The sequence below is a fragment of the Chiloscyllium punctatum genome, chromosome 25 (assembly GCF_047496795.1).
Source record: "Chiloscyllium punctatum isolate Juve2018m chromosome 25, sChiPun1.3, whole genome shotgun sequence".
Lineage (NCBI taxonomy): Eukaryota > Metazoa > Chordata > Chondrichthyes > Orectolobiformes > Hemiscylliidae > Chiloscyllium > Chiloscyllium punctatum.
The window spans coordinates 85,558,670-85,702,848 of NC_092763.1; the positions used below are offsets into that span (position 1 = coordinate 85,558,670).

General features: G+C 44.2%; 2 protein-coding genes and 1 long non-coding RNA gene across 3 annotated transcripts; 1 reads left to right on the forward strand and 2 right to left on the reverse strand.

Annotated features, from left to right (window-relative positions):
* Positions 1 to 22,589: 22,589 nt before the first annotated feature.
* Positions 22,590 to 62,240, reverse strand: LOC140496089 (uncharacterized). The gene is made up of 3 exons (XR_011964153.1): positions 62,126 to 62,240; positions 32,375 to 32,524; positions 22,590 to 26,112 (listed from the first exon to the last, which is right to left on the reverse strand). It is a non-coding gene; the product is annotated as an uncharacterized lncRNA (long non-coding RNA).
* Positions 62,241 to 64,526: 2,286 nt separating this feature from the next.
* LOC140496091 (zinc finger protein ZIC 3-like) lies at positions 64,527 to 68,375 on the reverse strand. The gene is made up of 3 exons (XM_072595629.1): positions 67,054 to 68,375; positions 65,798 to 65,961; positions 64,527 to 65,503 (listed from the first exon to the last, which is right to left on the reverse strand). The coding sequence occupies exons 1-3, from the start codon at positions 68,048 to 68,050 to the stop codon at positions 65,321 to 65,323; spliced, it is 1,344 nt and encodes a 447-aa protein (XP_072451730.1). The 5' UTR covers positions 68,051 to 68,375; the 3' UTR covers positions 64,527 to 65,320.
* Positions 68,376 to 93,927: 25,552 nt separating this feature from the next.
* LOC140496090 (uncharacterized) lies at positions 93,928 to 103,173 on the forward strand. Its single transcript, XM_072595628.1, has 2 exons — positions 93,928 to 98,665; positions 99,509 to 103,173. The coding sequence occupies exons 1-2, from the start codon at positions 97,759 to 97,761 to the stop codon at positions 100,444 to 100,446; spliced, it is 1,845 nt and encodes a 614-aa protein (XP_072451729.1). The 5' UTR covers positions 93,928 to 97,758; the 3' UTR covers positions 100,447 to 103,173.
* Positions 103,174 to 144,179: the final 41,006 nt, after the last annotated feature.

The following is a 144,179-nucleotide window of genomic DNA, read 5'->3' on the forward strand; positions in this document are numbered from 1 at the left end:
AGTATTTACTGTGGAAAACGCTATGGAAGATATAGACTGTAGGGAAATAGATGGTGACATCTTGCAAAATGTCCAGATTACAGAGAAGGAAGTGCTGGATGTCTTGAAACATTTAAAGGTGGTTATGGGAGGCACAGTGTCACAGTCATTAGCACTGCTGCCTCACAACGCTAGAGACCCGGGTTCAATTCCCGCCTCAGGCGACTGACTGTGTGGAGTTTGCACATTCTCCCTGTGTCTGCGTGGGTTTCCTCTAGATGCTCCGCTTTCCTCCCACAGTCCAAAGATGTGCAGGTCAGGTGAATTGGCCATGCTAAATTGCCCGTAGTGTTAAGTAAGGGGTAAATGTAGGGGTATGGGTGGGTTGCGCTTTGGCGGGGCGGTGTGGACTTGTTGGGCTGAAGGGCCTGTTTCCACACTGTAAGTAATCTAATCTAATCTAAAAATCCCCAGGACCTGATCAGGTGTACCCAAGAACTCTGTGGGAAGCTAGAGAAGTGATTGCTGGGCCTCTTGCTGAGATACTTGTATCATCGATAGTCACAGGTGAGGTGCCGAAAGACTGGAGGTTGGCAAACGTGGTGCCACAGTTTAAGAAGGGCGATAAAGACAAGCCAGGGAACTATAGACCAGTGAGCCTGACCTCGGTGGTGGGCAAGTTGTTGGAGGGAATCTGAGGGACAGGATGTACATGTATTTGGAAAGGCAAGGACTGATTCGAGATAGTCAACATGGCTTTGTGCGTGGGAAATCATGTCTCACATGAGTTTTTTGAAGAAGTAACAAAGAAGATTGATGAGGGCAGAGCAGGAGATGTGATCTATATGGACTTAAGTAAGGTGTTCGACAAGGTTTCCCATGGGACACTGATTAGCAAGGTCAGATCTCATGGAATACAGGGAGAACTAGCCATTTGGATACAGAACTGGCTCAAAGGTAGAAGACAGAGGGTGGTGGGGGAGGGTTGTTTTTCAGACTGGAGGCCTGTGACCAGTGGAGTGCCACAAGGTTCGGTGCTGGGTCCTCTACTTTTTGTCATTTATATAAATGAATTGGATGCGACCATAAGAGGTACAGTTAGTAAGTTTACAGATGACACTATAATTGGAGGTGTAGTGGACAGTAAAGAGTTACCTCAGATGACAACAGCATCTGAACCAGATGGGCCAATGGGCTGAGAAGTGGCAGATGGAGTTTAATTCAGATAAATGCAAGGTGCTGCATTTTGAGAAAGCAAATCTTAGCAGGACTTATACACTTAATAGAAAGGTCCTAGGGAGTGTTGCTGAACAAAGAGACCTTGGAGTGCAGGTTCATAGCTCCTTGAAAGTGGAGTCACAGGTAGATAGGATAGTGAAGAAGGTGTTTGGTATGCTTTCCTTTATTGGCCAGAGTATTGAATACAGGAGTTGGGAGGTCATGTTGCGGCTGTACAGGACATTGGTTAGGCCACTGTTGGAACACTGTGTGCAATTCTGGTCTCCTTCCTATCGGAAAGATGTTGTGAAACTTGAAAGGGTTCAGAAAAGATTTACAAGGATGTTGCCAGGGTTGGAGGATCTGAGCTACACGGAGAGGCTGAACAGATTGGGGCTGTTTTCCCTGGAGCATCGGAGGCTGAGGGGTGATCTTATAGAGTTTTACAAAATTATGAGGGGCATAGATAGGATAAATAGACAAAGTCTTTTCTCTGGGGTGGCAGAGTCCAGAACTAGAGGGCATAGGTTTAGGGTGAGAGGGGAAAGATATAAAAGAGACCTAAGGGGCAACTTTTTCATGCAGAGGGTGGTATGTGTATGGAATGAGCTACCAGAGGATGTGGTGGAGGCTGGTACAATTGCAATATTTAAGAGGCACTTGGATGGGTTTATGAATAGGAAGGGTATAGAGGGATATGGGCCAGGTGCTGGCAGGTGGGATATCTGGTCAGCATGGACGGGTTGAACCGAAGGGTCTGTTTCCATGCTGTACATCTCTATGACTCTATACGAACATCCTCTCTGCTGCTGCATCCCTAATCACCAGGTGAAGCCACACCCACTGCTCTGCCTGCGGCCTGGTCCTGTCAGAGAGAAAAAGAGTAAAAAACCAAAAGGAAAGAAAAATAAAGCAAATTAAAAGAGCTGAAGCAAAAGTAAAACAAAGATTGGAAGCAGATGAGAATGGACAGACTTTGGACAAGAACCCACAAATAGCTGTGTTACTCTGCTGCCATCCTGTAGCCCTGCTGGGGTTGTTAGTGTCGGTTTCTAGGATGAATGCAATCTTATCGACCCAACCATGGTTATCCTTCGTTGACTGTCATGTGTGAACCAGTTGGGTTTTTACAACATGGTCACTTTTACCTTGATCGCATGTCAATTTCCAAATTGCAAGGAATCATTGTGTGCCTGCATCAGCAATGGCATCCATTGCCCATATTGCTACCGTCTGGCAGAAGATGTGCCAACTGGCCTTCACCTTAGCTTCTCTACTAAATATTGACACCTCTGACATTCAACACACCACCATCCCCTACCCTCCCCGACTGTGCACCAGCCTGCATCTTGTGCTCAGCTCTGTCCAATGGGAATTGAACCCATCACCTTCTGACTCAGAGGTAAGAAGCTTCACCCTCATGATATATGTTTTATTTCAGTCTTCTCGAAAGGCACATAATATTCCAATCCCCTCATCAAATCCACTCAGCACCATGGTTCAGAGTGGCCATTTTAACTGGGAGGAGCAGGAGTGGAATGGAGTGTGTCTGTTAAAGGGGACGGTATAATTAAGGGTTTGATTTGCGTCCAAACGTCCGGGTGCCAGCAGCAGTGTTGTCTGCCCTGTATCAGGATTAAACCCTGTGTTGGGGCTGGAAAGGGATTTGAAGTGAAAGGAGAAGGATCCATCTGTTAATTCCCACATTGATACCAGTGATACAGGTGGGATTAATTGAGATTCACATGGGATTCACAAATCTTATTGAGTTCTTTGAGGAGGTGAGGAGACAGGTCAACGAAGGTTGAGCAGTGGATGTGGTATATATGGACTTTAGCAAGGCATTTGATAAGGTTCCCCATGGTAGGCTCAATCATAAAATCTGGAAGTATGACATACAGGGAGATTTGGCTATCTGGATTCAGAATTGGCTGGCTGACAGAAGGCAGAGAGTGGTTGTAGATGGAAAATATTCTGCCTGGAGGTCAGTGTTGAGTGGGGTCCCAAGGGCTCTGTTCTTGGGCCTCTGCTCTTTGTAGTTTTTATAAATGACTTGGATGAGGAGACTGAGGGGTCGGTTAGTAAATTTGCAGATGACACAAAGGTTGGAAGTGCTGTTGATAATATAGAGGGCTATTCAGGCTGCAGCATGACATAGACAGGATGCAGAGCTGGGCTGAGAAATGGCAGATGGAGTTCAACCTGGATAAATACGAAGTGATGCATTTTGGAAGGTCGAACCCGAATGCTGAATATAGGATTAAAGACAGGATTCTTGGTAGTGTGGAGGAACAGAGGGATCTGGGTGTGCAAGTATATAGATCCCTCAAGGTTGCCACCCAAGTGGATAGGGTTGTTAAGAAAGCATATGGTGTTTTGGCTTTCATTAACAGGGGGATCAAGTTTAAGAGCCGCGAGGTTTTCCTGCAGCTCTACAAGTCCCTGGTGAGACCACACTTGGAATATTGTGTCCAGTTCTGGTTGCCCTACTATAGGAAAGATACAGAGGCTTTGGAGAGGATGCAAAGAAGGTTTACCATGATGCTGCCTGGACTGGAGGGCTTGCCTTATGAAGAGCGGTTGAAAAAGCTCAGACTTTTCTCTCTGGAGAGAAGGAGTAAGAGAGGTGACCTGATTGAGATATGCAAGATAATGAGTGGCATAGATAGAGTCAATAGCCAGAGACTTTTCCCCAGGGCAGGATTGACTGGTACCAGGAGTCATAGTTTGAAGATATTAGGAGGAAGATATAAAGGAGACGTCAGAGGTAGGTTCTTTACACACTGTGTTGTGAATGCATAGAATGCGTTGCCAGCGGTGATGGTGGAAGCAGAGTCATTGGGGACATTTAAGCGACTGCTGGACATGCACATGGATAGTAGTGAGTTGAGGGGTGCGTAGGTTAAGTTACTATATTTTACATTCGGGTTAAACCTTGGCACAACATCATGGCTAAAGGGCCTGTTCTGTGCTGTACTTTTCTATGTTCTATGTTCTAAGCAAGTGGCTCTGTTGAGGTAGTGTGAGCGGGGATATGAGCAGCTAGAAGCTAAATTGAAAATCAGAACTATAATGGCAATAATCTATGAATTACATCCTGAGACGTGAGCAACTTGTCATAGTTTCAGTGGAATCTCTGAGTCAAAGATTGTTGTGAGAGAATTAAGTTCCAATTCATGGGGATCTGGCACCAGTCCTCGAGAGACCGAGAGAAAGAGGCATCATTGAGGCAGGCTTCTCTTGAACTCTACTGGGGCCAATGTCCTGACAAATTCAACCTTCAATTTCGAAAAAGATATATTCTAGTGAGAAAGAAAGACTTAATAAGAAGGATGTATTGTTTGTGATTAATGGTGAAAGGCATTACATTGAAAGACGATACATATGATTTTGTTAAGATTAGGGTATGCCAGAAGTTTGGGAAATTTTTAGAAACCAAAAAATGTTGACTAATGACAAAGCAGAAAAAACAAATTAAGAATACTTTAACAAAAAATACAAAACAGTTCCGAGAGAGGGTCACTGGATCTGAAATATTAAATCTGATTTCTCTTCACAGATGCTGCCAGACCTGCTGAGCTTTTCCAGCAATTTCTATTTTAGTTTCTGATTGACAATATCCGCAGTTCTTTCGGTTTTTAAGAAATATAAAGGCAGACTGTAAGATCTTCTATGATAATATGAAAAGATAGAGAGTAGCTAAAGTTAACTGGGGGGAGGGCTCCCCAAAATTGTTTTGCAATGTGAGCCTGCTTTAGCATTTGAAAATTAACAACAAAATAAATTAGTAAAGCAACATAGTAACATTGAGTATGTAAGAAAATTAAAACATCAAAATTGTTATGATGCAGAAAGGCTCTTCAGCTTACTCTGCTTGAAACGGGCAAGTTATTACTTATCAACTTATATCAATGCATAAATCATAGAAGCATAGAAATCGGTGTTTTATAATAGTTTATGTACTCATAAATCTACTAATTCATCTGAGCCACTCCATGGCGAGGAAACAGCAGATGCTATTGGCCATCACATTACCATTCACTTTACTGATTCTTATCAGCATCACTCCTCAGCTCTCTAAAGGCATTGATTTTAATGTGACACAAGAAAGGAAACTTTTCATTTTCTACTGAGAATTTTAAATGACGTGAAGTAATATTCATTGTCCAATAAATTTCAATTTCACTGTGGATTGTGTTATTAATAATACAGCTTTAAAATAAAATGGATTTAATTCACAAGGTAAGCAGCAAACATGAATATGGAAACATGTTGCACCCAACTAAGGGCCAGGAGTCATGAGGAAGCATGCACACAGGAAATGGCATTTCAAACGGCCATTCAGCCCATCAACCCTGCTCCACCATTCAATATGTGGATGTGCTGGTGTTAGAATGGGATGGACAAGGTCAGAAGTTACATGCCACCAGGTTATAATCCAACAGGTTTTTTTTGAAATCACAAGCTTTCAGAGCACTGTCCCTTCGTCAGGTGAATATGATCACAATATTATCAAATGTATTCCTCTATCTCAATGCCCTATTCCTGCCCTCTCCTATCCCTTTGATGCTGTTACTGTTTAGAAATCTATGTCTTTCTAAACCTGTTCAGTACTTTGACCTCTACTGGCTTCTGTGGTAGAGAATTCCACAGGATTACTACTCTCAGGGTGAAGAAATTTCTTCTCAGGTATTGCGGGTGGCTTGGTTTGAATCTTCCAAAAATAATTGGATCCTAGAAGGGTCCCAGTGGATTGGAAAGTAGCAAATGTTGTAAAGCAAAGACACAGAGAGCAGAAACTATAGGACATTAGTCTTCTACCTGTCATTAGGAAAATGCTGGAATTTATTGTTAAGGAAACAGCTGTGGAACATTTAGAAAATCATACTATCTTCAGGCAAAATCCACATGATTTAGTGAAAGGGAAACTCTGACAAGTCTGTTAAGTGGAGCTGTTTTCCCTGTAGCGTCGGAGACTGAGGAGTGACCTTATAAAGGTTTATAAAATCATGAGGGGTATGAATAGGGTAAATAGGGTCTTTTCCCTGGGGTGTGGCAGTCCAGAACTAGAGGGCATAAGTTTAGGGTGAGAGGGGAAAAATTTATAAGGGACCCAAGGGGCAACGTTTTCACGCAAAGGGTGGTACGTGTATGGAATGAGTTGCCAGAGGAAGTGGTGGAGGCTAATACAATTACAAAATTTAAAAGCCATCTGGATGGATATATGAATTGGAAGAATTTAAATGGATATGAGTTAAGTGCTGGTAAATAGGGCTAGATTAATTAAGGATATCTGGTCAGCATGGATTCATTGGACCAAAGGGTCTGTTTCCATACTGTACATTTCTATGAGTCTCTGAGTCTATATAACAAACTAGGTGCTGAGAAAGAAGGACACTGAGTGAGTGATTTAATGGAGGTGATGGGGATCTTGCCGTTGGCTGGAGATTCAACATGACATCTATGTCACATCTTTTCGGAAAAGTTTGCCACATTAACCTTGAATTAAGCACTTAATGGACAGTAGGGGCACAGTCTTTATCAAGATCAAAGGCCAGGGAGTGGAGGTCCTGCTCCTGAAGAGTTACCAATTGGTTGGAGACTGACAGTTCTTCATTGCTTTGCAGCATCGTGAAGAGGCAGTAGCTGCTGTCAGGATAACTCCCATTCCAGGTTCACGATCACCAAGTGAGCCAGGATTGAACCCTCAGAGTTTTGATGAAGACTCACTGGACTCAAGTATAAGCTCTGCTTTATATCCACGAATGCTGCCAGACCTGCTGAGCTTCGCCAGCAATTTCTGGTTTGTTGCAGATCTGCAGCATCAGCAGTTATTTGACTTATTTTATGGTTTAATTCATTGCTATATCTCTGCATCGCCCTCCAACAGATTTCCGTTCTAACCTTTCTCCTTGCTCTCCATCATTACTTTTGTTGTCACTCCTGGTGTTTGACAAGGTGCTTGCCAAAGCCTGCTTCCACTGTCACATCAGGTTCCTCAGTGAGTTCCTCTGACCCAGACTCACTCCACGTGGATTCTGATTGGAGTTTCATCCTTTGTGTTTTGAATCCACCCAGGATCACAGGTATCTCTGTGATGTACAACACTCCTCAGGCAGCAGCTCTTGCTCCATCCTGGGATCCACATTCAGTTTAAGGTGTAGGTTTGCTCACTGAGCTATAGGTTTGATATCCTCAGCGAGCAAACCTACACCCTAAACCTCAACCTGAGCTACAATCCTTCACAAACCTTGCATCCACATTCAGTGCTATGTGTTGTCATACGAACACTCTCTTTCCACCTCACACAGGCTCAGAGCTGCCCTTCCCCCCCCCCCCCCCCCCCGTTCCACTCCATCCCTTGGCTTATTCGATATGATTAGATTAGATTAGATTACTTAGATTAGATTACTTACAGTGTGGAAACAGGCCCTTCGGCCCAACAAGTCCACACCGCCCCGCCGAAGCGCAACCCACCCATACCCCTACATCTACCCCTTACCTAACACTACGGGCAATTTAGCATGGCCAATTCACCTAACCTGCACATTTTTGGACTGTGGGAGGAAACCGGAGCACCCGGAGGAAACCCACGCAGACACGGGGAGAATGTGCAAACTCCACACAGTCAGTCGCCTGAGGCAGGAATTGAACCCAGGTCTCTGGCGCTGTGAGGCAGCAGTGCTAACCACTGTGCCACCGTGCCTGCCCTTAAATATGCTAACCATAAACTTTTTCTTTTCCTTTCAGGCATTAAAAAACATAAGATGCAACAACTCCAAGATACCAACACCCCTCAGGAAGATTTCTACCCTCCCCTCCAATTCCATACCCTCTCCCAATCCCATCTTCTGTTCAGTATTTACCATCCTGTTCTGTGGGCCTAACTCTTCAGAAAATCCCGACAGTGGGGAAACAGGCCATTCAACCCTCCAAACAGCATCCCATCCAGACCCACTCCTCTACCCTATCACTGTAACCCTGCATTTCCTATGGCTAATCCATCTCGCCTGCACACCCCTGAACACTATGGGCAATTTAGCCTGGCCAAACCAAGTATCATACACGTCTTTGGACTGTGGGAGGAAGCCAGACCACCGGAAGAAACCCACACAGACGCAGGGAGAATATATAAATTCCACACAGACAGTCACCCAAGGCTGGAATCGAGCCTGGGACCCTGGTGCTGTGAGGCAGCAGGGCTAACCACTGAGCCACCTTGCCTCCCACTAATTGTGAAAACACACTAAACTGCCATTTTACTTGGTCTGGTTGATATGATTTCAGACCCACAGCAATTTGAGTGTCTCTTAACTGCCCTTTGAAATGAAAGTGTGTTGCTGGGAAAGCACAACCACTCAGGCAGCATCTGAGGAGCAGGAGAATCGATGTTTCGGGTGTAAGCCATTCATTCTTGATGGTCAACACAGTTCAAAGGCAATTGGGAATGGACAAAAAATGCTGACCCCACCAGAAACACCCATATCCTGTGAAAGAATTAAGGAGGAATAAAAGTGATATGTCACTAATCTAGCCCTAAAAATACCCAGCAGGCCCTTTGAGCAGTTTATTACATTAAACACTCATTGCTGTTTAGGAGAATGAGAGGTGATTTTGTTGAAACAGATCACACTCAAAAAGCTTTTGACAGGATGGATGTCGAGTGGAGCAACGTTGAGTTCAGAAGCATAGTTTCAAATTAACAGGTCTCCAATTTAAGATGCAGTTGAAGCGATGGTCTAAAGGGAATCTTTCTGTGCTATAAACCTCAATAACTGTGTGAGGGGAAATGTCTTCTCTCAGAGATTTATGAATCTTTGAAATTATCTGCACCAGACGGCTGCAAGACTGAGTCACTGAATATACTCAAGGGGTGACTTACACAGATTTCACGACAGTAAGGAAGTCAAATGGGCAAGATTGGAGTTGAGAATAACATCAGATCAGCCTCTAAAATAGTGAAGAGTGAACTGGATGAAATGAACTGGCATTAATTTCGAGAGGGTGAGGATACAAGAGCAGAGATGTACTGCTGAGGTTGTATAAGGCTCTGGTCAGACCGCATTTGGAATATTGTGAGCAGATTTGGCTCCCGTATCTCAGGAATATTGATCAGTGCATTGAGGTTCAGAGTTGGCAGGTGTACAGGACATTGGTGAGGATACTTTTAGAATACTGCGTTCAATCTGGTCTTCCTGCGATATGAAAGATGTAGTTAAACTTGAAAAAGTTCAGACAAATTTTGCAAGGATGTTGCCAGGGTTGTCCATGAGACCATGAGACATAGAAGTGGAAGTAAGGCCATTCGGCCCATCGAGTCCACTCCACCATTCAATCATGGCTGATGGGCATTTCAACTCCACTCACCCGCACTCTCCCCGTAGCCCTTAATTCCTTGCGAGATCAAGAATTTATCAATCTCTGCCTTGAATACATTTAACGTCCCGGCCTCCACTGCGCTCTGTGGCAATGAATTCCACAGGCCCACCACTCTCTGGCTGAAGAAATGTCTCCTCATTTCCATTTTAAATTGATCCCCATCTAATTCTAAGGCTGTGCCCAGGGCTGCGCCCTGCCTGACGAAAACAAATTGCCAACATCCACCCTGTCTAAGCCATGCATTATCTTGTAAGTTTCTATTAGATCTCCCGTCAACCTTCTAAACTCTAATGAATACAATCCCAGGATCCTCAGCCGTTCATCGTATGTTAGGCCTACCATTCCAGGGATCATCCATGTGAATCTGTGCTGGACACACTCCAGTGCCAGTATGTCCTTCCTGAGGTGCGGGGCCCAAAACTGGTCACAGTATTCTAAATGGGTCCTAACCAGAGCTTTATAAAGTCTCAGAAGCACATCGCTACTTTTACATTCCAACCATCTTGAGATAAATGACAACATTACATTTGCTTTCTTAACCACAGCCTCAACCTGCAAGTCAATGTTTAGAGAATCCTGGACTAGCACTCCCAGATCCCTTTGTACTTTGGCTTTATGGATTTTCTCACTGTTTAGAAAATAGTCCATGCCAGTATTCTTTTTCCCAAAGTACAAGACCTCGCACTTGCTCATGTTGAATTTCATCAGCCATTTCTTGAACCACTCTCCTAAACTGTCTAAATCTTTCTGCAGCCTCCCCACCTCCTTAGTACTACCTACCTGTCCACCTAACTTTGTATCATCGGCGAACTTCATCAGAATGCCCCCAGTCTCTTCATCCAGATCATTAATAGATCAAGTGAACAGCTGCGGCCCAACACTGAACCCTGCAGGACACCACTTGTCACTGGCTGCCATTCCAAAAAACAACCATTTATCCCAATTCTCAGCCTTCTGTCAGACTGCCAATCCTCAGTCCATGCCAGTAGCTCACCTCGAACACCATGGGCCCTCACCTTACTCAGCAACCTCCTGTGAGGCACCTTATCAAAGGCCTTTTGAAAGTCTCAATAGATAACATCCACTGGGTTTCCCTGGTCTAACTTGTTACCTCTTCAAAGAATTCTAATAGGCTTGTCAGGCATGACCTCCCTTTACTAAATCCATGCCAACTCTTTCTAATCCAACCCTGCACTTCCAAGAATTTAGAAATCTCATCCTTAACAATGGATTCTAGAATTCTACCTACATCCGAGGTTAGGCGAATTGGCCTATAATTTTCCATCTTTTGTCTTGATCCTTTCTTGAACAAGGAGGTTACAACAGCAATTTTCCAATATTTTGAAAGATCTCAACCAACGCATCCGTTATTTCTTTAGCCACCTCCCTCAGAACTCTAGGATGTAGCCCATCGGGGCCAGGAGATTTATCGATTTTTAGACCTTTTAGCTTATCAAGTACTTTCTCTTTTGTAATGGCTACCGTACTCAACTCTGCCCCTTGACTCTCCTTAATTGTTGGGATATTACTCATGTCTTCCACTGTGAAGACTGACACAAAGTATTTATTAAGTTCTTCAGCTATTTCCTTATCTCCCATCACTAGCCTTCCTGCATCAACTCGGAATGGCCCAATCTCTACTTTTGCCTCTTGTTTGTTTCTTATGTATTGAAAGAAACTTTTACTATCATTTCTAATATTACTGGCTAGCATTCCTTCAATTTGATCCTATCCTTTCTTATTTCTCTCTGTTATCCTCTGTTTGTTTTTGTAGCCTTCCCAATCTTCTGATTTCCCAGTGCTCTTGGCTATTTTATAGGCTCTCTCTTTTTATGATACATTTCCTGACTTCCTTTGTCAGCCATAATTGTCTAATCCACCCCCCCGGATAATCTTTCTGTTCTTTGGGATGAACCTCTGTAGTGTGTCCTCGATTACACCTAGAAACTCCACCTAATGTTGCTCTACTGTCTTCCCCAGTAGGCTCTGCTTCCAGTCAATTTTGATCAGTTCCTCTCTCATGCCCCTGTAATTACCTTTATTTAACTGTTACACCATTACATCTGATTTTGCCTTCTCTCTTTCAAACTGCAGACTGAACTGGACCACATTATGATTGCTGCCTTCTAAGTGCTCCCTTACTTTAAGATCTTTTATAAAGTCTGGCTCGTTGCATAGCAGTAAGTCCAGAATACCCTACTCCCTTGTGGGCTCCATCACAAGCTGTTCCAAAAAGCCACTCTGTAAGCATTCCATGAATTCGCTTTTTTTGGATCCACCGGCAACATGATTCACCCAATCCATTTGCATATTGAAATCCCCCATGATCACCGTGACCTTGCCTTTCTGACATGCCCTATCTATTTCCTGACACATCTTGCGCCCCTGGTCCTGACCACTCCTTGGAGGTCTGTACATAACTCCCACAATGGATTTTTCGCCTTTGTGGTTCCTCAACTCCAGCCACACAGACTTCACATCATCTGACCTTACGTCATTCAGTGCCATAGATTTAATTTCATTCATAACTAACAGGGCAACCCCACCCCCTCTGCCGACCTCCCTGTCTTTTCAATAAGTTGTAACTCCTTGGATGTTTAACTGCCAGTCCTGAACCCCCTTCAACCACATCTCTGTGATGCCTCCCACATCATAATCATTCACCGTGATTTGTGCTGTTAACTCATCTACTTTGTTACAAATTCTACAAGCATTCAGGTAAAGCACCTTAATGCTAATTTTCTTATCATCATGATTTCCATCACCTCTACCTAAGTTATCCTTCCCTTTTGCTTCATTCGAAGTCTGCCTTCAACTTAAACCCTGCACACATGCTAACCTGCTGCTTATCTTTCTACTTGACTCCATACTCCCTGTCTCTTTCCCTTCCACTCGACTCACAAGTTTAAAGTCCTAGTGACTTTTCACCAGAACACTGGTTCCAGGTTGGTTCAGGTGGAGACCGTCTCATTGGTACAGATCGCCCCGGTTCCAAAACTGCTGCCAATGTCCCATGAAATGGAATTCCTCCTTCCTACACCACTCTCTTAGCCACGTGTTTACTTCCCTAATTTTCTTATCCCTATGCCAATAAACACATGGCTCAGGCAGTAATCCAGAGATTATGACCCTTGCGGACCTGTTCTTCAATTTCCTTCCTAGTGCTTGATAATCCCCAAACAGATCCTCCTTCCTAGCCTTGCCTATGTTGTTAGTGCCAACGTGGACCACAACAACTGGATCCTTCCCTTCCCGCTCCAAAATCCTTTCAAGCCGTTCGGAGCTGTCCTGCACCCTGGCACCGGGTAGGCAGCACACCATGCAGGACTCCCAAACAGGCTTGCAAAGGATACTATCTGTCCCCCTAGAGTCCCCTATAACAACTACTTGTCTTTTTACTCCCTCCTCTTGAATGGCCTTCTGCACCATGGTGCTGTGGTCAGCTACCTCATCCTGACCACAGCCCTTTTCCTCATCCATACAGGAAGCAAATATCTCATACCTGTTGGACAAGGTCAAGGGCTGAGGCTCTTCCACTCCTGAACTCAGACCCCCTACCTGCCTCATTTACAGTCACACCCTGTCGTTCCTGATCACTAACTGATTTTGAATTACTTAATCTCCCAGGTGTGACTGCCTCCTGAAACAAAGCGTCCAGGTAACTCTCCCCCTCCCGGATGTGCCGCAGAGTTTGAAGCTCAGATTCTAAATTATCAACTCTGATCCGGAGTTCTTCCAGCAACCAACACTTGCTGCAGATGTGGTCACTGCCGTTCACAATGGGATCAGCCATCTCCCACATCAGACAACTATAGCTGTCAGGTTTAAGCTACAGGGAGAGTCTGAAGAGGCTGCAGGCTGGTTTCCCTGGAGGGTTGGAAAATTGAGAGGTCACATTATCGAGGTTTATAAAATCATGTGGAGCATCAATTGGGTGAATTGACAAGGTCTTTTTCCGAGGACAGGGGAGTCCAAATCTAGCATGAAAAGTTTTAGGGTGAGAGAAGAAAGATTTAAAAGGGACCTAAGTGGTAACTTCTTCATGCAGAAAGTGCTGCATGTATGGAACGAGCTGCCAGAGAAGGTTACAAAGTCATAGAGATGAACAGCATGGAAACAAACCCTTGGGTCCAACTTGTCCATGACGACCAGATATCCTAACCCAATCAAGTTCCATTTGCCAGCACTTGGCCCATATCCCTCGATACCCTTCTTATTCATATATCTATTCAGGTGCCTTTTAAATGTTCTAATTGTACCAGTACCCTCCACTTCTTCTGGCAGATCATACCACCACCCTCTGTCTGAAAATGTTACCACTTAGGTTTCTTTTATATCTTTCCCGTCTCACCCTAAACCTATGCCCTCTAGTTCTGGACTCCCCTACCCCAGGAAAAAGACTTTGTCTATTTATCCTATCCATGCCCCTTATGAATTTATGAACTTCTATAAGGACACCTATCAGCCTCCAATGCCCGGGGAAAACAGCCCCAGCCTGTTCAGCCTCACTCTGTAGCTCAAATCCTCCAACCCAGGTAACATCCTTACAAATCTTTTCCAAACCCTTTAAAGTTTCACAACATCTGGGGCAGCACAATGGCTCAGTGGTTAGCATGCTGCTTCACAGCACCAGGGACCTGGGTTTGATTCCCGCTTGGGCAGCTGTCTGTGTGGAGTTTGCACGTTCTCTCTGTGAATGTACAGGTTTCCTCCACGGACTCCGGCTTCCTTCCACAATCCAAAGGTGTGCAGGTTAGGTGAATTGTTGATGCTAAATTGCCCACAGTGTCAGGTGCATTAGTCAGGGGTAAATATGAGGGCCAGGGGATGGGTCTAGGTAGGTTACTCTTCAGAGGGTCAGTGTGGACCTGTTGGGCTGAAAGGCCTATTTCCATACTGTAGGGAATCTAATCCTTCCTAAAACAGGGAGACCATAATTGCACGCAGTTTTCCAATTGTGCCGTACCCAATGTCCTGTACAGCTGCAACATGTCCTTCCAACTCCTATCTCAATGCTCTGACCAATAAAGGAAAGCATACCAAACACCTTCTTCACTATCCTGTCTACCTGTGACTCCACTTTCAAGAAACTATGACCCTGCACTCCAAGGTCTTTTTCTTCAGCAACACTCCCTAGGACCTTGCCATAATGACCCTGCTTTGATTTGCCTTTCCAAAATGCAGCACCTCACATTTATCTAAATTAAACTCCATCTGCCACTCCTCTGTCCATTGGCCTGGTGAAGTTTGGTACAATTGCAACATTTAAAGGTACCTGGATGGGTATATGAATAGGAAGGTTTTGGAGGGATATGGGCCAAATGGGATGAGATCAATTTAGGATATTTAGTCGGCATGAGCAAGTCAGTCCAAAGAGTCTGCTTCCACACTGTATAATTCTGTGACTCTATGACTCAATAAGATGTGATAGCCGTGGGGGGCTGGTGTCCGGAGGAGGTTTACAAGAATGATCCTGGAGGCAACAGCTTTGACATATGAGGAGTGATTGTGGACTCTAGGTCTGTACTCAATAGAGTTTAGAAGGATGAGGGAGAATCTGATCGAAACCTATAGAATACGAAGAGACCTGGATAGAACAGTCAGGGCAGGCAGGAACAAAGTTGAGAACATGGTAGGACTGATAAATTAAATTGCATTTATTTCAATGCAAAAAGCCTAACAGGGAAGGCAGGTGAACTCAGGGCATGGTTAGGAATATGGGACTAGGATATCATAGCAATTACAGAAACAGGGATGGGCAGGACTGGCAACTTAATGTTCCAGGATGCAAATGCTACAGGAAGGATAGAAAGGGAGGCAAGAGAGGAGGGAGATGTGGCATTTTTGATAAGGGATAACATTACTGCTGTACTTAGGGAGGATATTCCAGGAAATATATCTAGGGATGTTATTTGGGTGGAACTGAGAAATAAGAAAGGGATGATCACCTTATTGGGATTGTATTATAGGCCCCCAAATAGAGGGAAATTCAGAAACAAATTTATTAAGAGATCTCAGTTATCTGTAAGAATAATAGGGTGGTTATGGTAGGAGATTTTAACTTTCCAAACATAGACTGGGACTGCCAAAGCATTAAAGGTTTAGATGGAGAGGAATTTGTTAAGTGTGTACAAGACAATTTTCTGATTCATTATGTGGATGTACCTACTAGAGAAGGTGCAAAACTTGACCTACTCTTGGGAAATAAGGCAGGGCAGGTGACTGAGGTGTCAGTGGGGGAGCAGTTTGGGGCCAGCGACCATAATTCTATTAGTTTTAAAATAGTGATGGAAAAGGATAGACCAGGTCTAAAAGTTGAAGTTCTAGATTGGAGAAAGGCCAATTTTGACAGTATTAGGTAGGAACTTTTAAAAGTTGACTGTGTGCAGAAGTTCACAGGTAAAGGGACAGCTAGAAAATGGGAAGCCTTCAGAAATGAGATAATGAGAGTCCAGAGAAAGTATATTCCTGTTAGGGTGAAAGGAAAGGTAGGTGTCAGGAATGCTGGATCACTAGAGAAATTGTGGGGTTGGTTCAGAAAAAGAAGGAAGCATATACAACATAGAACATAGAAAAATACAGTGCAGTACAGACCCTTTGGCCCTCGATGTTGCACCGATCCAAGCCTACCTAACCTACACTAGCCCACTATCCTCCATATGCCTATCCAATGCCCATTTAAATACCCATAAAGAGGGAGAGTCCACCACTGCTACTGGCAGGGCATTCCATGAACTCACGACTCGCTGAGTAAAGAATCTACCCCTAACATCTGTCCTATACCTACCACCCCTTAATTTAAAGCTAGGCCCCCTCATAATAGCTGACTCCATACGTGGAAAAAGGTTCTCATGGTCAACCCTATCTAACCCCCTAATCATTTTGTACACCTCTATCAAGTAACCCCTAAACCTTCTTTTCTCCAATGAAAACAGCCCCAAGTGCCTCAGCCTTTCCTCATACGATCTTCCTACCATACCAGGCAACATCCTGGTAAACCTCTTCTGCACCCATTCCAGTGCCTCCACATCCTTTCTATAGTATGGCGACCAAAACTGTACACAATTGTGGGCGGCACGGTGGCACAGTGGTTAGCACTGCTGCCTCACAGCGCCAGAGACCCGGATTCAATTCCCGCCTCAGGCGACTCTCTGTGTGGAGTTTGCACATTCTCCCCGTGTCTGCGTGGGTTTCCTCCGGGTGCTCCGGTTTCCTCCCACACTCCAAAAGATGTGCAGGTCAGGTGAATTGGCCATGCTAAATTGCCTGTAGTGTTAGGTAAGGGGTAGATGTAGGGGTATGGGTGGGTTGCGCTTCGGCGGGGCGGTGTGGACTTGTTGGGCCGAAGGGCCTGTTTCCACACTGTAAGTAATCTAATCTAATCTAATACTCCAGATGCGGTGCACCAGAATCTTATACAACTGCAACATGACCTCAGGACTCTGGAACTCAATTCCTCTACCAATAAAAGCTAGTACGCCATATGTCTTCTTCACCGCACTATTTACCTGGGTGGCAACTTTCAGAGACCTGTGTACATGGACACCAAGATCCCTCTGCTCATCCACACTACCAAGTATCTGACCATTAGCCCAGTACCCCATCTTTTTGTTACTCATACCAAAGTGAATCACCTCACACTTACCCACATTGAACTCCACTTGCCACCTTTCTGCCCAGCTCTACAGCTTATCTATATCCCGCTGTAACCTGTCACATCCTTCCTCACTGTCAACAACTCCACCGACTTTCATATCATCTGCAAACTTGCTCACCCAACCTTCTAGCCCCTCCTCCAGGTCATTTATAAAAATGACAAACAGCAATGGTCCCAAAACAGATCCTTGCGGAATACCGCATATCAAGTATAGACAGGATAGATCGAGTGAATCCTTAGAAGAGTATAAAGAAAGTAGGAGTATACCTAAAAGGGAAATCAGGAGGGCAAAACGGGGACATGAGATAGATTTGGCAAATAGGGTTAAGGAGAATCCAAAGGGTTTTTACAGATACATTAAGGACAAAAGGGTAACTAGGGAGAGAATAAGGCCCCTCAAAGATCAACAAGGCGGCTTTTGTGTGGAGCCATAGGAGACGGGGGAGATACTAAATGAGTATTTTATATCAGTATTTACTGTGGAAAAGGACATGGAAGATATAGAATGTAGGGAAATAGATGGTGACATCTTGAAAAATCTCCATATTACAGAGAAGCAAGTGCTGGATGTCTTGAAATGCACAAAGGTGGATAAATCCCCAGGACCTGATCAGGTGTACCCTAGAACTCTGTGGGAAGCTACAGAAGTGATTGCTGGACCCCTTATTGAGATAATTGTATCATCAATGATCACAGGTGAGGTGCCAGAAGACTGGAGGTTGGCTAACATGGTACCATTATTTTAAAAAGGTGGTAAGGACTAGCCAGGGAACTATAGGCCGGTGAGCCTGAATCGGTGTTGGGCAGGTTGGTGGAGGGAATCCTGAGGGACAGGATGTACATGTATTTGGAAACCCAATGACTGATTAGGAATAGTCAACCTGGCTTTGTGCATGGGAAATCGTGTCTCATGAACTTGAGTTTTTTGAAGAAGTAACAAAGAGGATTGATGAGGGCAGAGCAGTAGATGTGATCTATATGGACTTCAGTAAGGTGTTCAACAAGGTTCCCCATGGGAGACTGGTTAGTGAGATTAGATCTCATGGAATATGGGAAAACTGGCCATGTGGAGACAGAACTGGCTCAAAGATAGAAGACAAAATGTGGTGGTGGAGGGCTGTTTTTCAGGCTGGAAGTCTGTGACCAGTGGAGTGCCACAAGAATCAGTGCTGGGTCCACTACTTTATGTCATTTATTTAAATGACTTGGATATGAACATAGGAGGTATAGTTAGTAAATTTACTGATGAAACCAAAATTGGAAGTGTAGTGGATAGCGAAGAAGGTTACCTCAGATTACAATAGGAAATTGATCAAATGGGCCAATGGGCTGAGGAGTGGCAGATGGACTTTAATCCAGATAAATGTGAGGTGCTGCATTTTGGAAAAGCAAATCTTAGCAGGACTTATACACTTAATGGTAAGGTCCTAGGGAGTGTTGCTGAACAAAGAGACCTTGGAGTGCAGGTTCATAGCTCCTTGAAAGTAGAGTCACAGGTAGATAGGATAGTGAAGAAGGCGTTTGGTTTGCTTTCCTTTATTGGACAGAGTATTGAGTACAGGAATTGGGAGATCATGTTGCGGCTGTACAGAACGTTGGTTAGGCCACTTTTGGAACATTGAGTGCAATTCTGGTCTCCCTGTTATCGGAAGGATGTTGTGAAACTTGAACTGATTTGGAAAAGATTTACAAGGATGTTGCCTTCAGAGAGAGGCTGAATAGGCTGGGGCTGTTTTCCTTGGAGCGTTGGAGGCTGAAACCTTATAGAGGTTTATTAAAGCCTGAGGGGCATGGATAGGATAAATAGACAATGTCTTTTCCCTGGGGTCGGGGAGTCCAGAACTAGAGGGCATGGGTTTAGGGTGAGAGGGGAAAGATGTAAAAGGGACCTAAGAGACAACTTTTTCAGACAGAGGGTGGTGCATGTATGGTATGAATTGGGACTAGATTGGGTTAAGATATCTAGTCATCATGGTCAAGTTGCACCAAAGTGTCTGTTTCCGTGCTGTACATGTCTATGACTTCAATGATTCAATGAGTGGACATGGAGAAGATGGTTCCACTGAGGAGAGACTAATACCTGAAGGCACAGCCTCAGAATGAAGGAACGACCCTTTAGAACTGAGATGAGGAGGAATTTCTTCAGCCAGAGGATGGTTAATCTGTGCAACTCATTGCTGCAAATGGTTGTGGAGGGTCAAGTCATTGAGTGTATTTAAGACAGAGATAGATAGGTTCTTGATTGAAAAGAGGATCAAGGGTTATATGGAGAATGGGGTTGAGAAACATGTCAGCCATAATCGAACAGCAGAGCAGACTTGATGGACCGAATGGCTTAACTCTGCTCTTATATCTTATGGTCCTATGGATGCAGGGGCCTACAGTGTACTCCTGCTTCCGATTCTTATCTTCTTACCTTCTTGTGTAAATGCACTGTGGCTGATCGTTAATTTTGCTCTTTGGAATTGCACATTTGCAAACCGCATGTCCCCACAATTTTGTTTATGAGTGTAAGTTATAATAAGAAGCAGACCACGCCATTAGTTTTTCAAACAAGAAAATGGAACATTTATTTATCCCACTCCCGTTTTCTCAGAGTTTAATGCCACAGTAGAGAAAGAAACAGCAGTTTACCAATTACATCAAAAAGTTAGTCACAAACAAATTAAGTTATTTGTGGATTGGTGCTGCTCAGTTATCTGAAGAGTGATTTAAATGGGGTAGAGTGAAAGAAAATCTAAAATAACATATACTAAAAGCCATTGGGTCTTAGTTAAACTGCTCAAAATGTGTAACTTACAAAATGAATTGCTGGATCAGAATTGTTTGTGTTTGTGGCAATAACTCAGTCTAGACTCACAGTTCTTTATCCAACATTAAAAAATATTCTGTTGCTAACTAATGGACAAAAGTCCTGAAATGTGCTGTTATTGTATTTTCTTCTGCTTCTAATCAAAGGCAGCTTTATGGATCCCTAATGTTTGAAATCCGCAGGGGGCTACCAAACGTCTAAGCATTCATTCAGAGAGGTGGGGGGGTGGAGACAATGAAAGCTTTTCTGCAAAGCTAAGCATAAAAACATTTAGCTGCAATTGAAAACATCGCAAGAGATTGTTCAAGATGGATATGCCCCACTCTCAAATCCTCAACTGGGACTGCTGACACCAAAAGTGGAGAAATGTCCAAACGCATCCGAATATGAGAAGCACTCAATTCATCTCCAAGTGCAGGAAACTGCTCCACAAAGCTTCCTATCCAGGACACATACAATAATAAACATGCACTAGATGTAATCAGCAGCTTCTGATTATTAAATATCTGGCATGTCATGCATGGTTACAATCTAGATCCTGCCCTTCTTGCTAATCAGTGCATTAATTACAGCCTTACAGATAATTTGGTGGCTGACAATTTTGGCTTCTGTATAATTTATTTGTGACTGGATGGAGGAAGTAGTTGATGTTGATTTTGTGCAAAAGGAGATCTTACATCCCAGGAATGTAACAACTGTGAGAATAAGGGTTCATTTAGTACCACAAGGATACAGCAGTGAAATCAATGACTAATCATAGCTGTTATCCAGAAGTCAGTCCGACGTACCAACTGCTCCATTATTACTGAAACAGTAAAGAAAACTTCACATTTATATGGCATTCTTTACAACAATCAACTACTAGTCAGTAACAAAAACAAAAATTGATGGAAACACTCAGCAGGTCTGGCCTTTCTGGGTCACCGGACCAGAAACATTAACTCTGATTTCTCTCCACAGATGCTGCCAAACCTGCTGAGCTTTTCCAGCAATTTCTGTTTTTGTTTCTGATTTATAGCATTTGCAGTTCTCTTGGTTTTTAACTACTATTCAGTATTGGAGTGTGGGGAAAATGGCAACCAATTTGTGCACAGCAAACCGCAATGAGACATTGACCAGATAATCTATGGTGATGTGAGTTGAGGATAAATATTGGCCATGACTTTGGGAAGGTCTCCCATGCTGTTTGAAAGTGTGATGTTGGATGGCCAGCTGCCCCTTCATTTTCGTTTCTCTTCTAAACGATGACACTTCAGACAGTGTCGTGCTGCCATTTTCCTACAATTCCAGAATCAGCCTGAGTTTGAGCTCTGGCCTCTGGGGTCAGGTTTGAACCTGCAGTGTTGTAACTCAGAGGCAGGATTACTGCTCAACTAGTCTCCATGCACACAACACACCTACCAGGCTGGTCGGGAATCAGCCTCTTAGACTTTAGCATAGCTGAAAAGGCGATCAACAGTGCTTTCCCTCGAGGCCCACTGAAGATGTTACCTAGTATGGTGGCAAAGCGTCTGGAAATGAACCTTTCAGCTCAGTGAGCAAACCTACATCCAGAACCTCAACCTGAGCTACAAATCTTCTCAAAACTCGCTAAGGCCACACCAATTTAAGGGAAAAATCAACACTTATACAATGTACACAACAGTGTAGAGAAGGTGATGGCATGATGGGAATCCCTTTAGGCAAGTTATCCTGAACTATAGGCTCATATTCCACGGCATACGTTCAAATCCCACTTTTGCATTAAGATTCAATGAAATCTGGAACTAACAGCGAGCCTAATGTTGACCATGTAACCATTGTTGAATGTTGTTTAAAAGCCCCTCTGTTCCATTACTGTCCTCTAGGAAAAGATCTGTAAGAATAATAGGGTACTTATGGTAGGGGATTTTAACTTTCCAAACATCGACTGGGACTGCCATAGTGTTAAAGGTTTAGATGGAGAGAAATTTCTTAAGTGTGTACAAGACAATTTTCTAATTCAGTATGTGGATGTACCTACTAGAGAAGGTGCAAAACTTGACATACTCTTGGGAAATGAGGCAGGGCAGGTGACTGACGTGTCAGTGGGGGAGCACTTTGGGGCCAGCGACCATAATTCTATTAGTTTTAAAATAGTGATGGAAAAGGATAGACCAGATCGAAAAGTTGAAGTTCTAAATTGGAGAAAGGCCAATTTTGACGGTATTAGGCAGGAACTTTCGAAAGCTGATTGGAGGCAGATGTTTGCAGGTAAAGGGACGGCTGGAAAATGGGAAGCCTTCAGAACTGAGATAACAAGAATCCAGAGAAAGTATATACCTGTCAGGGTGAAAGGGAAGGCTGGTAGATATAGGGAATGCTGGATCACTAAAGAAATTGAGGGTTTGGTTCAGAAAAAGAAGGAAGCATATGTCAGGTATAGACAGGATAGATCGAGTGAATCCTTAGAAGAGTATAAAGGAAGTAGGAGTATACTTAAGAGGGAAATCAGGAGGGCAAAATGGGACATGAGATAGCTTTGGCAAATAGAATTAAGGAGAATCCAAAGGGTTTTTACAAATACATTAAGGACAAAAGGGTAACTAGGGAGAGAATAGGGCCCCTCAAAGATCAGCAAGGCGGCCTTTGTGTAGAGCCACAGAAAATGGGGGAGATACTAAATGAATATTTTGCATCAGTATTTACTGTGGAAAAGGATATGGAAGATAAAGACAGTAGAGAAATAGATGGTGACATCTTGCAAAATGTCCAGATTACAGAGGAGGAAGTGCTGGATGTCTTGAAATGCACAAAGGTGGATAAATCCCCAGGACCTGATCAGGTGTACCCAAGAACTCTTTGGGAAGCTACAGAAGTGATTGCTGAGCCTCTTGCTGAGATACTTGTATCATCGATAGTCACAGGTGAGGTGCCGGAAGACTGGAGGTTGGCAAACGTGGTGCTACTCTTTAAGAAGGGTGATAAGGATAAGCCAGGGAACTATAGACCAGTGAGCCTGACCTTGGTTGTGGGAATGTTGTTGGAGGGAATCCTGAGGGACAGGATGTACATGTATTTGGAAAGGCAAGGACTGATTCGGGATAGTCAACATGGCTTTGTGCGTGGGAAATCATGTTTCACAAACTTGATTGAGTTTTTTGAAGAAGTAACAAAGAAGATTGATGAGGGCAGAGCAGTAGATGTGATCTATATGGACTTCAGTAAGGCATTCGACAAGGTTTCCCATGGGAGAATGGTTCGCAAGGTTAGATCTCATGGAATACAGGGAGAACTAGCCATTTGGATACTGAACTGGCTCAAAGGTAGAAGACAGAGGGTGGTGGGGGAGGGTTGTTTTTCAGACTGGAGGCCTGTGACCAGTGGAGTGCCACAAGGATTGGTGCTGGATCCTCTACTTTTTGTCATTTACATAAATGATTTGGATGCGAGCATAAGAGGTACAGTTAGTAAATTTGCAGATGACACCATAATTGGAGATGTAGTGGACAGCGAAGAGGGTTACCTCAGATTACAACAGGATCTGGACCAGATGGGCCAATGGGCTGAGAAGTGGCAGATGGAGTTTAATTCAGATAAATGCGAGGGGCTGCATTTTGGGAAAGCAAATCTTAGCAGGACTTATACATTTAATAGCAAGGTCCTAGGGAATGTTGCTGAGGGGTGATCTTATAGAGGTTTACAAAATTATGAGGGGCATAGATAGGATAAATAGACAAAGTCTTTTCCCTGGGGTCTGGGAGTCCAGAACTAGAGGGCATAGATTTAGGGTGAGAGGGCAGAGATATAAAAGGGGCAAATTTTTCATGCAGAGGGTGGTACATGTATGGAATGAGCTGCCAGAGGATGTGGTGGAGGCTGGTACAATTGCAACATTTAAGAGGCATTTGGATGGGTATATGAATAGGAAGAGTTTGGAGGGATATGGGCCAGGTGCTGGCAGGTGGGACTAGATTGGGTTGGGATAGCTGGTCGGCATGGACATGTTGGACTGAAGGGTCTGTTTCCATGCTGTACATCTCTATGACTCTATGACTCTATATCTGCCATCCTTACCTGGTCTGGCCTAGATATGTCTCCAAACACACAATAAACTTGTTGAATCTTAAAATGACCTCTGGGTAATAAATGCTGGGCAAGCCAGTAACACCCATATCCCATGAACAAACAGGAAAAAGCTGTTTAACCTTGGCAAACACCTCGAATGACTTCCACAGGACGGTGCTGTTAGGCATGAAGGAGCCAATCTGTTTCAGGCAGTGGGTCCGTTTAAAATGTTTTCATTCTTTCATTGGATGTCGATGTTGTTGACAAGGCCAGCACTTGTTGCCCATTCCTAATTCCACTTGAACTGACTGGCTTACTCAGCCATTTTAGGAGCAATGAAGAGTTAGTGACATTGCTATGGGACTGGAGTCACTTCAGGCTAGACTGGGTAAGGACAATAGATTTCCTTCTTTAAAGAACATCAGTAATTCTTTTTTTTAATGACCAACAATGATGGATTCATGACCACCATCACCGAGACTCAATTGTTTCTAATCCTGGATTTGTTGATTAAATTTCCATTCCACTAACTGCCTAGTGGGACTTGAACCATTGCCCCAGAACATTAGAAGCGCCAAACCTCAACAAGGCACTAATTGGGCCTCAGCTGGGGCATTTTGTACAGTTCTTGGTGCCTCACTATGGAAAGGATGTGAACACTTTGGAGAGAGTGCAGAAGAGGTTTATGAGGAATGGGTCCAGGGCAGACGAATATCAATTATCAGAATTGATTGGAGAAGTTGGAATTGTTCTCCAAGGAGAGAAGATTATGAGGAGCTCAGTTAGAAGTTCTCAAAACCATGAGAGAGTTGGATAGAGTAGATAGAGAGGAACTGTTCCTGTTCATAAAGGGATTGAGAACAAGTGAGCACAGATTTAAAGTAATTTGCAAGCACAGCAAACGTGATGTGAAAAAGTACTTTTGTTGGTTTGAGTCTGGAAGACCATGGTTGGGAGTGTGGCAGAGACAAGTTCAACTGAGACCTTCAACCAGGTGTTGGATGATTATTTGAAGAGAAACAAGGTGCAGGGTTATAGGAAAGGGCAGGAGAATGGCACCAAGCCATAATACTTGTTGCAAGCCCAGTGCAGGCAGGATAGACTGAATGACCTCTTCCTGTGTATAAAAGTACTATTTTCAAAGGTAATTAGTTTAGCTTTTGACTTCAGTTTAGTAGGGAGAACAGTTTCCTCCTGACGGTGTAATAAGGTTGTCAATTCAATGGACTGGGGTGGTGGGGTGGTTCTAGTAACCCTGGTAGAAGTAGTTTCAGTCTGTGAAGCATGAGCCTGTGAGAGTGTATTGTCACACCTCCCTGGGGTAACATGCTCTGTTATTCCTGGAGTTGTCACAAAAGTTAACGTTCTTCAAATAAGGACATAAAATGCCCTAGTTTACCTGATTTATAACTCAAGGTTTTATAGAAAGCATAAACCAAATGTCTGTACTGACCAACAATTACTATTTATTACAGGTGATTAAACTGTGGCTCCCGTCTGCTCATAAATTCCCCCTTTACACACAGATAGCCAACAGACAAATGGACTGGATGGTAAAAACGTCTATGACCAAAGGGAAAGCTGGATAGCAGTTCAGTGGTTTCTAGTCACAGGATCTTCAGATGATCCTGATGATTCTTCTGCTGGTCAGAATGTTGCTGTTCAATCGTCTTTCTCTGGGTGCTTCCACTAGCTTGCAAGATACAAAAGGTGGTTGGTTCATTCGTAAAAGTACCAGCTTGCAATAACTGCTGAAGGAAATGTGAATTTGTTTTTGTCAGGCTTAATGGATTTTGACTGCAGAGAACAGGGACACATCTTCTGTGCTGGTGGTGCTCAAATCATTTCTTTCTGTCTTGTACATAGCCCCAAGCTGTGATGACAGTTGAAAGCCAAGAACACAGTTGTTGGCAGGCAAAAGGATTTTGTCATCGGTAAATGGTCACTAGTCCATAGACTTCTTGCTGCACCCAGCTGCACCTATGTACAAAACGTCTCTACTCCAGTTCGTCTGCAACCACTTCATGTCCTGCTTGTTCATCTACAGTTATTTACACAATGCATGCGATGAGGATCAGGTTACTGGCTTTTCAAAACATACAACAATCATTTAAACACTGGTTTCAAAATTGTTCTTTCCCATTTCAGTAACAATTGTCAAAAGCACAAAAATAAAACGACAATCTTTATAGTATGTAAGTGTTTCAACTATCCAAACTGAAAAAAAAATGGTTTAGGCCATCCAAAGAGAAAAGGGTTCATGCCGCAAAGGAGTCTCAGAAAGGCACCATAAATCTGGCTCAACAATCCAAAGAAAAGATATGATGCAGAGCTGGGCTGAGGAGTGGCAGATGGAGTTCAACCCTGCCAAGTGTGAGGTTGTCCATTTTGGAAGAACAAATAAGAATGCGGAATACAGGGTTAATGGTAGGGTTCTTGGTCAGGTGGAGGAACAGAGGGATCTTGGGGTCTATGTACATAGATCTTTGAAGGTTGCCACTCAGGTGGATAGAGTTTGTAAGAAGGCCTATGGAGTATTATCGTTCATTAGCAGAGGGATTGAATTCAAGAGTCGTGAAGTGATGTTGCAGCTGTACAGGACTTTGGTTAGGCCACAGTTGGAGTACTGTGTGCAGTTCTGGTCGCCTCACTTTAGGAAAGATGTGGAAGCTTTGGAGAGGGTGCAGAGAAGACTTACCAGGATGTTGCCTGGAATGGAGAGTAGGTCGTACGAGGATAGGTTGAGAGTTCTCGGCCTTTTCTCGTTGGAACGGCGAAGGATGAAGGGTGACTTGATAGAGGTTTATAAGATGATCAGAGGAATAGATAGAGTAGACAGTCAGAAACTTTTTCCCCGGGTACAACAGAGTGTTACAAGGGGACATAAATTTAAGGTGAAGGGTGGAACGTATAGGGGAGATGTCAGGGGTGGGTTCTTTACCCAGAGAGTGGTGGGGGCATGGAATGCGCTGCCCGTGGGAGTGGTAGAGTCAGAATCATTGGCGACCTTTAAGCGGCATTTGGATAGGTACATGGATGGGTGCTTAATCTAGGTTAGAGGTTCGGCACAACATCGTGGGCCGAAGGGCCTGTTCTGTGCTGTATTGTTCTATGTTCTATGTTCTATGTTCTATAAAAGTGATTAAGAAGAGTTAAAGTTAGAAATTAAAGCAATGAAATAAGAATGATATTTCTCTGGATTGAATATCTGTAAAACGCAACAAGTTTGTTTTACTGTTTGTTTCATGACTTTTCTAACTGCCTTAAATGTAAAGCTGTTTGGTTTACAATCTTTGTATCTTTTATATAATAAACTTATATTCTGCTGGTAAACAATATCTGCAACCTCTTCTGAATATGTTTCAGTGACGTGTGGGTTGCCCGCCCTCCAAAAACGTCAAGAAACCTCCACACAGGCCTCTGACCGACTCTTAGAACAGATGGAAAGAGTTGGGTAAGTCTGTCAAAAATTTGACAAAGTGTCAAAAATTAGACTTCCGAGAGCTCTTCAGCATGCACCCAGACCTGCCATTCAAGTGCTCTGCCTGTGGAACCAGGGGAACAAATTGCAACTAGTAAACATATGATCTATCAAGCCAGATTTTATCCTGACTTATCCAATTGAACAATCTACTGGAATTGCAACATTCAAGTTTAGGTCATGAATATGCATCTCAACAACAGCAGCAGTCCTGGAGATGAATACTTGGCTCCAGTCCAAAAAGATGATCAAAATATGGGATAATTATTTAAGTATCATTTATAATTCCAAGTGAAGAACATCCCTTCATGGGTGTATGAATTAATTGAATGAATAAAGTAAAACTTAGTCATTTGAAAATGTGTCTGACAGCAAATGAAATTAAGAAAAGAAATGATATGCTCTTTCAATGAGCATTGCAGTCAGAGTCTATGTCCTGAATTTAAAAAAAACTATTCATGGGATGTGGGAGTCATTGGCTGGGCCCAGCATTTATCACCCCATCCCTAGTGGCCCCTTGAGAAGGTGGGGGGTGAGCTCCCTTCTTGAACCGCTACTGTCCACATGCCATAGGTTGACCCACAATATCCTTAAGGATGGAATTCCAGGACTTTGACCCAGAGGCAGTGAAGGAATGGCAATATATTTCCAAGTCAGATGGTGAGTGGCTTGGAGGGGAATTTGCAGCTGGTGATATTCCCACACATCTGCTACACTTGTCTTTCTAGATGGAAGAGGCCGTGAGTTTGGAGAGTGCTGTCTAAGGATCTTTGGTGGAATGCTGCAGAACATCTTGGAGGTGGCACACACTGCTGCTACTGGACATCAACAATGAAGGGAGTGAATGTTGAAGGCTGCTCTGACCTGGATGGTGTTATTGGAGTTGCACCCATCCAGGCAAATTGGGAGTATTCTATCACACTCCTGATTGTACCTTGTAGATAGTGGACAGGATTTGGGGAGTCAGGAGATGAGTTACTCGCTACTGTATTCCTAGCCTCTGATCTGCTGTTGTAGCATACAGCATTTATATGGCTAGTCTAGTTCAGTTTCTGGTCAATGGTAACGCCCAAGATGTTGATAGTGAGGATATTTAACAGTCATAAAGTTATTTAAAGTCAAAGGTAGGTGGTTAAGTTCTCTCTTGTAGGAGATGGCCATTGCTTGGCATTTTAATGTCATTTGCCGCATATCAGTTCTGGCTACATAAGAATATCAGCTGCTCAATATCTGTGGAAATGTGAATGGTGCCGAACATTATGCAAACATCAGCGAACATCCCCATTTCTGACCTTATCATGGACGCTGCTTAATGTGGTCAAGACACTATCCTGAGGAACTCCTGCAGAGGTGTCCTGCAGCTGAGATGACTGACCTCCAACAACCACAACCATCTTCCTTTGTGCCATGTATGACTTCAACTCCCGAGTGATACTGTTTTGTTAAGGCTTCTTGATAACACACACAATGAATGGGAGTACTCAATGGATAGCAAGACCTTAGAATCTCAGAGGTACAGAGGGGTTTTGGGGTGCTTATCCATAGATGCCTAAAGATGGGTAAAAGAGTAGTTAAGAAGGAATATGGGATGCATGTAGATAATACAGTGTTGATGATGAGCTAAAGGGCCTCTTCTATACTATATGATTGTAGAATTCAATAATTTTCTGCCTGGAAATCAAGGGTGAAAACAATTAGAGTCATAGAGCCAGAGAGATGTACAGCACAGAAACAGGCCCTTGGGTCCAACTTGTCGATACCAACCAGATATCCTAACAAAATCTAGTCCTATTTGCTAGCACTTAGCCCCACATCCCTCTAAACTCTTCCTATTCATATACCCATCTAGATGCCATTTAAATATTACAATTGTACCAGCCTCCATCACTTCCTCTGGCAGCTCATTCCATACACATACCACCCTCTGTGTGAAAAACTTATCCCTTAGGTCTCTTTTATATCTTTCCCCTCTCACCCTAAACCTATGCCCTCTAGTTCTGGATTGCCCCATCCCAGAGAAAGGACTTGTCTGTTTATCCTATCCTAATGATTTTGTAAACCTCTATAAGGTCACCCCTCAGCCTCCGACGTTCCCAGAAAACAACCTCAATCTATTCAGCCTCTCCCTGTAGCTCAAATCCTCCAACCCTGGCAACATCCTTGTAAATCGTTTCTAAACCCTTTCAAGTTTCAGGACATCTTTCGGATAGGAACGAGACCAGAATTGCAAGCAATATTCCAAAAGTGGCCTAACCTATGTCCTATGCAGCCATACCATAACCTCCCAACTCCTGTACTCAATACTCTGACCAATAAAGGAAAGCATACCAAAGCCTTCTTCACTATCCTATCTACCTGCAACTCCATTTTCAAGGAGCTATGAACCAAGGAGCTCCAAGGTCTCTTTGGTCAGCAACACTGCCCAGGACCTCACCTTTAAGTGTATAAGTCCTGCTCTGATTTGCTTTTCCAAAATGATGAACCTCGCATTTATCTAAATTAAACTCCATCTGCCACTCCTCAGCCCATTGGCCTATCTGATCAAGATCCTTTTGTACTCCGAGGTAACCCTCTTCACTGTCCAATACACCTCCAATTTTGGTCTCATCTGCAAACTTACTAACTATACCTTTATGATCACATCCAAATCATTTATATCAATGATGAATAGTAGTGGGCCCAGCACTGATCCTTGTGGCACTCCACCGGTCACAGGCCTCCAGTCTGAAAAACAACCCTCCACCACCACCTTCTGTCTTCTACCTTTGAGCCGGTTCTGTATCCAAATGGCTAGTTCTCCATGAGATCTAACCTTGCTAACCAGTCTCCATGAGGAACCTTGTCAAACGCCTTACTGAAGTTCATATAGATCACGTCCATCGCTTTGCCCTCATCAATCCTCTTTGTTACTTCATCAAGAAACTCAATCAAGTTCGTGAGACATGATTTCTCATCTATAAAACCATGTTGACTATCCCTAATCAGTCCTTGCCTTTCCAAATACATGTAAATCCTAACCCTCTGGATTCCCTCCAATAACTTGCCCACCACCGACGTCAGGCTCACTGGTCTATAGTTTCCTGGTTTGTCTTTTCCACCCTTCTTAAACAGTAGCACCATGTTAGTCAACCTCCAGTCTTCCGGCACCTTACCTGTGACTATTGATGATACAAATATCTCAACAAGAGGCCCAGCAATCACTTCTCTAGCTTCCCACAGAGTTCTAGGGTACACCTGATTGGGTCCTGGGGAGTTATCCACCTTTATGCATTGCAAGACATCCAGTACTTCCTTCTCTGTAATATGGACATTTTGCAAGATGTCACCATCTATTTCCCCACATTCTACATCTTCCATCTCCTTCTCCACAGTAAACACTGATGCAAAATACTCATTTAGTATCTCCCCCATCTCCTGCAGTTCCACACATAGGTTGCCTTGCTGATCTTTGAGGGGGCCTAATCTCTCCCTCGTTACCCTTTTGTTTTTAATGTATTTGTAAAAACCCTTTGGATTCTCCTTAACCCTATTTACCAAAGCTATCTCATGTCCCCTTTTTGCCCTCCTGATTTCCCTCTTAAGTATACTCCTAATGTCTTCATAATCTTCTGAGGATTCTTTCGATCTCTCCTGTGTAAACCTGACATAGCTTCCTTCTTTACCTTCACCAAACCCTCAATGTCTCTCGTCATCTAGCATTCCCTACACCTACCAGCCTTCCCTTTCACCCTAACAGGAAAATGCTGTCTCTGGACTCTCATTACTCATTATTGAAGACTTCCCATTTTCCAGCCTCCCTTTTCCTGCAATTATCTGCCCCCAATCAGCTTTTGAATGGTCTTGTCTAATTTGCCTTCTTCCAATTTAGGACTGCAACTTTTAGATCTGATCTATCCTTTTCCATCACTATTTTAAAACTAATAAAATTATGGTCACTGGCCCCAAAGTGTTCATTCACTAACACCTCAGTCACCTGCCCTGCTTTATTTTCCAAGACTAGGTCAAGTTTTGCACCTTCTCTAGTACTTAGCTCATCTCTGGAGTTCAACTCTCCTGTCCATGTTTGGATCCACAGTATGACAAGTTGAGTTGCTGAGTGCCTTCAAATGAACTCATGCTGAGCACGAGTGATCAGGTTGATGCTGAGTGATAGCTCTATCAGTGATACCTTCTATCTCTTTGCTGATACAGGGATTTTATTGCAAAGGAGCATGTGCATCACATGAAATTGACAGTGAGAGCATTGAATCTGGTTTATCTGTGCCAGTGGCAGCTGTCCAAGTGGTGAGACAGGAATCAGCTGGCACAGATAACACCCAGAATCTTCAAAAGGGTCTGATGTCAGAGTATTGAGGCAATAAGGAAACATAAGGTGGGGTGAACTGTGGTCCTTTAGGGGTGGCTGGTTTGGTTGCCCCAGGGATGAAGAAATGAGGCTCATGTTGTGATTAATGGTCATTTGGATTTTGCAACAGAGCTTCATACAAACATTGTGCCAAATACTTGCTCATGAAACAGGCCGACCCTCCATTCAAAAACACAACGTGAACCCACAGGAACAGCCTTGAGTAGTTGTCCGTGTAGATTGAGTCTTTGTAAACACTTGCATTGGGCCATTGGGAACCATTTTTACATCAAGAAAATCAATGCAGCACAATCCAAATGTTTAGTCTTTGTTTCATTCTGGCACTGCATCCTTGTGTAAAAGAAGAAAAGGGGTACTTCTGAATAATTCAATTCAAATGAATTGCTGAGACAGGATTGACAAGATATTTTCCAACAAAAAGGAAAGAGAAAGGAAAGACTGAAATTTATATCTCACCTTTTCTGTCATCCTCATAGTTGAAGCAGACGACAGTGTGGGAGGCAAATCGTCCACAGAGTGACTGGTTTCATTCAGAATTGGTGCCAATGAACAAGAAAAGTTCATTATCCTCTCATTCTTACACATCGAATTCATGCTAAATCTGAGCTGAGCCCAGTAAGAAATTAGGTGATATATTAAATTATTGTTAATATATTTGATCAAACTCCACCAACAGAAACTCACAAAGCAGCAAGCAGCATTTTGATATTTATCTAGCATGACTCTGAGGACAAAGGGAGATTGAAACATTGGAACAAAACTAAATATTTCAAGGCTCATTTAATTCAATTAAAAGCCAGATGGAATAATTAGTATTGAACACCACATCATAGTTAGCAGGTGTTTGCCTTGCAGAGTGGTCCCAGTTGAGTTTAGACACAGCAATGTACAGGGTACAGGATTAAATCTCTATTGATGCTATTACATTTCTTACATTGATTGATTAAACCTTTCCACATTCATTGGATTCAAATGAGCCAATCCCAGCCTCAGAATGACTACATGTCATGACAACACTTTGTTAATCCCTCGATAACAAATGCAGATTGGAGGTAACACCAAAGAGTAAGTCATTTTGTAACAATGCCAGATAGGCTGAGAGTCTGACAGTTCAAGCCCCTTCATTTCCAAACAATTCTCCGCTGTCTACCTCATAACATTCACCTTAATCCTTATACCACTGTCAGTCACCCAGTTCCCCACATCACTCAGGCAACTTCCAATCCCTTCCACTGCCTAGCCCATAATACCTACCTACAGCCTCTTCAGGTCTCCACCATCACTCACCCACCGCCTTTTTGCCACTCACCACCCTCTTCCCTGCCAGTCACCCCACACCTCCTCGTACCCTGTGTCTCACATGAGAAAGGATTTTCTGAGGGATTGTACCTCCCTATCAGTTGCTGGAAGCCACAACATAAAACTTCAATAGTGTTACCATCACTGAATCTCCCACTATCAACATTCTGGACGTTACCATTGACCAGAAACTCAACTAACTCACCACATAAACACATTGGCTACAAGGGCAGGTCAGACACGAGGAACACTACAGCATGTAACTCACCTCCTGACTCCCTATAGCTTGTCCACCATCTACAAAGCACAAGTCAGAAGTGTGATGGAGTAATCCCCACTTGCCTGGATGGGGGCAACTCCAAACTACTCAAGAAGCTTGACACCATCCAGGACAATGCAGCCACTTGATTGGCACCATATCCACAATCATCCATTCCCTCCGCCACCCAATGCTCACTATCTACGAGATGGACTGCAGAAATTCACCAGAGTTCCTTAGACAGCATCTCCCAAACCAATAACCACTTCCATCTTGAAGGACAAGGGTAGCAGATACATGGTCTTCCCATGTATCAAGTTCCCATCCAAGACACTCATCTTCCTGACTTGGAAAAATATCACTGTTCCTTCACTGTTACTATGTCAAAATCCTGGAATTCCCTCTCTCATGGCATTGTGGGTCAATCTACAGGACATCGACTGCAACAGTTTAAGAAGGCAGCTCACCCCCACCTTCTCAAGGGGCAACTAGGGACAGGCAATAAATACTGGCCCAGCCAGCAACACCAACGTTCCACAATGAACTTAAAAAGACTTTTCTACTACAATGAAACAGGTAGCAAAGAAAAACATGCACAACTGCTACTCCTTACTGACCAGTCCTCCATGAACCTGCCAAAAACAAGGGACTGGAGAGAAAGCAGAAGAGGTTTACGGTTCCAGAGGTGAGGAATTTCAGTAGATTGGAGAAGCTGGAACTGTTCTTCTTGGAGAAGGTTAGCTGAATGAAGACGTGATTGAAGTATTTAAATTCATGAGAAGTCTGGACAGAATAAACATGGAGAAAACTTTCCCATTTGGGAAAGGTATAGAGAAGGGGCTGTATTGTTAGCAGGCAGAGTATCAAACATGTCTGCTCTTAGTTAACCTCACTCTTACACATTTACCTTTGTAAAGCTCACTTGTGGCAAATTACTGGATGTGTAAGCTAATAACATTGTGGAGGAAAACCAACAATGTATCTCCTTAACCAATCAGATCAAAGGCTTGTGTGATGACACTGTAGCTTTAAAAGGTGTATTTTGCCCTGGTTGGTTTGACAAGGAGCTTGAAATGAAGATGCCAAGCGATCTGCTCAAAACCAATAAAAGTAAGCAGTTTCTGAGGACATGGCCTTTTCAAAGTTGGAACAGTAGAAGTAGCCTCAACGGGTGAGGTCAAGCTCCCACAAAGCCAGGATATTTGGTTTTAGCTTCCAGTAGCAGTTTCTATGGTCTTGAGGATGGATGTAGAAGATGTTTTTCCTCTCCCTAATACAGCTAAAAGCTGGGGTTCTCTTCCTGCTGTGAGAATTGCATGGGAGTCAAAAAGCATAGCACTGGAAAAGCACAGCCAGTCAGGCAGCATCCTGATGAGCTTATGTTCGAAATGTCGACTATCCCATTTCTCAAATTCTGACCGGCTGTGCTTTTCCAGAACCAAACATTTTGACTCTGGTCTCCAACATCTACAAAAGGGTAACCAGGGAGAGCATAGGGCCCCTCAAAGATTAGCAAGGTGGTCTTTGTGTGGCGCTGCAGGAGATGGGGGAGATACTAAATGAGCATTTTGCATCAGTATTTACTGTGGAAAAGGACATGGAAGATAGAGAATGTAGGGAAATAAATGGTGGCATCTTGAAAAATGTCGATATTACAGAGGAGGAAGTGCTGGATGTCTTGAATCACATAAAAGCAGCTTTGTGCGTAGAAAATCATCTCTCAAACTTGATTAAGCTTTTTGAAGAAGTCACAAAGAGGATTGATGAGGGCAGAGCAGTGGACGTGATCTATATGGATTTCAGTAAGGCGTTCGACAAGGTTCCCCATGGGAAACTGATTAGCAAGGTTAGATCTCATGGAATACAGGGAGAACTAGCCATTTGGAGACAGAACTGGCTCAAAGGTAGAAGACAGAGGGTGGTGGTGGAGGGTTGTTTTTCAGACTGGAGGCCTGTGACCAGTGGAGTGCCACAAGGATCGGTGCCGGGTCCACTATTTTTCATCATTTATATAAATGATTTGGATGTGATCATAAAGGTATAGTTAGTATTTTTGCAGATGACATCAAAAGTGTTGTGGACAGCAAAGAAGGTTACCTCAGATTACAACAGGATCTTGACCAGATGGGCCAATGGCTGAGAAGTGGTAGATGGAGTTTAATTTCAGATAAATGCGAGGCACTGCATTTTGGGAAAGCAAATCCTAGCAGGACTTATACACTTAATGGTACGGTCAAGGGATTGTTGCTGAACAAAGAGATGTTGGAATGCAGGTTCATAGCTCCTTGAAAATGCAGTCGCATGGGGGCATAGATTTAGAGTGAGGGGAAAGATATAAAAGGGGCAACGTTTTCACACAGACTGTGGTACGTGTATGGAATGAGCTGCCAGAGGAAGTGGTGGAGGCTGGTACAATTGCAACATTTAAAAGGCATCTGGATGGGTATATGAATAGGAAGAGTTTAGAGGGATATGAGCCGGATGCTGGCAGGTGGGACTAGATTGGGTTCGGATATCTGGTTGGCATGGACGAATTGGACCAAATGGTCTGTTTCCGTGCCAAACATCTCTATGACTCTATGATCTACAATCCTCAGTTTCTCCTAGAATTGCATTTGAGACTATCTATTTTGTTGAATTTGCCCTTTACCAAGGGTATGTTTATGGGTTGTAACAATATTGGAACAGTTAATGAGTAGCTTATCATTTTGTTCAGTATTTCAATAAAGTTGCAGTTACAATTCTTTTTTTTTAATTTTTGCTTTATCTGTATTCTAACAATGGTGTATGAATAAAGCATGTGTTGCTTCAAGCCTGAAGCAAATGTGACCAGTCGAATTGCATTTGAAATGCAACACCTTTAAAATAAGGAAAGGTTAGGGCTTAGGCTATCTCCTTGACATGTATTGAGGGGTTTGGTCTGATCAATAAAAATTGTGAAATGAATGGTGAAAGGATTAAGGTGGAAATATTAATTGGAATGAATAAAATCAATGTCAGATCATGGGACATACAACATACAACGATACAGCACAGTACAGGCCTTTCGGCACTCAGTGTGCCCAATGGGCAGGGAAGTGGCAGATGGAGTTTGCCTCTTCTCAGCCCAGATCTGCATCTTATATCCCTCTGTAACCCACAACATCCTTCGGCACTATTCACAACTCTGCAAAAGTGAGGATTGCAGATGCTGAAGAGTAGAGTCGACAGTCTGGTGCTGGAAAAGCACAGCAGGTCAGGCAGCATCTGAGGAGCAAGAAAATTGATGTTTCGGGCAAAAGCCCTATATCAGGATGAAGGGCTTTTGCCTGAAACGTTGATTTTCCTGCTCTTCGGATGCTGCCTGACTTGCTGTACGTTTCCAGCACCACACTCTCGACACTATCCACAACTCTGCTGACCTTAGTGTCATGTGCAAATTTACTAACCCATCCTTCTATGCCCACATCTAGATCATCTATTAAAATGACAAACAGCAGAGGCCCCAAAACAGATCCTTGTGGTACACCACTGGTAACTGAGCTCCAGGATGAACATTTCGCATCAACCACAACCCTCTGTCTTTTTTCAGCTCACCAATATCTGATCCAAACCGCTAAACCACCTTCAATCCCGAAACTCAGCATTTTGTATAATAACCTACGTGTAGAACCTTATCAAGCGCCTTATTGAAATCCATATACACCACATCAACCGCTTTATCCTCATCCACCTGTTTTGTCACCTTGCGAAAAACTCAATAAGGTTAGTGAGGCATGACTTACCCTTCATAAAACCGTATTGACTATCTCTAATCAAATTATTCCTTTCTAGATGATTATAAATCCTATCTCTTATAACCTTTTCCAACACTGTACCCACACCAAAGTAAGGCTCACTGGCCTATAATTTCCAGGGTTGTCCCAATTCCCCTTCTTAAACAAGGGAATCAGAAGCAGAAAGAGAAAGAAAGATTGGACCAAAGAGATAACAGACGAAACAAATTTGTAATTTTACTTTTGGCATTTTTAAAAAATTTGGCAATAGTTAACACTGAAGGAATCGAACTGTACATTTGTACTAATTAAGATTTAATACTCAAGATGTTAAGTGGAACTAATAAGGTTAGATTACTTACAGTGTGGAAACAGACTATTTGGCCCAACAAGTCCACACTGACCCTCCAAAGGGTAACCCACCCAGACTCATTCCCCTCCGACTAATGCACCTAACTCTAGGCAATTCCCCATGGCCAATTCACCTGACCTGCACATCTTTGGACTGTGGGAGGAAACCGGAGCACCCGGAGGAAACCCACGCAGACACAGGGAGAATGTGCAAACTCCACACAGACAGTTGTCTGAGGCAGGAATTGAACCTGGGTCTCTATCGCTGTGAGGCAGCAGGGCTCACCACTGTGCCACTGTGCCACCATGCCACCCATTAATTGCATTTCACATCTCTAAAATTGTAATACAACACAAACTGAAAAGGTGCAATGTTCCGTGCTGACTTTAATTCATATCCTGTCACACAAGTCAAACAACTTCATGCCTTTGATACATTTTGATGGTTGTGTGAACCACACAATGTTGTTTTTGTAATACGAACGAAGGGGTAGTGCACCTCAGACTCTGATCTTTGGGTATCTGCTTTCAGCCCCTCATTTGGAGTTCCTTTATTTTTTGCACATTAATATTGTTGAGCACCATTTATCTTGTCTTTATGTTGACAACAAATTTATTTGCTCATATTATTTTCCTAACTTTGCTTCAGGTTTCCAGCATCTGAAATTGTTTCCCCTTTAGCTTTGATAAATTTCTTTAATTTTCCAGGAAATGTCTTTTAATTCACAGGTTCTATTTACACACTGTAACTTTTAACTGAATAGTTAGTCAGCTTTATGTCATTTTTATTATTTCTATCCGAATTGCCTCATTTCCTTTTCAGCACTAGATGTTTGTTCACCATGTGGAGCTTTCATCTTCTTTGTTCAATGTATTAGTAAAAATATCTCTATGCTTTCGTTTTAATCAAAACATTAAAAAAGGAGCAGGAGTAGGCCATTCAGCCCATCGCGCCTGCTGTGGCATTCAACATCATCATGGCTGATCATCCAACTCAGCCCCTTGTTCCTGCTTTCTCCCCATTCTCTTTGATCCTGTTATTTCGAAGAACCTTTTCTATTGCAAAAGTTTAGTAACTGTGGATAACCCGAGTGTAAGATTATAAAAGTCAGGCATTAAAGATGCAACAGTAGAATTGCACAGTAAACAGTGAAATGAAATATGTTAATTTAATATGATTAGAATTAATCACAGCTTGCCATCATAATGGTCATTGCCGATTTGACTTCATCGATATTCAGATGCCAAGTTGAGAACAAACTGCATTTCTTTGTTGTGAAAGTTAATGGTAAAGAAATTTAGACACCACATTTGATAAATCTGTCAAAAACAAACTATAACTTTCTCCCCTCCACCACAACTGCCTAAAATTACAGGACTCCAAATTCTAATCAGGTCAGACATTAAACTGAGGCTTCAGTTCAAGTCCAAATAAAATTAAAATCCCGTGGATATTTTGAAGAACAGGAAGCTCTTAACTCACATTTTTCCCTCAATGAAATTCATCAAGGATTCCCAGTTAAATGGGGCCTCCTTTTCCTTGTAGTTTGTGAGACATTGTTATATGACTGCCATCCTTAACTCCATGAATGTGATGTCACTTCAAAAGTGGTTTGCTGACTGGAAAACAATTTGGAATACCTTCAAGATGTGATAAATACAAACTATTTCTTTCTCAGCTTCTCTGTCATTTCAGTGGCGCAACAAATTAATGCAAAATCTTTCTCATCTATGATTCTTCACATATAAAAGCAGTCACAAATCAACTTGGCAGCATACCAAGAAAGTTTGTCAACAAACAGCTCACGATGCTACATGGAAGAAAGAAATTATGTTTATGGTTTTCATAATCAAACACAGTTGAAGAGCAATAATAAAGGACAGAACATAAAGAAGGAATCTTGTAATTGCCTTCTTCGAAGGTAATAAAAGAATCAAACCTTGTCAGACGTGAGCATCTTTCCATCAATGTTATGAATCTATAACATCTGTTCCAGTTAGTAACCATACCAACACAGCAGTATATTTAAGCATTCCTATTTCCATTATTTCTTCCTTATATTACTAAGCACTGTCTTTGTAGGAAGGAGAACACAGAAATGTGTCTGAAGAATATGAGAAAAACAAGGACCTATAAGCTCTATGACCCCTCAATCCTGCCCCACTGTTAAATAAGTTCACAGCTGAACTACAACATAGAGTCCACTTTCCTGTCCTATCTCAGTGTCCCTAGATTTCCTTGGCGCCCAAAAATCTATTGATCTCTGTCATGAATACAATGAATAATGGAGTTTCTGCAGCTCTCTGGGACACAGACTATCTGAGCACAGAAATTTCTCTTTACCTCAGTTTGAAATGACTGATCTCTTATTTTGAGACTGTGTTCCTGGTTCGAGACTTTCAGCTAGTTGGGGGACAATCTCTCAGCATCTACTCTGATCATTTTTCAGAACAATGTTATACTTTTCCAGCAGATAATCTCCCATTTTTCCATGCTCCAGAGGTTATAGATTTATTTTCCACAATTTTTTCCTGTGACTATTTCTTCTGCATAACAGATTTTATAAGCAGTTTATGGATTACATTCTACCTGAAAATAAAAGGGTTTCCTCAGTATAAATACTGTTAGATTGAGCTGTGCTTTGAGTTTCAGAGCCGAGAAATGCTTGTGAGCTTTTTATCTTTAAAACCTTTATGTTTTCATATGGCATTTCTTGTTTGCCACTTATACCATCTTGATTTAATGTTCTCTTCCTGTTTTTAAATGCTGGATGGTCTTACTCCCTCCTTCCTCTGTCATTTCCTGGAGCACCAAGATGCTGTGAGATCTTTGCACTCTTCCTACTTGACCATCCCCATTCCACAGATGGCACTTGTGCTTTCAGCTGCCAGGACCCTATTCTCTGAAATTCTCCCCCAAACTTCTTCACAAAGTTTTCCTCCTTTAAGTCTTAGGTTAGAATCTACCTCTTTGACCAGGTTGCTGGTCACCTGACTAAAGTCTTTTTCTTTATTTCAATGTCATTTTGTTTTTGATTGGGCTGGTTGTGGGAAGATACTGAGAGATTTGAGTCTGATTTTTAATGTTATTCTCAGTGATGTTGACTGAAAATGAGGTTCCAACTAGCACACAATGGCAGAGTATGCCACTTTATCCTCTTGCTAGATGCATCTCATCCATCTCAACAAGTCTCTTTCTGTCTACACACAGCCCTCATTGATGCCTCTTCGGTGGAACTTGCTCAGATTAACACTCAGAATGCGGGTACCTCTCTGTCTCACGCTAAAACTCTTGGGGAACTAGGAGAGGCTTAATCTCGAACATGAACAATGTGGCTACACTAGCATCTGGATTTAGCCCTGCAATGGTAAACCAAACTCAAGCTGTGGGCAAATAGCTGATGATGATCTGGATGAAGGGACTGGGGGCATTCTAGCGAAGTTTGCCGATGATACGAAGATAGGTGGACAGGCAGGTAGTACTGAGGAAGTGGGGAGGCTGCAGAAAGATCTAGACAGTTTGGGAGAGTGGTCCAGGAAATGGCTGATGGAATTCAACGTGAACAAATGTGAGGTCTTGCACTTTGGCAAAAAGAATAAAAGCACAGACTACTTTCTAAATGGTGAGAAAATTCGTAAAGCCAAAGTACAAAGGGATCTGGGAGTGCTTGTCGAGGATTCTCTAAAGGTCAACATGCAGGTTGAGTCTGTGATTAAGAAAGCAAATGCGATGTTGTCACTTATTTCAAGAGGGTTGGAATATAAAAACACCATTGTGCTACTGAGACTTTATAAAGCTCTGGTTAGGCCCCATTTGGAGTACTGTGTCCAGTTTTGGTCCCCACACCTCAGGAAGAACATACTGGCAGTGGAACGTGTCCAGCGGAGATTCACACGGATGATCCCTGGAATGGTAGGCCTAACATATGAGGAACAGCTGAGGATCTTGGGATTGTATTCATTGGAGTTTAGAAGATTAAGGGGAGACTTAATAGAGACGTACAAGATAATACATGGCTTGGAAAGGGTGGATACTAGGAAATTGTTTCCGTTAGGTGAGGAGACTAAGACCCGTGGAACAGCCTTAGAATTAGAGGGGGTAAATTCAGAACAGAAATGCGGAGACATTTCTTCAGCCAGAGAGTGGTGGGCCTGTGGAATTCATTGCCGTGGAGTGCAGTGGAGGCCGGGATGCTAAATGTCTTCAAGGCAGAGATTGATAGATTCTTGTTGTCTCGGGGAATTAAGGGCTACGGGGAGAATGCAGGTAAGTGGAGTTGAAGTGCCCAGCAGCCATGATTGAATGGCGGAGTGGACTCGATGGGCCGAATGGCCTTACTTCCACTCCTATGTCTTCTGGTCTTATGGTCTTATAGCTCTACCACCTTGTGGATCACGCAGGAGAAGGTTAAGGCAGTAAACCTTGTCCAACATCTGGAGGAAGACTGATGTCATTCAAACAGTTCCTGCAAATAGGTCAGTGACAAACACTGTGCTTTGCATTTCTTTGGTCTCCAGAAGTGAATTCAGAAGGAGAATGCCAATTTTTAGAGAGCCCAGAATCTACATAAACATTGGTGAATCTTGTAGCCTGAGAAGAAATTCCAGTATCACTTTAGAGCATCACATGGAGAAACAATTACTGCTCAGCGCAGTCTCTCATTCTGCAGCAAAGACAGTGGCAACTGGGTCACTGTGGGATTCCTGATCCACCCCAGATTTTTTTTAATTCACTTGTGGGACGTGGGCCCTGTTGGCTGGGCCAGTATTTATTGCCCATCTCTCATTACCTTTGAGAGGACTTTTGAATTGTAACCTCCCTACAGTATGGAAACAGGCCTTTCAGTCCATTGAGTCTATACTGACCCTCCGAGTACCATCCCAACCCAACCCACGCCCCCACCTCATCCCTGTAACCCTGTATTTCCCATGGCTAATCCACCTAGGCTGCACATCCCTGGACACTATGGTTAACTTAGCATGGCCAATCCACCTAACCTGCACATCTATGGGAGGAAACCAGAGCATCCAGAAGAAACCCACACAGACAAGGAGAATGTACAAACATCGCACAGTCACTTGAGGCTGGAATCGAACCCAGCTTTTTGACACTGTAAGGAAGCAGTGCTATCCACTGAGCCTCTGTGCCATGCCCATAGCTAGTGGTGAGGTGCTCTCTTGAACCAGTGCTGTGTACGTGAAGATCCTCAAGGTAGTGTCCTAGGCCCAACCTTCTTCAGCTGTGTCATTAATGTCCTGATGAAGGGCTTTTGTCCGAAACGTCGATTTCGCTGCTCGTTGGATGCTGCCTGAACTGCTGTGCTCTTCCAGCACCACTAATCCAGTATTTGGTTTTCAGCATCTGCAGTCATTGTTTTTACCTTGTGTCATTAATGACCCTCTCTCCATCATAAGGTTGGCTAGAGCGTGGAGGCTGGCTAATGTGGTGCCACTACTTAAGAAAGGTGGTAAGGAAAAGCCAGGGAACTATAGACCAATGAGCCTGATATCAGTGGTGAGTAAGTTGTTGGAGGGAATCCTGAGGGACGGGATTTCCATGTATTCGGAAAGGCAAGGACTGATTAGGACCAGTCAGCATGGCTTTGTGCAAGGAAAATCATTAACAAAGAGGCTTAATGAGGGCAGAGCGGTGGACGTGACCTATGTGGACTTCAGTTTTCACTCAGGAAAAGGAGAATATTGTAGAAGAGAAGAATGAGATACGAGATATTAGACTAGAAAGGATCGAGGTTAGTTACGAGGAGATGTTACCAATTCTAGAAGGAGTGAAAGTAGACAAGTCCCCTGGGCCGGGTGGAACTTATCCGAGGGTTCTCTGGGAAGCGAGGGAGGAGATGGCGGAGACTTTGGTTTTGATCTTTGAGTCGTTATTGTCTTCAAGTTTAGTACCAGAGGACTGGAGGATTGCAAATGTTGTGCCCTTGTTCAAGAAGGGCAGTAGAGATGACCCAGGTAATTATAGACAAGTGAGCCTTACATCAGTTGTAGGAAAAGTTTTGGAAAGGATTTTAAGAGATAGGATTTATAATAACCTAGCAAGCAACAATTTTATTTCAGCTAGTCAACATGGTTTTGTCAAGGACAGGTTGTGTCTCACAAACCTCATTGAGTTTTTTGAGAAGGTGACCAAGCATGTAGATGAGGGTAGGGCAGTTGACATGATGTACATGGACTTCAGTAAAGCTTTTGATAAGGTTCCACATGGTAGGCTGTTGGAGAAAATGCAGAGGCATGGAATTGAGGGTGATTTAGCAGTTTGGATTAGAGACTGGCTTTCTGAAAGAAGGCAGCGAGTGGTGGTTGATGGAAAATATTCAGCCTGGAGTCCGGTTACTAGTGGTGTGCTACAAGGATCTGTTTTGGGACAATTGCTGTTTGTTATTTTTATAAATGACTTCAACGCAGGCCTGGGTGGATAGGTTAGTAAGTTTGCAGATGACACTAAAGTCGATGGAGTGCTGGACAGTGTGAAAGAATGTTGCTGTTGCAGGGGGACTTGGATAAACTGCAGAATTGGGCTGAGAGGTGGCAAATGGAGTTCAATGCAGCTAAATGTGAGGTGATTCACTTTGGGAAGAATAACAGGAAGGCAGAGTACTGGATCAATGGAAAGATTCTTGGTAGTGTGGATGTGCAGAGGGATCTTAGCATCCATGTACATAGATCCCTGAAATTTGCCACCCATGTTGATAGTGCTGTTAAGAAGGCATATAGTGTGTTAGGTTTCATTGGTAGAGGCATTGAGTTCCGGAACCGCAATATCATGCTGCAACTATACAAAACGCTAGTGCGGCCGCACTTGGAATATTGTGTACAGTTCTGGTCGCCCCATTACAGGAAGGATGTGGAAACATTGGAAAAAGTGCAGTGGAGATTACCAGGATGTTGCCTGGTCTGAAATGAAGGTCTTATGTGGAAAGGCTGAGGGACTTGGGTCTGTTCTGTTTGGAGAAAAGGAGGCTAAGAGGGGATTTGATAGAGACATACAAGATGATCAGAGGATTAGATAGGGTAGACAGTGAAAGTCTTTTTCCGAGGATGATGGCGTCAACATGTACGAGGGGGAATAACTACAAATTGAGGCGTGATAGATTTAAGACAAATGTCAGAGGCAGGTTCTTTACTCAGAGAGTGGTTAGGGCATGGAATGCCCTACCTGCCAATGTAGTTAACCCAGACACATTCGGGAGATTTAAGCAATCCTTGGATAAGCACATGGATGATGATGGGATAGTGTAGGGGGTTGAGCTTAGATTAGTTCACAGATTGGCGCAACATCGAGGGCCGAAGGGCCTGTTCTGCTCTGTATTGTTCTATGTTCAATAAGGCATTGGACAAGGTTCCCCATGGGAGACTGGTTAGCAAGGTTAAAGCTCATGGAATACAGGGAGAACTAGCCATTTGGATACAGAACTGGCTCAAAGGTAGAAGACAGAGGGTGGTGCTGGAGGGATGCCTTTCAGACAGGAGGCCTGTGATCAGTGGTGTACCACAAAGTTTGGTGCAGAGTCCACTGCTTTTCATAGTTTATATAAATGCTTTGGATGTGAACATAGGAGGTATGGTTAGTAAGTTCGCATAAGACACCAAAATTTGTGGTGTAGTAGATAGTGAAGAAGGTTACCTCAGAATACAACGTAATCTTAATCAGATGGGAAATGCAGTGAGGAGTGGTAGATAGAGTTTAATTTAGATAAATGTGAGGTGCTGCATTTTGGAAAGGCAAATCGGGGCAGGACTTATACATTTAATGGTAAGGTCCTGGGAATGTTGCTGAACAAAGAGACCTTGGGTGCAGGTTTATAGTTCCTTGGGAGTGGAGTTGCAGGTAGACAGGATAGTGAAGAAGGTGTTTAGTGTCTTTATTGGTCAGTGCATTGAATATAGGAGTTGGGAGGTCATGTTGCAGCTGTACAGAACATTGGTTAGGCCACTTTTGGAATAATGTGTGCAATTCTGGTCTCCCTGCTATAGGAAGGATGTTGTGAAATTTGACAGGGTTCAGAAAAGATTTGCAAGGATGTTCGTGGGCTGGAGATTTTGAGCTACAGTGAAAGGTTGAATAGTCTGAGGCTATTTTTCCTGGTAACCTTATGAAGGTTTACAAAATCATGAGGAGCATGGATAGAGTAAATAGACAAGGTCGTTTCCCTGGGGGAGGGGAGTCCAGAACTAGAAGGCATAGGTTTAGGGTGAGAATTAAAACGGACCTAAGGGGCAATTTTTTCACGTAGTGAAATGGTGAGTGTGTGGAATGAGCTGCCAGAGGAAGTGGTGGAGACTGGTACAATGACTACATTTAAAAGGCATCTGATTGAGTATATGAATAGGAAGGGTTCAGAGGAATATGGGCCAAATGCTGGCAAATAGGGCTAGATTAAGTTAGGCTATCTGGTCGGCATGGACATATTGAACCAAAGGGTATGTTTCTGTGCTCTACATCTCTATGACTCTACAAATGGCTGCTTGTCAAGCTAGAGGAAGTTGTACAGTGAGATTAGCCAGAAATCAGTATTGGAACCAATACTTTCCTTGATCAATATTCACAATCTGAACTTGGGTTGTGGGGCATACAATTCCAAATTTGCGGAAATCACACAATTCAAAAATATTGTAATTGTGAGGAAGAAAACGATAGACCTCCAGAAGACATAGGTAAAAACACTGACTGCAGATGCTGGAAACCAGATTCTGGATTAGTGGTGCTGGAAGAGCACAGCAGTTCAGGCAGCATCCAAGTAGCTTCGAAGCTCCTTGGATGCTGCCTGAACTGCTGTACTCTTCCAGCACCCACTAATCCAGAATCCAGAAGACATAGACAGGCTAATGGAGATGTGACAGATGCAATTTAACACAGTGAGCTATGAAGTACTCCCCATTACGAGAGGAGAAACAAAATGATGCAAGATAAAATGACATATACTGTTCTAAAGGGGCTGCAGGAGGGATCTGGGGTAAATGTGCATAAATCATTGAAGGTGACAGGACAGGTGGTAAGAGTAGCTAAAAAAGCATCTGGGATCGTGGACTTGATAAACAAAGGCACGGCATGCGAATGCATAAAGGTAAAACGAACCCTCAAAGAACTGGTTCTACCTTAATTGAAGCATACATTCCAATTCCGGATATAAATCTTTAGAAAAGGTTGTGAAGACTTTGGAATTGGTATTAAAAAAAGTGAACAAGAATAGTTTCAGGAATATTGAATAAAAGCAAACTACTGCGGATGCTGGAATCTGAAACCAAAAGAGAAAATGCTGAAAAATCTCAGCAAGTCTTGCAGCATCTGTAAGGAGATAAAAGAGCTGATGTTTCGAGTCTAACTGACCTTTGTCAAAGCTGGGTCAGTTAGACTCAAAACGTCAGTCCTTTTCTCTCCTGACAGATGCTGCCAGATCTGCTGAGATTTTCCAGTATTTTCTCTTTTGGTTTCAGGAATATTGAACTTTAGTTCCGTGGATAGATTGGAGAGGTTTGGGTTATTTTCCTTGACGAGGATGGTAAAAGGAGATTTGACAGAAGTGTGTAACATCAAGAGGGACCCAGGCACAGAACATACAGACAAGCAAACAAGGAGCAAGAGCAGACCATTCAGCCCCTCAAGCCTGCTCTCCCATTCATTAAGATTGTAGTTGATCTGATTTTAACCTCCAATCTACATTCCTGCATATTGCTGATAATATTTCATCCCCTTGGTCATCAAGAATCTATCTCCCTCTGTCTTAAAAATATTTAAAGATTCTGCATCCACTGCCTTTTGAAGAAGGGGGTTCCAAAGGCTCAAAATCCTCTGAGAGTAAAAGTGTTTCCTCATCTCTGTTTGAAATGGCTTTCCCCTTATCTTCAAACAGTGACCTCAAGTTCTGGATTCTCCCACAAGAGGAAACATCCTTTCAATTTCCATCTGGTCAAGTCCCCTCAGCATTTTCTATGTTCCAATTTCATCACCTCTGACTCTGGAGGACACAGGCCCAGTCTGTCTCACCTTTCCTCAATAAAATTACCCACTCATTCCAGATATTAGTTTAGCAAACTTTCTCTAAACTGCTTCCAATGCATTAACATCCTTCTGTACGTACAATGACCAGTACACAGTACCCTAGAAGTTGTCTCATCAATGCTCTGTATAACTGAAGCTTGAGCTCCCTACTCTTGTATTCAACTCCTCTTGCACTAAAATATAACATTCAGCATAACGGTAGATAAAGAACGAGAAACAGTACAACAGGAACAGGTTGTTCTGCCAATCAAGACTGCAATGTGATGCCTTTCTAAACTAAGATGTCATCAGGTGGTCCGCATCCCTCCATTCCCTGCCTATTCATATATCTGAGGAGACAGTGAGGACTGCAGATGCTGGAGATCAGAGCTGAAAGGTGTGTTGCTGGAAAAGCACAGCAGGTCAGGCAGCATCCAAGGAACAGGAGGGCTTATGCCCGAATAATGTGTGCAATTCTGGTCTCCCTGCTATAGGAAGGATGTTGTGAAATTTGACAGGGTTCAGAAAAGATTTACAAGGATGTTCGTAGGGCTGGAGATTTTGAGCTACAGTGAAAGGTTGAATAGTCTGAGGCTATTTTCCCTGGTAACCTTATGAAGGTTTACAAAATCATGAGAAGCATGGATAGAGTAAATAGACAAGGTCGTTTCCCTGGGGGAGGGGAGTCCAGAACTAGAGGGGCTTATGCCTGAAATGTCGATTCTCCTGTTCCTTAGATGCTGCCTGACCTGCTGCGCTTTTCCAGCAACACATTTTCAGCGCTATTCATATATCTGTCAAGATGTCATTTCCACTGGCGTGGGCAAAGTTAAAAATCACGCAACAGCAGGTTAATAGTCCAGCAGGTCTATTTGGAAGCACGAGCTTTCAGAACGCTGCTCCTTCCTCAGGTAACATTTATCCAAATTAAACTCCATCTATCTCCCTCTGTCTTAAAAATATTTAAAGATTCTGCACCCACTGCCTTTTGAAGAAGGGGCTTCCAAACGCTCAAAACCCTCTGAGAGTAAAAGTATTTCCTCATCTCTGTTTGAAATGGCTTTCCCCTTATCTTCAAACAGTGACCTGAAGATAAGGGTCACTTCAGGAGCCCAGTGGCCCAATTGATCAAGATCTCTTTGTCATCTTAGAAAACCTTCTTCACTGTCTATTTTTTCATAATTTTGTAAATTCCTGTCACGTCTCATGGAATACAGGGAGAACTCGCCATTTGGATACAGGACTGGCTCAAAGGTAGAAGACAAAACGTGGTGGGGGAGGGTTATTTTTCAGACTGGAGGCCTGTGACCAGTGGAATGTCACAAGGATCGGTGCTGGGTCCTCTACTTTTCATCATTTATATAAATGATTTGGATGCGAGCATTAACAGTATAGTTAGTAAATTTGCTGATGACACCAAAATTGGAGGTGCAGTGGACAACAAATAAGGTCACCTTAGATTACAACGGGATCTTGATCAGATGGGCCAATGGGCTGAGAAGTGGAAGATGGAGTTTAATCTAGATTAATGTGAGGTGCTGCATTTTGGGAAGGCAAATCTTAGCAGACTTATACGTTTAACGGTACAGTCCTCAGGAGTGAACAAAGAGACATTGGAGTGCAGGTTCACAGCTCCTTGAAAATGGAGTCACAGGTAGATAGGATAGTGAAGAAGGTGTTTGGTAAGCTTTCCTTTATTGGTCAGAGTATTGAGTACAGGAGTTGGGAGATCATGTTGCGGCTGTACAGGACATTGGTTCGGCCACTGTTGGAATATTGTGTGCAATTCTGGTCTCCTTCCTGTCGGAAAGATGTTGTGAAACTTGAAAGGGTTCAGAAAAGATTTACAAGGATGTTGCCAGGGTTGGAGGATCTGAGCTACAGGGAGAGGCTGAACAGGGTGGGGCTGTTTTCCCTGGATCGTCGGAGGCTGAGGGGTAACCTTATAGAGGTTCATAAAATCATGAGGGGCATGGATAGGATAAATAGACAAAGTCTTTTCCCTGGGGAGTGGGAATCCACAACTTGAGGGCATAGGTTTAGGGTGAGAGGGGAAAGATAATAAAGATACCTAAGAGGCAACTTTTTCACTCGTAGTACGTATATGGAATGAGATGCCTTCAGGTGGTCCATATACCTCCATTCCCTGCCTATTCATACATCTGTCAAGATGTCACTTAAACATTGTTATTGTATCTCCTTCTGCCACTTCCTCTGGCAGTGCATTCCAGATACTTACCACCCTCTGTGTTAAGAACTTGGTTTTCATGCCACCTTTAAACATTCCCCTTTTTACCTTAAATCTATGTCACCTAGTATATGACATCGCTAGCTTGTGACCAAGACTCTGACTATCCATTCTATCCATGCCGAAAGCCATAGAGTCATACAGCATGGAAACAGACCTATTGGCCCAACCTGTCCACACCGACTATGTTCCCAAATTAACCTAGTCCTCCTTGCCTGCGTTTGGCCCATATCCATCTAAACCTAAGGCATCTGGATGAGTATATGAACAGGAAGGGTTTGGAGGGTTATGGGCCAGCTGCTAACAGGTGGGACTAGATTGGGTTGGGATATTTGGTTGGAATGGATGTGTTTGACAGAAGGGTCTGTTTCTGTGCTGTATATCTTGATGACTCTATGACTCTATCCCAGCTTATCCCAGTTATCCTTCTTAAACAAAGGAACAACATTGGCTATTCTCCAGTCTTATGCAACCTCTCCTGAGACTAAAGAGGATACGAATATTTTGTAATAGGTCCCAGCAATTTCTTCCTTTGCCTCCCTCAGTATTCTGGAATCGATCCCATTTAAAATTCTATTTGCATTAGCCAAAAAGTAATCAGAAAGTGCTAACGATCTGGAATGTACTGCCTGGGGGTACATTGGAGGCCCATTCAATCTTGGTTATCACAAAGGTATTGGCGAAGCTCCAGACAAGAAAACATTTACAGAGCTTCAGAGAAAGGGTAGCAGAGTAGAACTGGTTGAGTTTTTCTTGCAGAATGCCAGCACTGACACAATGGGCCAAATGGTCTCCTTTTCTGCTATGACCATTCTATGATTCATGATTAAATGTTTACAACTGTATGCAAATAAAGCACTTAACTTCATGGTTATTTCATTGTAATGGTTTTCTGCTTCTGTGCTATAGTGAATCTTGTAAATAAATTGAAGTATTAATTTTAACCTGAACATAAAATAGTGTTTTGCACCTTTCAGAAGTGACAGAAGGGCTCCATACACTTTCATTACACAGTTTTGAAGGGTATGTTCCATAGTGTTTTAGTTTGTTCGCAATATGCTTATGGTCATCATTTCTGGATCATAGGAATTATGAGTCTGCTTAATGAGATTTATCTTTGTTTAACAGCCTAAACCTATCTACCTCGACATACCCTGCTGCCCTTTTAAAGACCATCCTCAAGGCTCACCACTCCACAAATGCTTTGGTTAATTTTCCTTCTTTGCTTGCTATGATTGCCATTGTGGAGGACCTCTGAGTTTTTTCTTTCCTCCCTGCTACAGGTGCTATGTAAATGCAGATATTTTTTATCATAAATAAACATATTGGATGAGACCAACTAAAATGTTTGTTGATTTTCACTAAATTGGTCATCTTGTCCAGATTATTGCTGGCAATTTGTGAGATAATAAGCAGCTTAACCCATTACAATCTCAAAACATTACCCACCGATCAAATTTGTAAGGAGTGGAGTCTTGCAATTCAAAACCTTTAATTGAAATTGAAGTGAAATAATCAGAATTATATTGTGGGCTGAATGAAATTATTGCTTCAATTCTCAGACTATATGAAAGAAGATTCCAATTGCATGCCTGACTGTATTCGTATTTTCACAATTTGCAATTCATTTTATTACATCCAATATATGTTCCTATGTAATCAAGACACTGATTTTTCCAGTTATACTGCTCAACAAACACACAGAAACCTGCACCAGTCTGCTGTTTTGTCTTTCCTCCTCAGTATTTTGCTGTTTCATTTTCAGTAATGTCACAGTGTAATCAGATATTTTCTGCAAGGACTTTGGGGAAACAGTGAGCCAGAGTTCTTTCCCTTTCCTTTGCACTGTGGAGAATGCTTAGCTTCTGAGGACACAACAGAGAGAGATGAACAGAGGCCGATGGTGCTGCATTTAAAAGTCCTTCATCGTTGTAAGTAGCTTTGGGGCATTCTGAGGTTGTGAAAGCTGCTGTGTTTTCTCTCTTGTTTTCACTCTGGTTGGTTGAGGGAGGTGAGGGGCTGCTGCTGGAGGAACCCTGAAAGGAACCCCGTGAGACGATGGAGATGTAGCACCATCGGCCTCTGTTCATCTCTCTCTGTTGTGCTCTCAGAAGCTAAGCATTCTCCACAGTGCAAAGTTTAGTACCTATTGATTCCAGTTTGCAAGGGCTCCTTGATGCCACACTCAGTCAAATATGCCCTTGATGTCAGGCGTTGTCATTATCACCTCACCTCTGGAATTCAGCTCTTTTGTCCATGTTTGAAACACGGCTGTAATGGGGTCGGGAGGTGAGTGGCCCTGGCAGAACCCAAACTGGGCGTCATTGAGCAGGTTATTGCTGAGCAGGTGCTGCTTGATAGCCCTGTTGATGACAACTTCCATCACTTTACTGATGATCAAGAAGAGACTGATGGGGCGATGGCTGGGTTAGATTTGTCCTGATTAGGCAATTTTCCAAATTGTCATACTGGAAAAGCTTGGCTAGAGGAGCGACAAATTCTGGAGCACAATTCTTCAGTACTACGGCCAGAATGTTGTCAGGGCCCACAGCCGTTGTGGACCCAGAACCTCCTACCATTTCTTGATCTCATGTGGAGACCAGCTGAAGGTTGGTATCTGTAATGCTGGGGACAACACGAGGAAGCCAGGGTGGATCATCCTCTTGGCACTTTTGGCTGAAGATTGCCATGAATTCTTCCGCCTTACAGTCATAGAGTCATAGAGATGTACAGCACCGAAATAGACCCTTCAGTGCAACCCATCTATACCAACCAGATATCCTAATCTAATCTAGTCCCATTTGCCAGCACTTGGCTCATAACCCTCTAAACCCTTTCTATTCATACACCCATCCAGATGCCTTTTAAATGCTGTAATTGTACCAGCCTCCTCCACTTCCCCTGGCAGCTCAATCCACACACACTCCACACTTTGCATGAAAAAGTTGCATCTTAGGACCCTGTCATATCTTTCCCCTCTCAAGCTATACCTGTGCCCTCTAGTTCTGGACTCCCCTACCCCAGGGAAAATACCTTATCTATTTACCCTACCCATGCCCCTCATGATTTTATAGACCTCTAAAAGGTCACCCCTCAGCCTCTGACACGCCACAGAAAACAGCCCCAGCCTATTCAGCCTCACCCTATAGCTCAAACCCTCCAACCCTGGCAACATCCTTGTGAAACTTTTCAGAACCCTCTCAAGTTTCACAACATTCTTCCGATAACAGGAAGACCAGAATTGCACGCAATATTCTAAAGGTGGCCTAACCAATGATCTGTACAACTGCAACATGAGCTCTCAACTCCTGTACTCAACGCTCTAACCAAGCAACGAAAGCATACCAAATGCTTTCTTCACTATCCTATCTACCTGCAACTCTATTTTCAAGAAGCTAAGAACCTGCACTCCAAGGTCTCTTTTACACTGATGTGTTGGACTCTTCCACCATTGAGGATGGGGATATTTGTGGAGCATCCTCCACCAGTGAGATGTTTAATTGTTCACCACCACTCATGATTGGATGCAGTAGGACTCTAGAGCTTTGATCTGCTCTGGTGTTGGCTGAATGATGATTATTATATGAATACAAATATTGGTTGAGGGATAAATATTAAGACCATGGAACATAACCTATTTTATTTGGCCTCCCATGCCACAAATATGCTCAGAGGAGGCAAGTAAAGTCCAATCCCATGTTTTTAATCCCCCAATAACATTTCTCCCTGAGTTGCTAACAGCAATGTCCAGGAGATACATCTTTAATTCTGCTAAGTTCTAGGACAGTTCTGAAAGGTTAGCAACCCCAACTACCCTTTAAAATAGTGTAAGGATTCATATATTTACCTGGTATCATGCTCCATAATTGCAATATTATTCATATATGTCAACCCACAATGCCGCTGAGGAGGGAGTTCCAGTAGTTTGCTGGAAAAGTGCAGCAGGTCAGGCAGCATCCAAGGAGCAGGAGAATCGATGTTTCGGGCATGGGCCCTTCTTCAGGAATGAGGAGAGTGTGCCAAGCAGGCTAAGATAAAAGGTAGGGAGGAGGGACTTGGGGGAGGGACGTTGGAAATGCGATAGGTGGAAGGAGGTTAAGGTGAGGGTGATAGGCCGGTGTGGGGGTGGGGGCGGAGAGGTCAGGAAGAAGATTACAGGTTAGGAAGGTGGTGCTGAGTTCAAGGGTTGGGACTCAGATTTCTCCAGTTTCCTCATTTCCCCTCCCCCCCCCCCCCACCTTATCTCGGTCACCCACCTTGGATACTGCCTGACTTGCTGCGCTTTTCCAGCAACACATTTTCAGCTCTGATCTCCAGCATCTGCAGTCTTCACTTTCTCCCAGTTCCAGTAGTCTGCCTCAACAACACTGAGGAATGCTGAGATATTTCCAAGTCAAAATGGTGGGTGGCTTCAGAAGCAACTTATAGATAGTGGTCTTCCTATGTATCTGTTGTCCTTGTCCTTCAAGATGCTAGTATTTGTCATTTTGGAAGTTACTGTTGATGGATCTTTGGTGCATTGCTGCAGTACATCTTGCTGGATATGTGTGGATGAGTCCTGTAGCAAATAACTCACCACTACACTCCCCAAAGCTGTGACCATCTCAAAGACACAAGGTGCAAGGCACAAGTATGATAGAATACTCTCTACTTGCCTGGATGGGTGCTACTCAAACAATACTCAAGGACCTTGACAAAACACCTGTCCACAAGCATCCACTCCCTCTACCATCAGTGCTCAGTAGCAACAGTATGTACTAACTACAAGATGCATTGCAGAAATTCACCAAGGTTCTTAAGGCAGCACCTTCCAAACCCACAAACCCTTCCAAATGGAAGGACAATTCTAACTGGGAAAACCACCACCTGCAAATTCCCCTCCAAGTCACCCATCATCCTGACTTAGAAATATATTGTTACTTTTATCAGGTTAATTTGATCTAAAGATGGGAACTCTCTTCCTAACAGCACTGTAGGTTTTCCTACAGCATAAGGATTGCAGCAGCTCAAAATAGCAGCTCGCCACCACCTTCTACAGGGCATTTGAAAATGGGCAATAACTATTGGTCCAACCAGTGAAGCCCACATTCCTTCAATGAACAGAAGAAAAATAAACCGGACACTGCCAGAGTTTTAATGATCCCTCACTAATGGTTGGCAACTACTTGCAACCTCTGTACCTGCTCCTATAGCAGGGCTGCCTTGCTCTGAAACTGGGTCACAAACAGCAGAATCTGGTCCTAGGCTGTGGATCAACCTGCAATAGATCCTTGTGGTAGAAAGAAGACATTTTGTATTGGTCCATCTGTAGCTGCATGAAACCCTGATTGAGTAAACCAGGTGAAAAATCATGCTACAGGTTTGAGAGCCGGTCCAGCTTCAGCAGCAAGCAACCTTCCTCCCCTTAAACACAAACTGCTTTTGATTTTTCTCGAAAACAGCTATTATTATCTCTGTAAGAACAGAAAATACAATGGGTTAAACATTTATCACCAATTGGGCAACATAGCTGGATGAGTTGTTATTAATATAGAAAAGATAACTAGTTTAAGGAGAATTGGCTGGTGACTGCAAACAATATAACATACATTTGGGGACAATTTTTGATAAAGGCAATTATACAATATGTGATGATGTATGCACAAGTATCACTTTAAATGTTAACAATCCGTTCAAAAACTATCTCTCTTTCAAAAAGAAGTCAATAAATTTGTTTCAATTTCATGTCATGAACATAAATTCAGCAAAGTGACATGAATGTGAAATACTTTGTTTTAATAAGGAATAACATATTTTGTCAGATACAGGTAATCTGAGTGCCATGTATAATCAGAATGACATAAATGAACACATTAACATGTGTTGACTTCTTTGAGGTGGTGACCAAACAGGTGGATCAGGGTAAAGCTGTTATGTGGTGTATGCAAATTTCAATAAGGCATTTGATAAGGGTCCCCATAGTAGGCTATTGCACAAAACACACAGGCTTGGAATTGAGGTTGTTAAGAAGGCATACGGTGTGTTTGCTTTTTTTGGTAGAGGGATTGCGTTTCAGAGCCACAAGGTCATGCTGTAGCTGTACAAAACTCTGTGCGGCCGCACTTGGAGTTTGCATATAGTTCTGGTCACAGTGTTAAAGGAGGGATGTGGAAGCTTTGAAGAGGGTTCAGACGAGATTTACTAGGATGTTGCCTGGTATGGAGGGAAGATTATGAGGAAAGATTGAGGGTCTTGAGGCTGTTTTTGTTAGAGCGAAGAAGGTTGAGAGGTGACTTAGTTGAGAAAAAAGATAATCAAAGGGTGAGATAGGGTGGACAGGGAGAGCCTTTTTCCTCGGATGGTGATGGCTCTAAATTGAGGGGGTGATAGATATAGGACAGATGTCAGAGGTAGTTTCTTTACTCAGAGTAGTAGGGGTGTGGAACGCACTGCCTGCAACAGTAGTAGACTTGCCAACTTTTAAGGGCATTTAAATGGTCATTGGATAGATATATGGACGAGAATGGAATAGTGTAGGACAGATGGGCTTCAGACATGGTCAACATTGTTGGTGCAACATCGAGGGCCGAAAGGTCTGAACTGCGCTGTAATGTTCTATGTTCTAAATACACAGTGATCTGTGCAAATAGGGTGACCCCTCTAGGCACAATGATATGTACAAACATAGTATGATATAATCATAGAATGGTTATAGCATAGTAGGCTGCCATTCAGCCAGTCATGTCCCATCCGGCTTCCTGCAGGAGCAAATCAGATTGATCCATTTTATCCATAGCCCCTAGAAGCTGCCCTCAAGCCAAGAGGATGTTCCATTTAACACATAAATGAATAGTGTGTCAATGTTAGTGTCAACGCAATGCTAAGGTTGGAGACATACATCCCAATAACTGGTGGATGATATCAAACAGTGTAGTCCTTCACTTGTTCACATTAGGCAAAATACTGACTGTATCCAACTAGTCAGGCTTTGCAAACCTTATAGCACAATGTCTAACATTAGCTGTGATTCTCCAGTTTTAAAGTAAATGCAGAACAATTCTGCTGTGCTTAGAATTATGTAATCCAACTTCAGATCATCAATCATGTTTGCAGTGTGGCTCATTTACGTTTGTTCAAAGATACATATATTTTTGTACAGGGACCCATTCACTGAGGACAACATAACATGCCCAGGCATTGCACTTTCTTGCTGGATTTAAACAAAAGTGTGGATGCCATTAGTTTTCTGGTGCTGTCTGCATAGCAACTGTTCAACCAATCAGAGTTGATTTGCCAATTATTCAGTACCATGTTTCTCATGTAGAATAAATTGCAGTTTCCTTTGAAATTTGGTATTCTTGCATCTGTCCTGATGATTGCAAAATGAAAATCTTCAACAATATGTCTCTTTTCTCAATAAGGCTTTTTTCTTTATTTAATGTAATTATCTAATAGCGTACATAAATCCATGACTGAACATATATAATCACCACACTCTCAGACAGTGCAACTCCATCAACTCACTGCATATAGGGATTTTTGTTTCTCTCTTGTCACCTCTGGTTCTTTTACTATCACCTTAAACCAATGCCTCAAGTTCTCAAGCATTCTGCCAACAGAAATAGTTTCTCTTTAACTATTTTGAACACCTCCACCAATTTACCCATGTAATTGAAGTCCTTCATTCCTGGAACCATTTTTGAGAATCTTGCCTCTTTCAAGCTTCACATCCTCTCAGAAGCATGGTGCCCAGATTTGGACATAATTCCCAAAGTGAGGTCAAGCCACATAATCATGACAGCTTTATTTCTGTCTCTACACATATATAAATATATGTAAAAAGATCTTATATGTGTAAAGATATACACATCGCAATATCTGCTTTTATAATGCATCCTGTCACCTTCAATGATTTGTATACAAAACTCCAAGGGTCCTCTGATCCTGCACCCTACTTAGAATTCTATGGTATATGTATTAGTGTCTACCATTTTAATTCTTCCAAAATGCATCACCACTCAATTCTCCACATTGAACTTCATCTGCCATCTATCCATCAAATCCACCAACTTGTCAATATTTCTTTAGAGCTCAACGCTGTCTTCTTCACAGTTTACAATGGTTCCAAGTTTTGTTTCATCTGCAAACTTCGAAATTATCCCCTTCATACCAAGATCAAGATTTGTTTATTATAAATCAGAAAAATAAAGGGCCCAATATTGATGAGTGGAGAACATTATTAAACATTGCTTCTAGCTTGCAAGATATCCAGCAACTTCATTTCCTATTGCATAACCAATGTTGCTTTATCCATATCCATGTTGCTTTATCTTTTCTTGCAAGTCTGCAGTTTCTATGCTGTATGACTCTCTTACTCTGACTTTTTATGACTCTTATATGTAGCTTTGTATCAAACACCACGTACACCATATCAACTGCATTACCCTCATCAATCCTTTGTGTTACCTGTGCAAAGAACTCTTGCAAGTGAGTTAAACATAACTTTCCCTTAAGAATTCCATGTGGAGTCTCCCTAATTAACCTGCATTAATCCATGTGACTTTTAATTCTAATGCAAAATATTGTTTCTAGATATTTCCCCACTTTTATTTAACTTTATCCTAAATTATTGTTTATAAACGCTTTCCCACCACCAAGGTTAGAATGACTGCTGGGCTTATCCTCAATTCATTAATGAACAAAAGTGTAGCATTTGTATTTCTCTAGTCCTTTGGCACCACTCTTGTGTCCAAGGAGAATTGCAAAGATTATGCTAATTCTTCTGCAATTATACACTCTGTTGTATGCTCCCCTTTTTCTCCTTCTCTACCTCTTTGGTCATCCAGAGAGGTCTGGAATCATTTGTTCCCTCACAGGAATGCACATTGACTATATATGAACCACCTCACATTAAAGTTCCTTTACAGTTTTCCTACTAACCTCCAATTCCAACTTATCCAGTGCTAGTTCTATTCACACGTTTTGATGCTGTCCCTCACTTTCACATTGAAATGCTGATGGTCCTTTCCCATATTCAATCCCAATCTTATAGTACTATGCTGACCATCTCAGAAATGTTTTCTTGCTGATATGATTGAATGTACAATCACGATGATATGTACAATTTTTGACATTTACGTATGATATGTACATAGTGAACTGTACAATCACAGTGACATGTACCAGTAACATGTATGGTCACAGTGACATGTGCATAGTCAGATGTATGATCACAGTGATGTGCCATCAGGATTACATGTACAATCACAGTGCTGTGTACAATTAGTGACATGCACAAACATCATGCTATGTATGTCATGATTTGGAGGTGCTGTGGTGGATAAAGTTAAAACTCGCACAACACCAGGTTATAGTTCAAAAGGTTTATTTGGAAGCACTAGCTTTCAGAGTGCCACTCCTTAACCATCTGATGAAGGAGCAGCACTCCGAAAGCTAGTGCTTCCAAAAAAAAACCTGTTGAAATATAACCCAGTGTTGTGTGATATGTATGAATAGAGTAACATGTATGAATACAATGTTCTGTGCAACCATATCAAACCTGAAATTAAATTGTCAGATCCAATCACAGTGCCATCTATGTACAATAACATTTATGTACAGAGTGACAGCACAAAATGGTAAATGTGAACATAATGACATTTGAAATTAATGATATGTATAATTGCAGTGACAATTGTAATCAAAGAGACATGAACTGTTGCTGTGGCACATACATTCACAGTGACATGTATGAATACAGTGTCATGTACAATAATGGTAAAATGTACAAAGACAGTGAAAGATCCAAAAAATGTGGCATGTATAATTCTGATACACACATTGATATGTTCAAATACAGCAACATGGCAGAACATTGTGACGTGTATAATCAGATTCATGTACAGTGACCTGAAATTTTCTTTTTAATTCAGTTCTGTGATTTGGCCATCACAGGCAGAACCCTTTTGTGTTGTTCTAAGCAGCTTTCACTCCAATTTTCCTTCTGCCTGTGTGGGTATCTGAGGTCAATGCATGCAACAACTTCCAGAACAGAGATTCTACATGGTGTTCCCATGCATCTGCTGCCCTCATCACTGTAGACGGAAGTGGTTGTGGGTTTGGAAGTTGCTGTCTGAGGATCTTTGTGAGTTTCTGCAGTGCATCTTATAGATAGCACACACTGCTGCTACTGAGCATAGGTGATGGAGAGAGTGGATGTGATGCCAATCAAGTGGGTTGCTTGTTCTGGATGGTGTCAAGCTTCTTGAATGTTGTTGGAGCTGGCCCTATCCAGGCAAGTGGGGGGTATTCCATCACACTCCTGGCTTGTGCCTGTAGATGATGGATAGACTTTGGGGTTACCGCCACAATATTCTTAGCTTCTGACCTGCTCTTATAGCCACTGTTGAAAAATGTGGTGTTGGAAAAACACAGCAGGCCAGGCAGCATCCTAGGAGCAGGAGAATCGACGTTTCGGGCATAAGCCCTTCTTCAAGCATTCCTGAAGAAGGGCTTGTGCCCGGAACGTCGATTCTCCTGCTCCTCGGATGCTGAGGTAAAAACAATGACTGCAGATGCTGGAAACCAGATTCTGGATTGCTGTGTTTTTCCAGCAGTACATTTTTCAACTCTGGTACTCCAGCATCTGCAGTCCTCACTTTCTCCTTATAGCCACTGTGTTTGTATCGTTGGTCTACGGTAATCCCCAGGATGTGCACAGGAGAGATCCAGAGATGTTAATATCATTGAACACCAACGGGAGATGACTTGATTGTCTCTGTTTGGTAATAGCCATTGCACTGAATTCAGCGGTCTGACCAGATGGTGGTATGTGAGGTTACAGACTCTGTGACAGCTACAAGAGTGGCGACACGTGGCGGTGCACTGAGAGTAGCGGTTACAGGATCCATGGCAAGCGGTGAGATGTACAACAAATTGGGTCGAGTGTACAAGCCCTTAGCGGGCAATATTCCGAGTACAGCTCGCCATTAAGCTGGCGTGTGCAATTCACTCTCACTCAAACTGCTTCTTGAACGTTTTCATTGTATTGTAAATAAACAGGAGATATCTCCCTGCGCTGTTTGTTGTCCTGAAACTGCAGTAATAAAGGCAATCCGTTCCTCAGCCATTTCCGATTGTAAAGAGTGTAACAAATTATATGACTTAGAGAAGCCGCTGTTGGACTGGGGTGGACAAAGTTAAAAATCACATAACCACAGGTTCTAGTCCAACAGGTTTATTTGAAAGCACCAACTGATAAAGGAGCGGCGCTCAGAAAGAAATTATATCTTAGACCTTACAAAAAAAAACAGCGCTTAGACTTTACACTAACAACGCTCCCCCCATAAATGCTGAAGAGGATATTCATATTTTGAAGCTCTCCGGCCTCTGTTCCAGCTCAAACCTGACATCCTCAGAAAGATTTGCTCCCAGATTGATGAGCGCAGTGCAATCGGCTGTGCCCCACAGGGGCAACAATGAATAAAAGAAACTGGAAGGAGTTTACAGGCCAAGCGCTCCCTGTTAGTTCAGGTGCTTTATTTTTTAAAAATGGGACTGGCTTTCCCGTGCTCTGCAAATGCTCCTGAGGGCTAAAGGGTCTGCGGGAGAAAGTAGGAACAGAGAACTGAGTCCGATCATCAGATTGAACGGGGCAGCAGGCTCGATGGGCCGAACGGGCCACTCCTGCCCCAACCTTCCATATTTCTCATTTACTGGAGTTTCACTGTAACTGACTGGAAAATCACTGCCGCTCGGTTTTATTCTTTAACTTTTTTACTTTTTAACGTTTTTTTTACTTGGCTCATTTATTGAAACTTCCCTCGTTAGAAACTTATCTAAATGGATAAGCAGCTCCCTGGGAATCTGTGCCGGGTGTCTCCGTGTTTATAGTGACTGTCAGTAAGGCCCGTCCGAGCCGGGGATCCGGAATGGACACTGCAGGCAGGGCACCTCTACCCGTCTGAGAACTCCACTGTTAAACGTCCCAATCAAAGTCCCAACAATCATTTAACCATTACCCAAGTCTAAATTATTTTAAAAGAAATTTAAAGTTGTTTTAAATTGCGACAATTCGGAAATATCGTCAATTTGAGATGAAATAAAAAGCAGCTTGTTTTTAAATCCATTAACAAATTGGCTTTGCTTTGTCTTTCCAAATCACGGTACAGGGAGCCGAATGAACAATTTTGTAACTTTTAATTAATTAATTAAGCTGCAAAACAGGCCTCTGTAACATTGCTACGAAATATGTTTATTTAAAAAATAACAAAGAAAGTGCAATTGTTTAATTGAATAAAGATAATAATTGACCTACCGTTGCTGTAGTTTTCTGCTTCCCGTTTTATTCCTGGTTGGAACTGTGCTGCTGCTTCTTGAACATTGGCGGTTTGCAGGGTCCGCCTCTCCACTCGACATCATTGAAAGAAGCAGCGAGCAGTGTGGAAAACGTAAACAGCGGGTGAACGCGGCGCTACTCAAGTTCAAAGCGATGCATGTATGGGCCTCGGCCTAAAACCGAGGCAACTCCAGCAGTTATTGCCTGACAAACACAGCCACACACACACAGATACACAGGCACACACACAGATACACACAGACTCATACAAGTAAATGTTCACAACGAATATCTACGCAAATTCAAATAATCAGACTTAATTAATGACGCACACACTCAAACACTGGAATATTCACACTCAAATATTCTCACACCCAAATATTCTCACACTCAAATATTCGCACCTACACCGTTATTCACTCGGGCTGGAGGTCACATGCACGACCAGGACAGGGCACCCGCTCGGGAACTCGGACACAGCTGACGACACACGCTTTAATCGCCCTCAGCCTTGCTCAGAAACTCACACTAAAAAGTCAACACTCCCACACCGCGACACTGACTGCCACTCGGACACAGTCACTCAGGATTTCTGTCGCTGCTTGAAGCTGTCCGTCGCATGTTAACCCGCCTGAAATTGCTCACAGCCGCGACTTGCAAAATCTTAGTCTACTATTACAACTGCTTTTTCTAAAGAAAATATTTAAATCAATTAATTTTCGATCGATGAATCGCTACTTCACTGTGGAAAAATACAGTGATCCTGGCTCAATTTCTTTATACAATAGTGAAATATTTGAATGAATTGGATCAACATGATAGCTCTTTATGTTGTACTTAAAGCAATTGTTTAACAAAGGCCTGCTCGAAATGAGGCCTGTTCTTCTGTGAGTCATCGTGAATAGTGACTACACTCGTTATTATAAACAGGCTGATAGTTAAGTGTGTCGATAGTTAAGTGGATCAGCAGAGAATTCAATCCTTCTAAATTATGCAACGAGTCTGTGTAATCTACTTCGTCAACATAATATTAAATGATTAAACAAGAAAAATTCAAAAGCAGGGTAATTACTGTGGATCTGCCCCGGATTCTGGGCACTTCTATTGAAATGTGAGGAAGGAATTTGTAAAAAGTATGTTGCTGGTTGTTTCACAAGCCCGAGTGGGGAAGCTCAGGAACATAACATCCAGACACCCTTTACACAATTCAGTTGTGGCAAACAGTTCACACCCCAAAATTACCCCAGTCGGGAACAGTGAGGCGAGGAGCTGTATGGACCGCGATTGGGACCGGTTTTCAGTGACAGCAGTGCGGTACAAAACCGCAGGTTACTGGGAAGAGGTGCCCGGAACAGGCGTGAGCCGAGGTCGCTGAGATATGGAAGGTAATCTCTCCTACTGGTAAAACATGTCCCACGTGTGTTACTCTGGATTGTAATTAAACCTGGCGAGAGAGACGGAAAACCTGAAGAGAACATTTAGAAAATATTATATCCGGCTTGTCTGGCCAGATTGCCCTCGTTCTGAAAGAATATATTTTGCTGTTTTATTGGTTTATGATCAGGAAGTAAGTACCATCGAGTTAGATGTGCAGCAAGCTTTCGGAAAAGTGACAATTTAGAATTGGCGATGTGGTGTTTGTAAACAGACAGCTGTCAGTGGGATGGATGCGGCTGGAAAATCCTCAGTTTCCAGCGGATCTGCAGCTGCAGAAATTCCCCACAAATCCACAGATTATATTATCGGATGCAAAAATAAAATTGCAACGAAAACAGCCCAGTCTCCGCCTGACTTTAACACAAACCACATTTCCTGCTCCCGGATCCGAAACTGTCAAATGTTTGCTCCAGTTAAACATTGGAAGCCCCCAGGTAAATCTGATTTCCACACCAGCGTGGACACTACAGGCACAACTCCAATGTCTGCAACTGATAACAAACCTGCAATCATTCTAAATACTGAGTGCAGGCATGTAAACAGACGTGGCGTTAAAGGGCCCCACCGATTGATTGGTAATTACTGATTTAGAAATCGGAATGCTGCGTGTTGATTGTGCCTGTACGAGCTGACATCTCCCAGTGAACCCTAGATGAACAAAAGGTCTCCACACCTCCGGCTCCAATCCCTTCCCCCACTCCTCACTCTCATCCCGCGCTGTATAAATCTGATTTTACAGCCCCAACAATTTCTTAAATATCCCTCCAAAGTAGGTTCCGCCTTCCGAACGCTTTACTTTGCAAGCGGCTTCATTTAACAAACGATTAAACATCAAACTCCGTCAGCCTCCCACACACAGACCGGGGGGGGGGGTGAGCCACTTTTCCTGGGCCCAGTGAGGTAAAACGGAACTCGGGTAAGCTCCAAAATAATGCAAACTTGGTCTTGTAAATCAGAGTTGTTTAATGTTAACATGGTTATAACCCTTTGCGCCTCCAAAAAAAAACTGTACATAGGTTTAGTTAGAAAACGATTCTTCATAAATATTGTTTCAGCGCGGCACGTAAATACCGATAATTAAATTACAATGTGATAAATATGACATTATGAATATGTACATTTACAGGAAAATAGTTAAAAAGGCAACGTTTATATTTAACCGTTAAAATCCCAGTGACAGGATCACCACATCCAGCACTAAAACGACAACAGATTTGACCCAATCGAACAGGAGATACATTCACAATTTTTTTTGTTTTAAAAAAGTTCAAGACATGACAGAACTTTGGCACTTTGTAAGACTGTGGGAATCTGACAATCAAACACCTTCTCGGTGCCATGATCCAAACATATGGTCTGAGCGAGGTTCTCTCTCTCTCTCTCTCTGTATCCCCCACTCCCATAAAAAACAAAACAAAAACTGCCGAAAAACAACCCGAAACGGCAACGGCCCCAAAAACAAACAATAATCACCTCTCCAAAGCGGCCACAGTCCGATCCGGATCCTGAGGGAACTGGGGCAGTCAGTCTGGGTCACGGCCCGAGTCAAACACCACAACTCGCCCCTTTTTTCGTAAAACCCCGTTGGCTATTATCTCTCGGAGCTTCGGTCAGCGCCAGCCGTCCCGTCAGAAATCACAAATTTTCGCTTCTTTATGAAAAAAAAACTTCCCGGTAAAGTTTTCAACAGGTCCGAGCTGCCGGCTCCGAGCTGGGAACACGCTTCCCGTTAACTTCTCAAACATACCACTCGTTAAAATTGGGCGGCAGCGGCGGGTTTGGGTTGGTGGTGCTGTGTGCGGCCGGACCCGGGTTTTTACTCGGCTCCTCGCTGTTTGAAGACAGCAGGCTGGGGGGAGTGGAAGATTCATAACCGGAACTCGGAGCGGGAGAGCTGTCTGAACCCTGGGGTTCATGTACCTAGAATTAGAGAACACAACTTAGAGCTCTCTATGTCATCTGGAACAATACGACCCTGTACAGCTCAATGCGCAGCACCCCGCCACCCCCACATACACACACATATACACACACACATACAGATACATATACACATACATATACACATACACATACAGACACATATATACATACACACGCACGCACACACATTTGTGATCAATTAATCATAACTTGGAGCAAAACGTGTTTAAAAGTCGTCAAATTACAAAGTGCAGGATGAGCGTGACAAGGAAATACTGTCAAAGTGGTTACCTTCATATGTTTGCGGAGGGAGCTGGGGTGAGTGTAAGACTTGTCACACATCCTACAGATGTACGGTTTGTCAGAGGTATGGACGTGCATGTGTTTCTTACGGTCGCTGCTGTTGGCGAATCTCCTGTCGCAACCGTCAAACTCACACTTAAACGGTTTCTCGCCTGAATCAAAGCAAAAGGACATGGTGAACATCCACAATTGCGTACATTAATTCACTGGCTCCCTGATGTTTCTCCCCCTTCAGATCTTCTGTCGTTTTAATTTTGATTCGGGACAAAAGCTTCCCTGCTTTATGTCTCCTCAGTGAGTTGCAAAAAGAAATCCTGAAGGAAATCCAGCTAGTTCTAAATCACTAAAACATTTTTTTTAATTGGGCAGGAGTGTATTAAAACTCTTCATTTTACCATTTCATCTGAAATGACGAAAAACATCAGGAGAGGACGGGTTCCGTTAAACTCTTACGGATTTACTGTTTGAGACGGTTTCCTGGTAATCTCGGCGAAGTGAAAGTTGAAAACATTTTCAAAATGATATAACGAACTCCCGCAACAATTCCCAACCTTCCTCACCACATCAACAATGTCCTTTCTCATCTCCACGCTCAGTAAAAAAAAATACAAGGCGGATACACAGTAAATGTTTACACTGAGCTCCTTATAAAAGAATTGCTTTTTTTAAAACGAGGGATCAGTGGATTGTCTCGGGCCAATCTTGTCATTTCTTTCCAATTCGGGAGGGTGTATGTGGGGTGAAGGAGGGATTTTCGTATATGGGGGGGTAGATTCTAAGTGCAAACACACACGTCTTTAGAAATAGTTATTCCTTTTTCTAAAAAAAACAAAAACAATTCCCTCGGGCGGAGAGAGGCGGCTTCATCAAACCGTGAGATCGCATCTGGAGATAACGTCCCTCAAACCGAGTGAAAGTGAGCGTTTGCCGGCCAAGTGGCTCTTTGTGTGTGTGTGTGACTATGTCTGTAAGTGTGTATGTGTGTGTGCCTGTGAGACTGCATCTGTGTGTCTGTGAGTGTGCTTGTGTGTAACTGTGAATGTGTCTGAGTGTGTGTGTGACTGTGTCTGTGTGTGTCTGAGTGTGTGTATGTGTGTGTGTGACTGTGTTATGTGTGTCTGAGTGTGTGTATGTGAGAGCGTGTGTATCTAGCTCCAACTCGCTCTGAATCGAAAGCAATCAGCTCGCGGGATTTTCAAACGAATTGGGACTAAAGTGAGGGAGGGAGGGTTGAGGGCTGTTACCTGTGTGGGTCCGTTTGTGAATCTTGAGGTTCTCCGAACGGGCGAAGATTTTCGCACATCCTGGGAAGGGGCAGGGGAAGGGTTTCTCGCCCGTGTGCACTCGGATGTGGTTAATGAGCTTGTATTTCGCTTTGAAGGATTTGCCCCCGCGAGGGCACTGCTCCCAGTAACAAATGTGGTTACTTTGCTCAGGTCCCCCAACGTGCTCGATGGTGATGTGAGTGACCAGTTCATGCATGCTGCCGAAAGTCCGCTCGCAAACCTTCTTGCTGCGATGGATCTGAACGTCCTCGATCCACTTGCAGGGCAGTTCCTGCTTAATGGGTTGCCTCATGTAGCGGAAGAACGCGCCGGCTCCGGGATGGTGGTGATGGTGATGGTGGTGACCGCTTACATTCATCGGGCTGTAGTTGTGGAGGTGGCTCGGGGGGTACGGTTCAGTGCGGGGGCTGGCTACCGCTCGGTAAGGGTCCCCTCTGCCGAAGAGATCTCCGTGAAAGCCCAGCCGCATTTGTCCGTTCACCACATGCCCAGTGGGAGAGGGCTGAGTGGCCGCCTGGTCGTGTAGTGCTGGAAACAGGAGGGCTCCCGGGCTGTCACTGACCCCCGGGGGCCCGTGTAGACCCCCTCCCGGAGACGGGAAGATGCCTTGCTGAGCACTTGTGGAAGGGCAATCGGCGACGCCCACGCTCCGGCTGCGGAACAGGAACTCCCGGCTGGAGTTGAAGGATGTCCCGGGGTAGGCTCCGACCGGAGCGGAGTGCGGAGCCAGGGCGGCCGCGTAGCCAGCTCCCTGCGGGCTGAAAGCGGACGCCTGGCTGGCGGACAGCTCCGGGGCCGCCGGGCTCAGCTTGAAAGCTCCGGGATGAGACGATTCGCAGAACGGGCTGAGGCCCAGGGCCGGCTCCCGGCTGGGAAGCTCATGGTGCCGCGGGCCAGCGAAACCACCGACGCCCAGGCTCGGAAACTGGGCTCCACCGTCCAACAGCATCGCCATCTCGGGCTCCACCTGGTCCGAACCCCTTGATGAAGCAGCAAGGAGCTGCGGAAGGAGGGAGGGAGGGACGGAGGGAGAGGAGGGAGGGACGGGGAGATGCAAAGATGCCTAACAACTTTGCAAAACGCCTGGCTTTGGTCTGCTCACATTGGAGGCGCCTCTTGCTGGGCTCGTACTGTTCCCTAAAACACAGAGAGAGAGAGGGAGAGAGGGAGAGGGAGAGAGAGCACCCCTCCCTTGGCCAGTGTCCGGGAGGGACTGTGCACTCTCTCACTGAAAACCAGCCTGCTCTCTCTCCCTCACAATGATCGACTCCAGTCACTCAACAGCTTCGCCCCCACCTCCCCCCCCCCAAAAACACTCAACTGGAGGCAACCCGCCCCAACCGGCCAATCAGAGGCACAGAGCCGTGCCATCACGTGATGGTCCCTGCTGGATGCTGATTGGAGGAGCCGCTGTTGACTGGCGTCACTTGCCATAAGAATGTGAGGGGCAGCCAGCTCCTCGCCGCTGATTGGCTCAATCCGAGGGCCCGCCACAGGTAATGGCACCTCCATCTTCTCGCCCCTTGATTAATTGCGCCTGCCTCAGACCTCATTTACATGTTACTCTGCCATTTAATTACCCAAACTGCGGCTGAAATCTGCCGGATCTTTGGACTTAATTTGGCGCAACCAGTGTCATGATGCGGGAGGTATACGGGAGTACCTGCGCCGCTATTGTGTTCAATAATTTGCGGCTGTTTTGGTCAAAAGAAAAAAGGAAAATAGAGATGTGCACCAGACAGGATCTGGAACAATACACAACTCTGGTGTCAATCAAACAGGATATTCGTTCCACTCAGGCAAAAAATAGGGGTTTTTTTTCTTCGCTAGGGCTCTAGACATTTATACAGCAACTGCATTATTATTTTTCCCAATTAGTCTGGCTCATTCGTTGGTATGAAATGATTCTGTGGCCCCATAATGTAGAAAAAGAAGCCCCCTTGTCTTTTGGGAGTAGGGTGGTGGTGGTGGGAGAGTGCGGACTGGTGGTGGGGTTTGAGGATTTTGACCCTTCATTGAACAGTCATCTAAACTAGCCCAGGTGACTGCCTGGCTACTGCTGGACTGTATGTTCCAGGGAACATCAGCTGCCGCCCTTAAAATTCAACATTTCTTCAATCCTGTTGCCTTTGTGTATTTTTCTGATTCTGGCATATCGCCCCCAACAAAACAGAGAGAAAAAAAATCTGTCAATGACTTGGCAAAGTTGTTTTGCAGTGTGTTTGTTTGGGTTTGAAATCCCCAGCGCCCATTCTGGTCAAGTCTAACAGCATTTCTGGCGCATTTTGTACTGTCTCATTGAAAAGCTGTGCCAGCCAAGAGAGCTTCGTAAAGACCTAGCCTTTCCATTTTCTGAGCTGTCCGCAGGGCTGAAAGTCTGGCCATTGAACAGTTTCTACAGGACTGTCGCCGCCTCTCTGCAGGATACACAGAATCTGATCAAGTTGAGAGATGCATAGAGACAGTGTTTCATGCAGCGCTTTATAACACAGCCTTTTGACGTCCCTTATCCCCAACCCGCACTTTGGAAATAACTTCCACCACGCAGTTAGTTTTGCAAAGACGGTGTAGCCGCGCGGAGATTCTGCTCCGCCGCCCCCCGTATCATTAAAAGACAGAGTTTCCATAAAGTTTCCAGGTATCCGGGAGGTGAGTTCTTCTCGTTTATTCTGCTCAAATTAATCATTGCAATGGCAATCAATGGCTTTCCTATTTTTCAACATTACTTTAAAGGGAAAAAAAATTAACAACTGCTCACAAGGAAAAAGAGGGAACCGCTTTCTTTTAATGTGAGCTCGTTCATCACAAATATTTCAGTTCGTCCATGAAAACTGAGTTGCTACAGAACTAACTGTGTTTTTGTTGTTGCATGTCCAAGGTTACTGTAGTTATTAGTGGCCGAGAGCGTGTGAATAGGGCGAAGTAGCCAACGATTTGTATCAATAACTCAAACATGGGGCTTGCCTTTAAGATGTTAAAATAACCACTCAGCGATTTAAGTCGATTTCTCAACACAAACTCTGAAGTGCCTATACAGATGGATTTTACAGACGTGTCGCAAACGGCTGGGATTAACTTCAGGGAGAATGAAAACAAAAGCCCCACTCAGAAGTTTTCTTGAGGAAGCTGAAGTCATTTTGAACGGAGCCGGGCGATGCTCGCTTCACCCGCCGGTTCCTAAAAGCCTGCAGTTTGGGCGCTGAGTGAGGGTGTGAATCGCTGGGACTTGGGGGTTTAGTGTTTCTGGAAGATAATTAATGACAAGACGCACGTGCTCCGTTTTCTCTGTAACAAAAAGGCGTAATTCAATTAGGTCATCAAATGGCTATGCGGTTGTATCAGCTCTCTGAAGTGACCGGCTGAGGGCAAGCTAGGCTATTTGACCCCTGACTCACAGCCGACCACATGGGCAGCCCCGGGATACAGTCCTTCCAATAATTTGAGCCAACTGTTTATCAGTACAACGGAGAGAGAGGGAGGGAAGGAGAGAGAGAGGGTCGAAAACCAGCTTGGTGATTTAAAACGCCAAACCGTAACCCGATAGATGTTGGGGCTAGTGGGCGAGCAATTCACAAGGAACAGGGTTTCTAATTCATTCTAAATAAATCCTTAACTCAAAATGGCCATCAAATTCCAGATGAAATGCCGTTCATTGCCTCCAGTTTTTCACATTGACATTTCGGGCTGAGGACATTTGTGTACTCAGGGGCTGGAAAGTAATAGCTACTCCCATTGAATGGTGCTCGCAGAATTTTCCCCTTTGATCTTTACAACAAAGTCCATTAACATGTATGAACAAGGAAATATAAAATATCACATCAAATGTATAACATTCATTTTATTTCTCTCTCTGCGTGTACACCAACGGTGCATTAGACTATTCTGTGTTTTAATCGCCTCTCCCGCTCAAAACACATACGCAGTCCAACATCTACAATGAGCACCTGAGGTTCTCAGATTTTACAGATTTAAAAAACAAGCATTTTGTGAGAACCAAATCCGAGTCTGTCCACTCCGCTGTTTGTGCAGGTTTTGTTGTAGACTTCAGTCAAGTTTATTTAAACTGCTCTGGAGAGATCCAGTCGCTCAGGAGCATGAACCGAATTAAGTTTCTCTTTTGTATTTTCTTAGGTGGTACTGGGGGTTTGGAGTGGGGAGTACCATTGTCAGTGCAAAGTTCATCAATCTAAATTAACCAAATGATATTACATTTTTAATTCTCTCTATTTGTCACGTATGGCCTTTGTAAGACATGATTTGTGTGATGGTATTGTTAGCTGACAGATTTATATTTTTGCAGTGAGTTATGTGCTAAATGACCCAACTGGCGGCATAATTCAATTAAGCATCTTTGGAAATGATTCTAAGTAATAAGGTTGTCTTGCTGGTCCATGTGTTTGACAGAGTAGCAGCCCCGTGTGTAATTCCCTGTTAAATTCTTGTCAATCGAATGTTCAGCTGCATTCGTTGCAATAGAAAAGGTAAAGACCACGAGTCGCGCTCTTGTAAAATTATGATTTGATTTAGTTATACGGCCCGGGATTAACAACATTGCAATTATAAACAGGTTTAACTGCCGTTAATCAGAAATGTAAAGATTTAATTTCAATTAGATTCCCCGGGCAGTACATAATCCCGCTAAAAGCTGATCATCTCACTTGACAACAATCCAGACTCTACCGGCCACTCTAAAATCAGGCGGCATTTCTTGTTTATATGTGTGTATGTGTGTGTGTCTGTCTAATGTTCGCGTCTTAATTGTTTTCTGAGAATTTGTCAAGATTTTTTGCTGTTTGAAGACGCAGTCAGAATGCCCGGGATTTCTCACTTACTGCCCAGCTCCGTGGATACAACCAGATCCATCCTTCCCTGAAAACCGGTGCATTGAGGCCTGGAACATTTCGAAAAATTGTGATCAGATTTCCTCCTCTGTGCTTGACCCCGTTTCCCAAGATTTGGAGAGGCTAGGATTGTAACTTAAGTATGTTGCGTGTTAAGAGATTCAAGTGGCGACCATAATCCGCCTTTTATTTATGACGAAAAAGGAACCTTAATTTTTAACGTTTTTTTTGCAAAAAGCGTTTCTTCGGGCACTAAAATCGGAGGGTTCTCAAAGCGATGCCGACTCCATCATTAACCATTTGTGAATGACCCCAGAGTGATTTATTCAGGTGCTAGATTGTCCTGTTTGTATATAACAAGACTTGGATATAGATTCTTACACACGATGGTTCAGAATGAGCAACCGGCACGGGAAGTTTTTTTTTAATGAATCCGATTATTCTTCCGAGAAGGTGGGTTCTTTTCTTCCCCCGGTTTACAAATCATCAGGGAGCTCAATGTCTGATGTGAGATGGACAACCCGTTACAGAGTTACGCTCTCCCTCCCCGCTCCAACACACGTTTATTTCACTGGAACATACTTGACTTTTTAAGGTTATCTCGTTCAGGCTCGGGAACTCGCCAGTTTGTAATTTCGGAGACTGACTGAACTATTTATTTACTTTTGAAATGGCACACCAGTAGAGTATCTAAATACCAGGAGCAGCGTGTGAATTTGGACTTTGATTTTGTGTGGGGATAAATCAGCAAACGGAAGGAAGGGGAGTGTCTTTTCACAGATGCTAAGAGAGTCGATATTTTAATTGACCATCATTTTAAAAGCCGTTTCTGATCTTTAACAGGAGCCTGGGAACGGTCTGTGTTAAACTGAAATGAAAATGTTAGAATGTCACTTTCAGAGTGAGCTACTGACTCCGAATGGCCGAGAGTTCCGAGTTTGTAAACAGAACTTGGCCAGGAGATGGGATCACAGCAAAACTATTGTCTGTCGGGTTCAGAGCCCAATCAATCGATAACCGATGCACCGACCTACATTGTATGATTTATGCAAGTCACGTTATGGAAAATGCTAACAAAAATCGTGGCCTTTATTGGTGTTCAGGGGAACCCTAAGCAAATACGCTTTCAACAACTGAAAGCATCGTAAATCTCACCCTCTGCCGTTTCAATAAAACGGCATCGCCTTTAATTGCATTAGAGTGTCTGATAAAACGTAGCGAAATTTTTTTTAAAAGTCCTTTTTTTATTATTAAGCGCGAGCTCAGCGTACGGTTACCTTTTGCAGTTGTGGAGAGTTGTAAATATCTCAATCAGTAATGATTCTGACCTGTGACCCCGGGGCTGCTTTTATTGTATTTTGCTCCTTTGTTGTCCGCATACTTTTTACTGACCCTCTCTACGTGGCTGCGTCCTCTGCAGCGAAGACAGTGAGGAAACACTTGAAGATATTTGTCTGAATCCTCAATCGTCAAGATCATTTGTTGAGTGGAACCACAATAAGATTCCCCCCCCCCCCCCCCACCCCACCCCCCCTCTAGTCTCCCAGCTTCGAACTAGCTGTTTGAGGTCTGATGTTCCAGACAAACCCTGAATCAGGAGAAATCACCAAATCTCATCATTTTATAGAGTTTTCTCGTCAAACTGAAATGTGTGTTGATTTAGGCAAATATTTCTTTCACGTAGTATCGATAGATTTGTCTATCTACTTGAGTAGTCCTTCACTTCCTTCCCCTTGCCTATTTATTCAATCGAGTGTCCATCTAGCTAGTTCTTTTTAAAATGATATTTAGGAGAGCGGATAAAATACAGTTTGGGGTGAATCTATTTCTGCTGGGGTTGGGAAATATGGTTTAAACACGAAGCAGGATTTTGCTGGAGAGTCAGTTGGAAACGGAGGGCGGTGAAATTTTGGAACTCTCTCCCGTTAATGGGAATTATTGTAACCTCGGTATTTTTTATGGGACTCAGATTTTGTTTTTGTTAATCGAAACGGTGTAAAAGGGCACAGGCCAATGTATGGAATTAGGTCTCAGGTCGTCTATGACCAGGCAGGATTGATTGGAAGGGGAGAACGACCTGGTGTTGTTTCGTCTTTCGGCCCATCTCTGGGTCTATCCACTGCCACCGATCTGTGTGATATACAGCAGGCAGTTCACGATTACATGGTAGATGTATCTGACACACCTCCTTGTTAATCGCGATCATTTCGCTGACATGAGTCTGTTAATTGTGCCTTAGTGGCGAGAGTAGTTACATATGTCTCGGTTTCTATGAACTATGGCCCATGTATAATGGACACCAAGTTCCAAACTGACGTGACTAAGTAAGACTGAGCTCTGAACATTAATTCTCCCATAATCTATTTCTCATCAGTGTCATCTCACTCGGCTGTCGATGCCACCAGTTGCTCGTAATTAACTGGAGACTTCTGCTCAGAATATTTATCGCAGTAAAATTAGAAATAGTGAATTGACAAAATCAAGGGAAACCGCGACAGATAATTGCGTACGAGCTCTCACAACTCAAGCCCTATATGGCTTTATACAAATTATCGAATACACTTTCCTGCAATAACGGGCATGAAAAATAAAATGCCCGATTTTAATGCGCGTTACAGAATTTTTCCTTTTGCGGTTTGCTCTAAAATAGAGAGTGTTCGCCGGACTCCAACTTCACCGACTACATTCGGAGATAGACTGTTCCCGAAAGGGAGCGAGCTGTCTGATCGTTCAGGAAGACAGAAGTCCAAACGGAACAGACAGATGACAAGAGCGGAGCTCTCTCCGACAAAGCCTGGGTCACGGCGGTGTCCCAATAGCTCAGCAAATGTCATCGCCGCCGGCTTGGAACTGACCGATCTGTTCCAATTTCAGGAACCATTCAGTTCGGTATCGAGCTGACGGGTGTGTTGGAAACGGAAATAATGATTACAACAAATACAGTGCTCAAACTGGTCACTGACACTCCAGGTTAGACATTCAGAAAGTATTTTCAGAATCAGGGCGTTGTGTTTTTAAAGCAGACCTTTCTCCAAAAGGGAAATTCTCTCTGATTAAATCCCCTGTCTCAGGTCCCAACCAATTCGCCAAATACAATATTACTCCCCACACCCACACACCCTCAAATACCCCAAAAGGCCTCGATATCTCTACACAACAAACAAACATATTGCCGCTCTGAAATTCACAATTAATTCAACACACTCTCCAGCTGCTCCAGTGTGACTTTCAGCTCCAGTTCCTAGGACGGTCAGTTTACATCTTTCACGCCACCCAGAGAGACCGGGAACGGATCGTAAACAGACGGACGGATCGTCCCGAGAGCGCAAAACCGTGCTCGACTTTGCGACCACGTGAAAACAGCGCAGAGAATTCGTGCAGGGGTTAAGGAACATTTGAACCGTGATTTTGGATGAAACGAAACAAAACCTATTCCTGTGAATCAAGAAAGTTTTTGGTGCATTGACACCGCCCGCGGGATGAACATATGAATCGGAGCGGGCGATTGATATCTTTGGCACTGTGTGGGCTTGCCTTATCACTAATTATTTAATGGCTCATCCATCACGCGAGTGACCCGGGCAAATACCCAGACCGTACCTTCAGTTCCTCGGTAGTATTCCCAGTAAGCGACTTTCACCAAGACAGCTTTAGATTGTAAAAGGCATTTGGTTATTGACGCTGTTGGAAATGCTGTTTCTGAACACATCCTCGACCGTCCTCAGGCCTCCGCCTCAGAATCTGACTGAGACCATGTGTCTTCTCGGTGGTTCTGTGCTTGACAGTTTGTATATGTTGGTGGTCAGCTTCTTTTTTTACGGGAGGTGGGTGCCGCTGGCTGGCTCAACATTTCTTGCCCATCCCTAATTATCCCAGAACTGAATGGGTTTGCTGGGCTACTAGAAGGCAGTTACTTTGCTGTCGGCCTGGAATTACACAGAAGCCTGATTTTCTTCCCTAATTGTCATTTCTGAACCAAGTGGGTTTTTTTAAAAAAATCAGTGATAGGTTTATGATCAGTTTTACTGAAATCAGATTTATATCTCAAATGTAGTAAATTGGTTAAAATCCCTGTGGAAGGATTTGGGCCCTTTTCCCAATGCACTAGTCTCAGCCTCTGGATTGCTAGCCCAGCGCCATGGTCACTACACCACCATCCTCCCTCGCTAGATCAGTTGCTTATTTTAAATCTGAAATGGATATATTTTTGTTAAGCCAAGGTGGTAAGGGATATGGGCCAAAGGCAGGGACGTGGAGTCAAGTGACAGATCAACCATGGCTTCACTGGATGGTGGAGGAGAATTGGAACAGGAAGGAACCTCCTCCTGTTCCTGGATTTCCAAATTCTGCAAAAACTGTCAGTCGTTTTTTTGTGTTGAATATGAGTCAGTGGTATTTGTTAGTAAATCAATCTTAATATGTGGTTTAGAGTTGTTAATGTTAGGGAATGTGTGTGTTAGAGATGTGTGTTCCAGAGAATGTGTATTATTGATGTAAAAACGTTTGTCAAGCATTCCTCTGGACAATTGCAACGTTCCGTATTGTCAAAGCAACAGAAAGTAGAGTCAGGATAAATGGGTCATTTCTGATGGGTAGAAGTAACTAGTGGGGTAGACATAACTCATTCCTGATAAAGGGCTTTTGCCTGAAACGTTGATTTTCCTGCTCCTCAGATACTGCCTGACCTGCTGTGCTTTTCCAGCTCTACTCTAATCATAACTAGTGGGGTGCCACAGCGTTCATTCCTCGGAAGTCCACTATTTACAATCTATATTAACGAGGGAATGAAGGGATAGAAAGTCATATACCATATTTGCAAGTGCTAAAGTACGTTGCAATGAAGAAATGCGAAATTTACAAACAGATGTGGAAAGGTTTGGTGAATAGGCCACCATTTGGTAGATAGCATTTAACATAGATATGTATGAAAGTCAACTTATTACTTAAATGGAGAGAAACTTGAAAATGCTTCAAGGCAGAGAGATCTGGATGTCCTTGTGCATTAATCACAGAAAGCCAGTATATAAGTCCAGCGGGTAATAAGGAAGACAATTAGTATGTTGACATCAATTGCTAATGGAATAGAATTTAGCATTAAGGAAGCACGCTGTAACTGTACAAGGCATTAGTAAGACCACACCTGAGTGACACGGTGACTCAGTGGTTAGCACTGCCTCCTCACAGCACCAGGGTCTCAGCTTCAATTCTACCCTTGGGCAACTGTCTGTGTAGAGTTTGTACATTCATACGCGCCTGTGTGGGTTTCCTCCCACAGTCCGAAGACATGAGGTTAGTTGGATTGGCCATGTTAAATTGCCTATAGTGTCCAGGGAAGTGCAGTCTGGGTGCATGAGTCATGGAAATGAAGGGTTACAAGGTGGGATTCTTTTTGGAGGGTTGGTGCAGGCTGAATGGCCTGCTTCCACGCTGTATGGATTCTACTGGGTGCAACTTTAGTCCCCTTACTTGAGGAGGGATGGAGTTCTATTGGAGGCAGTTCATAGACAGTTCATTAGATTGATTCCAGAGATGAGGATTTGTGTTATGAAGAGAGATTGAATGGTTAGACGCATACTATCTGGGGTTTAGAAGAACAAGAGGAGATGTAATTGAGGTACAGAAGGTGCTAAAGGTGATTGACATAGTACTTGTAGAAAGGATGTTTCCTCGTGTATTAAGCAATGACTGACAGTTAACAACCAAGCTTTGTTCAGATTTTCAGCCAGGCAGGTTGATTTTAGTCAAGACGCCAATGAACCAGTGAATAGTTATCACGTATTTTATTGAATTTCAACAGATGCAGTGTGTGTACAGATTCATTCCGTCTGCAAAGGACAGGGCCCTACACATGAATCTATCCACTTCCCATAGACACAAATGTGCCCACACTCAGTGCCTGACTAGAAATCCTAAATTGGTCACTAGCATGATTCTTTGTATACTCAAGATTATCCAGCAAACATTATCAAATTGTAGAGCCACGTCTAATATTGCAAACTATGCTTTGAATTGTTCAAGAGTTGAAAAGCTTGGTGCTGGAAAAGCACAGCAGATCAGGCAGCATCCGAGGAGCAGGAGAGTCAACGTTTAGGGCATCAGCCTTTCATCAGGAATGCCTGAAATGTTGACTCTCCTGCTCCTCAGATGCTGCCTGACCAGCTGTGCTTTTCCAGCACCACACCTTTTGACTCTGAATCTTCAGCATCTGCAGTCCTCATTTTCTCCTTCGAGTTTTGCAAGCATAGGCTTGTTGAATACAGCCAGTCCCTTGCTTATTGTGTACAGCTGAAAGAATATGCTTTCTGATACTATCTCCCAGTCTATGGGATGTATGGCTTATACACCTAGCGTCGTACAGAACACCTTTTTGGTTTGACAGCAGCATCCTATTAGTGATGAATACTGCTCTGTTGCTACTTTGTTAGAAGGAGCATGAAACAGCTTGCTCTTCCTGATATTTAAACCTTTATGATACCTTACCCTTGCAAGGTAACCTGAGGCAAACTGGGCACTTTTAGGAAAAAAATGTGATTACCTTCGACCATGTAAAACATAGATTAAGAAAATGTCTGATCAGTTGTAATCATTACCATATACTGTAGATTGACTTTGATATGGCCTTTCAGTACCATGCTTACAGGAAGAACATATGGCTCAGGCTTTACTCACACAGATGCTAAGGTCAATCTTGTAGTGCAATGATGGGAATCCCAGTGTGAGAATAGGCACATGGTGGACAGTGGAAGAGAACCCTTGCAGCGAGAGGAGGAGAACTTCTTCAAGATTTCATTCCTGATGAAGGGCTTTTGCCCGAAACGTAAATTTTCCACCTTCTCGGATGCTGTCTGACCTGCTGTGCTTTTCCAGCACCACTCTAATCTTGACCCTGATTTCCAGCATCTGCAGTCCTCACTTCCGCCTAGTAGTAGAGAACTCTTCTGTCAATTTCTCAACTAGGACAACGAACAAAGAGGACTAACTTGATTGCTCCATTTCACATTTGAGAGCAGGATGGAGCCCATTAGGATGTGAAATGAAATTATTATGTGCAGAAGCATATTCAAATATATCAACTACATATGCAAGGACTGGGAGGTTAGGTGCTATTCTTTTGAAAGCACCTTTCTAAGGAGCCCAACGAAAATATGAGCTGAACTAAACAGGTCCATCACAACACCATCCAGTTGGATGCATATGGCATCAGTAAAACTGAATTCACTAATACAATGAATACTGATTGGTGAGTCACCATGATGCAGGTGTCTATGGTTTCTTTGAGTGGTCCATTGGGGAGTAGGCTAGCACTGTATTGCTATCAATGTGCAAGTACTGTTTGGTCTTCATAAATGTGAAAGAACCTTTATCATGTGAGTGAAAACTTTGCTTACAGCTTGTTATAGCAATTCGCCCGATCATTTGACTAGCCTATGTTGTGAAGAACAGATCAGTGATAAGATAGTATATGAAGGGATATCATTTTTGTGTGTCTTGAGCAGTCTTTATATATATGGATGCAGTGAGCTGTGAGGACAACTCTATCATGCACATCAACTGGCTGCTCAATACTCTAATGCAAGTCCAGCAAATGCTTTTTAAAGGTCACTTTCAAGTAAGGCTTTCTGGTCATGCTGAGCAGCAAGTCCATTGGATGTAAATTTGGACCTGTCATTAAGAATGGTGTACTTCTTGTTGATATAGTCACACTTGTTAGGGATGACAACTCCAGTTCTTTTGTTGGGATGACTGATTTTGTATGTCTAGATTAGTCTTGAGGCCTTTCTACACTGTCAGAATTCACAGTGCACGTGAAAATCACTCAGATCATTTGGAATCTGCAAGTTCCATGTAATAAGTATGCTAAATGATACAATCCATGTGTTTGTGAACGTGTGCATTAAATGAATGTGTGTTAGTGAATGAGTGTGTTATGTTAATATGTATGATAGTGAATTTGTGTATTAGTGAATCTATGAGCTAGTTAATGGGTTAGTTGAGCTTCCAGCAAGAAGCCATCCTCAAAGGCTTGACAGCAGTATCCTGTTAGTGGTGGACATCACAGTTAGTACTGCATGACCAGTTCACTCTACCTATTATACATACCTTTATTATACCTTTCTCCCAATATTTACTCTCTGACGGTGCTCATGCCATCTCCATTCACTTCACTGGGGCACCTTACCCCTCTCGTGCATGCGCATTGAGCCTCATCCTGCTTCCAGCCACTTGTACTGGGTTCTGGGGTTTGAATGAGATGGTTATGTGGAATCCCAGACCTGACTATTTCTGTCACTGGCACTGAACTACAGAGCTGGTGGTGAATCAGCTTGACTCTGGAGTAAGACTTGCTCCTTAGTGAGTGGTGAAGTTTCTGTTTTGTCTCTCATTCACAGGGGTACATTGCTTTGCACTGCTGTGATCAGTGGGTTGGATTCCCCAACCTCTCTACAGGTGGCAGAGCTGTCAACAGCACCAGTCAGAATATCCTGCCCAAGGTGTGTGTCAGTGGCAGAGTCCTGAACACCAAACTCCTAGATTAACTGCTCTACTTGCAACTTAGTCACTGCAGGAGGTTCCTCCTGGGAGCAAGTCAGACATATTCCAGGGAAATCCTCAAAACATCCCTGCATAGGTCAATCATCTCCCACATGGAATCCTGCACTTGTGAAAGACTAAAATTGAACAGGTTTAATTAGTAAGGCACCAAACGCAGCCAAGTCTTCATGAACGTACAAGGCAGAAGTTGAGGGGTCAAATTGGTGCACAAAACTCCAAATACATCATTGACCTGACCCTTTAAGCACCGGCTACCCGAGATGTGCTAGAGTCTGCTGACTGCACATTGGTCTTAGCTGCTATCTTAGAAACCAACCAACTAGAGCAAAAACAAATCATCCTCAATCCTGATGAGCTGCCTAATGAAGAATATCAGTGGTTGTGTGAATTAATGCCTGCATGTTAGTGACACATGTGCTTCAGTGGATGTTTATATTAACGACTGTGTGCTTTTAAATGAATGTGTGTGCATTAGTCAATGTGTACATTTGTCAAATGGAACATAGGAACACGAGTAGGCCATTCAGCCCATTGAGCCTGCTCTGCCATGTAGAACGTCATGCCTGATCCTATGTTATTCTCAAAACTATTTATGTCATTGATAAACAAAACTTTAACAACCTCAACTTTAAATCAACTCAAAGGCTGGATTTCCCCTTTTGCATGGGGAATTCTAATTGTTCATCGCCCTCTAAGTAAAAATAAATTGCCATCTCCGTTCTAATTGGCATTCACTTGTTTTTAAATCATTCCCTCCTGGTTTTAGACTCCACAACCAGGGGAAACATTTTACCTACATCAACACTGTATAGCCCTTTAACATTTTTTGCAGGATTCAATGAGAGCACCCTTTTTTCTTTAAAACGTAAGAGAATACAGACTCCGTTTCCCCAATCTCTCTTCACAGGACAGTCCTGCATCCCAGGAATAAGTCTGGCGAATCTTCACTGCTGTCTCTCTATGGCAATAATACCTTTCCTGAGATACAGAGACCAAAATGGCATACAGTACTCCAGGTGCAGTCTAACCAAGCTCCTTCATATTTGAAACAAGACTTCACTTCTCATGTATTCAAATCCTCTTATAGTAAAGGTGAACTTTCCATTAGTCTTTTCAATAGCTTGCTGCATCTGAATGTTAACCTTGTTATAAAGTTGAAGGTGTATACTGTACTTTTAAGACAGAGTGAAATCTGTTTTGTTCTGAGAGCTTGTTACTGACTAGTAATCTCTGAGGATATTGGAAAATTGAAAATGTGTAATATTTGGCTGTGAAACAAGTACCTGAGTTTTGGATGCTATATTTTCATAACATTTCAAATTTAACCAATCAGTTTAAATTATGCCCCAAGATACTAAAACCCAACCAAATTTGAAATGTACTGTTTTGCCAACATCAAACCAATAAGACGATCGATGTTTGGGGTATAAAGAAGCCAGCATTTTGAGAGATACCCAGAGAGAGCAACCAACTGCCACCGCCAGAGTAACTGTGAGCAAAACATTGTCTATCAAAAGTACCTTTCTCTTATGAAACATCTTTGCAGCGAAAGATGGAAAATGACCAGGGTGACCTACAGCCAGAGAGAGGAGGACACAGGAGACAATTATCACTGTTTGGTTTTGAAAATTAAGTTGATGTAATTTTAATATGGATGGTTATTGGAACAGTAGATTGTTATACAGTCAGGAGAAGGAGGCTTAGACTTGTAAATAGTTGTTGCTTAATGTTCACTTTTAGAGTTAAAGAATATTTTTGATTTTTTTTCTTTAGATTGTAGAATTTGGGAGTTCTCTGTCACTCATATTTTTACACATTACAAGTTGAGGTGTTTGGTTTAATTAACAGAGGGGTTCACTCTTGTATCGTAACAACTTTCAGTGACATATCACCCAGGGCACCCTGGTTCCTTTGCACATCTACTCTGTCTAATCTCTTACCATTTAAGAAATACTCTGCACATTTCCTTCCAAAATGATAACCACATTTTACCATGACATATTCTACCTGCCATGTTCTTGCCCATTAACCAAGCCTGTTGAAAACATTTCATGTCTTCCTCACAACACATATTCCCTTAAAAAATTTGGAAATATTACATTTTAATCATTGACATGTATTATGATCCCTGCAGTTCCCCATTAGTCACAGTCTGCCAACACGAGAATGACTCAATTATTCCCACTCTCTGTTTTCTGCCTGCTCGTCAGTCCTTAATCGATGCCAGTACATTACCTCCTACACCACATGCTTTAATTCTGCTAACCAATCTTAAGTATTCTGAAAATTCAAATATATTACATCCATCAATTTCTCTTTATTAATTTCCTTAGTAATAGCCTGAAAAGCTCCAACAGGTTTGTCAAATATAACTTTCCATTTCTAATCCATGCTGACGTTGCCCAATCAGATCAATTTTATCCAAGTGACCGTTTATCACATTCTTTACAATAGCTTCGAGCATTTTCTCTACTACTGGTGTAAGGCTAAAGGGTCTGTTGTTCCTTGTTTCTTTCCTTTGCTTCTTTCTGAAATAGTGGGGTGAGATTTGTAAGTTTCCAACCTTTGTAAGCAGGCAAGAACATGGCAGGTGGAATATAATAGAGTCAGAGAGCCATACAGCATGGAAACAGACCCTTCAGTCCAACTGGTCCACGGCAACCATGCTCCCAAACTAAACTAGTCCGTCATGCCTGCCTTTGGCCCATATCCCTCCAAACCTTTCTTCTTCATGTACTTATCCAAATGTTTTTTTAAATGTTATAACTGTACCCACATCCATCACTTCCTCCGGCAGTTCATTCCACACATGAGCCACTCTCTGTGCAAAGTATTTTAAATCTTTCTCTTCGCACTAAAAAATGTGCCCCTGGAAAAAATGCAAGCTTATCCACTTTGGGAGGGGAAACAGGTGTGCAGAGTATTTCTTAAATTGTAAGAGATTATAAAGAGTAAATATACAAAAAGACTGAGGTGTCCTTATTGATAAGTCACTGAAGGCTAACATGCAAGTGCAGCAAGCTGTTGAAAAGGTGAATGCAATGTTCATTTTTATCGCAAAAGGATTTGAGTACAAAAATCTTCCACAAGAAATGGAATTTTGGAAGATGATTAAACAATGCAATGATTATCAATGTAGTCACATTCTTCAATGCTATGAGATGTGGAATAACAGGTCCCAAAGACTTATCACCTTCAGCTCCATTAATTGCTTTTTCAACCTTCTTGCTAATACTAATTTCCTACAAATCCTTATCTTTCCAGGTCACTTGAATTTCTTATATCTTCAGTCATGATGGCACAAATTCATCATTACAAATTCTCCTGACTCTGCTTTTAATGGACCCGGATTCATATTTGCCAAATGTTTCCTTTTTATATACCTATAGAAACCTTTACAGTCTGTTTTTATGTTGTTTGCTAGACTCTGTTAGTATTGTATTCCTATTTTCCTATCGGTTTCCTGGTCTGCCTTTCCTGTAGTCTAAAAACTTCCTAATCCTCAGATGTATTACAATTTCTGGCTGCTGTATAGGCACTTTTTCTTTAACCTTATACAATTTTAGCTTTCTTTGTCAGTCATGGTTGACTGATCTTATTTGGAATTTTTGCACCTTGAAAAAATGAGTAGCTGCTGTCATGTGATAGTTTATTTAAAACTGTTGATTGCCTGTGAACAGTCATGCTTTTTAAAGCATTTTCTCAATCAAGCTCAGCCAATTTATGCCTCATGTCTTCATAATTTCCCTTAATCAAATTAGACACCCTTGCTTTGGATTAATTTGCCTCATTTTCAAGGGTAATGTAAAATTCTATTATACTGTGGTCACTTATCCCTCACATTCTTTGGTAACGATATTATTCATTAACCGTTTGTGCGTTAATGGGTGCAAGTGTGAATGGTAGTCATTGGATGTTTGATGGATGTTAGTACTGTATAGATGTACATTGGTGCAGTTGTATGTTGGTGCAGTTGTGTGTTGGTGCTGTTGTGTGTTGGTGCTGTTGTGTGACTGTATGTGTACGTGAGTGGTAAGCAAGCATCACAGGGAAACAGATAAGAGGTTGCTTGGTGAACATTTTACTTGTTTGCCTTCAAAGCTCATGCAATATATTCACAATTATACCACGTTATCAGTACAGATTGTGAGCATTTTGGGATTAATAGAAGTTAGCAATTATAAATGAATTAAGAAAAAATGTTTTTAGTTAACGCATAATACATGTGATAGAGCAGGTGATGTGTTACAACTGCAGAATGTAAGTGATACTAGGCAGCAAAAAGAGCCAAGTGTACAGTAAATGTTGACAGAATGAGGAGTTTTGGCTCATTGAGCTAGAATCTGAGCAAAGGTTTGTAATGTATCAGGGAATGGAAAGGTTACCTGGATATGTTGCTCTGAAAGGCAGTCTCGCTGCTTAGGCACAGCAGAACTTGATGGCTTAGAATTCAGCAGATTAAAGAATTAAGCATTATCTCAAAAAATTATTGTGGGAAGAAGGGGTTTTGATTTATGGGACATTAGCGTCAGTACCAAGGAGAAAATGAGCTCTTTTATTTGGACTGGATCCACTTAAACAAGGCTGGGACCTCGCTGATCATATAATTAGGGCTCTGGATAACAGGAGAGGTGGAAAGGAGGTTTCGGATGAAAGGAAATTTAGAAATCCAAACAGAAACATTGAAGTTACAAAACAGAATAACAATGTGGGTAGTGAGGAGCAGAGCAGGAGAGGAAGGGTAGAGAGTTTAATGTATATCAGCTATAAAGACCATTGCTGGAACAACATCAAAAGAGTGAAATTAAAAGTCCTTTTCTTAATTCACGCATGAGATGTGGGCATTTTGATTGGCCATCCCAACTTGCCCTTGAAAAGATGGTTGTAAGTTGCCTTCTAACCAACTGCAAGTCATATGCTGAAAGTAGACACATTAGACAAAAAAAATCCTGGATTTTGACCTAACAATACTGAAAGAACTGTGATATATTTCCAACTCAGAATGGTGAGTGGCCTGGAGGGGAACTTGCAGGTAGTGGTTGTCTATGCTCCTGCAGCCCTGTAGTTGGTGATGGCCATGAGTTTGGTAGATGCTATTTAAAGATCTTTGGTGAGCTTCTGCAGTGTATCTTGTAAATAGTAACACTGTTGCTACTGACTGTCTTTGGTGGAGGGAGTGGATGCTTGTGGATACCCTGCTAATCAAGTAGGCTGCTTTGTCCTGGATTGTGTTGAGCTTCTTGAGTGGTGTTGAAACTGCACCCATCCAGGCAAGCGGGGATTATTATATCACACTCCTGACTTGTGCCTTGTAGATGGTGGATAGGCTTTGGGGATTCAGGAGCTGTGCTATTTGCTTCAGGACACATCTCCAAACATCCAGCAGTATGCACCATCCACAACATGCACTGTAGAAATTCTAGCCTCTGACCTGCTCTTGTAGCAAATGTATCTATATGGTGAATCCAGTTGATTTTCTGGTCAATGGTAACCCCCAGGATGTTGATAGTTCACACCATTAAATGCCAAGGGACAATGATTAGATTGACTCTTATTGGAGATGGTCATTCACTGCCATTTGTGCGGTACAAATGTTACATGCTACTTGTCAGTCAAAACCTGGATATTGTCCCAATCTTGTTGTACTTGAACATGGTAGATGTTCAGTATCTGAGGAGTCACAAATGGAGTTGAATATTGTGCAATCATCAGCGAACATCCCCACTTCTGACCTTATGCTGGGGAAGTTTACTGATGGAGCAGCTGAAGTTGGTTGCATCTAGGACATTAACCCTGAGGAGCTCCTTCAGAGGTGTCCTAGAGCTGAGTTGACTGACCTCCAGCAACAACAACCATCTTCCTAAGAGCCAAGAGTCTTATGACACAGGTTTTGGACAATTTTTTGTGTCTTTTTTCACATGGGAGTATATGAGTACCAGACAAGAAACAGAAGGTAATCCAGGGACTAAGGAAAGTCAGAAAATTAAGAAAATGAGTATCACTGAAGAAAAAGTATTGGAGAAATTAAAATCCAACAAATTGGCAGGATCTGACAGCCTACTCTGAGGGTGCCAAATGCAATAATTACTAAGATTGCTAGCCACGTTTCTCTAAAATTCCTTTGATTCAGGAACAATCCCAACAGACTAAAATTAGCAAATGTTACACCACTTTTCAATAAATGAAGAAGAGAGTAACAAAATGAATGAAAAATCAATTAGCCTAACATAAATTGTTGGATAAATGCTGAGATCAATTAGAGTCATAAAGTCATAGAGATGTACAGCTTGGAAACAACTTCAGTCCAACTCGTCTACGCTGACCAGATATCCTAATCTAATTAAGTCCCATTTACCAGTTCTTGGCCCATATCCCTCTAAACCATTCCTGTTCATATACCCATCCAGATGCCTTTTAAATGTTGGAATTGTACTAGCCTCCACTACTTCCTCTGGCAGCTCATTCCATACACGCACCACTCTCTGTGTGAAAAGGTTCCCTCTTGGGTCCCTTTGAAGTTTTTCCCTCTCACCCTAAACCTATGCCCTCTAGTTCTGGACTCCCCTACCCCAGGGAAAAGACCTTGTCTATTTATCTCCATGCCCCTCATGATTTTATAAACCTCTATAAGGTCACCCTTCAGCCTCTGATGCTCCAGGGAAAACAGCTCAGATTATTCAGCCTCTCCCTATAGCTCAAATCCTCCAACCCTGGCAACATCCATGTAAATCTTTTTTGAACCCTGTCAAGTTTCACAACAGCCTACCAAAAGGAGAGAGACCAGAAATGAACACAATATTCCAAAAGTGGCCTAACCAATGTCTTGTACAGCTGCAACATGACCTTGCAACTCCAATACTCAATGCTCTGTCCAATAAAGGAAAGCATACCAAATGCCTTCTCCACTATCCTGTCGACCTGTGACTCTACTTTCAAAGAACTATGAACCTGCACTCTAAGGTCACTTTGTTCAGCAACACTCCCTAGGACCTTACCATTAAATGTATAAGTCCTGCCCTGATTTGCCTTTCCAAAATGCAGCACCTCACATCCATCTAAATTAAACTCTATCTACCACTCCTCAGCCCATTGGCCCAACTGAACAACATGACATTGTCTTCTGAGGTAACCTTCTTTATTATCTACTACACCTCCAATTCTGGTGTCATCTGCAAACTTGCTAACTATATGTCTTATGTTCAAATCCAAATCATTTATGTAAATGACAAAAAGTAGAGGATCAAGCACCGAACCTTGTGGCACTTCACTGGTCACAGGCCGCCAGTCTGAAAAACAACCCTCCACCATCACCCTCTGTCTTCAACCCTCAAGTCAGGTCTCCAGATGGCTAGCTCTCCCTGTATTCCATGTGATCTAACCTTGCTAACCATTAGTCTTCCATGAGGAACCTTGTCAAATGCCTTACTGAATTCCATAGAGATCACGACCACCACTCTGCTTCATCATTACTTCTTCAAAAAACTCAACCAAGTTTGTGAGACATGATTTCCCACGCACAAAACCATGTTGACTATCCCTAATCAGTCCTTGCCTTTCCAAATGCATGTACATCCTGTCCCTCAGGATTCCCTCCAACAACTTGCCTACAACCGATCTATAGTTCCCTGGCTTTTCCTTATCACCTTTCTTAAATAGTGGCACACATTAACCAACCTCCAGTCTTCTGGCACCTCAACTGTGACTATTGATGATACAAATATCTCAGCAAGAGGCCCAGCGTTAGCATTCACTTCTTTAAGTTACTATCGAGTTCAAAGTTTGGGAGAAGATTTGTAGCTCGGGTGCTCATTGTTGTGGTTCTGTTCGTCGAGACAAATTACTACCGCGTTGTAAGGTACACCTGATCAGGTCCTGGGGATTTATCCACTTTTAGGACATCCAGCACTTCCTCCTCTGTAATCTGGATATTTTGCAAGATGTCACCATCTATTTCCCCATATTCTATATCTTCCATGTCCTTCTCCACAGTAAACACTGATGCAAAATACTTATTGAGAATCCCCCCATCTCCTGCAGCTCCACACAAAAGACGCCTTGCCGATCTTGGAGGGGCCCGATTCTGTCCCTAGTTACCCTTTTATCCCTAATATATTTATAAAATCCCTTTGGATTCTCCTTAACCCTGGTTGCCAAAGCTATCTCATGCCCCCTTTTTGACCTCCTGATTTCCCTCTTAAGTAAACTCCTCCTGCCTTCATACTCTTCTAAGGATTCAGTCGATCTCTACCTGACATATGCTTCCTTCTTTTTCCTAGCCGAAAGTTCAATTTCTCTAGTCATCCAGCATTCTTTAAACCTAACAGCCTTGCCTTTCACCCTAATAGGAATATGCTGTCTCTGGACTCTCATTATCTTGTTTTTGAAGGCTTCCCATTTTCCAACTATCCCTTACTGCGAACATTATCCCCCCAATCAACTTCTGAAAGTTCTTGCCTTATACCTCCAATTTAGAACTTCAACTTTTATATCTCGTCTATCCTTTTCCCTCATTATTTTAAAATTAATAAAATTATGGCCCCTGGCCCCAAAGTGCTCCCCCACTGACACCTCAGTCACCTGCCCTGCCTTATTTACCAACAGTAGGTTAAGTTTTGCACCTTCTCTCGTAGGTACATCCACATATTGAATCAGAAAATTTTCTTGTACACTTTTAACAAATTCCTCTCCATCTGAACCCTTAATGCTATGGCAGTCCAGTCTATGTTTGGAGTCTAACCCCTCCCGTAACCACCCTATTAGTCTTAGATAACTGACTCCTGTCTCAATTTCCCACTGACTATTGAGGTGGTCTATAATGCAACCCCAAAAAGGTGATCATCCCTTTCCTATTTCTCAGTCCCACCCAAATACCTTCCCTGGATGTATTCCCAGGAATATCGTCCCTTAGTGCAGCTGTAATGCTATCCCTTATCAAAATCACCATTCCTCCTTTCTATCCTTGTTATAGCATTTGTATCCTGGAACATTAAGCTGCCAGTTCTGTCCATCCCTGAACGACGTCTCTGTAATCGCTATGATATCCCAGTATTATGTTCCTGGCCATGCGCTGAGTTCATCTGCCTCCCCTGTTAGGCCTCTTGGATTGAAGTAAATGCAGCTTAACATATCTGTCCTACCTTGTTCTCTGCTTTTGTTGTCAAAGTCTTAACAGTGCAATTAGTGAAGCGCATTGTGAGTAGCACAAACTGACATTGCTGTACTATAGGGAAGTCTTGTTTGACAATCTTGAGTTGACAAATGTCTTAGAGCTCTTTGAAGATGTAATTGGTAGGTTTGGTACAAGGGGACCCGTAGATGTAGCATACTTATTTTTCCAAAAGGCATTTCATAAAATTTAATTTAATAAAATGTCACACAGAACTTTATTACATAAGACAAAAGCTCGCAGACTTGGAGGTAACATATGTGGACATATATAGAGAAATTGTCCATGGACTGGAAGCAGTGGGTGTGGTCAGTGGGCATTTCAAATTGGCATGCTATGACTGGTGGATGCCTGAAAGAATCAGTGCTGAACATTCAATTATTACCAACCTAAATTACTGACTCAGTTGAAGATATAGGCCCTCTTGGGGCATAGTGGTAGTGTCCCTACCCATGAACTGAGAGGGCTGGGTTCAAGCCCCACCTGCTCCAGAGGTGTATAATTATTATTACATTAGATTCCCTACAGCGTGAAAACAGGCCCTTCGGCCCAACAAGTCCACGCCAACCCTCCAAACAGTAACCCACTGAGATCCATTTCCCTCAGACTAATGCACCTAGCACTATGGACAATTTAAAATGGCCAATTCTCCTGACCTGCACATTTTTGTGACTGTGGGAGGAAACCAGAACACCCAGAGGAAACCTGCACAGACACAGGGAGAATGTGCAAACACCACACAGACATTCCCCTTCGGCTGAAATTGAACCAGGGACCCTGGTGCTGTGAGGCAGCAGCACTAACCACTGAGCCACTGTGTTGCTCTAAATGTCTCTGAACAGGTTGATTAGGGAAAGAAAATTGATGAAGGTACAAAATAAGGCATTCATGTTTGCTGATGATACAAAGGTAGGTGGAAAGGTAAGATATGGAGGGCATTCAGAGTGACTGCAAGAGGCACAGTGAATGTGGAGTAAATGTTAACAAACTGGTAGTTGGAGAAATGTAAAGTTATTCACTTTGGTTGTAAGAATAAAAAAGCAGAATGCTTTTAAATTGTGAAACTCAAGTAAGGTGTAGGGAGATCGGAGAAGGAATATACTATGCAGCCTATCAAAATTGCTCCTCCATTTATTACAATTAAAGGTGATCTTGGGCTTCAGCTCTACTTTTCTGCATACTCATAAAAGGCACATGGAAAGTCAGCATGTTATTGCAATTGTGCTAAGGAAGGCAAATGCCGCATTGGCCTTTATTGCAATGGGTTTGGAACACAGGAATACAGAAGTCTTGCTAAAATTATGCAGGATTTTGCCGAGACCACACCTAAAGTGTTGTGTGGAGTAGAGGTCCCCAAATGTTTGAAAGAATGTACTTGCCTTGGAGATGAATGCAGTGAAGCTTCGTTAAGAGGGATGTGGGGCTGTGCTTTAATGAGAAGCTGAGTAAACTGAGTCCACATCCTCTGGAGTCTGGAAGAGTGAGAGGTGATCTGATTGAAACTCACAATGTTCTAAAGGTACTTGACACAGTATATGCTGAGAGATTGCTTCCACTGACTGGGTAACCTACAATGCCAGGGGTGGAGTCTTAGGAGAAGTGGCTGAACATTTAGGACTGAGAGGAGAATACACTTCACTCCAATGACTCTGAATATTTGGAATTCTCTACTTTAGGGGATTGTAGATGCTCCATCCTTAAGGCCAGGACAGACAGATTTTTGATCCTTGGGAATTGAGGGATCTGGGAAGTGTGCAGAAAAGTTGAGTTGATGCCCAAGATCACCTATAATTGCAATTCTCCCAAACTTTGAATTGCAATAACTAGAGGAGCAATTTTGACAGGTTGCACAGTCTCCTATCTTCCTAGCTCTCCACAAGCTTACCATCCAAACTAACGGTGGGGAAAGTTCGGTAAAAAGCAACTTATCCCGATTAAGACAATGAATGGACTGTATCTGAAACCTGGGCCACCCCTACATGTAATGTGTAACATGCAAGTATGAGTCACCAGGTTTGAAATAAGTCATTTTGAGCTTAGCTCTATATAAGACAGACAGTGAGCAGCCATTTTTTTGTTGTGTGGAGACAATGAGAGAAGCATCTGGAAACAGTCAGTGCTTCTCAACAGGGAACCAGGCGGATGGTAACCAATCCTGCGTGCGGAACCAGGCTACCAAGACCACAACCTGCAGGATTATAACAGAAAAACAAAAGCACCCTTTATTCAATCCAGGATCTGTTCTGTCCAGTTCCCCTGTGGAAAGTATTCAAGTACAGAAGCCACCACAGCTGCTGAATTCTGATTTCACGTTTTAATCCCTTCACTTCAGAATGGAAGTCTTCAAACCAATAGCAAGCCTGCAACAATCTTAGGGATTGATCTTACTTTCAACTTTATAAGTATTTTTGACCATAAACTTACTTTATATGTTTATAACTAATTGTATGTTGGTTAAATCTCTGTAGCTAACTGCATGTTAATTCATAACTTTATCAGTTTTACACTCTAATAAATTCCTACCGTACTTGCATATTAAAATAATTATTTTACCTTGTTTGAAACCTAAAGCTGCTGATTATCTTTAAATTGAAAGATGGAAAAATTCAAAGAGGGCTACAAATGTGCTTTACAAATTTGTGTGGTGCTGGAAAAGCACAGCAAGTCAGACAGCATCCAAGAAGCAGGAGAATCAATGTTTCGGGCATAAGCCCTTCATCAGAATTCGTTCCTGATGAAGGGCTTATGCCTGAAACATTGAATCACCTGCTCCCTGGATGGTGCCTGACCTGCTGTGCTTTTCCAGCTCCACATTCTCGACTCTGATCTCCAGCATTGGCAGTCCTCACTTTCTCCTATACAAATTTGTGGACCACTCTGAGGACAGGTATGATGGAGTCAAGACAGTGTGTTACTGCATGTGTGTTCATGATATGTGTGTGTCAGTGGATATGTAGCATCATAGGACAGTTACATTTCTGAATAGTCCATTTGGCCTGTCATATCTGTGATAGTTCACTGAAGGAGCAATTCACTTTGTGCCAATCCCATGTTCCCTCTGTAACGTAGCACATTCCTCCTTTAAAGAAAATAATTCAAATTCCACCTGAATGCCCCAGCTAACTCCAACACATTCTCAGGCAGTGCACTTCAGACCTTAATCACATATTCAAAATATTTTCCTTGTGTCATCGTTGTATGTCTTACTAATATTTTCAATCTGCACCCTTATGTTCATAAAGCTTTCACTAAATGGGGACAGTTTCTCCATATCTACTCTGTAATATGTGATATCTAGAACTGGACTGAGCACTCCAATTGATGCTGAGCCATTGCTTTATGTTGGTTTATCATAATCTCCTTGAAAAGAAAGATGCAAAGTACTAATTTAGCAGAGTCACAAAGTAAGAGAGATGTACAGAACAGAAACAGAGCCTTTGGTCCAACTTGTCCATGCTAACCAGATATCCTAAATTCATCTAGTTCCATTTGCCAGCATTTGGCCCATATCCCTCTAAACCCTTCCAATTCATATACTCACCAAGATGCCTTTTAAATGTTATAATTGCACCAGCCTCCACCACTTTCTCTGGCAGTTCATTCTATATGCACACCACTCTCTGCATCAAAACATTGCCCCTCAGATCCCTTTTAAATTTTTCCCTCTCACTTTAAACCTATGCCCTCACGTTTTGGACCCCCCCGACACACACACACACACACACACACACACACACACACACACATGGAAAAAGAACTTGTCTCTTTGCCCTATCCATGCCCCATATTATTGTGTATACTGCCTCAGCCTCTGATGCTCCAGGGAAAATAATGCAGTTTATTCAGCCTCCCCCTATAGCTCAAACCATCCAACTCTGACAACATCATTTTAAATCTTTTCTGAACTCTTTCAAATTTCACAACAGTTTTCCCATAGCAGAGAGACCAAAACCTCAACCAATATCCATGACACTAAGAATAAATCCAGTTTTTGGTCTCTAACCTGTTTCTTTCCTCCATTTACCACCAATTTATTACTTTTATGTTTACAGAAGACTTTGAAATTTGCTTTTATGTTCACTGCTAGTCTCTTCTCATACTCTCTCCTTTCCTTTCATTTTCTTTTTCAAGAAGTTTGATGAGAAAAAGGCAGTAGATGTTTCCATATGGACTTTACTAAAGCACTTAGCAAGACCCCTCATGGTAGACTGATGCAGAACATTAAGTCACGTGGATCCACGGTGAGTTGGTAAACTGGATACAAAAATTGGCTTGGTGATAGAAGACAGAGGGTAGTTGTGGAGGGGTGTTTCTCTGACTGGAGTTCTGTGATGTGATACTCTGCAAGGATCAATACAGGGAACACTGTCCTTTATAATATGTATATACAAATAATATGGCCAAAAATGTAGATGGTCTGATTAGTAAGTTTGCAGACTACATGAAAATTGGTGGAACTGTGGATAGTGGGGAAGGCTGTAAAAGAATACAGATGACTATAGATCAGTTCCAAAGTTGGGCAGATAATTGGGCAGATGGTGAATAATCTGGACAAGCGTGTGGTGAGGTATTTTGAGAGTTCAAATGCAAGAGGGAAAAAACAAAGTAAATGGCAGCACCCTTGGAGCATGATATATAGAGGGTCCTTGGAGTGCAAATCCATAGCTTCCTTAAAGTGGCAATACAAATGGATAAGGTGGCAAAGAAACTTATGGCATACTGGCCTTCATTGGTCAGGGCACTGAGTATAAAAGTTAACAAATCATGTTGAAAATTTATAAAACTTTAATTGGAATATATTTGGAGCATTCATCAGGAAGGGCTTATGCTCGAAACATCTATTCTCCTGTTCCTCAGATGCTGCCTGACCTGCTGTGCTTTTCCAGCACCACGTTCTCAACCATATTCTGATATGTCTGTATAATCTTACACCTGCGTATGGGGATGATGAGGGAGGGCATTGCTGGTGTAGTGAGTAATGGGCCAGTAATCCAAAACCCAGACTAAAGCTCCGGGGACATGGTATTGTAGGATCGAATCCCAACACATGAGATGATGGAATTTGAATCAATGAAAATCTGGAATTAAGCTGGTCTCGTCATGACCATGAAACCACTGTCAAATATTATTTTAAAAAAACACTGGGGTCACCAGTGTCCTTTTGAAAAGGAAATCTGCCATCTTCATATGATCTGGCCTACATGTGACTCCAGACCCTCAGCAATGTGGTTAACTCTTAACTGTCCTCTGGAACTGTTCTAGCAAGTCAGTCAATTCAAGCAGCAATTAGGGATGGATGTTGAACCAATAATCAATGCCCACATTCCATGAATGAAGTCAAAAAGCAAAGCTTCAGTGCAAATTTGTTCCTCTACAACAGTGCTTTGCAGACTGTTTCACACTGTGATTCTAGGGCTGTGGAGGAATGGGTTGGGGTGCAGGGATGGCTGAGGAGAGAACTGGAGGAATTGATTTCAGGCTACACGGTTTAAAAATTGGTCTCTCTGGGATTTTAATGGCAGTAATGAGGCATCCAAGCTTACCCAGTTAGAACATACTCACCATTAAAAAATTGCTATTAGCTACTTTCCCTCCAACCTCAAGGTGTGCTGCAGCTATTCAATGAACTCCTTCACCCTGGCACCAGGGAGGCAGCACCACCCTGGATTCATGCTCACAACTACAGAACCATCTGTCTACTCCTCCATCAAATCTTCCATCACTATTCCCCGTTGAGGTGACCCAGTCATATCCTGTGAGTGTGGGATCCCCTTAACAAACCACCTTTTAGCTCAGCATTCAGCCCTGAATACTGCCTCAGGAGTCAGATGCATTCGGGCGAAGCTTGCACGATATGATACTCCTTGACTGCCTGTGGTCTTCCATTTCCTTGCTCCTTGCATAATCTTCAGCATTTTGGGGTGGCCACATCCATAAATGAGCTTTACAACAAAGCTCTCAGAGCTGCAGTTTGAATCTGAAACCCAGAGCTCTAGCTACTGCAGATGATGACATTAAGAAGTAAATGCTCCACTCTGGATCTCAGAGTTCATCCTCCCTGTCTGCCCAAATGTTCACATGCGGAGAACCAGCTATTGTGTCATATAAAGACCCATGGAAGAAACTCACAACCCTGAGTAGTTGCCACCCATAATTTGAGAGGCCACAGAAGATAATATGTGACTGGATGTAAGTGCCATTGGATTTGCCTGATTGTGTGCTCTGGTGGTTTCTGGATCGGCGGGTTGTTATGTTGGGCTGAAAGTTCATAATATATTATTATTTAGAATTTACACTGTAAGACTGGGAGATGGGAGGGGAATGGATTTCAGTTTATCAATCCTTGAATTTCTGACTTTTTTTTAGTCAGTAAGTCAATGCTCAAAATGACATTGACAAGAAGTCATGTGATTTCAGCTACGTGACCAGAGGGTCACATTGAGGCACTAGGGGGTCAGGGAGGAGAAACAGGAGCATAGTCATTCAGGAAGGTAAGATGCACAACAACAGAATCTCCGAGGAATCAGAGCTGGGGAGAATTCCTGAGCTAATCAGTGGGGAAAAGAACTCCAGAAGTAAATGGTTGTGGGGGTGTCAGAGAAGGAGCTAATGTTATCGAGTAATAGTGATCTCAGTTAGCAGCTTGTTTTTATCAAAGTTAGGAAGCAACATAAACTGAAGAAAGCATCTTCCAGTAAATGTGCAGCAATGTGCCGAAAGGACACTGATTGTGGCCAGTGACAATGAGCAGGAACATATAGTATGGAGATAGGGCGTTTCAGAAGGGGGTTGCCAGAATGAAAGGGACGGTATTTTCTCTGTGATATTTGGAATGAGTTTGTTCCGATAGTGCCTGTTTACTGTCATACAGATTGCGTCTTTATTTTGTGTGAGTATTAAACAATGACGTAAGCGCATTGACAGTATTGTGTGAATATGTTAAGTGACTGACTGATCACCACAGTAATCAAATTGCAAAACAGAACTTATGGTATATCAATCTAGGTTCCCCTCGAGCGTTCGGTTTGCCCAGTACTGCTATCAGCTGGGATGGTGGCAGTTAGTGAAACGATCTATTACCGGTCTAAGTTAGTATGTCCTAGTGACTGTATCTATTAGTGTAGTAGTGAGTGTGTACCTTAATGTGTTCGTGAGTGTATATATGAGTGTGTTAGTGAGTGTGCGGCAGTAGTTGTGTTAGTCAGTGTGTTAGTGAGTGTAGGTTTTAAAGTGTTACTGAGTGTATGTTAACATATTTAAGTTCTGTGTAAATTTTTCCGGTGATATTTATTGACGTTGTCTGTAGAGGTTTGAGGGTAAATAACTTTTTTTTGTGCTTGATCTAAAAACAAAACAATATCAGAGAAGCATAGAAAGGTGGTAATGAGCGGAAGGAAGATGTTTGGATGATTAAAAGGCTGATTATTGAACTGTCATATCATCTGCGGCTGGAGCCGCCAGTATATCCATTCCGCCCAAAGTTCCATCTTATCTTTCAGATTTGAAAACATTTCCAACCATTTAGAGCGGGATTGACACAGTGTGTCCAAATGGAATAGAGTCTGTTCTTGGGAGACTCTGGGAGGCTGCAGAAGTGGGGCGAATGATTCCCAAGGACGGACTGTTTTCCCATTTTGATACAATCCCTCGTGTTTTGTGGCACATTCCGTTTGTTGTGACTCTTTGCCGCAGACCGTGTAAGCTCCGGTTTCAAGGGAGCCAGGCCGGCTCCGGTTTACTGAGAGCTCTCTCTCTCTCTCTCTCTGTCTCTGCTGGTTCATGTCAGATTTGAGTCAGGAGTCACGCTGCGAGCGCATGCGTATCGCGGGAGCCAACTCTCTCCGCCTCGATCTTTTTAAAAAAAACCCTCCAATCCCTCTCGCCGCTCACTTTAAAACAGCACAACTTCCCGCTGCGCTTTTATACCAGGAGCCTGGTCTGTTTTGATCCCTTTGTGCTACAAAGATTAAGGCAATGATACAGGGCAGCAGGATAAGATATGGGGCAGACAGGTTGTTCCAAATCCAGCTTTTTCCAGTCCCAGGTTTTAGGGAAGGGTTTTGATGGAGCGTGCCGCTGGTAGGAGCCTCCCAGCTCTGAGTGATGGCAGTGTCAAGGTTCACTGGCTATTCTCTCCCAGATGTTTACCCCAGGGAGGGGGGTGCCGAGCACAGTGTGACATCGTCCCCTCTGCACTTGGGACATTCAGTAAAGCTCAGTCCCTCTGCCAGTCTGTCCTCAGAGTACCCCGGGAGTGCAGTGCCGCCCTGTATCACTTACCCAGCCCCCTATGGCCCCTATCCGGGGCTCGGGCCTCCGGCGTTAGGGGGTAGCAGGGAGTTCTTGGGAAGGCGGGATTTCCCGGCGGCTCCACACTGCTCCAGCCCGCCTCGGCACAGCGTCTTCCTCCCGGCCACAAGAGGTTACCACTCCCGCAGCGGGCACCGGGACAGTGGCGGGGCCGAGCAGAGGTTCCGGGGCACCTTGGCCCCACGGACTGGCAGTGAGCAGATGCCCCTGGGGATTGCAGGGGGACTCCTAAGCCCCTCACGGTACTGTCACCAAGTGACAGCACCCGGGGCTGATCACTATCTCACCTCCCTCCTTCAAACCTACAGCCCGATTCACCTGAACCCCGCCTCCGGGTGCACTCACGGCAGCACCGGGCCGTTTTGTAAATACCTGAAGGAAGCCATCAAGCAGGAGCTCGTGTGTAAGTGGGTTAACCAGGGAGCAGCAGCCAGGAATAGCTGCCCCACAACCTTTAGCGAGCTGCAAGAGTTAGTCTCCCACTTGACAGTGGAACATCTTGGGGGCAGCGAGCAGTTACCTTATGTCTGTTTGTGGGAGAACTGCCCGAGGGAGGGCAAGGCTTTCAAAGCGAAATACAAGCTGGTGAACCACCTGCGGGTCCACACCGGCGAGAAACCCTTCCCTTGTCCCTTCGCCGGCTGCGGGAAGCTGTTTGCCCGATCGGAGAACCTGAAGATCCACAAGCGGACCCACACAGGTCAGTCTGCTCGGTGTCAGCTCTCGTGGTATCTGTTAACTTTCCTCCTTCTTTAACTTTCTCTCTGCGGTCCTACCGGAACCGTGTGTTGTGTCATTTTAAGTGGAATGGTTCCAGAGTGGGGCCCATGTCACTGGCGGGGCATGTGGAGATTAATTGACGCTCTAAATGACCCCACAGAATAGAAAACCCCAATGTCATCCCCTGTCTTCTAAACTAGATTTTTGTTTTCTCGGGTTTGACACTTGGGCGTGTGGATTGCGGGTTTGTTTTGTGAAAATCTCGCTGGGAATGAGCCAGGGAATTTCCAATTCCCTACCCCGGGTTTGCTGTGACCCGGTTTAAGCATGTACCTCCTCTCCCCATTTTTTTGGAAAAAAAAATTTCTGACTCTCAAACTTTGTCATAAAAATACATTTGATAACGGAGACCGGCGGATCGGCGTTTCCATTGTGCCCCCCCGCGTTTCAGTCAGTCCTTCCCCAAAAACACCGTAAAAACCAGAACGACCAGAGCGGCGGATCTGTGTCGGTAAATGTGTCGGAAATATTGTTGGGCTGCGCTGTAATTTGCTGCGACCCATTTAGCACAGGCAGCCAGCCACAATTTTGAAACTGAGATGCGGGTCCCCCGTTTGTCAGCTCGGGCTGAGGACTGGCGGAAAATTCCTGTTTGAATCTATCTCCGATCCCATTTATCACAGTGGCGTGTTTAGAGGGTGGATTCTGGTCCAATATTCAGATCTGGATTGATTCCCTCCTGTGTGTGTGTGTGCATACAGTCGGGGTGGCGGGTGTCCTCTGTCCAAACGAACCCTTTCAGACTGACTTCTGTTTCCTCCAGGGGAGAGGCCGTTCAGGTGTGAGTTCCAGGGATGTGACAGGAGGTTCGCGAACAGCAGCGATCGGAAGAAGCATTCCCACGTGCACACAAGTGACAAGCCGTACCGCTGTAAAGTTACAGATTGTGACAAATCTTACACTCACCCAAGTTCGCTTCGCAAACACATGAAACTGCATTGCAAGGCAAGTCTGCCCACGGCGTGCGGAGGGTCATACTCGGACACAGACAGGGAGTCCCGAACGCTGTCCCGGACAGGGGCACAGGCTAGCTCCCCGCACTGCTCCCGTCCCGGGGACATGGCTCGCCCGGCGTCTCCCGGCATATTATCTCCATCAGCCGGGACTGGGTTTGAGGACAGCGCCGGTCAGCCCGTCACCGACACAAGGCCTGGCGTTTGTCTAGCGCCGGTACGCACAGTCAGAGCCCGGGAGAGGGTTGACCAGGTACCAGGAGCAGCACCAGCCCAATCTGCCAACCCCTGTGCCAACGGGACGGACACTACCTTCATCAAACCGCCCCCCGGTACAGCCCGATGTATCAGCAGCGGCCAACTAACCCCAGCTCAGGCTGACCCGGCAGTGGAGCCCCTGGCTTTAGTCTCAAGCTGCCTGCACAGCGCTAACTGGCCGGAGACTGCACTGAATTCACCGCCTTCGCCTCGCTCTGATTTCACGGTGGACTCCATCCCAACCATCCGAGCCGCTGCATCTCTCTCACAGCGACCTGAAGGCAGGACCAGTGCACCCCGGCTCGGGGCTAGTCGGCGGGCCGGCCTCGAGGGGCAGGCTCCAGCCGGGCCCCTCCTTAACGCCTGGTACACCTGTCAGCGGAGGAACAGCAGCAGCAGCTTCACCGGGACACCGGGCCACGCGTGTGCTGCTGCCGCTGCTGAGCAGACCGATCTCGCTGTCACACTGCTCAAGTACACAGAGAGCTGACCAGATCCACCATGGGCACAAACAACAGACTGCAGCGGCACTGTACTCGGACAATACAATTACAGCCAAGGTTCCGAGCTTGCAAGATTTACCGAGTTTCTCCAGTGCACAGTTTCACGTCAGAAATTCCGAATTGCGGCGAAGTGACATTATGAGTTTACATTTGGAAGCAAGGGCACTCTGACAATGTAGCGATGTAAACGTGTAACTACCTGTGAACAGCGTGCTGTATGTTCTCGGCTGGATTGGAGCAAAGACCAATTATTTCTTAATTTCCGTCAACTATATAAACTCGTGTGGAATAATAAATGTGCTGGGAGAATTCATTCGAAGTGATTGTTTAAATATTGCTATAATGTGTCTGTTCCAGGCCAGCGATCGAAAGAATCACCTTAACAGGGCTTTTCGGTGTTTCCCCCCACCCCCACCCTGACCGCCTCACCCTTGATTACTGCCTCCTGCTACAGGAGGAACCACTGCATTGATTTTTTTTACCCCTGTACCTGACCCGTTCATATTAACATGGTTTACCTGATCTCTCTCTCACACAGAGAGAGAGAGAGACACAAACACACACACACATTGGTGGTTCTTTCCATCAGAAATTCTGGGTGTACCATCTAACCCAAAGCTGCTCAAGGTATCAATCCTTTTACGTTGAGACAGTGGACTCTATTTAGTAAACTATATCGTGCGCGCCTTTGTTGTTATTGTGGTCTAAGTTATGTGACAATGGAATGCACGTACCCTCCAGATAGCAACAATATTTTCAAACTCCAAAAGAGGTTTCTGATGAAGCTACTAGAACGTTTTCAAATTTAAACAACGAATTCACTCTGAAAGGAAGGTTGGACAGTGACCGAGTCAACAGATGAGAATTGAAGTAGGTTTTTAATCATGTATTCAACCTGAAAAAATGTAGATGTTACGAACCAGTAATATTAATCAAGTGAATGTATTTTTAAAAATTAAATGTCTTAGAAATTAAGCAAACAGCGTGAACTTGGGCCTTCCCCCTGGGATAGGGGTCCCTGATTAATTCCTACCTGCTCCAGAGATATGTCAAACCAAGTCTAAGCTGGAACAAAACAAAAATTGCTGGGAAAACTCAGCGTCTGTGGACAGAAAGCAGAGTTACTGTTTCGGTTGGAGTGACCCTTTCTGAGTGTTATCAGGTTGGTTACAATAACAAGACAGTGCGGGCGCGGGACAGTCCGATTGACATCATCCAGGATTCCGCGATGACAAAGTGTTCCTTCTGTAGATAAAGTGCATTTTTTCAGCTTTATCCCGGACTAACTAAAGGTGTTGCTGTATGTTTGGAACAGTCATCATTGACCAGCCTCCCGGATATGTGATGGTGGTCAAGGGGACAGTGCGGTCCTGCAGTAATTGGAACGGGACAAGGCCCAGTTTGGCAGCCGCCTGTGTCTCTGGGCCAGAAAGTCCGAGCTGAGTTTCCAGCTGACCCGGAGGTAGGCCGTGACACCGCTCAGCAAGTTCTTCAAAGTGACTCCAAGCAGCCTGTGATCGTGCGGTTATAATGAACGCTCACACCCAGTGTAGAGCCACTCTCTTCCCTATTTAAATAGACTTCCTATTCACTTTGGGAGGATGCAGGCTATCATCCCCTGAAACGCCCTGTGTTGTTTCTCTGGCCTCTTTCTATTTTACAGGGTCCTCTTTATGGGTTTAGACACCACCATTAGCAGTTTAGAACAGTCCTTCTATTTATATTAATACAAGTGCATTCTGAATGGAGAAAATTAAACACAATCATCAAACCATACGATCCCTCTTAATGGCAAAAAAAAACCAAATAAAAGAACCGCTTTCCCCACTGAATGTCAATTCCTTTGATGTGGAACTAATCATCTAAGGATATTTTTTCGTTGTCCTAACAACCTCACTGAATCCAATAAGCTTTCCTTTGTTCAAGACCTGTTTCCTTTCATTCACTGAAAACTGATGATGATATGACTTTCACGCCCTGTCCTCTGGCATCGCAAATCCACACCTTCTCTGTCCAAAATACTCCCGCTCAGTGTGTGGGTGGAAATTCACCATGCTCCCCCCAACTCCCCCACCCCCCACCCCATAATCCCACCCCAGCCAAGCCGCCCAGTCTCCCTTCTACCCTCCCCCCACTTTCATTCCAAATCTCTTTCCATCATTTTATATTTCAGAGGTTAAACCTTTCAAACTAACACCAAGTTAGACAGGTCTCACTGCACAGCCGCCCGCTTCTCCTCAGCCTAATGTTACATTGCACAGAGTTACTCGATGGGTCATCATTTAAAGATTTCAGAACTAATGTCTCGAACAGAACAGTGGCTTCGGATGTAAATAAAAGAAGAACACATCAGATTTTTTTTTTAAAAAACACGAATACATTGGAGGAAGTGCCTGGAACAGAGGGAGAGAAATGAAACCGAATGGGTCCATCTGACACATTTCCGCATTCTGCATTGAGACAGGGATTTACCTGCATCCGTTGAAGCAATTGTGTGAATTTCGTGAGGGAAATCGGCACTTCGAGTTAATTAAAACAACAAACCATTCTCTCCTGCCCACAATACAATCAGAATTCGCTCGCCTATAGACCGCGCACCCGCGGAGACATTACAAGCTCTCAGTATTAAACCCTGAATGACATTTTTTAAAAGGGACTTTGTCGAGGAGCACTCGACCTGAAACCTCCCCTACACATTTCCTTCTGCATCCTGTATAACCATTTAATCGAGTTTAATTAAACACATTTGAAATTCTATGCACTTCCTGTGTGTCATTTCAACTCCATTTCCACGGTGTCAGAAATATCCCAAATTCTTTCAGCCCTGCTAGAGTCGAACTGTTTCCCCACATAATCCCGACTCCCAATTCCTAATGTCTGCTGAGATTGTGGCGTTATGTACAGGTACACCGGCTTTATAATAACTCAATTATCCGATCGAAAAACAGTCAAACTCGTTCTGATTTCTCACAAATTCCGTTCATGTCAAACATTTTCTCTCCAATCAGGACCAATGCGGAAAACCCAGCAAACCGATTTGTGCAGATCAGGATCCCATCAACGGAACTGTGTTAACACCCAGATGGATTGTTTTTAAACAGATTATTGTGAGGGTGGTGCGCCAGCCTGCATTTTATGCTCTAAAGACTCCCGAGTGAAATTTGAAGCCACGACCTCCAGGTTGAGTTGGAAGCAGCAGAGCCACTACAATCGGTGCCAATTCACAGAAAATAAACTGCGCCCCATAATCACTGGCCTCTAAAACGGCTGCGTTTCAGAGAAAGTATATTTCACGGTGTATAAAGTAAGTCACAAAGAATATTCCAAACGTAAACGTTCTATGACAAAGAATAACGAATGTCAAAACTGGCGAACTTTTAAAACGAAAGCATTGATTTTGAAGCTGACGGCGAATTCGGATTCTGTCATTGTCACTATATCATGTTGAGTTGTGAACTGCTGTTAATTTTGTTCACCCAGTCCTGCTGCAGTATCGATCGGACATTGACAGGTGAGGGAAGTTTGTAGATTTAATTATGATTTTAGCTTCTGTGACAATCCGTTGCAGATTCTCCAGCATTATCGGAAAATATCTTTTTAAGTTAATAATCACACGACACCAGGCGATAGTCCAACAGGTTTATCTAGTGGTTCCAAATGAACCTGTTAGACTATAACCTGGTGTGTGATTTTTAAATTTGTACACCCCAGTTCAACACCGGCACCTCCAAATCATGTTTTTTTTTAGGATGTTCCAAGCTTAGTGTCTTTACAAAATTGTGTGAAATTTTGGGATATAAAAACAAATCGCTCTCCTTCATTAGCGATCAAACACACTCCAAATGTGACTAATAATCTGATTTAGCAGGTACCTTTCCGTCTCTCAAATTATTTTTGTTTATATATAATTATTAACCAATCTGTTCAGCGATGTTAATACAGGGTGGGACTTGAATCCCGCGCCTCCTGGATCAGAGGTATGGACATTACCACAGTACCGCAAGAGCCTTGTTTCAGTTTAGTTTCGATTCTGATGCATGTTTGTTGCTGGATTTTAATAAAGAATTGCGGATGTTGTAAATCAGAAAAAAAAACAGATGTTACCGGGAAAGCTCCGCAGGACAGAACCCGAACTGATTTCTCTCCACAGATGCTGCCAGACCTGCTGAGCTTTTCCAGCAACTTCTGTTTTTGAGGTTGATCTAATGTTTTCTTTGAAAGAAATCAGCTTTAACCCTACTCATTTGAGAAATAGAATCCAATGCTTTCCTGCAGCGAAGAAACTGTCGCAGATTAATTCTAACGCAAGTTTCCTCTCGAGATGCGTTAATTGAATCTCGCCACCTTCAGGGAAGGACTCAGTCAGATCTCTCCGATCCAGCTTTAACACGGTGCCCGTCAGTTTACCCAGACCAGGACTGAAGGGTCATGTTAAATGAGACAAGGTTCCAGGCCACTTCCGGACCGGCCGAGCCCTGATCTTCGGCGGATCTCTGAGATTTTGACTCGAGGTCCCCAGTAGAACAGGTTCGGAGGGGGTAGGGGTGGGGGTCGGGAGGTGAGGGGGTGGGGGAGGGGTGAAAGGGTGGGGGGGGGGGTAGGGGGGCTTTTAAGAGTTGTTGAGGAAACGACCAAGGTCTTGTCATCTGAAAAGGGTATATATACCGTCACCTTGAAGATATTACACACTCTGAGCTCTGTTCTCATTGGGCAACTTCTTGTTTTTGTAAATTGTCGTTTGACACAGATTTTAAAAGGAGACGGGTCTGTACAGTGGAGAAATCCAGGAACAGATTAATTACAACAAAGTGTGTTTGTGTGATATGTAAATTTAGGGCAACATATAAACAGTATCGTAGTGAGTATTAGACAGGAATGATTTGTTCGAATTTCACGTTAGGCACAAAGTTGAAAGTCACTCAATGCCAGGATATGTTAGGCACAGAGTGACAGGAGGGGTCTATTTACCGGAACTGGTTCAGGTTGTTTTTTCCGCTATCTGTGTTCCGATGGGAACGAACTCCATAACTCCTTGGGCCTGCAGGAAAACCGAGCTAAGACCCGGCTCAGCCTGGATAAGGCACACTCAGGGATTCGCTGCTTGTGGGACAGGTTTAATTGGAAACGCTAGCTTTCGGAGCACCGGAGCAGTGCTTCCAATTAAACCTGTTGGACCATAACCTGGTGTTGTGTGATTTTGAACTTTGTACACCCCAGTGCAACACCGGCATCTCCAAATCATGCTGACGGGGATATTTGCTGAAAAGTGGTGCACTGGGCTCTGGGAATCATCTTGACAGGATCTCGGGCTCTGTGATGTCCGACTGTTCTGGAGGAGCCGTGCAACGGCTACAAGCGAAACCACCCCACTGCAGCTAAACTACCTCACTGCGGCTAAACCACCCCACTGCAGCTAAACTACCTCACTGCAGCTAAACTACCTCACTGCAGCTAAACCACACCATTGCAGCTAAACCACCCCATTGCAGCTAAACCACCCCACTGCAGCTAAACTACCTCACTGCGGCTAAACCACCCCACTGCAGCTAAACTACCTCACTGCGGCTAAACCACCCCACTGCAGCTAAACTACCTCACTGCAGCTAAACTACCTCACTGCAGCTAAACCACACCATTGCAGCTAAACCACCCCATTGCAGCTAAACCACCCCACTGCAGCTAAACTACCTCACTGCAGCTAAACCACCCCATTGCAGCTAAATCACCCCATTGCAGCTAAACTTCCCCATTACAGTTATAACACACCACTGCAGCTAAACCACCCTAATGAAGCTAAACCACTCCACTGCAGCTAAACCACCCCATTGCAATTAAACCACCCCATTGCAGCTAAACCACCCCATTGCAGCTAAACCACACCATTGCAGCTAAACCACCCTAATGCAGCTATACCACCCCATTGCAGCTAAACCACACACTGCAGCTAAACCACACCACTGCAGCTCGACCACCCCACGACAGCTAAACTACTCCACTGTGGCTAAACACCCCCACTGCAGCTAGACCACCCCCCTGCAGCTAAACCACTCCACTGCAGCAAAACCACCCCATTGCAGATAAACCATCCCATTGCAGCTAAACTACCCCACTGCGGCTAAATCACCCCACTGCAGCTAAATCACCCCAATGCAGCTAAACCACCCCATTGCAGCTAAACCACCCCATTGCAGCTATAACACACCACTGCAGCTAAACCACCCCACTGCAACTAAACCACTCCACTGCAGCTAAACCACCCCATTACAGCTAAACCACCCCATTGCAGCTATAACACACCACTGCAGCTAAACCACCCCACTGCAGCTAAACCACTCCACTGCGGCTAAACCACCCCAGTGCAGCTAAACCACACCACTGCAGCTATACCACCCCATTGCAGCTAAACCACACCACTGCAGCTAAACTACTCCATTGCAGCTAAACCACCCTAATGCAGCTAAACCACCCCATTACAGGTAAACCACACCACTGCAGCTACACCACCCCATTGCAGCTAAACTACACCACTACAGCTAAACCACTCCATTACAATTAAACCACCCTAATGCAGCTAAACCACCCCATTGCAATTAAACTGCCCTAATGCAGCTAAACCACCCCATTACAGCTAAACCACACCACTGCAGCTAAACCACCCCACTGCAGCTAAACCACCCCATTGCAACTAAACCACACCAGTGCAGCTAAACCACCCCATTGAAACTAAACCACCCTAATGCAGCTAAACCACACCACTGCAGCTATACCACCCCATTGCAGCTAAACCACACACTGCAGCTAAACCACACCACTGCAGCTTGACCACCCCACGACAGCTAAACTACTCCACTGTGGCTAAACACCCCCACTGCAGCTAGACCACCTCACTGCAGCTAAACCGCCCCACTGCAGCTAAATCACCCCACTGCAGCTAAATCATTCCATTGCAGCTAAACCACCCTAATGCACCTAAACCACACCACTGCAACTAAACCACCCCATTGCAGCTAAACCACCCTAATGCAGCTAAACCACACCACTGCAGCTAAACCACTGTAATGCAGCTAAACCGCCCCACTGCAGCTAAACCACACCACTGCAGCTAAACCACTGTAATGCAGCTAAACCGCCCCACTGCTGCTAAACCACCCCATTGCAGCTAAACCACCCTAATGCAGCTGAGCCACACCACTGCAGCTAAACCACCCCATTGCAGCTAAACCACACACTGCTGCTAAACCACACCACTGCAGCTAAACCACCATAATACAGCTAAACCACCCCACTACAGCTAAACCACCCCATTGCAGATAAACCACCCCATTGCAGCTAAACTACCCCACTGCGGCTAAATCACCCCACTGCAGCTAAACCACCCCATTACAGCTAAACCACCCCATTGCAGCTAAACTACCCCACTGCGGCTAAATCACCCCACTGCAACTAAACCACCCCATTACAGCTAAACCACCCTAATGCAGCTGAGCCACACCACTGCAGCTAAACCACCCCATTGCAGATAAACCACCCCATTGCAGCTAAACTACCCCACTGCGGCAAAATCACCCCACTGCAGCTAAACCACCCCATTACAGCTAAACCACCCCATTGCAGCTATAACACACCACTGCAGCTAAACCACCCCACTGCAGCTAAACTACTCCACTGCGGCTAAACCACCCCAGTGCAGCTAAACCACACCACTGCAGCTATACCACCCCATTGCAGCTAAACCACACCACTGCAGCTAAACTACTCCATTGCAGCTAAACCACCCTAATGCAGCTAAACTACCCCATTACAGGTAAACCACACCACTGCAGCTAAACCACCACATTGCAGCTAAACCACACCACTGCAGCTAAACCACCCCATTGCAATTAAACTGCCCTCATGCAGCTAAACCACCCCATTACAGCTAAACCACACCACTGCAGCTAAACCACCCCACTGCAGCTAAACCACCCCATTGCAACTAAACCACACCACTGCAGCTAAACCACCCCATTGAAACTAAACCACCCTAATGCAGCTAAACCACACCACTGCAGCTATACCACCCCATTGCAGCTAAACCACACACTGCAGCTAAACCACACCACTGCAGCTTAACCACCCCACGACAGCTAAACTACTCCACTGTGGCTAAACACCCCCACTGCAGCTAGACCACTTCACTGCAGCGATACCGCCCCACTGCAGCTAAATCACCCCATTGCAGCTAAACCACCCTAATGCACCTAAACCACACCACTGCAGCTAAATCACACCATTGCCGCCAAACCACCCTAATGCACCTAAACCACACCATTGCTGCTAATCCACCCCATTGCAGCTAAACCACCCTAATGCAGCTAAGCCACACCACTGCAGCTAAACCACCCCATTGCAGCTAAACCACACACTGCTGCTAAACCACACCACTGCAGCTAAACCACCATAATACAGCTAAACCACCCCACTACAGCTAAACCACCCCATTGCAGCTAAACCACATCACTGCAGCTAAACCACACCACTGCAGCTAAACCACAGCACTGCAGCTAAACCACCCTAATGTAGCTAAACCACACCACTGCAGCTAAACCACCCCATTGCAGCTAAACCACATCACCTCAGCTAAACCACAGCACTGCAGCTAAACCACTCCGCTACAGCTAAACCACACCACTGCAGCTAAACCACAGCACTGCAGCTAAACCACTCCGCTACAGCTAAACCACACCACTGCAGCTAAACCACAACACTGCAGCTAAACCACCCCATTGCAGCTAAACCATACCACTGCGGCTAAACTACCCCAATGCAGCCAAACCACTTCATTTGTAGCTAAACCACTCTAATACAGCCAAACCACCCAAAGCAGCTACATCATCCCACTGCTCTGGACTCAGAGTGAAGTTTCTGAGAAGAGATGTTTCACGATCAAACTCTACTCCAGGAACACCGAATCGCTGCTGTCAGAGGTTTGACTTTTAAATGAGATATTAAATAAGCTGTTTCCAAGAAGAGTTGAGGGATTGTCTTGGTTAACATCTGCCCCTCAATAAATATATTGTGAAGCAGCCGGGTGTAACATCATAGGATCTTGCTGAGTGTAAATTGGGCCAACCGTAAAGATTCGTGTTTTTGTAACCTGTTGTTAGACTGAGAACCAGTTCAAAGCAAGCAGGGAAAGGTAGCAAGAGTGTGATATCAATGGCGAGACAGGGCCCTGTGTTGGGTCTACATTGTTCTTTGTGGTGGGTCTATGTCAGATCTGTGAGATACACCACATGCTGCTGCAACTGCAGAGCCAGCGAACTGGCCTAACAATGTGGATGAAGAAAAGTGAAGGCATTGTTGCTAAGTGTGCAGATGACACAAAGGTAGGTGGAGGGACAGCTCGCCTTGAGAATAAGGGGAGGCTGCAGAAGGACTTGGACAGGCTGGGAAATTGGGTAAAGTGGTGGCAGATGGAACACAATGTAAGAAAATGTAAGGTTATGCACTTTGGCACGAAAAATGGAGGCATGGATGACTTTCTAAATGGGGAAAGTCTTCAGAAATCTGGAGCACAAAGGGACTTGGGAATTCCAGTTCAGGATTCTGTTAAAGTTAGCACGCAGGTCCAACTGTCGGTTAGGAAGGTAAATGCTGTGTTAGCATTCACTTCAAGAGGGCTAGAATCCAAGAGCAGTGACGTACTGCTGAGGCTGCATAAGGCTCTGATCAGACTGCAGTTTGAATATTCTGAGCAATTTTAATCTCTGAACTAAGAAAGGATGTGTCGACATTGGAGGGAATCCAGAGGAGGTTTACAGGAATAATCCTCGGGATGAAGGGCTTGTCATATGAGGAGATGTTGAGGATTCTGGGTCTCCAGTGGGGTTTAGGAGGGTTGTGGGGAGAGGTGTTGGGATCTGATTGAAATTCACACAAAGGCCTAATTTCAAGACCCACCTATGCCAGAAGAGTATAAGTAACATCTCTGAATAGGTTTACAGATAAATCTGCAATACTTTCTTACTGACTGTGCAAATGAGGAGCAGTTGAGGATTGCGGATCTGTACTCAACCGAGTTTAAAAGGATGAGGGGAATCTGATTGAAACTTGAAGAATACTGAGAGTCCTGGGTAGAGTGGATGTGGAGAAGATGTTTCCACTACTTTGAGAGACTAGGGCATGTGGCCACAGCCTCAAAATAAAAGGATGACACTTTAGAAGTGAGATGAGGGGGTAGTTCTTCAACCAGTGTGGGGTGGGGGGTGGGGGGGGGTGAATCCATGAGATTAATTGTCACAGAGGACTTTGAAACCCAAATCATTGTATTTAAGACAGAGATGGATACATTCTTGATTGCTAAGGAGAATAATTATTTATGACAACCAAAATATTTTTAACTGCATGACCTTAAGATGCAGGAACAGAAATAGGCCATTCTGCCCATCAAATCTGCTCCACCATTCAATGAAATCATGACTGAGCTGATAATCCTCAACTCCACTTTCTCACCTTTGCCCCCATAGTCCTTGATTTCCTTATTGTTTAAAAATCGGTCTGTCTCAGCCTTGAATATTCTTAATGATTCAATCTCAACCATCCTCTGCCATAAAGACTGCCAGAGATTCTCAATGCTTGGAGAGAGGAGATTCGTCATCACTCACGTATTAAATATGTGATCCCTTATTCTGAGATTATACTTTCTGGTCCTACATTCTCCTACAATTGCAGAAAAGAAATATGAATTGCAAACTTAAACTCTATCCCTTTTTAAAATTCCCAGTTGGATACAAACAGACAATACATTACTCAAATATTCCAAGTTCGGAAGGAACATAAAAGATACACGTAGTTCCAGCACCAGCCTGGATAACCAAAGATGAGTTATTTTCTTTCAGTTCTTTGCTGATAAGATGAAGTTGTTTGCACACCTGAGCAGTCTTTCATTCAGTGTTTGAGAGTTTTCCCCTTTCAGTGTCTCTGAAGGTGTCTTTTCCCCTCTTCTATATCGACAGGTAATTTGCAAAGAGAGCAGTAAGACATTCAGCCCATTGACTCTGCCCTTCCATTCAATGAGATCATGTCTGATCTGATAATCCTCAACTCCACTTTCCGGCTTTCCCCCCATGGCCCTTGATCTCCTTACTGTTTAAAAATCTGTCAATCTCAGCCTTGAATATATTTAATTACCCAGTCTTTAGAACCTAGAACATAGAACGGTACAGCACAGAACAGGCCCTTCGGCCCACGATGTTGTGCCGACCACTGATCCTCATGTATGCACCCTCAAATTTCTGTGACAATATGCATGTCCAGTAGTCTCTTAAATGTCCCCAATGACCTCGCTTCCACAACTACTACTGGCAATGCATTCCATGCTCTCACAACTCTCTGTGTAAAGATCCCGCCTCTGACATCCCCTGTATACCTTCCTCCAACCAGCTTAAAACTATGACCCCTCGTGTTAGTCATTTCTGCACTGGGAAATAGTCTCTGGCTATCGACTCTATCTATGCCTCTCATTATCTTGTACACCTCAATTAGGTCCCCTCTTCTCCTCCTTTTCTCCAATGAAAATTTATTAATTCATTCACAGAATATGGGGATCACTGGGTAGGTCAGCATTTATTGCACAGGTTTAGAGTGAGAGGGGAAAGATATCAAAGGGACCTAAGGGGCAACTTTTTCAGACAGACAGGTGTGCATGTATGGAATGAGCTGCCAGAGGACGTGGTGGAGGCTGGTACAATTACAACATCTAAAAGGCATCTGGATGGGTATATGTTTATGAAGGGTATAGAGGGATATGGGTCAAGTACTGGCAAATGGGACTAAATTGGGTTGGGATATCTGGTTGGCATGGACGAGTTGGACCAAAGGGTCTGTTTCCATGCTGGACATCCCTATGACTCTCTGACTTTATTTGACAGGGCAGTTCTCCTCTGGTACTGCACTGGAGTCCCGGGCTGCCCTCGGGTTTTCCTTGTCGGGGAGTCTCGAACCAAGCTCCATCATTTATAAATTTGATGAGGAGATGCGGTGTTTCACTGGGGTGGACCAATTTAAAACTCACACAACACCAGGCTATAAGACCATATGATCCTGCTCCACAACTAACCTGACGAAGGAGCAGTGTTCGGAAAGCTTGTAGCTGTGTGATTTTTAAATTTATAAATAAGCAGTCTGTCATATTGGACTGAGATTAGGAATTTTATTTTACTCAAAGGTTTTTAGAATTCTCTGCCCCGGAGGCTGTGGAAGCTCAGAATATTTAAAGGTTGATCGATTGCTGATCTCCAGTGGGAACAGCGATATGGGAATGAGACTGGTAAAATGCATTGGTGTTCGATCAGCCATTATCGTGTTGAATATTGGAACATAATCGAAGGGCTGAATAGCCTACTCTTGTTGCTTGTGTTTTGTTGGTCCATTGGTTGTTTTCTCTCATTACTTTTTAGAAAAAGACAATTTGCATTGTTCACGTTTTCTCCCCTCCCACAAGCTCTTTCCTTTTCAAAACTAATTCGTATTCAATTTAAAAGTCTCCAAATCTACTGAGCTGTACGCATCCACTCTCGTTTAGCCCTGTTCATCATCTTCCTTTAGGTGTTGAAGTGATTCTCTGAGGAGTGTTACTGTTGAATCAGTCTCCAAAGCTTTCCCAGTTCATAACAACCGGCTGGTCCTCTAACGAAAACAGAAATTGCTGGAGAAACTCAGCAGGTCTGCCAGCATCTGTGCAGAGACAGAACCAGAGTTCTTGCTTCGAGTCCGGTGAAATCCTTTTCCAGAATTTCTGTTTTTGTTTCACATCTTCAGCACACGCAGTTCTGGGTTTTATTTTAGGTTCTTTAACGTGGAGGATTGTTCTGGGAATATTGGCTGGGGCTCTGTACCAAGCAGGAGCGGTGACCCATGAATTAGGGACTGATTCAAATGCTTGGTTTGGGATTAATGAGTGAGTTGGGCGCCTCTATGACTGAGCATTTTGATGACTTTCAGGGCTCCCGGTGGCACGTTCTCTCGGTTTTGACAAAAATCATTACCTTCCCTTTTAAAAAAAACAGCTGAGCTTTCCCCCATTAACCGCGTGTCTGGATTAACCAGAACCCTGTACTGGCCCTGCCTTTGACAATGCACTCTCCGGGATTCCAGCTCCCTGACTTTGTCAGTTTGCTACCAACTTCATTACCTTCAATTACTCGGTGAACACATCATTTATTTGCAATTAGTATCGTAGAGTTTGATTGTTTCTTTTTATTTCTAAAAGGTAAGGGACTGCAGATGTGTCCACAGTTAGTGCTGGCTACTTTCTATATAATGTGCGGGGTCTCACACACAGTTGCTGTACAGACAGAGCAGACTCTCACACTTTGGGGTCTGACACGCACCTGATATTGGCATTCATGATGTGGAGATGCCGGTGTTGGACTGGGGTGGACAAAGTTGAAAATCACACAATACCAGGTTATAGTCCAACAGGTTTATTTGGAAGCACTAGCTTTCGGAGCGCTGCTCCTTCATCATGTGGTTGTGGAGATTAACATTGTACGGCACTGAATTTATAGCAAAAGTTTACAGTGTGCTGTAACTGAAGTTATATATTGAAAAAGACCTGGATTGTTTGTTAAGTCTCTCAGCTTTTAGAATGACCATGTTGGTTTCTGTTCTTTCATATGTAAATCACAAAACGTTTTTTAAAAGGCTACTTTCTCAGGTGAATTTGAACAATAGGTGCCATGTCGGCCCAGATAAAGCATTAAAGATGTGAGGTGCCCTGTGTGAGACTGTCTGTGCCCCAGTGCTCAGACTGATTCTAATTAAAAAAAATGGATTTACAGAATCTTTCATGGATTCATGCAGTTTCTGAGCAAAATAAAGTGTAATTCTCCAAGTACAAATTCACCCCATAAACTTATATGTGTGTGGTGGGGGTGGTGGGGGTGGTGGGGAGGGGGAAGGGAATGACTGACTGTGAGAGAGTGTGCGAGTGTGAGTGTAAAGGGGTATAAGTCTGAGAGGGCGAGTGTGTGGGTGTGAGTGTGAGAGTGTATGTGTGAGTGTATGAGAGAGAGCTTGTGTATGAGAGAGGGTCTGGGTGAGTGTATGGGTCTGTAAGAGTGTGTGTGTATCTGTAGGTGTGTGTGTGTTTATGTATGTGTTTGTCTCTGTGTGTGTCTGTGTATGTGTGTAGTGCCTGTCATGTGACATGAATCAAGGTCTGGATTGAGGCTATCAGCCTCTGCTCAGCCACTTTGTGTTATTGCCTGTCCTGAAGTTCACCTTGGAGGATGGTCACCCAGAGATCTGAGGTCAAATGTCCCTGATCGCTGAAGTGTTCTCCGACTGGGAGGGAACACTCCTGTCTGGCGATTGTTGTGTGGTGTCCCTTCATCCGTTGCTGTAGCCTTTGCTTGGTCTCACCAATGTACCATGTCTCAGGCATCCTTGCCTGTGGTGTATGAGATAGACAACATCAGCTGAGTCACATGAGTACCTGCCATGTACATGGTGGGAGATGTCCCCACGTGTAATGATGGTATCCGTGTCGACACTCCGACACATCTTGCTGTGTCTGCCGTGACAGGGTTGGATGGTGTTGTCCTGAAGGCTGGGCAGTTTGCTGTGAACAATGATCTGTTTGAGGTTTGGTGGTTGTTTAGAGGCGAGCAGTGGAATTGTGGGGAAGGTCTTGCAAGGTGCTCATCCTCATTGATAATGTGTTGCAGGCCACGAAGAACAAGGAGTAGTTTTTTGGCTCCTGGGAAGTACTGGACAATAAAGGGTACCCTGGTAAAAACAATGACTGCAGATGCTGAAAATCAAATACTGGATTAGTGGTGCTGGAAGAGCACAGGAGTTCAGGCAGCATCCAACGAGCAGTGAAATCAACGTTTCGGGCAAAAGGGTACCCTGTCAGTGGCAGCTTGCTTCTATCTCCTGAGGAGGTCAGAGTCAGTAACGAGGCAGTGTTCAGCCTGTTTAGGGTTTCATCACCCGCCTTTGGCCAAGTCCAGAGTCATGCATTGACCACAAGTCCCGAGATTGTTCAATTTATCAAATATTTAAACTTGGATCAATTGAAATGATCTGGAGTTGCCCTTCCTGTCACGCATCTAATGTCTGATAGAGGTGTCCGCTTGGAAGTAATTGGATCCATCTCTTACACTCCCTTCCCAATGAAAAGGGACATTAGCTGGTGAGAGGGTGTGGGTCACAGGTGAAGAATGGAGCTGTATCTCCAAGAGTAACAGAAGAATAAGCACAGATCTGGTTTAAACAAAGTGCCCCACCACAACTTGATGGTGTTAACAGAGTGCCCGGGATCCGGGAGATATTGATGATAATCCTGATTAACCAATCACAACTCACAAACACACTGCAACTCTGAAACAGCTTTTTATTCAGCTGGCATCGATTGGTTTATGAAGCGCAGTTTGTTCGTAATTTTCATTGACCTCAGCAGTGTTTGCGTGAAAACAGGGGAAGGGTCTGTGTCTTTATTGCTGAGCCCACTAACCTCCACTTCCCCCTAACTCCGCCCTCCACACCCCCGGCCTCTGTGCTTCCCACTCCCTCACCCTGGACCACTCCCCACCTGCACCAACAGTATCACCTCCCCATTCCGCGCGGGTAACAGCCCCCAATGGGGCAGGAAGTCTCAAAGCTGGACCCTCAGCTGCCTGCCATTCAGCCCCTCAGCCCTGGTGAGGAAAGAATGCTGACTCTGATGTCCCCAAGTCACTACGTAAAAACAAGGACTGCAGATGCTGGAAACCAGATTTTAGATTAGAGTGGTGCTGGAAAAGCACAACAGTTCAGGCAGCATCCAAGGATGATTTTCCAGCACCACTCTAATCTAGGATCTGTCCCTGAGTCACTGACTGAGCGTGCCCAAGTCCCTGCGCTGGTATCAGAGGCTGCCCATGTCTGATTGGGCCAGGGCCCCCTGACAAAAGGAGATTTCCCTTGTCCTGACTGAGGACAGCTGACAACCCGCACAGGCTCCCTGGCTTTGTGTCTGGGTTAACCAGCACAGGAAGACAACAGGAATCTTAGCCTGGAATCTCAAGCTAAGAACAAGGTAGATAAAGGCAAGCTGGAGCAGGGATGCTGGGAACATCCAGATCAGCGCTGTGTGAGTGGGCACTCTGACAGTGAGCGATGATCCTGGATGGAGATACAGCCTGTTACAGTCCCTGAACTGGGGCTGTGTCCCTGAGCACACAGTGTCCTTGCTGCCATGTTACACTGAGAGTTACTGGGGCAGCCCAAGAGGCAGCATTGATCTGAGATATACCATGGGGGGGGGGCTTTAGATGCTGGCATATGTTGGACTGACAAGTGCCATTGTCCATGGATGGTGGGTGCATGGAGAGTACCTGAGATGTTGGTGTCAGATAAGCAACCTGAAGGTCCTTTGGAGTGAACAGAGACCTAAATAATTGTTAATTTTCATTCTGGGATTAATAGATTTGTGTTATTTTGAATGGCTGAGCAAATCTAAGGGATTTGGATGGTCTCCGCTAGTTAGAGCAAATTGTTTTTGATATCTTGAAATGATGCAATCTTGACTAAATTGTCATCCCAGCCCACTCCATTTACAGTGCTCATACTTCAAATGAAACATTTTCACTTTACGTTATTTGGAGGAGCTGGTGTTGGACTGGGGAAGACAAAGTTGATGAAGAAGCCACCTGATGAAGACACAGTGCTCCGAAAGCTAGTACTTCCAAATAAATCCGTTGTACTACAACCAGGTGTTGTGTGATTTTTGATTTTGTCACTTTATATTGATATTCATAGATATTAATAATAGCCCTCTTCTCTGACCTATTCTAGTTTTTAAAAGGTGTTTAAAGGTGATGTGTGTCATTCTTTTCCTAGTGATTTCTTCCCCTTCATGACCATGACATTTGTTGAGCAAATGATTTCATGATTTGTTCCTCAAATTGAACAAGTTTTGAACCCAGGAATCTTCATCACTTTGTTTGCCCTCATCGATTCGACCCGTTATATCCTTGCTGGTCAAAAACAAACAGCAAACTACTCCAATCCTATTAATCCTGCCTCTCCGGAGAATTTTAGTTTTCCCTTTGGGATGGGGGCACGGGCAGGAAGGGAACTGATGTGTTCTGTGCTGTGGTTGGCCAGATGTGATTCTGTGTGGAAAGAATGGCTTTCATAAAAAGATCATTTTCAAACAGACCAAATATAATAGCAAGTGGCATTTTAGGTCTACCCTGTTAAGACTTGCTGTATGTCAGAACAACCTTTTCGTATTTTGGCGATAAGACCATAAGAAATGGGAACATGAGTCGGCCCTTCGGCCCCTCAGGCCTGCTCCATCATTCAATTATGATCATGGCTAATCTGACGTTCCTCACATTCACTTTCTTCCCTTTCACCATAATTCTTGATTCCCAACTGATCATGGCTGTAAATCTCAGCCTTACACAAATATACACAAGGACTCTGCTTCCACAGCTTCCTGTAGCAAAGAGTTCCATCTCTTTCTTAAATTGGTGTTCCTTAATTCTGGGTCTATGCCCTCCGGTCCAATATTATCCCTAGAGGGATATTCTCTGAATATTTATCCTGTGAAGCCCCTTAAGAATCCTTCAAGAATGGGGAAAAATTGGAGGGTTATTGGGAATTGAATGAATTGGATTGCCCCACCAAGGAATGGCCTCCTTCTGTCCTCTAGAATGTGTTATTCTAATATATTCAGCATGTATTGGTGTGTGAGGTGCTCAGTGTATTTTTCTTTGAGTAGGGTCATTGCTTGTTTTAACTAGTCCTTTGCATTCCTCATACATTCTCCCCCTGCAGTGGGATAGTACTGGCAATCAACCCTTCTCCTTTATTTCTCTGAAGAGGAGCGTGGGGAATAATATTGCCCAATGATGTTCTTACTGCCCCCACCCAGCTAATCAATGAGGTGATATTGCACTGAGAGTGGGTGGGGGTGTTGGGGTGAATTTTTTAATTTCATTCATGGGATGAGAGCATCACTGACTGGACCAATATTTATTGCCTAGCCCTAATTGTCCAGAGGACAGTTAAGAGTCAACCATATTGCTGTGGATCCGAAGTCACATATAGCGGTGCTGGAAAAGCACAGCAGGTCAGGCAGCATCGGAAGAGGAGGAGAATCGACATTTCAGTCATAAGCCCTTCATCAGCCCTGACCTGCTGTGCTTTTCCAGCACCATAGTCTTGACTCTGATCTCCAGCATCTGCAGTCCTTACTTTCTCCTAGTTGAAGTCACATGTAGGCCACACTAGGTAATGTCCCATAGGACATGAAGGAACCAGATGGGTTTCCAACATCCTACAACCCCTCCCCAATCGACTCATGATCATCGTCAGACTCTTTAGAGTCATAGAGATGCACAGCACGGAAACAGACCCTTCAGTCCAACTTGTCCGTGCCAACCAGATATCCCAATCCAATCTAGTCCCACCTGCCAGCACCTGGCCCATATCCCTCCAAACCCTTCCTATTCATACATCCATCCAGATGCCTTTTATACGTTGCAAATGTACCAGCCACCACCACATCCTCTGGCAGTTCATTCCATTCGTGCACCACCCTCTTCATGACAAAGTTGCCCTGTAGGTCTCTCTCACCCTAAACTTATAACCTCTAGTTCTGGTCTCCCCCACACTAGGGAAAAGACCATGTCTATTTACCCTATCCATGCCCCTCATAATTTTGTAAATCTTTATAAGGTCATCCCTTAACCTCCGACACTCCAGGGAAAACAGCCCCAGCCTGTTCAACCTCTCCTTTATAGCTGAAATCTTCTAACCCTGGCAACATCCTTGTAAATTTTTCCTGAACCCTTTCAAGTTTCACAACATCCTTCTGATAGGAGGGAGACCAGAATTGCACATAATATTCCAAAAGTGGCCTAACCAATATCCTGTACAGCTGCAACATGATCTCCCAATACCTGTACTCAATACTCATAATTCCAGATTTTTAAAATGAATTTAAATTCTACCATTTGTCATGATGTGATTTGAACCCAGGTCCCACAACATTTCCTGGATCTTTGGATTAACAGTCCAATGTAAATAGCACGAGGCCATCTCCTGACTGACTCCACAAAACAAGGAGCTCAGACAGTGATGGGGGAATGAGGAGTGTAAGACACTGCCCAGTCAAGGCACTGCCAAAATGGGATTCAACCAAACTGGACATCCCTATCAAACTAACCCTTTAATTTTCTTCAGAGGAAGAAGCTGCAGGAGCAGGAAATGAGCTGGAATTTTGTAGAAAAAAGGATGCGATATATGGTTTAATATTTTTTGTGTCAATTGTGTTCTTTTTTTAATCAAACAATCCTGTAATATTCCTAAGACAATTCTAACCTTGCCAGCAAATAATTTGTCTTCAGCTGTTGTCACTCGCCTCCGGAGCAAGTGGACAATATAGGAAAGATGGGGCAGTAACAGAGAGAGGGGGCAATAACAGAGAGAGGGGGCAGTAACACAGAGAGGGGGCAGTAACAGAGAGCGGGGGCAATAAAAGAGAGATGGAGCAGTAGCAGAGAGAGAGGGCAATAACAGAGAGAGGGGGCAGTAACAGAGAGAGGGGGCAGCACAGAGAGAGGGACAGTAACAGAGAGAGGGGGCAGTAACAGAGAGGGGGGCAGTAACAGAGCATGGGCAATAACAGAGAGAGGGGTCAGTAACAGAGAGAGGGGACAATAACAGAGAGAAGGGTCAATAACAAAGAGAGGGGGCAGTAACAGAGAGAAGGGTCAATAACAAAGAGAGGGGGCAGTAACAGAGAGAGGGGGCAATAACAGAGAGAGGGGGCAGTAAAAGAGAGAGGAGGCAATAACAGAGAGAGGGGACAGTAACAGACAGAGGGGGCAGTAACAGAGAGAGAGCAATAACAGAGAGGGGGCAGTAACAGAGAGAGGGGGCAGTAACAGAGAGAGGGGCAGAAACAGAGAGGGGCAGTAACAGAGAGGGCAATAACAGAGAGGGGCAGTAACAGAGAGGGCAATAACAGAGAGAGGGGGCAGTAACAGAGAGAGAGCAATAACAGAGAGGGGGCAGTAACAGAGAGAGGGGCAGAAACAGAGAGGGGCAGTAACAGAGAGGGCAATAACAGAGAGGGGGCAGTAACAGAGGGGGCAATAGCAGAGAAAGGGGGCAGTAACAGAGAGGTGGTCTGTAACAGAGAGAGAGGGACAATAACAGAGAGAGGGGGCAATGACAGAAAGAGTGGGAATAACAAGAACGGTGATTCTCCTGTTCCTGGGATGCTGCCTGACCTGCTGCACTTTTCCAGCAACACATTTTCAGTAACAGAGAGAGTGGCAATAACAGAGAGAGGGGGCAATAACAGAGAGAGGGGGCAGTAACAGAGAGAGGGGGCAATAACAGAGAGAGGGCAGTAACAGAAAGAGAGGGCAGTAACAGAGAGAAAGAGCAGTAACAGAGGGAGCGGGCAATAACAGAGAGAGGGGGCAGTAACAGAGAGAGGGGGCAATAACAGAGAGAGGGCAGTAACAGAAAGAGAGGGCAGTAACAGAGAGAAAGAGCAGTAACAGAGGGAGGGGGCAATAACAGAGAGAGGGGGCAGTAACAAAGAGAGGGGGCAGTAACAGAGAGGGAGCAGTAACAGAGAGTGAGCAATAACAGAGAGAGGGGGCAGTAACAGAGAGGAGGCAATAACAGAGAGAGGGGGCAGTAACAGAGAGAGGGGTCAATATCAGAGAGAGGGGGCAGTAACAGAGAGGGGGCAGTAACAGAGAGAGGGGGCAGTAACAGAGAGGGGTCAATAACAGAGAGGGGGTCAATAACAGAGAGAGGGGGCAGTAACAGAGAGTGAGCAATAACAGAGAGAGGGGGCAGTAACAGAGAGTGAGCAGTAACAGAGAGTGAGCAGTAACAGAGAGAGGGGGCAGTAACAGAGAGTGAGCAATAACAGAGAGAGGGGGCAGTAACAGAGAGGAGGCAATAACAGAGAGAGGGGGCAGTAACAGAGAGAGAGGTCAATAACAGAGAGAGGGGGCAGTAACAGAGAGGAGGCAATAACAGAGAGAGGGGGCAGTAACAGAGAGAGGGGTCAATAACAGAGAGAGGGGTCAATAACAGAGAGGGGGAGCAGTAACAGAGAGTGAGCAGTAACAGAGAGTGAGCAATAACAGAGAGGGGGGCAGTAACAGAGAGGAGGCAATAACAGAGAGAGGGGGCAGTAACAGAGAGAGGGGGCAGTAACAGAGAATGAGCAGTAACAGAGAGTGAGCAATAACAGAGAGAGGGGGCAGTAACAGAGAGGAGGCAATAACAGAGAGAGGGGGCAGTAACAGAGAGAGGGGGCAGTAACAGAAAGAAGGGGTAGTACCAGACACAGGGGGTTGTAACAGTGGGAGTAGTAATAGAAGGAGCAGTAACTGGAGATAGGGGACAGGAACAGGAGAGAGGGCAATAATGAGATAGGAGGTCAAGACAAAGGGAGGGCAGTAACAGGTGATATGAGGCAGTAAGGAGAGAGGAAGCAATATTCTGGGGGTGGGGGCAGTAAGTGAAAGGGGAGGGGGAGTAACATTCAAAGTGGTTTCCGCAGATTTTCAAGCGGGACTCTCGCCGGATTCTCCCAGGAATGTCGCTAAGAGTATGTAAGAAAACAAAGGGACCGGGATTTCCCCAAATATCGGCTCCTGACTGCAGGCTGCAATGGCGCACAGTGCCCCCACATCCCTACCCCCTCCCCCATTCCCCACCCCCCTCAGTTGGATACTGAGCTCAGGGTCTCTCGGAACTGTAATAGCAGAGGAATTAATGAATGTTCAGGGAAAGGGGCGCGGGATTGGATGCTGAAACACTCCTCAATAATTGCTTCAATTATTTTAAATGGCCCATGTGTAAAATCCAGAATTTGATGTGAATAATTCTATCCATTTCTATTTGATTTGAATTAATTCAGTGTTTGGAGCCGCACCGGGAGCTGTCAGAACCCAGACCAGGATCAATCCGGATTAATGTCTCCTTGAGCAGGAACGTCCCCATGGGAAGGTTTCCATTCCCAATTCCCTTTTAATTACAGCTGGCTAAGGTCACTGTACAGCATGGCTGCTCCCGCTGGGAAATGGACACACTGAGATTCCAGACTGAAGGAGAGTGTGCTCCAGGTGTTTCAGGATCGCCTTCAAATTGGACATGGTTTCCAACATTGACAGTTCTCCATGTGGGATACTCCAGTGTTCAGGCAGTTCCTGGACATCCCCGGAGTGTACACCTTTCTCACTGATGTGGAGAACACTGTCACACACATACACACACACAGTCACACACATATATACATACACTAACACACTGACACACATACACACACACTATCACACATGTACACACACACAACTCACACACTGTCACATACACAGACTCACAGACTGCCACACATACACACACACTGTCACCCATATACACACACAGTAACATACTGTCACATATATACACACACACAAACTCACACACACTGTCATACACATACACTAACACACTGACCCACACATATACACACTGTCACACATACACATACACTCAGACACACTAACACGCATACACACTGTCACACATATAGACACACAAACTCATACACTGTCACACATACACACACACTGTCATACACTGTCATACATATACACATACACACACAATCACTGTCACATATATACAAACACTCATACTGACATACACTTTCACACATATACACACACACTCTGTCACACATATACATACATGCACACACTCGGACACTGTCTCACACATACACAGTCACACACATAAATACACATACAGACACACTGACCCACATATACATGCACATAGTCACAGATACACACACACTATCATACATTTACACACAGTCACACATATACACACACTCACAGACATATACTAACACTGACACATGCTCACACTCACGCTGTCACACATATACACATACACAAACTCACACACTGTCACACATATACACGCACACTCATACACTGTCACATGCTATCACACACTCGGTATGTCATATATATTCAGACGTTGTCATACACAGTTTCACACACACAGTAACATACTGTCACACATTCACGCACACTGTCATACATACAGACACACATACACTAACACACTGACCCACACATGTACACACACACACTGTCACATATATGTAAATGATTTGGAGGTGGTGGTGTTGGACTGGGGTGTACAAAGTTAAAAAAAACACACAACACCAGGTTATGGTCCAACAGATTTATTTGAAAGCTCTAGCATTTGGAGCACTGCTTCTTTAACAGCTGGTTGTGGAGTATACGATCATAGGACACAGAATTTATAGCAAAAGTTTATACTGTGATGTAACTGAAATTATGCATTGAAAAAGACTTAGATTGTTTGTTAAGTCTCTCATCTTTCAGAATGGGCATGTTGGTTTCAGTTCTTTTATATGTAAATTCCAAAACTTTATTAAGGTTACATTCTCAAGTGAACTTTCATAATAAGTACCATATTGGCCCAGATAATGCATTGAAGGTGTGAGGTCCCCTGTGTGAGACTGTCTGTGACCCAATGTTCAGACTGGTTCTAATCTAAAAATGGGATCAACAGAATCTTACATGGATTAATGCAGTTTTTGTTCAAATTAAAGTGTAATTCTGCAAGTACAAATTCACACCACAAACTTATATGTGGGTGTGTGTGTGGTATGAGTGTTTGTGAGAGAGTGTGAGTGTAAAGGGGTATAAGTTGGTTTGTTACCCGTGCCACATGATAAGAGAGTTGAGGAATAGGGAGAGAGAACAGTTAAATGCGTGGCTACAGGGATGGTGCAGGAGGCAGGGATTCCGGTATCGGGATAACTGGGGTTCTTTCTGGGGAAGGTGGGGCCTCTATAAACAGGATGGTCTACACCTGAACCTGAGGGGCACCAGTATCCTTGGGGGGAGGTTTGCTAGTGCTCTTGGGTGGGGGGGGGGGTTTAAACTAACACTGCAGGGGCATGGGAACTTAGACTGTAGCTGTAGGGTGCAGGACCTGGAGTGTAGGGAGGTTAGGAACATGGCATCAATCTCAAAGGAGGGTGCCTGTAAACAAGAAAGTGGCTTGAAGTGTGTATACTTCAATGCAAGAAGTATACGAAATAAGGTAGGTGAACTTGCAGCATGGGTTGGTACCTGGGATTTCGATGTTGTGGCTATTACGGAGACATGGGTAGAACAGGGACAGGATTGGCTGTTGCAGGTTCCAGGGTTTAAATGTTTTAGTAGGGTCAGAGGTGGGGGTAAAAGAGGGGGAGGTGTGGCATTGCTTTTCAAGGATAGTATTATAGCGGTGGAAAGGACGATGGATGAAGACTCGCCATCTGAGGTAGTTTGGGCTGAGGTTAGGAATAGGAAAGGTGAGGTCACCCTGTTAGGAGTTTTCTACAGGCCTCCTAATAGTCCTAGTGACGTGGAAGAAAGGATTGCGAGGATGATTCAGGAGAAGAATGAAAGTAACAGGGTGGTTGTTATAGGGGACTTTAACTTTCCTGATATTGATTGGGAAAGCTATAGCTCGAGTTCGTTAGATGGGTCGGTGTTTGTCCAATGTGTGCAGGAGGGTTTCCTGACACAATATGTAGACAGGCCAACAAGAGGTGAGGCCATACTGGATTTGGTTCTGGGTAACGAACCAGGCCAGGTGTTAGAATTGGAGGTAGGGGATAGTGACCACAACTCGGTGACTTTTAATCTAGTGATGGAGAGGGATAAGTGTGCATTGCAGGGCAAGAGTTATAGCTGGGGGCAGGGAAATTATGATGCGGTGAGGCACGACTTAGGATGCATGCCTTGGAAAAGTAGGCTCCAAGGCAAGGGCGCAATTGATATGTGGAGCTTGTTCAAGGAGCAACTATTGAGTGTCCTTGATAAGTATGTACCTGTCAGGCAGGGAGGAAAGGGTCGTGTGAGGGAGCCGTGGTTTAATAAGGAATTGGAATCCCTTGTTAAAGGGAAGAGGGCAGCCTATGTAAAGATGAGGTGTGAAGGTTCAATTGGGGCGATTGAGAGTTATAAGGTAGCCAGAAAGGATCTGAAGAGAGAGCTAAGAGCAGCAAGGAGGGGACATGAAAAGTCCTTAGTTGGTAGGATTAGGGAAAACCCAAAGGCTTTCTATAGGTATGTCAGGAATAAAAGAATGACTAGGGTAGGAATAGGTCCAGTCAAGGATAGTAGTGGGAAGTTGTGTGTGGAGGCTGAAGAGATTGGAGAAGCACTGAATGAATACTTTTCGTCAGTATTCACTCAGGAACAGGACATTGTTGCCGATGTGAATACTGAGTCACAATTAATTAGAATGGACAGCTTTGAGGTATGTAGGGAAGAGGTGTTGGAAATTCTGGAAAGGGTGAAAATAGATAAGTCCCCTGGGCCTGATGGCATTTATCCTAGGATTCTCTGGGAAGCAAGGGAGGAGATTGCAGAGCCATTCGCCTTGATTTTTATGTCCTCGTTGTCTACAGGAATAGTGCCAGAAGTCTGGAGGATAGCAAATGTGGTTCCCTTGTTCAAGAAGGGGAGTAGGGATAACCCTTGAAACTATAGGTCGGTGAGTCTCACTTCTGTTGTGGGCAAAGTCTTAGAGAGAATTGTAAGGGATAGGATTTATGAACATCTGGATAGGAATAATGTGATCAAGGATAGTCAGCATGGTTTTGTGAAGGGCAGGTCGTGCCTCACAAACCTTATTGAATTCTTTGAGAAGGTGACTAAGGAGGTGGACGAGGGTAAAGCGGTAGATGTGATGTATATGGATTTTAGTAAGGCGTTTGATAAGGTTCCCCATGGTAGGCTACTGCAAAAAATACGGAGGTATGGCATTGAGGGTGAGTTGGAGGTTTGGATTAAGAATTGGCTGGCTGGAAGAAGACAGAGGGTAGTAGTTGATGGTAAAGGTTCATCTTGGAGTGCAGTTACTAGCGGTGTTCCGCAAGGATCTGTTTTGGGACCATTGTTGTTTGTCATTTTTATAAATGACCTGGAGGAGGGGCTAGAAGGTTGGGTGAGCAAGTTTGCGGATGATACGAAAGTCGGTGGAGTTGTTGACAGTGAGGAAGGATGTGTCAGGTTACAGTGGGATATAGATAAGCTGCAGAGCTGGGCAGAAAGGTGGCAAATAGAGTTCAATGTGGGTAAGTGTGAGGTGATTCACTTTGGTATGAGTAACAAAAAGATGGGGTACTGGGCTAATGGTCGGATACTTGGTAGTGTGGATGAGCAGAGGGATCTTGGTGTCCATGTACACAGGTTTCTGAAAGTTGCGACCCAGGTAAATAGTGCGGTGAAGAAGGCATATGGCGTACTGGCTTTTATTGGTAGAGGAATTGAGTTCCGGAGTCCTGAGGTCATGTTGCAGTTGTATAAGACTCTGGTGCGGCCGCATCTGGAGTATTGTGTGCAGTTTTGGTCGCCATACTATAGGAAGGATGTGGAGGCACTGGAACAGGTGCAGAAGAGGTTTACCAGGATGTTGCCTGGTATGGTAGGAAGATCGTATGAGGAAAGGCTGAGGCACTTGGGGCTGTTTTCATTGGAGAAAAGAAGGTTTAGGGGTGACTTGATAGAGGTGTACAAGATGATTAGGGGTTAGATAGGGTTGACCATGAGAACCTTTTTCCACGTATGCAGTCAGCTATTACGAGGGGGCATAGCTTTAAATTAAGGGGTGGTAGGTATAGGACAGATGTTAGGGGTAGATTCTTTACTCAGCGAGTCATGAGTTCATGGAATGCCCTGCCAGTAGCAGTGGTGGACTCTCCCTCTTTATGGGCATTTAAACGGGCATTGGATAGGCATATGGAGGATAGTGGGCTAGTGTAGGTTAGGTGGGCTTGGATCGGCACAACATCGAGGGCCAAAGGGCCTGTACTGCGCTGTATTTTTCTATGTTCTATAAGTCTGTGAGAGGGTACATGGGAGTGTATGTGTGAGCATATGAGAGAGAGCTTGTGTCTGAGAGAGAGTCTACATGAGTGTATGAGTCTGTTGGAGTGTGTGTGTGTATGCATTTGTAGGAGAGTCTGTGTGTCTGTCTGTCTGTCTGTGAGTGTGTGTCTGTGGGCGTGCTTGTGTGTGTGTGTGTGTGTGTGTGTGTGTGTGTAGTGGGGTCACCTGTAGTATGACATGAACCTATGGACCCAGTTGAGGCCATCCCCATGGGTATCGAACTTGGCTATCAGCCTCTGCTCGGCCATTTTGCGTTTTTGCCTGTCCCGAAGTCCGCCTTGGAAGATATTCACCTGAAAGTCCAAGGTTGAATGTCCCAGACATGCTAAAGTGTTCTCCGACTGGGAGGGAACACTCCTGTCTGTTGATTGTTGTATGGTAACCATTGATCCGTTGCTGTAGCCTCTGCACGATCTCACCAATGTACCATGCCTCAGGGCATCTTTGCCTGCAGCGTATGAGATAGACAACGTTGGCTGAGTCACATGAGTACCTGTCATGTACAAGGTGGGAGGTGTCCCCACGCGTAACAATGGCATCCTTGTTGACACTCTGACACGTCTTGCAGCACCTATCATGACACAATTGTATGGTGTTGTCCTGAAGGTTGGGCAGTTTGCTGCGAACAATGATCTGTTTGAGGTTTGGTGGTTGTTTAAAGGTGAGAAGTGGAGGCGTGGGGAAGGTCTTGGTGAGATGCTCATCCTCACTGATAATGTGTTGCAGGCTGCAAAGAACATGGCATAGTGCTTCGGCTCCTGGGAGGTACTGGACAACGATGGGTACCCTGTCAGTTGCAGCTCGTGTCTGTCTCCTGAGGAGGTCATTATGGTTTCTCACTGTGGCACGTCGGAACTGGCAGTCGATGAGTTGAGCATCGTACCCCGTTCTTATGAGGACATCCTTGAGTACTTCCAAGTGCCCGTCATGTTCCTCCTCATCTAAACAGGTCTGGTGTATGTGTAGGGCTTGTCCAAAGGGGATGGCTGTTTTAATATGTTTCAGGTGGAAGCTGGAGAAATGTAGCATCGTGAGGTTATCTGTGGGTTTGTGGTAGAGTGAGGTGCTGAGGTGCCCATCCTTGATGGAGATGCATGTGTCCGAGAATGAGACAGATTCTAGAGAGTAATCCATGGTGAGTTTGATAGTGGGATGAAACTTGTTGATGTCACTGTGTAGTTGTTTCAGTCACTCCTTGCCATGGGTCCAGAGGAAGAAAATGTCGTCAATCTACCTGGTATATAGTGTTGGTTGGAGGTTCTGCGTAGAGGTTTTGTTCAGACCTGTGCACGAAAATGTTGGTATATTGGGGTGCAAATCTGGTCCCCATGGCTGTTCCATGTGTCTGGATGAAGAACTGGTTGTCAAAGGTGAAAATATTGTGATCGAGGATAAAGTGGATGAGTTGTAGGAAGGTGCTTGGAGATTGGCAGTTGTTGGTGTTGAGTACTGAGGCTGTTGCCACAATGCCGTCATTGTGGGGGGATGCTGGTGTAGAGTGCGGAAATGTCCATTGTGAGGAGGAATGTTCCTGGTTCGACTGGTCCATGGGTGCTAGGTTTCTGTAAGAAGTCTGCAGTGTCGCGGCAGAAGCTGGGGGTCCCCTGCACAATGGGTTTCAAGATGCCTTCAACATAGCCGGAGAGATTTTCACACAGGGTCCTGTTGCCTGATACGATGGGACATCCTGGTGTATTGGCTTTGTGTATCTTTGGAAGGCAGTAGAAGTCGCCTACGCGAGAAGTACGTGGGATGAGGGCATGTAGGGAACTCTGAAGGACTGGATCCAAAGTCCTAATCAATGTATTTAATTCACATTTTGGATTAGTGGTGCTGGAAGAGCACAGCAGTTCATGCAGCATCTAAGCAGCAGCAAAATCGACATTTCGGGCAAAAGCTCTTCATCAAGAATAAAGGCAGTGAACCTGAAGCGTGGAAAGATAAGCTAGAGGAGGGTGGGGGTGGGGAGAAAGTAGCATAGAGTACAATGGGTGAGTGGGGGAGGGGATGAAGGTGATAGGTCAGGGAGGAGGGTGGAGTGGATAGGTGGAAAAGAAGATAGGCAGGTAGGACAAGTCCGGACAAGTCATGGGGACAGTGCTGAGCTGGAAGTTTGGAACTAGGGTGAGGTGGGGGAAGGGGAAATGAGGAAACTGTTGAAGTCCACATTAATGCCCTGGGGTTGAAGTGTTCCGAGGCGGAAGATGAGGCGTTCTTCCTCCAGGCGTCTGGTGGTGAGGGAGTGGCGGTGAAGGAGGCCCAGGACCTCCCTGCCCTCAGCAGAGTGGGAGGGGAGTTGAAATGTTGGGCCACGGGGCGGTTTGGTTGATTGGTGCGGGTGTCCCGGAGATGTTCCCTAAAGCGCTCTGCTAGGAGGCGTCCAGTCTCCCCAATGTAGAGGAGACCGCATCGGGAGCAACGGATACAATAAATGATATTAGTGGATGTGCAGGTAAAACTTTGATGGATGTGGAAGGCTCCTTTAGGGCCTTGGATGGAGGTGAGGGAGGAGGTGTGGGCGCAGGTTTTGCAGTTCCTGCGGTGGCAGGGGAAGGTGCCAGGATGGGAGGGTGAGTTGTGGGGGGAGGGGGGGGGGGGGGGTTGCTCATGGACCTGACCAGATAGTCACGGAGGGAACGGTCTTTGCAGAAGGCGGAAAGGGGTGGGGAGGGAAATATATTCCTGGTGGTGGAGTCTTTTTGGAGGTGGTGGAAATGTCAGTGGATGACCACAACCGTAACAAGTACAGAACGCCCCTGGTGCTCACCTTCCACCCGACCAACCAGGTTAAAGATGCCCTCCAATGCATCTCGTCCACATCCCGCACCTCCGCCCTCAGACCCCACCCCTCCAACCATAACAAGGACAGAATGCCCCTGGTGCTCACCTTCCACCCTACCAACCTTCGCATAAACCAAATCATCCGCTGACATTTCTGCCACCTCCAAACAGACCCCACCATCAGGGATATATTTCCCTCCCCACCCCTTTCCACCTTCCGCAAAGACCGTTCCCTCCATGACTACCTGGTCAGGTCCACGCCCCCTTACAACTCACCCTCCCATCCCGGCACCTTCCCTGCCACCGCAGGAACTGTAAAACCTGCGCCCACACCTCCTCCCTCACCTCCATCCAAGGCCCTAAAGGAGCCTTCCACATCCACGAATATCATTTATTGTATCCGTTGCTCCCGATGCGGTCTCCTCTACATTGGGGAGACTGGACGCCTCCTAGCAGAGCGCTTTAGGGAACATCTCCGGGACACCCACACCAATCAACCACATCGCCCTGTGGCCCAACATTTCAACTCCCCCTCCCACTCTGCCGAGGACATGGAGGTCCTGGGCCTCCTTCACCAACGCTCCCTCACCACCAGACACCTGGAGGAAGAACACCTCATCTTCTGCCTCGGAACACTTCAACCCCCGGGCATCAATGTGGACTTCAACAGTTTCCTCATTTCCCCTTCCCCCACCTCACCCCAGTTCCAAACTTCCAGCTCAGCACTGTCCCCATGACTTGTCCTACCTACCTATCTTCTTTTCCACCTATCCACTCCACCTTCCTCCCTGACCTATCACCTTCATCCCCTCCCCCACTCACTTATTGTACTCTATGCTACTTTCTCCCCACCCCCACCCTCCTCTAGCTTATCTCTCCACGCTTCAGGCTCTGTGCCTTTATTCCTGATGAAGGGCTTTTGCCTGAAACGTCGATTTTCCTGCTCCTCGGATGCTGCCTGACCTGCTGTGCTCTTCCAGCACCACTAATCCAGAATCTGGTTTCCAGCATCTGCAGTCATTGTTTTTTACCATATTTAGTTCACAGCTATGTTCTTTGGTTGGATCGGCTGGTAGTTGGCTGTAATATTCCTGGTTGTTCAGTTGTTGGTACACTTCCTTGCAATAATCTGTTCTGTTCGGAATGACAATGGCTCCTCCTTTATCTGCTGGTTTGATGACAATGTTGTGATTGGTTTTGAGAGCCTGGATGGTGTTGCGATGTGAACGGGTGATGTTCTGCTCTACCTTGTGGGTGTGGCTGATGAATCTGGCATTTCTATATTTCCTGACGGTTTGAGCATACATGTCAAGCTCAGGGCAGCAGCCCCCCCGGTGGGGTCCAAGTTTGTTCCTTCTCTGTGATCACTGTTCCGGTTCCTTAGTGGGCTCATTGGGATCACTGCTGGCACCTTACCCTTTTTTAGATTAGAATCAGCCTAAACATTGGGGCACTGACAGGCTCACACAGGTTTCCAAATAAACCTGTTGGACTATAACCTGGTGTTGTGTGATTTTTATCTTTGTCCACACATATATATATTTATATATACATACACACACACATGCCCTGACACACTAACACACTGCCACACACACACTCTGTCACACATTGCCATACACTGTCACACATCTACATACTCAGACTCACACATTGTCATACACTGTCACACTTACACACACACAATGTCACGCACTGACACATACACAAGGTAGCATAGTGTCACACACATAGACACACTCAAAATCACACTGTCACACACACAATCATACACACAGACACACATACACTAACACACTGACCCACACACACACAAACTGCCACACACTCATACACTGTCACACATATATACACACACTAAAACACTGAGACACACACTCACACACTGTCACATACTGTCACACATGTACACACACACTCACACACTGTCAAACATATACATACAAACTCACACTGTCACACATATATACAATACTCACGCACTGTTGTACACTCACTCATATGCACACATTGTCATACATATAGTCACACTGTCACACATATACATATTCACATTCAGTGTTGTACACTGTCACACATATACTCTGTCACACTGTAACACATGTGCACTCTCACACTCACACTTATACACTGTCATATATCTTGACAACCACACACAGTAATATGCTGTCATACATATACAACACACACAAACTCACACTGTCATACACATACTATTATTCACACAGACACACATACACTAATGCACTGACCCACACACACACACACTTTCACATTTATACACACACTCACTGTCATACACCGTCACACATACACACACACTGTCACTGTCTAACACACATACACACACAAACTCACACTGTCTCATCGACTCACACACACTAACATACACACAGACACACATGCACTAACACACTGACAATCCACCACACACACTCACCCACACTCATTGTCTCACACACTGTCTCACACACACACACACGATCATCTCACACACACACACACACACACACACACACACTACCATACACACAGAGACACGCACTGGAACACACACGCACAATGACACTGTCATGGACACAGGCACACAAGGAAACACACACTTTCTCTCACACTGTCTAAAGACAAAATCAGTGCAGAGCCAGGCGAATTTCGATACCGGACGCGCTGCTGTATCTCCCCCTGTTTAAAGGGGAAACCAACCCCCAATGCTGCGTGAGTTCGGAACCATGCCTGTTTCCAAATTGCGGGGCTGGATCTGGGACACTCACACTTGATGCAGCTTTGCTCAGTTGCCAGTTGGATGGTGTTGCGTTGTGAACGGGTGATGTTCTGCTCTACCTTGTGGGTGTGGCTGATGAATCTGGCATTTCTATATTTCCTGACGGTTTGAGCATACATGTCAAGCTCAGGGCAGCAGCCCCCCCGGTGGGGTTCAAGTTTATTCCTTCTCTGTGATCACTGTTCCGGTTCCTTAGTGGGCTCATTGGGATCACTGCTGGCACCTTACCCTTTTTTAGATTAGAATCAGCCTAAACATTGGGGCACTGACAGGCTCACACAGGTTTCCAAATAAACCTGTTGGACTATAACCTGGTGTTGTGTGATTTTTATCTTTGTCCACATATATATATATTTATATATACATACACACACACATGCCCTGACACACTAACACACTGCCACACACACACTCTGTCACACATTGCCATACACTGTCACACATCTACATACTCAGACTCACACATTGTCATACACTGTCACACATACACACACAATGTCACGCACTGACACATACACAAGGTAGCATAGTGTCACACATATAGACACACTCAAAATCACACTGTCACACACACAATCATACACACAGACACACATACACTAACACACTGACCCACACACACACAAACTGCCACACACTCATACACTGTCACACATATATACACACACTAAAACACTGAGACACATACACACACTGTCACATACTGTCACACATATACACACACTCACACGCTGTCAAACATATTCATACAAACTCACACTGTCACACATATATACAACACTCACGCACTGTTGTACACTCACTCATATGCACACACTGTCATACCTATACTCACACTGTCACACATATACATATTCACATTCAGTGTTGTACACTGTCACACATATACTCTGTCACACTGTAACACATGTGCACTCTCACACTCACACTCATACACTGTCATACATATTGACAACCACACACAGTAATATGCTGTCATACATATACAACACACACAAACTCACACTGTCATACACATACTATCATACACACAGACACGCATACACTAACGCACTGACCCACACACACACTTTCACATTTATACACACACTCACTATCATACACCGTCACACATACACACACACTGTCACTGTCTAACACACATACACACACAAACTCACACTGTCTCATCGACTCACACACACTAACATACACACAGACACACATGCACTAACACACTGACAATCCCCCACACACACTCACCCACACTCACTGTCTCACACACTGTCTCACACACACACTACCATACACACAGAGACACGCACTCGAACACACACGCACAATGACACTGTCATGGACACAGGCACACAAGGAAACACACACTTTCTCTCACACTGTCTGAAGACAAAATCAGTGCAGAGCCAGGCGAATTTCGATACCGGACGCGCTGCTGTATCTCCCCCTGTTTAAAGGGGAAACCAACCCCCAATGCTGCGTGAGTTCGGAACCATGCCTGCTTCCAGATTGCGGGGCTGGATCTGGGACACTCACACTTGATGCAGCTTTGCTCAGTTGCCAGTGAAGTGGCGGCCTGCAGGCGGTCTAACCCGAGCTGTTCCCGGGAGACGGAGCAAAGGGCCAGTTCAGGAGCGTCTCGGGGATGGGACAGGGCCGGCTCTCAAATACTGTTTCAAACCTTCCCAGGTTCACTTCAAAATAAAATGTGAACATGATTAAAATCCCGCAGCCCAGAATGGTGCCTGATTTCCGCAATAAACTGTATTTCATGATAAAATACAACTTTTATAGCGCATTAATAAAACCCACCCAGAACCATCAGATTAGGTGCTTTTCAATGGACTGTTTTGTTAATGGATCTGTCCCAGGGTCTATCCTCACCAGTCCACCACCGGGAAAATCTGGGGCCGAGTCCAGACCTTCCCCAAGGATGGATGTGGGGATCAGGGAAGGCGGTGTTTTAATGACAGCTGTGTCAGAGTTTCCCCTGAGCCCTGGGAAATCTCTTCTTCAAATACCTACCCGCCGCCCAGCCAGAGGGGAGTGTCCTGGGCTGGGGGCACCGAGCTCGGTAAAGCACAGGGAACGGCTCCGTGAGCCGGGACTTTAGCGCTGAGCTGACAGTCTGTACCGAGCTGCCGGAGGGCGACTCTGGCTCAAACACTCACTTCGGGAAAACTCCCCGCGTCTGGCGGTGTCCGGGCTCAATCCTAATGGCTCTGTCATTGTCCCAACTCTCAGCGGGGGCCAGCGCTCCGGAACCCCACAGGTTTAAAGCAATTGTTTAAAAAAATCTGAATCAGCAAATCAGTGCCTTAAATATAACTCAAACCGCGTCCAGCTGACTGCTACTCAGGGAAACCTGATGTTAAATGGCGCTGATATCACTCCATTGACCATCACTGGTTCTATAACCATTTATATTAATCGGACTGAGCAGAAAGGTGTCCCCATGAGTGTGGGGATTACCAGGATCCCGGTCCGCTTATTAAAGTGCAATTCTAGGTATAACACGGAAATAAAACACCATGAGCCGAGTAACAGAGAGACAGCGCTGGGACTCCTGACTCAGCACAAGGAGAGAGAGATAGAGGGAGGGAGAGAGGTGGAGAGGCAGCATTGACCGGGAGCCACAGAGCTCTGAGTCATAGAGATGTACATCATGGAAACAGACCCTTCGGTCCAATCCGTCCATGCCGACCAGATATCCCAACCCAATCTAGTCCCATCTGCCAGCACCCGACCCATATCCCTCCCAACCCTTCCTATTCATATACCCAACCAAATGCCTCTTAAATGTTGCAATTGTACCAGCCTCCACCACTTCCTCTGGCAGCTCATTCCATACACATACCACTCTCTGTGTGAAAATGTTGCCCCTTAGCTCTCTTTTATATCTTTCCCCTCTCACTCTAAACCTATGCCCTCTAGTTCTGGACTCCCCCACCCCAGGGAAAAGACTTTGTCTATTTATCCTATCCATGCCCCTCATGATTTTATAAACCTCTATAAGGTCACCCCTCAGCCTCCGACACTCCAGGGAAAACAGCCCCAGCCTGTTCAGCCTCTCCCTATCGCTCAAATCCTCCAATCCTGGCAACATCCTTGTAAATCTTTCTGAACTGTTTCAAGTTTCACAACAGCTTTCCGATAGGAAGGAGACCAGAACTGCACGCAATATTCCAGCAGTGGTCCTGAGTGTTAGTGATTCTGGAGTCCGGGACAAACCAGACCAATGCCCAAACTAAGTCACCGAGGGTGGAAGGAGCCAACATGCCAGCCACATTGACACGAAGGTCAAGAACATACAGCAATGCCTCTACTTCCTCAGGAAGCTAAGGAAATTCAGCACGTTCATAAAGGCTCTGACAAAATTTTTTATAGGTGTACCGTAGAAAGCATCCTATATGGATGCATCAGCGCTTGGTACAGCAACTGCTCTTCGCAAGGCTGCAAGGAACTACAGGGAGTTGTGAACACAGCCCAGTCCATCATACAAATGAGCTTTCCATCCATCAAGGTGGAACTGAGGGCTGCAGATGCTGGAGATCAGAGTCTAGATTAGAGTGGTGCTGGAAAAGCACAGCAGGTCAGGCAACATCCGAGGAGCAGGAAAACCAATGTTTTGGGCAAAAGCCCTGCATCAGGAATTTGTGTGAATTTGTGAATGTTGTGAATTTCCATCCATTGACTCTATCCATACTTCTTGGGAAAGCAGCCAACCTAATCAAAGACCCCTCCCACCCCAGTTATACTCTCTTCCACTCTCTTCCATCGGGCAGAAGATACAAAAGTTTGAATGCACATACAAACAGCTTCAAGAACAGTTTCTTCCCTGCATTTTGAATGGAATACTTAAATATTAACATTGATCTTTTTCTGCAACCTCTCGGCAGATGTAACATTGTATGCTGCACCCTGTCCTTCTGGAAATGCTAAGGGATAGAGAGTCAAACATGAAGGAGGAACTGAAGAAAATCTTTATTAGTCAGGAAATGGTATTGGGGAAATCGATGGGATTAAAACCCAATAAATCCCCAAGACCTGATGCTCTGCATTCCAGAGTACTTAAGGAAGTGGCCCTAGAATTATGGATGCATTGGTGCTCATTTTCCAGCATTCTGTAGCCTCAGGAAGAGTTCCAATGGACTGGAGGGTAGCTAATGTAACCCCACTCTTTAAAAAAGGAAGGAAAGAGAAAACAAGAATTATAGGCTGGTTAGCTTGACATCGGTAGAGGAGAAAATGGTGCAGTCAATTATTCAGGATGTAATAACTAAGCATTTAGAAAGCAGTGACAGAATCGGTACCAGTCAGCATGGATTCAGGAAAGGGAAATCATGCTTGACAAATCTTCTGGAATATTTTGAGGATATGACTAGTACAGTGGACAAGGGTGAACCAGTAGATGTGTATTTGGACTTTCAAAAGGCTTTTGACAAGGTTCCACACAAGAGATTAGTAAGGAACATTAAAGCTCATGGTATCAGAGGTCCTGTATTAATGTGGATGGAGAACTGGTTGGCAGACTGGAAGCAGAGAGCTGGAATAAATGGGTCCTTTTCAGAGCAGCAGATAGTGATGAGTGGGGTACCGCAGAGTTCAATGCTGGGACCCCAGCTGTTCACAATGTACATTAATGATTTGGATGAAGGAATTGAATGCAACATCTCCAATTGTGCAGATGATACTAAGCTGGGTGGCAGTGTGTGCTATGAGGAGGATGGTAAGAGGCTGCAGGGTGACTTGGACAGACTGGCAGAGTGGGGCATGCACTTGGGAAATGCAACATAATATGGACAACTGTGAGGTTATCCACTTTGATTGCAAAAACAGGAAGGCAGATGATTATCTGAATGGTGACAGTTTAGGAAAAGGTGAGATGCAATGAGACCTGGGTGTCATGGTGGAACAGTCACTGAGGGTTGGTATGCAGGTACAGCAGGCAGTGAGGAAAGCTAATGGCATGCTGACCTTCATAGTGAGAGAATTTAAGTATTGGAGCAAGGATGTCTTGCTGCAGTTATACAGGGCCTTGGTGAGGCCACACCTTGTGTATTGTGTGCAGTTTTGGTCTCCTAGTCTGAGGAAGGACATTCTTGATACTGAGGGAGTCCAGCGAAGGTTCACCAGACTGATCCCCAGGATGACAGGACTGATATATGAGGAAAGACTGGATCGACTGGGCTTGTACTCACTGGAATTTACAAGAATGAGGAGGGGGGATCTCATAGAAACATCTAAAATTCTGAAGCAACTCTGGACAGGCTAGATGTGGGAAGAATGTTCCCGATGTTGGGGAAGTCCAGAACTACGGGTCACAGTCTAAGAATAAGGGGTAAGCCAATCAGGGCTGAGATGAGGAAGAACATCTTCCCTCCGAGGTTTGTGAAGCTGTGGAATTCTCTCCCACAGGAAGCTGTTGGGGCCAGTTCATTCAGTAGATTCAAGAGGGAGCTGGACATGGCTCTTGGGGCTAAAGGGATCATGGTGTATGGGGAGAGGGTGGGACTGGGACACTGAGATTGCACAATCAGCCATGATCATATTGAATGGTGGCCGGCCTCGAAGTGCCTACGCCTGCACTTATTTTCTATGTTCTGTTACCCTGATGCACTGGTATTGTACGATTTGTCTGTGTAGCACTTTTCATTGTACCTCAATACATGCAACTGCAATAAATTAAATGACTGTGTAAATATCTGTGAAATTCTTTTGCAAATGTTGTCTCAAGGTGAAATGCAATGGGCCCACTATCTCATGTACAGGAGCTGTCTTTGCAGGAGAGATCAGGGAGTGATTGAATGTTTTCGGCTGCACCTTGTTCAGGACTGACAGCTCGGACACTGTGAGCCAGTACCAGGGACTGGACTTCATGCTAAATCTAATTGACTCTTGCTGTAAAGACAGCCTTCATGGAGCAGAACCGGCCTGATTTGAGGTTGATTAAAACAGAAGTTGGTGTGTCCTGTAAGAGAATTACGACACACAGTCAGTTTATCACTCGAGTTGAATATTATGCCCAAAGTGAAGTTGGCATTGTCCATACAGGACTGAGGGAATGATGCACAGCTGGAGGTGCCATCTTAAAGATGGAACAATAAGCCATTGCTCTGTCAGGATGGGTGTAAAGGATTTATTGGCACTACATGACCAAGGACAGGGGTGTCAGGCCCCTGATTCACATTTGTCATTAAAATATATTAACAGGCCATTTATCACACTGCTATTCACGGGATTTTGCTGTGTGCAAATTAACCTGTGTGTTTTCTACATTTCAATAGCAACTGTGCTTTAAAACTATTTTCACCACAAAGACATCATTAATTGGCTCATTAGCTCTGTGCTGACCTTCCAAAGGTCCAATATGACTGGTGTGATTATTTTTTCCCTTTTTTCTCCCTATGATCCTGCAAATTCTTCCTTTTCAGATAATGATCCAATGTTTTTTTGTAAACCTTAATTGAACCTGCTTCTATCAAACACTCAGACAGCACATTCCTGATCGTAATCACTCGCTGAGTGAAAAGGTTTCTCCTCAAGTTTCCAAAGCTTCTTTTATCCATCATCATAAATCTGTGTCCTCTGGTTCTCACTCATCCTGCTAATGGGAACAGTTTCTCCCTGTCTGCACCATTCAGATATATTCTGAACACCAATCAAACCTCCTTCATGTAATGACCATATCTTTTCATTTTTCTGTCTTTTTGATTGTGGACTGAAATCATTTTAAAAACCAAGAATTGTTCAAGGAGTGCTGCACTTGTTAAAATCAAGTTTCCAGCACTTATAGTAAGTGCTGTTTACAGAAGTAATGGAAGCCAGTTTTTTAAAATCCCATTTCCAGTTGCTGTAAACTATGACCTTTAATTGACAAGTCAAAGAGCTTTAAAAGTTATCCTGAATTAGTTATCCTGTGCGCCCTGCAAACAATTGACAGTGTCAGAGAAGGAACATCAAGAAGCAGCATTCTGATTGGCACACAAATCATCGCAGCAAATCCTGTAATAAGGACAACTGAATTACTTTCCCAGTCTTTCCCTACGCCCAAAACACCCATGTTTTGTTCCTTGAATGTATTGCATGTAGAGGGGGAATTTATAAGAGGTTGGAGTTTCAACCAGTTTGCATATTCAGCATTCCCTGTATTCTTCTTACCAGGTCTGTGGGCATCTGAGGCACATGCACAGAAGTAAATGCTGTGATCGGTGTGCTGATACATCACCACACACAGAACATCAGAGATGTTAGCTGCACCACAGCTGTGCAGCTTAGAAAGAGCATTGGTGAGATGTTGATAGTTCAGAACTGTTTATCTGCAGTTCAAGTCTTTTGTCATAAATAGCCATTCTTGTCAAGTACAGAAACCTGGTCTATGCTTTCTGTCAGCCTGGGTCTAAAAGACAGATAGATTGGGAGACTTCTACTAACTTTTAAAGATCCTTAACCTTTGTCATAACTCCAGGAATAATGGGCTTGATTTCTAGTGAGCACTCCCAGTGAAGAAAAGGCTGAGACAATAACAGATTCAATCTATGTAATCAAAGTTCCCCAGCACTAAATCCATTCTCATTAGTCTTTCTACACTTGCCCCAGTGTCTTAACATCCTTCCTAAAGTGTGGAGCCCAGCACTGGATGCAATACTCCAGCTCAACTAATACCTTACTCAAGTTCAACCAAACTTAGACTTAATGTCCCTCTGAATAAAAGCTTCAATGCTGCTTGTTTTATTAATCTCTCTCTCACCTTTCACTGTCACCTTCAATGATTTAATCACATATACCCCCCCAACCCAGTTTCTTGTGCCCTACACACACTTTAGAATTTTATTCTTTATATTTTCTAATCTTTCTTCATTTTTCCAATCAAAATTAATCTCTTCACATATTCAATTTCATCTGAAACGTGTCCAACCATTCCACCAACATGGCCCTATTGCTTTGAAGTTCCACACTATCCTCCACACAGTTCATAATATTTCCAAGTTTCAAATTATCCTCAAATTTTTAAATTATATCCTACACACCAAGCTCTGGCTCATGAATATGCATGAGGAAGATCAGGGATCCTGTGACGTAAAGCATTTAATATCTTAGGCTTGCATCTGTCTGCATGCACAAATCCCCTTTTTTATTCCCAGTCAGCTACATTCCTTCTTCTACAGCCATTACTATTTTGCAGACTATAGGAGACTGTTGGAATCTTTTCCAAGTGACTTGCCAATCTCTTCTCATTATCCTCTTTGTGTTTCATTCACCTTTTCGCTTTCCCCTCTGAACAACTTATATTCAAGCCAGGTTTCTCTCAATATGCCGGGGAATTGCCACAAAGCAGTGGTATCCTGACAACATGGGAATTGAGCTTTGGAAACAATGGAAACGAGAAGAAGAAACTCTTGCTACAATATGATTCATCGGACCCAAGCAGCAACATCTCAAAATAGACCTGAACATCATGTAAAACATACTCAAGGAATTTGAGAATATAAAATAAGAACGCTGTGATTAGATTACCTAAAGTATAGCAACAGGCCCTTTGTCCCGATAAATCCATGGTGATCCTCCAAAGAGTAACCCACCCAGACCCATTCCCTCTGACTGATGCGCCTAACACTATGGGCAATTTAGTATGGCCAATTCACCTGACCTGCACATCTTTGGACTGTGGAAGGAAACCAGAGCACCCAGAGGAAACCCACACAGACACGGGGAGAATGTGCAAACTCCACACAGACAGTCGCCCAAGGCAGGGATCAAACCCGGGTCACTGGCGCTGTGAGACAGCAGTGCTAACTACTGAGCCATTGTACCACCCCAGTGAGGTAAGAGAGTGCTGAGTCAGTTTGTTTAAGACAAGATAAAAATCATCATAGTCCAGCTCTGCCCTTAGAGACAACTGATGGTGCTTTAGTCTGGAGGCCACTACTCCCCAGCTGAGGGGAGAGTTTGAGAAGGAGAGACCTTCATCGTCACCTCAGCCAGTGTGGGAATGCCATGGGCATCAATATAAATTATAATGCAGCTGTTCAGTCAACTGAGCTAACCAACCCCCTTCTATTTCAGGTAGATATCACTTGGAGCTGCTCCACACAATGCAAGATCAACAACTGAACGAGGTGGGCAGTAAAAATTAATAGGAAGCAGGATACTGCACACATTCAAAACAGAATCTGTTGTGGTGAAGAGAACGATGATAGAGTTGGTATTTAAAATAAATTCACAAAATAACAGGTTGCATTTACATAGCACTTATAATACTGTAAAATATGCCAAGCCACTTTATCAGAACGCTATCAAACAAAATTTAAAAACAAAAGGAGATTTTAAGACTGGTCACATGATGCTTAGTTGAAGAGGGGGGTTAGCAAGTTTTGAGAAGATTTGTATTGGAGGGTTGTGGGGGGAAGGGTTGTTATAGGAATGCCTTAAATAGAGAGAGACATAAAGAGGCAGACTGATTTAAAGAGGGAATTTCAAAGCTTTGAGGATCAATGGTGAATCAATTAATGACAGGAAAGTGCAAGATGGCATCTGAGGAGCAGGAAAATCAACATTTCGGGCATAAACCCTTCATCAGAAATGAGGCTTATGGCCTGGGGCTGAGAGATAAATGGGAGGGGGTGGGGTTGGAAGGACGGTAGTTGAGAAAGCGATAGGTGGATGAAGGTGAGGGAGAAGGTGATAGGTCAGAGGAAGGAGTGATGGACAGGTCTTGAAGGTGGTGCCGAGTTGGGATTGGGATAATGTGAGGGGAGAGGAAATGATGAAGCTGTTGAAATCCACATTTATCCCGTGTAGTTGCAGGGTTCCAAGGTGGAATATGAGGTGTTCTTCCTCCAGGTGTCGGGTGGTAATGGTTTGGAGATGGAGGAGGCCCAGGACCTGCGTGTCCTTGATGGAGTGGAGGGGGACTTGAAGTGTTCAGCCATGGGTCAGTGGGGTTGGTGAGTGCAGATGTCCCAGAGATGTTCTCTGAACTTCCGCCCTCACAACGCGCAGCCCTCCACTCCTTCTGCTCCAACCCCAACCTCACCAATAAACCCACAGGCAAGGGGGTGCAGTTGCGGATGCTGCCTGAACTGCTGTGCTTTTCCAGCACCACTGTAATCTAGAATCTGATTTTCAGCATCTGCAGTCCTTGTTTTTACCTAGTTGCAATGAGGCACACTGACCTTGACGCCACTGAAGCCAGATACCAACTCACAGACATCTCCTCCTAATGTCCCCTTGATCATGACCTCACCTCCCATCACCAAACCATCATCTCCCAGATCATCCACAACTTCATGACCTCTGGGGAGCTCCCATCCACAGCATCCAACCTCATTGTCCGTGAACTCTGCACTGCCCGATTCTACTTCCTTCCTAAGATTCACAAACCTGATTCTCCAGTCGACACATTGTCTCAGCCTGTGCCTGTCCCACCAAACTCATCTCTTCCTACCTTGACTCCGTCCAGTCCCCCTTAGTCCAGGAATTCCCCACCTATGTTTGTGACACCACCCAGGCCCTTCACCTCCTCCAAGACTTTTGTTTCCCCAGCCCCCAATGCCTCATCTTCACCATAGACATCCAGTCCCTGTACACATTGATCTGCCATGACAAAGGTCTCCAAGTCCTCCGTTTCTTTCTCTCATGCCATCCCAACCAGTACCCTTCTACTGACACCCTCATCTACCTGGCTGAACTGGTCCTCACCCTCAACAATGTCTCCTTCCAATCCTCCCACTTCCTCCAAACTAAAGGGGTAGCTATGGGCACCTGCAAGGGCCCCAGCTATGTCTGCCTGCTTGTCGGATACATGGAACAATCCATGTTCCACAGTTACACTGGCACCACCCTCCACCTGTTCCCCCACTACATCAATGACTGTATCGGCACTGCCTCGTGCTCACACGAGGAGGGTAAACAGTTCATCAACTTTACCAACATCTTCCACTCCAACCTCAAATTCACTTGGACCATCTCGGCAACCCCTCTTCCCTTCCTGGATATCTCCATCACTGTCTCCGGCGACTGACTAGCTACAGACATATACTACAAGCCCACCGATGTGCGCAGCTATCTGGACTACACCTCCTCACACCCTACCTCCTGTAAAAGTGCCATCTCTTCTTCCCAATTCCTCCACCTTCACCTCATCTGTTCCCAGGATGACCAATTCCACCTTAGA

Coding starts and splice junctions, on each gene's coding strand:
- LOC140496091 (XM_072595629.1), bottom strand. CDS start 68,050: ATGGCGATGCTGTTGGACGGTGGAGCCCAGTTTCCGAGCCTGGGCGTC. Junction 65,962..67,053: donor TCACAAACGGACCCACACAG/GTAACAGCCCTC, acceptor GCTTTGATTCAG/GCGAGAAACCGTTTAAGTGT. Junction 65,504..65,797: donor CCCTCCGCAAACATATGAAG/GTAACCACTTTG, acceptor CTCTAATTCTAG/GTACATGAACCCCAGGGTTC.
- LOC140496090 (XM_072595628.1), top strand. CDS start 97,759: ATGGCAGTGTCAAGGTTCACTGGCTATTCTCTCCCAGATGTTTACCCC. Junction 98,666..99,508: donor CCACAAGCGGACCCACACAG/GTCAGTCTGCTC, acceptor TGTTTCCTCCAG/GGGAGAGGCCGTTCAGGTGT.